This window comes from Ranitomeya imitator, chromosome 2 (assembly GCF_032444005.1).
Source record: "Ranitomeya imitator isolate aRanImi1 chromosome 2, aRanImi1.pri, whole genome shotgun sequence".
Classification (NCBI taxonomy): domain Eukaryota; kingdom Metazoa; phylum Chordata; class Amphibia; order Anura; family Dendrobatidae; genus Ranitomeya; species Ranitomeya imitator.
The window spans coordinates 258,903,025-259,028,472 of record NC_091283.1 but is presented as its reverse complement, the minus strand read 5'-3'; the positions used below and the strand labels follow the sequence as shown (position 1 = coordinate 259,028,472).

Sequence of the window (125,448 nt, the reverse complement as noted above, 5' to 3'; positions counted from 1 at the left end):
ACTGTCCCTCACTTTCCCTATCCACACGTTACCAGTTCCTTTGTTCCAAGAGGTTATCTTCCCACGTCGCAGGCCTGTCTGTCACTGCAGGGGGACGCTCCAGCCGAAGAGAAAAACAACAGGGATTGAACAAAACTCCGTCCCTCAGGTCCAGACTGTAGTCCTTGGGGTTCAACAGGTAAGGGTGGAATGTTCGGCCTCTCAACAGAGGACCCGCTTACAGTCCATGGGCTCCAGGGTCTGTGAAGATGTCACCGTTGGGTGTTCCGCAGTGTGGGAGCTGGGAACAATCTGGATGTCGGCTTCCAAGAGATAGCAGTCATCCAGGCAATCTTCTATATCGCATCTACAGGAGGACGCCAGCACACACTGACCTCTCTCTGCACACACCAGTTTCCCGGGCTTTCTCTTTTCCTCCCCTTCCTGTTCACATGACATCACAGGGGGAAGCTCTGCCAATACAGTTTGTTTCTCTGTAATCACATTCGGCATAGGTATAACTTCTGGCCACACGGGGGCAGTGTCTGTCACAGATTCTATGTCAATGATAATAGAACAGGTAAAGAAGCTGCGGAGACACCATCACGTGTTTCTCGACGCAAGCAGTGAATAGCCAGGCCTTTCCCCGGGAAGGAACAACCACGGGAAGGGCAGCATCCTATGAAGGAAAGCCACCTATGCCAAGCATGGTATCCATCCACAGACAGCTGTTTCGGGGTGTTTGCCCCTCATCAGTGTGGAGTAGGAATCTGGCTATTAGGAGCAGTGCCTAGTAAAAAGGCTTTTTACTAGGCACTGCTCCTAATAGCCAGATTCCTACTCCACACTGATGAGGGGCAAACACCCCGAAACAGCTGTCTGTGGATGGATACCATGCTTGGCATAGGTGGCTTTCCTTCATAGGATGCTGCCCTTCCCGTGGTTGTTCCTTCCCGGGGAAAGGCCTGGCTATTCACTGCTTGCGTCGAGAAACACGTGATGGTGTCTCTGCAGCTTCTTTACCTGCATCTGCATATTTCCCATAAGGGATGGGGGCAGTGTTCTGGAATCACTGCGTTGAGAAACACGTGATGGTGTCTCCGCAGTGTTGGATGTTTTGGTCTCCCTGAGGCCAATCATCTGTGCCTTTAATGATAATAGAACAGTCACAGCCGGCCAGCTCACTACACGCCCCCCCGCTTAAAGGTTGGCAGTCCCTGTCAACGACTGTCCCCAGGGCGGCGATGGCTGTGGAGGTTGTAGAACCCGGCTGCGGAAAAGGCCACACATATTGGTCTCTGTAGGACTGTCCCGGGGGCACTCCGGCGGTAGTCCTCATTGTCTGCCTAACGGGTGCCAGCCCCTCCCCCCGATCAGTCACCCCAGTCGGTAAGTCCGTCGAGGAGGTAAGGGGTTTAGACGCGTCAGTCAGGCGAGCAGGAGTAGGGATGTCTTCCACCTCTACATCCCCGGTATCGGTGTCTCCCACAGCATTAGTGATATCCATCTCTCCAGGTGTTACAGGAGGGACGTCAGGCTGAGAATGACAGGGGCGCAACATGTTGCGGTGCAGGGTGCGGTGTTGTGGATTCTGTTTTTGGGCTCCCTCTGGTGGTTACAGATGGTACTGGGTGACTTGTGTTCTCTGCGGTCTCTGGTGTCCACCTGTTCTATCAGGATATGGGAGTTTCCTATTTAACCTGGCTTTCTTGTCATTTCCTCGCCGGCGATCAATGTAATCAGTGTGTCTTGTTTCCTCTGCTTTCCGCTTCTGTAATCTTCAGGACGAGCTAAGTTTTTGATTTTCCTGTTCCACGTTTTGCTTTATTTTTGTTTTAGTCCAGCTTGCAGTTATGTGATTCCTTGTTGCTGGTTGCTCTAGTGGGCTGATATTACTCCTCATGTTCCATGAGTTGGCACATGAGTTCAAGTAATTTCAGGATGGTTTTTTTGTAGGGTTTTTCACTGACCGCGCAGTTCACTTTTGTATCCTCTGCTATCTAGCTTTAGCGGGCCTCATTTTGCTGAATCTGTTTTCATAACTACGTATGTGCTTTCCTCTCATTTCACCGTCATTACATGTGGGGGGCTGCTATTTCTGTGGGGTGTTTCACTGGAGGCAAGAGAGGTCTGCGTTTCTTCTAATAGGGGAAGCTAGTCCTTCGGCTGGCGCGAGACGTCTAGGAATCATCGTAGGCACGTTCCCCGGCTACTGCTAGTTGTGTGAATTAGGTTCAGGATCGCGGTCAGCTCAGTTTCCATCACCCTAGAGCTTGTTCTGTTTTTTGTGCTTGTCCTTTTGTGATCCCCTGCCATTGGGATCATGACAGTATCACCGGCCCGAAAAGTGGTAATCGTGTTGGCTCAAGTAGGAGGAAAAGTAGTCTGAGGAATTTTTTTTTTTTTTTTTTTTCCCCTCAGAGTTTGCTGCCTAGCCTTGATTGCAGCCTGGCTGCGTCTTGCCTCCTCTTAATCCTTGAATGGCTCTGACCTCAGCTGTTTATCATGGACGTCCAGAGTTTGGCTTCCAGCCTGAATAATCTTGCTGCTAAGGTTCAAAATATACAAGATTTTGTTGTACATGCTCCTATGTCTGAACCTAGAATTCCTATCCCAGAGTTTTTTTTCTGGAGATAGATCTAGTTTTCTGAATTTTAGGAACAATTGCAAGTTGTTTCTTTCTTTGAAATCTCGCTCCTCTGGAGACCCTGCTCAGCAAGTCAAGATTGTAATATCTTTCCTGCGGGGTGACCCTCAGAATTGGGCATTTGCATTGGCACCAGGGGATCCTGCGTTGCTCAATGTGGATGCGTTTTTTCTGGCATTGGGTTTGCTCTATGAGGAACCTAACCTAGAGATTCAGGCTGAAAAAGCTTTATTGGCTCTCTCTCAGGGGCAAGATGAAGCAGAAATATATTGTCAGAAATTTCGGAAATGGTCGGTGCTTACTCAGTGGAATGAGTGCGCCCTGGCTGCAAAATTCAGAGATGGCCTTTCTGAAGCCATTAAAGATGTTATGGTGGGGTTCCCTGCGCCTACAGGTCTGAATGAGTCTATGACTATGGCTATTCAGATTGATCGGCGTTTACGGGAGCGCAAACCTGTGCACCATTTGGCGGTGTCTTCTGAACAGGCACCTGAGACAATGCAATGTGATAGAATTCAGTCCAGAAGTGAACGGCAAAACTATAGGCGGAAAAATGGGTTGTGTTTTTATTGTGGTGATTCAGCTCATGTTATATCAGCATGCTCTAAACGCACAAAAAAGGTTGATAAGTCTGTTGCCATTAGTACTTTACAGTCTAAGTTCATTCTGTCTGTAACTCTGATTTGTTCATTATCAGCCATTTCCGTCGATGCCTATGTGGATTCAGGCGCTGCCCTGAGTCTTATGGATTGGTCATTTGCCAACTGCTGTGGGTTTAGTCTGGAGCCTCTGGAAGTCCATATTCCTTTGAAAGGAATTGACTCTACACCTTTGACTATGAATAAACCTCAGTACTGGACACACGTGACCATGCGTATGACTCCCGTTCATCAGGAGGTGATTCGCTTCCTGGTACTGTATAATTTACATGATGTCTTAGTGCTTGGTCTGCCATGGTTACAAACTCATAACCCAGTCTTGGACTGGAAAATGATGTCTGTGTTAAGCTGGTGATGTCAGGGGGTTCATGATGATGCACCTCCGATTTCTATCGCTTCATCTACTCCTTCTGAGGTTCCTGTATTTTTGTCTGATTATCGGGATGTTTTTGAGGAGCCTAAGCTCAATTCGCTTCCTCCTCACAGGGATTGCGATTGTGCTATAGATTTGATTCCTGGCAGTAAATTTCCTAAAGGTCGTTTGTTCAATCTGTCAGTGCCAGAGCATACTGCTATGCGGGATTATGTTAAGGAGTCCTTGGAAAAGGGACATATCTGTCCATCTTCGTCTCCTTTGGGAGCAGGTTTTTTTTTCGTGGCCAAAAAAGATGGTTCCTTGAGGCCTTGTATAGATTACCGTCTTTTGAATAAGATTACGGTCAAATATCAGTATCCTTTGCCATTGTTGACTGATTTGTTCGCTCACATTAAGGGGGCTAAATGGTTCACTAAGATTGATCTTCGGGGTGCGTATAATCTTGTGCGGATAAAGCAGGGTGATGAGTGGAAAACCGCATTTAATACGCCTGAGGGCCATTTTGAGTATTTGGTGATGCCTTTTGGACTTTCTAATGCTCCTTCTGTCTTCCAGTCCTTTATGCACGATATTTTCCGTGAATATCTGGATAAATTTATGATTGTGTATTTGGATGATGTTTTGGTTTTTTCTGATGACTGGGAGTCCCATGTTCAGCAGGTCAGGAAGGTGTTTCAGGTCCTGCGGGCCAATTCTTTGTTTGTAAAAGGTTCAAAGTGTCTCTTTGGAGTCCAGAAGATTTCTTTTTTGGGGTATATTTTTTCCCCTTCTACTATTGAGATGGATCCCGTCAAGGTTCAAGCTATTTGTGACTGGACGCAGCCTACATCTCTTAAGAGTCTACAGAAGTTCTTGGGCTTTGCTAATTTTTATCGTCGTTTCATAACTAATTTTTCTAGTGTTGTTAAGCCTTTGACGGATCTGACTAAGAAAGGTGCTGATGTTGCTGATTGGTCTCCTGCGGCTGTGGAGGCCTTTCAGGAACTTAAGCGCCGGTTTTCTTCTGCTCCTGTGTTGCGTCAGCCAGATGTTTCGCTTCCTTTTCAGGTTGAGGTTGATGCTTCTGAGATTGGAGCGGGGGCGGTTTTGTCACAGAGAAGCTCCGATTGCTCGGTGATGAAGCCATGTGCGTTCTTTTCTAGAAAGTTTTCGCCCACTGAGCGGAATTATGATGTTGGTAATCGGGAGCTTTTGGCCATGAAGTGGGCATTTGAGGAGTGGCGTCATTGGCTTGAGGGTGCTAGACATCGTGTGGTGGTCTTGACTGATCACAAAAATCTGATTTACCTTGAGTCTGCCAAGCGTCTGAATCCTAGACAGGCTCGTTGGTCACTGTTTTTCTCCCGTTTCGATTTTGTGGTTTCATACCTGCCAGGTTCAAAGAATGTGAAGGCGGATGCTCTTTCTAGGAGTTTTGTGCCTGATTCCCCTGGAAATTCTGAGCCCACTGGTATCCTTAGGGATGGGGTGATTTTGTCGGCTGTCTTCCCAGACTTGCGACGTGCTTTGCAGGAGTTTCAGGCGGATAAACCTGATCGTTATCCGCCTGAAAGACTGTTTGTTCCGGATAATTGGACCAGTAGAGTCATCTCCGAGGTCCATTCTTCTGCGTTGGCAGGTCATCCTGGAATATGGCCAGGTCTTTTTGGTGGCCTTCCTTGTCGAGGGATGTGCGTTCTTTTGTGCAGTCTTGTGAAGTTTGCGCTCGGGCTAAGCCTTGCTGTTCTCGGGCCAGTGGATTGTTGTCACCTTTGCCTATCCCGAAGAGGCCTTGGACGCACATTTCCATGGACTTTATTTCGGATCTCCCTGTCTCTCAAAACATGTCCGTCATCTGGGTTGTGTGTGACCGCTTTTCTAAGATGGTTCATCTGGTAACCTTGCCTAAATTACCTTCCTCCTCTGAGTTGGTCCCTCTGTTTTTTCAGAACGTGGTTCGTTTGCATGGGATTCCAGAGAACATTGTTTCTGACAGGGGATCCCAGTTTGTGTCTAGATTTTGGCGGACGTTCTGTGCTAAGATGGGCATTGATTTGTCCTTTTCGTCTGCATTCCATCCTCAGACGAATGGCCAGACGGAACGAACTAATCAGACCTTGGAAACTTATTTAAGGTGTTTTGTTTCTGCTGATCAAGATGACTGGGTTACCTTTTTGCCGCTTGCCGAATTTGCCCTTAATAATGGGGCTAGTTCTGCTACCTTGGTTTCTCCTTTCTTTTGTAATTCGGGGTTTCATCCTCGTTTTTCCTCTGGTCAGGTGGAGCCTTCTGATTGTCCTGGAGTGGACATGGTGGTGGATAGGTTGCATCAGATTTGGAGTCATGTGGTGGACAATTTGAAGTTGTCCCAGGAGAGGGCTCAGCAGTTTGCTAATCGCCGTCGCCGCGTGGGTCCTCGACTTCGTGTTGGGGACTTGGTGTGGTTGTCTTCTCGTTTTGTTCCTATGAAGGTCTCTTCTCCTAAGTTCAAGCCTCGGTTCATCGGTCCCTATAGGATCTTGGAAATTCTTAACCCTGTGTCGTTTCGTTTGGATCTCCCGGCACCGTTTGCTATTCATAATGTGTTCCATCGGTCGTTGTTGCGGAAGTATGAGGTACCTGTTGTTCCTTCGCTTGAGCCTCCTGCTCCGGTGCTGGTGGAGGGAGAATTGGAGTATGTTGTGGAGAAGATCTTGGATTCTCGTGTTTCCAGACGGAAACTTCAGTATTTGGTCAAGTGGAAGGGTTATGGTCAGGAGGATAATTCTTGGGTGGTTGCCTCTGATGTTCATGCTGCTGATTTGGTCCGTGCATTTCATAGGGCTCATCCTGGTCGCCCTGGTGGTTCTCGTGAGGGTTCAGTGACCTCTCCTCAAGGGGGGGGTACTGTTGTGAGTTCTGTTTTTGGGCTCCCTCTGGTGGTTACTGATGGTACTGGGTGACTTGTGTTCTCTGCGGTCTCTGGTGTCCACCTGTTCCATCAGGTGCTAAGTTTTTGATTTTCCTGTTCCACGTTTTGCTTTATTTTTGTTTTAGTCCAGCTTGCAGTTATGTGATTCCTTGTTGCTGGTTGCTCTAGTGGGCTGATATTACTCCTCATGTTCCATGAGTTGGCACATGAGTTCAAGTAATTTCAGGATGGTTTTTTTGTAGGGTTTTTCACTGACCGCGCAGTTCACTTTTGTATCCTCTGCTATCTAGCTTTAGCGGGCCTCATTTTGCTGAATCTGTTTTCATAACTACGTATGTGCTTTCCTCTCATTTCACCGTCATTACATGTGGGGGGCTGCTATTTCTGTGGGGTGTTTCTCTGGAGGCAAGAGAGGTCTGTGTTTCTTCTAATAGGGGAAGCTAGTCCTTCGGCTGGCGCGAGACGTCTAGGAATCATCGTAGGCACGTTCCCCGGCTACTGCTAGTTGTGTGAATTAGGTTCAGGATCGCGGTCAGCTCAGTTTCCATCACCCTAGAGCTTGTTCTGTTTTTTGTGCTTGTCCTTTTGTGATCCCCTGCCATTGGGATCATGACAGTGCGGAGGCTGCCGCTGTCTTCGCCTTGTACTTGGTAGACGGGGCCACCAGGGTACGGGTGTCCAATTATTCGATAGACTTCGGTCTCCCACTTGGGCCGGAGTTTTCCTTGCGGTTTCTTTATACGAACTAGGACCAGTTGACCCACACTCAGTAGGTCTTCTTGTACTGGAAGTGGGTCAGCGTGGACCTGGTCCTGGATCTGCTGTTCCACCAGCCGGTAGACAGTTTCCATCCTTTGACGGTGTGCTTGTAGCCAGGAAGGATAGGTACCACAGGTGTCTTCATCAGAGTTAGACAGGTGTAGCTCATGGATGCCTTTGCCTGGGCGGCCAAAAAGGAGGGTGTAAGGCGTGTATCCGGTGACAGAATGGACTTGATTGTTATAGGCCCACAGCAGTTCTGGGAGGAATCGAGGCCAGTCGGGCTTTTTGTCTTCTGCTAAGGTTCGGATCAGTTGTAAGAGGGTCCGGTTGAAACGTTCACACGCGCCATTCCCTTGCGGATGATACGGGGTTGTCCTGGACTTCTTGATTCCATACATCTGCTGGAGTTCTTCAATGACTCGCCCTTCGAAACACGCCCCCTGATCAGAGTGTAGCCGCTCCGGACACTCGTAGACCCGAACGAAGTGTTGACAGATGGCCTGTGCAGCTGACTCGGCAGTCTGATCTTTGGTAGCAACAGCGACGGCGAATTTCGTGAAGTGGTCTACCATCACCAGACAGTACTGGTAGCCACTATTCGCCGTTCCAATCAACAGATAGTCCACCATCAACAATTCGAGGGGCCTGGATGTGCTAATAGTCTGGACGGGTGCACGCTGCTCAGTAGACTTGTGGAGTTCACATGTACGACATCCTAGGCAGACGTTTTCAACCAACTTACGGAGTCCTGGGCAAAAAATGAATTGCTGGGTCCACCGGAGGGTCTTGTCTATGCCGAAGTGGCCGTTCCTTCTGTGGGCTTCAGCCACCATCTCATGGGCCAGCTGCACCGGGACGACAATCTGCAAACATTCTTCCAGCATATGGGATAAAAGGGCCCTGCGATACAAGACTCCATCCTTCACGATCAGCCGATCCCATTGGGCAAGTAGGGCAGAGGTCCTGGTTGATAGTCGGGCTCTTACTTCAGAGGGTGGTTTCTCTTGTGTCTTCACGTACTGTTTCAGTAAGACGTGTTCAGGGTCTCGATCTTGAAGCCTGGCCCATTCTTGTTGGGACAGGGGGGACCCCACTATGGCTTCGATCCCGCCTACAGCATACTGGCGGCTATCTTCTATTTGTTTAGCTAGCCGGGCAATGTCGGGCAGTTCATCTTCCTCCAACTCTTCATCCCGGTCCCCCACTGGCGAGGATGATGTCACTCTGGAAAGGCTGTCAGCATTCTGATTCTCCGTCCCCGCTCTGTATTTAATTTTGTATTGGAATCTAGAGAGCCTTGCCATCCAGCGCTGTTCCATTGCCCCTAGTTTGGCATTTTCTAGGTGGGCAAGAGGATTGTTGTCTGTCACGACCAGCACCTCCGCCCCTGTCAGGTAGCCAGCAAATTTCTCTGTCATAGCCCAGGTCAGGGCCAGGAGTTCCAGGCGGAAAGAGCTGTAGTTGACGGGGTTCTTTTCGGTGTCACGGAGGGATCTACTGGCATAGGCTATTACGCGTTCCTTGTTATCTTGGACTTGGGAGAGGACCGCCCCGAGACCTTGAAGGCTGGCGTCGGTGTATAACTGGAACGGCAGGGTGTAATCTGCAAATGCCAGAATAGGGGGCGATGTCAAAGCAGCTTGAAGCGCCCGGAAGGATTTTTCTTGGTCGGGCCCCCAGCTGATGCGTCGTCCTCTGGGACTGTTCGCGGTCCCTCGGAGAGTCTCATGCAGTGGTTCCGCAAGCCGGGCAAAGTCCTTGACAAATCGGCGGTAATAGCCCGCTAGTCCCAGGAAAGCCTGGACTTCTTTGATGGTAGTTGGTTGTGGCCACTCTCGGACAGCTGCTATCTTCTCTGGAGAGGGTTGGACACCTTCGGCTGAGATCCGGTGTCCCAGGTAATCGATCTCCTGCTGGAATAGACGGCACTTGCTGGGCTTCAACTTCAAGCCGTGTCTCTTCAAGCGCTGGAGCACTTTGCCAAGCTTGTGAAGATGATCCTCAAAGGTGGCGGAGTATACCACGATGTCATCAAGGTATATCAGCGTGAATTCGAAGTTGAAATCTCCCAGACAGCGTTCCATCAGTCTCTGAAAGGTCCCTGGTGCGTTACTCAAGCCGAATGGCATCCGGTCAAACTCGTACAGGCCCATGGGAAGGATGAAGGCGGTCTTTTCTCTGTCCTTCTCACTCATGGGGACCTGCCAATATCCACTGGCCAAGTCTAGAGACGAAAAATATTTGGCCTTCTTCAGGGCGGTCAGTGACTCTTCGATCCGGAGGAGTGGATAGGAGTCCCGGATTGTGCACGCGTTCAGCCGACGGTAGTCTACGCAAAATCTCAGGGATCCATCTTTCTTTTTGACTCTCACCACGGGTGCAGCCCATGGGCTCTGGCTCTCCCGCACCACTCCAGCGTGTAGCATAGATTCTAAGAGGCTTTTCACCTCCTGGTATTGTTGAGGTGGTATTTGTCGGTACCTCTCGCGAATAGGGGCAGTATCACCTGTGGGAATCTCGTGTTGGATACTGGTGGTGTACCCGAAGTCGGTGTCATGCTTTGCAAAGGAGTCTTGGTGTTCTCGCAGTAGTCCCTCCACTTGAGACACTTCCTGTTTGGTGTACTGGGACAGGTCCAGTTGCACTTTTTCCAGTAATTTTCGCCCAATGTCTTCATCATCTGCTTGAGCATTTATGGCTGAGACAGTTACCGTCCAGCCATCTTCTGTAGACGGGGTGAATTGTAAGGGCCCCATGGGGTTCACTTCTGTGGGTAGAGCATATACTCTGGCAAGTTGCGTGCCAGCTTCAAGGGCTACACCTACGTCTGCGGTGTTGTTCAGCCGGACAGGGACTCTTCCGTTCCTCACGACGGCTAGGGTGTGGGCGACCAGTGGGTTTAGCTTATCCCCACTTGGAGCCCTCGGCTCGATTAACACTTCAACTCCTTCAAGCTGTCGGTTGGTGTTAAGAGGCAGGGAAATGACTGTCTCTTTTTCAGCGGGCAAAGTAATCCGGGTACAGCGGGGCACCTTAATGGCTGCTAGGGGTAGTTGTTCCTTTGCCATCTGTTGAAGTCCAACGGTCCGGATTACGCGCTGGAACGCCAGACGAGTCGGTTTATGTTTCGTAACCTTCTGCCAGTACTTGGGCCCTTTTCTTGTCAACAGCATAAGATCCAGGTCTTTCAAGATATTCATTCCGATTATTACTGGGGTCTCGGAGCCGAAGCCTTCCTTGATAATGACGATTCCTCGTTTCCCTAGGTCTTGTCCGCAGGCCCTCGTATCCATCCAGGCGACTCCGGTTACTGGAATGGGTAGGTTATTAGCCGCAATTATCTTAATGGTGGTATCTGGATCACAAGCAGTTCTTGGTTTGAGGTATTCTTCATAAAACTGTTCAGAGATGGTGGTCACTTGCGACCCAGTGTCCATCAATCCTTGTACTGCAACTCCCTCCAGAATGACTTCAAGTGTAGGACTACTCGAGGCAAGAGTACTCCGTTGCTGGCTCTGTTTTTCTACACCCCATTCTCTATCCCCCCCTGCTGCTCGAACCTCAGCTGCAGGGGTGTCTAGTTTAACGGCGGCCATTGTGGTGAGACCTGGCGTGGCGGCTCTGCTCGTGGATGTAGCTGATATTCCGTTCGTCGTGGTAACTGATGGTTTGTTCGTTGAGGACAATGGTTCGCCCTATGATTAGGATCACCACATGACCAACACGGTCCTGCGGGACGGCTAGGTTGCATCCGCTGGTCTCTCTGTCGTTCTAGTGTTAACTGTGACACCTGTTGCTGTAAATCTGCTATCATCTGTTTCAGCTCCTCAGTGTCACTGTTGGGCTGTTTAATGTCTAATATGGATCTGCACGCAGCGCTTTGAGTCCCCACATCCATGACGGGTCCCCTAGAACGTTCTATGGCTTCCTGCTTGACTTCAGCGAAGGTGAGAGTCGGCGTCATCCGAATCAAGTCCTGTAGCGTACGGTTAAGATACTGGTCTCTCAGCCCTATAACGAATTGGTCTCTCAGTACCAGGTCACGAGGAGCTATAGTAGTCAGTTGTTCCCCTTTTGCACAGACTTGTTCAAGGAGTACCTGAAGGGCATTTGCATATTGGGGGATGTCTTCCCATTCAAGCTGTGTCCGTCTAAAGAACAGGTATCGCAGTGTTCCCTGGTACATAGTAGGTCCATAGGTCTTTTCCAGCACCCGCACCAAGTCCTCCAACGTACGCTGCCCCCTGACCGTCTCCAGTCTGACTGTCGTCCATGCCTCCCCCTCTAGCATCAGTACTGCCATTTCTGCCAAGGTCTTAGGGTCAATATTATACATTTCTCCCAGTATCCGCACTTGTTCCGCCCATTCTGGTACGGGGTAGTTTCGCCCGCCAAACTTCCTGACCTGGTTTACAATGGACACCGGCGGCGGTTTCTGACTGTACACTGGGTGGGAATCTTGCTGGGCACAGATCCTGCCGACTACGCCAGATGAAGTGACCGAGGGCAAGGTCGCCCATGTATATCCATGATCTGGCCCAGCAAAACTTCCACACTCAGATTCTATTTTAACAACCGTATCTTTACTGTTATACATTTTCCTTAACACAGCGGAACACAATAATATACAGTACAAAATATGCCTATTCACAGAGATAACGTGTAATAACAAACTGTCCCTCACTTTCCCTATCCACACGTTACCAGTTCCTTTGTTCCAAGAGGTTATCTTCCCACGTCGCAGGCCTGTCTGTCACTGCAGGGGGACGCTCCAGCCGAAGAGAAAAACAACAGGGATTGAACAAAACTCCGTCCCTCAGGTCCAGACTGTAGTCCTTGGGGTTCAACAGGTAAGGGTGGAATGTTCGGCCTCTCAACAGAGGACCCGCTTACAGTTCATGGGCTCCAGGATCTGTGAAGATGTCACCGTTGGGTGCTCCGCAGTGTGGGAGCTGGGAACAATCTGGATGTCGGCTTCCAAGAGATAGCGGTCATCCAGGCAATCTTCTATATCGCATCTACAGGAGGACGCCAGCAGACACAGACCTCTCTCTGCACACACCAGTTTCCCGGGCTTTCTCTTTTCCTCCCCTTCCTGTTCACATGACATCACAGGGGGAAGCTCTGCCAATACAGTTTGTTTCTCTGTAATCACATTTGGCATAGGTATAACTTCTGGCCACACGGGGGCAGTGTCTGTCACAGATTCTATGTCAATGATAATAGAACAGTCACAGCCGGCCAGCTCACTACATCTGTGTGGAGTGTGGGTTGGACAAATGTAAAAGAGGAGTTGGACAGAAATGACACCACAAATCTTTTTGAAGAGAGAGGAGGGAGGGGTTTGGGTGTGTTTTTGGAGTGGGTGTGGTAGGTTCGGCTTAGTGGCAGTGCAAAGCATCATGGAACTTGTAGTATTCGAGCACAATAACTCAGGAGATAGGAAGTTGTCGATTAACCCCATGAGAGCTGAATCCAGCACTGAAGATGTGCTGCTACAGCATGATAACAGCTAATATTGCTAAAATAAACACAGTAGATGTTTTCAGTGGCACATAATAGCAAGATTTATGAAAAAAAAAAACTTTATAGTAGTGGACAACTTCTTTAAAGGGACACTGTCACCTGAATTTGGAGGGAACAATCTTCAGCCATGGAGGCGGGGTTTTGGGGTTTTTGATTCACCCTTTCCTTACCCGCTGGCTGCATGCTGGCTGCAATATTGGATTGAAGTTCATTCTCTGTCCTCCATAGTACACGCCTGTGCAAGGCAAGATTGCACCTTGTGCAGGCGTGTACTATGGAGGACAGAGAATGAACTTCAATCCAACATTGCAGCCAGCATGCAGCCAGCGGATAAGGAAAGGGTGAATCAAAAACCCCAAAACCCCGCCTCCATGGCTGAAGATTGTTCCCTCCAAATTCAGGTGACAGTGTCCCTTTAAGAAAACCTGTTGGAGTCTGCAAAAGACCTGGGTCTGGGATGGAGATTTGTTTTCCAACAAGACAATGATCCTAAGCATAAAGTAAAATCTACAATGGAATGGTTCACAAATAAATGTATCCAGGTGTTAGAATGGCCAAGTCAAAGTCCAGACCTCAATCCAATTGAGAATCTGTGGAAAGAGCTGAAAACTGCTGTTCACAAACGATCTCCATCAAACCTCACTGAGCTCGAGCTGTTTGCCAAGGAAGAATGGGCAAGAATATCAGTCTCTCGATGTACAATACTGATAGAGACATACCCCAAGCGACTTGCAGCAGTAATCGCAGCAAAAGGTGGGCAACAAGGTATTAAAGGGAACCTGTCACCCCGTTTTTTGAGATTGAGCTATAAATACTGTTAAATAGGGCCTGCGCTGTGCGTTACTATAGTGTATGTAGTGTACCCTGATTCCCCATGTATGCTGAGAAATACATTACCAAAGTCGCCGCTGTAATCCCTTGCATCGGTGGGGGCGGCCATCTTCCTGGGGCCGCGCGTGCGCAGATGGAGTGCTCTGCTGCACGGGGCTTCAGGAAAATGGCCGCGGGATGCCGCGCGTGTGCATTAGAGATCGCGGCGGCCATTTTCCCAAAGCCGAGATGCGATCTCTAATGCGCATGCGCGGCATCCCGCGGCCATTTTCCACCGATGCAAGGGATTACAGCGCAGATCGCGCGCTGTGTCTTCACGTGGGCGCAGGGAAGTCGGAACTCTGGACATGCGCACACCACTACGCCACCAACGGAAAGCTGGGGAAGAAAAGAGCGCTGTGAACACGCCCACCTGACCAGACCAGCCTGATTGACAGGCGAAAACGGCGACTTTGGTAATGTATTTCTCAGCATACATGGGGAATCAGGGTACACTACATACACTATAGTAACGCACAGCGCAGGCCCTATTTAACAGTATTTATAGCTCAATCTCAAAAAACGGGGTGACAGGTTCCCTTTAAGTTAAATAATAATATTGCATGCCCCACTTTTCAGTTTTTGAATTTCCACAAAAATTTTAAATAACCAATAAATTTCGTTCAACTTCACAATTGTGTTCCACTTGTTGTTGATTCTTCACCAAAAATTTACATTTGGTATCTTTATGTTTGAAGCATGATATGTGGGAAAAGATTGAAAAGTTTCAGGGGGCAGAATACTTTCGCAAGGCACTGTACTTTTACCTCACACCCGGCGGCATCCCTGCCCAAGGCCAGAGGGTTCCCCATTGGTATGCGCAAAGTCGCCTCTGTGACTAAATACTCCCGGCCTTCCAGGCTTTTAGCAGGATAACATGACACAGTTGCTCATGTTTCCTTATCCTGGGTTGTGCCCCCTATAATTCACTTCGCCCACCTTCCCTCCTATCTCAAATGGCCCGTGCCACTTGGCCATGAGCTTTCTCACTGGGGTGGGCACTAGTACCAACACCCAGTCTCCTTCTTTAAAGATCCTGATGTGGCCCTTGTGTTATACGTGCAGCTCTGAGAGGCCTGGGCATCCAACAGATGCTCCTTTACTATGTGCCGCGCGGCCGCAATCCAATCCTCCATACTTTCCACGTGCTCGATGACACTAAAGTGGAGTGGGCTCCTGTTCACACGTCTCCTTGGCTACATCCAGCAGTCCCCTTGGGTGCCTGCCATACAATAGCTCAAATGGGGAGAACCCCGTGGATGCCTGGAGGAACCTCTCAGATAATGAACATTAGATAGGTCGGTAACATGTCCCCATCCCTCCCATCCTTGGCAACCACCTTTTTGAGCATGGCTTTGAGGGTCTGATTAAACCTCTCCACCAACCCGTCGGTTTGTGGGTAAGTTTGGACACACCTTCTCATTTAAAGATTTTTCTGTATTTTCATTACTATGAAAATTGTACATTCACACTGAAGGCATCAAAACTATGAATTAACACATGTGGAATCATATACTTAACAAAAAAGTGTAAAACAACTGATATTATGTCTTATATTCTAGGTTATCCAAAGTAGCCATCTTTTGCTTTGATGACTGCTTTGCACACTCTTGGCATTCTCTTGATGAGCTTCAAGAGGTAGTCACTGGGAATGGTTTTCAATTCACAGGTGTGCCCTGTCAGGTTAAATAAGTGGGATTTCTTACCTTATAAATGGGGTTGGGACCATCAGTTGTGTTGTACAGAAGTCTGGTGGATACACAGCTGATAGTCCTACTAAACAGACTGTTAGAATTTGTATTATGGCAAGAAAAAAGCAGCTGAATAAAGAAAAACGAGTGGCCATCATTACTTTAAGAAATGAAGGTCAGTCAGTCCGAAAAATTGGGCAAACTTTGAAAGTGTCCCCAAGTGCAGTGGTAAACACCATCAAGCGCTACAAAGAAACTGGCTCACATGATGACCGCCCCAGGAAAGGAAGACCAAGAGTCACCTCTGCTTCTGAGGATAAGTTTATCCAAGTCACCAGCCTCAGAAATCGCAGGTTAACAGCAGCTCAGATTAGAGACCATGTCAACGCCACACAGAGTTCTAGCAGCAGACACATCTCTACAACAACTGTTAAGAGGAGACTTTGTGCAGCATGATAAAATAGCTGCTAGGAAACCACTGCTAAGGACAGGCAACAAGCAGAAGAGACTTGTTTGTGCTAAAGAACACAAGGAATGGACATTAGACCAGTGGAAATCTGTGCTTTGGTCTGATGAGACCAAATTTGAGATCTTTGGTTCCAACCACCGTATCTTTGTGCGACGCAGAAAAGGTGAACGGATGGACTCTACATGCCTGGTTCCCACCGTGAAACATGGAGGAGATGTGATGGTGTGGGGGTGCTTTGCTGGTGACACTGTTGGGGATTTATTCAAAATTGAAGGCATACTGAACCAGCATGGCTACCACAGCATCTTGCAGCGGCATGCTATTTCATACAGTTTGCGTTTAGTTGGACTATCATTTATTTTTCAACAGGACAATGACCCCAAACACACCTCCAGGCTGTGTAAGGGCTATTTGACCAAAAAGGAGAGTGATGGGGTGCTAAGCCAGATGACCTGGCCTCCACAGTCACCAGACCTGAACCCAATCGAGATGGTTTGGGGTGAACTGGACAGCAGATTGAAGGCAAAAGGGCCAACAAGTGCTAAGCATCTCTGGGAACTCCTTCAAGATTGTTGGAAGACCATTCCCGGTGACTACCTCTTGAAGCTCATCAAGAGAATGCCAAGAATGTGCAAAGCAGTCATCAAAGCAAAAGGTGGCTACTTTGAAGAACCTAGAATATAAGACATAATTCCAGTTGTTTCACACTATTTTGTTAAGTATATAATTCCACATGTGTCAATTCACAGTTTTGATGCCTTCAGTACGAATGTACCATTTTCATAGTCATGAAAATACAGAAAAATCTTTAAATGAGAAGGTGTGTCCAAACTTTTGGTCTGTACTCTATGTAGCTGTTTAATCATATTAGACATAAAAGGAGTTTCCTGATCTGTAAGGATCTCCTTGTGTAGCCCAATGCAACAAAACTTAGCAAATAGTTCACAAGCTATTAGTTTAGCCGAGGTGTGGCAGAGAGGTATTGCCTCTGGGTACCGGATGGCATAGTCTATGACTACTAATATGTGTTGGTGGCCCTGGGCTGATTTTACTATTGGCCCTACCAGATCCATCGCAATCCGCTCAAAAAGTACCTCTATTATAGGCAAATGGACTCTGGTAGTTCATGGTGAGTGAGGTTAGTTGGCAATCCGGACATGTATGCAGCACCTTTGGACCTCAGGGTAGACACCAGGCCAAAAAAAACTGCTGTAGTATGTGCTCCTGCTTCTTTTTGGCCCCCAAATGCCCTCCCAGCATGGGAGTGTGAGCCATGTCGAGCACCGCCCGACGATAGGATTGGGGCACTACCGGGTGGCGTAGTCTAAAACTACAAATATGTGTTGGTGGCCCCGGGCGGATTTTACTATTGGCTCTACCAGATCCATCGCAATCCTCTTGCCACCTCATGTCGCCTCCAACAACGTTTGGGGTCCAATTTCTCCTGTTACCCTTGGGAACATAAAAAATTGGGGACAAAAAAATCATTTTTGTAAAAAAAAAAATATATATTTTTTTATTTTTACGGCTCTACATTATAAACTTCTGTGAAGCACTTGGGGGTTCAAAGTGCTCACCACACATCTAGATAAGTTCCTTAGGGGGTCTACTTTCCAAAATGGTGCCATGTTTGGGGGGTTCCCACTGTTTAGGCACATCAGGGGCTCTCCAAATGACACATGGTGTCCTATCTCAATTCCAGCCAATTTTGCGTTGAAAAGTCAAATGGCGCTCCTTCCCATTCCGAGCTCTGCCATGCGCCCAAACAGTGGAATACCTCCACATATGGGGTATCGGCGTACTCAGGACAAATTGTACAACAACTTTTTGGGTCCAATTTATCCTGTTACCCTTGCTAAAATAAAACAAATGGGATCTGAAGTAAATTTTTTGTGGAAAAAAGTTAAATGTTAATTTTTTTTTTAAACATTCCAAAAATTCCTGTGAAACACCTGAAGGGTTAATACACTTCTTGAATGTGATTTTGAGCTCCTTGAGGGGTGCAGTTTTTAGAATGGTGTCACACTTGGATATTTTCTATCATACAGTATATACCCCTCAAAGTGACTTCAAATGTGATGTGGTCCCTAAAAATAAATGGTATTGTAAAAATGAGGAATTGCTGGTCAACATTTAATCCTTATAACTCCCTAACAAAAAAAAAAATTGGTTCCAAAATTGTGCTGATGTAAAGTACACATGTGGGAAATGTTACTTATTAAGTATTTTGTGTGACATATCTCTGTGATTTAATTGCATAAAAATTCAAAGTTTGAAAACTGTGAAATTTTCGCCAAATTTCCATTCTTTTCACAAATAGCCTCAAGTAATGTCAAGGAAATTTTACCACTAACATGAAGTACAATATGTCACGAGAAAAGCGTTCCAGAGTTAAAACCTCATAAAGGGACAGTGGTCAGAATTGTAAAAATTACCCGATCATTTACCCTTTAAACCACCCTTGAGGGTAAAGGGGTTAAAACATTTCCCACATTCTGAACAGGAAAAGGCTTCTCCCCTGTGTGAGTTCTATGGTGACGAACCAAATCTGATTTCTGGTTAAAACATTTCCCACATTCTGAACATGAAAAAGGCTTCTCCCCTGTGTGAGTTCTCTGGTGTCTACCAAGATGTGATCTGTTAAAACATTTCCCACATTCTGAACATGAAAAAGGCTTCTCTCCTGTGTGAGTTCTTTGGTGTTCATGATGACTCCTTTTGTTGGTAAAACATTTCCCACATTCTGAACATAAAAAGGGCTTCTCTCCTGTGTGAGTTCTTTGGTGTTCATGATGACTCCTTTTATTGGTAAAACATTTCCCACATTCTGAACATGAAAAAGGCTTCTTTCCTGTGTGATTTCTTTGGTGTTCATCACGATTCCTTTTGTTGGTAAAACTTTTCCCACATTCTGAACATGAAAAAGGCTTCTCTCCTGTGTGAGATATTTGGTGTTTAACAAGACTCCCTTTCTGGTTAAAACATTTCCCACATTCTGAACAGAAAAAAGGCTTCTCCCCTGTGTGAGTTCTATGGTGAAGAACCAAAGCAGATTTCCAATTAAAACATTTCCCACATTCTGAACATGAAAAAGGCTTCTGCCCTGTGTGAGTTATATGGTGACGAACCAAATCTGATTTGCATTTAAAACATTTCCCACATTCTGAACATGAAAAAGGCTTCTCCCCTGTGTGAGTTCTTTGGTGTGTTACCAATTGTGATTTGTAGTTAAAACATTTCCCACACTGAGAACATGAAAATGAATTCTTTGCTTTAGGAGCAGTTTGTTGTTTAATGCCTCTTTTGTGAATTTGATTTTCCTTAGTAGTCAGTAATGAATCAGAAGATGGGACCTGTTTCATAGGATCAGATGACAGATCTTTGCTGTGAATGGATGATGATATATCTGGAGTAATGGCATTCACTTCAGTAGTATCTTGTAGGATTTCTAGATCATCAGATTTAAAAATTGAAGAAGTCAGCTGTCCCTCTGATCTTCTGGTACAGTCATCTGCAAAAATAAAAAAAAAGTTTTAATAAAATATCCTTAAGTTTAAAATTTTTAAACATTTCTACTTAAACTGTCCATAAAATGGCAAGCTATGTAAAAAACTTTAATTATTTACCAAGACAATGACAGTTCACAGTCTAATAGAATACCTTGGTGGATGAACCAGTTGTGTGTGGTGTTCAACAGTTTGTTCATTCTGCCTCCCAAATAACGAATAAAAAGAAACCAATCGATGTTAAGTAGGCACAAATAATACCAATTCTCATCTCACAAAAAAACAAGTCACCACTCAAGTCCATCATCTGTCAATGGAAAAACAGTGGTTCCCACACTATTAGTGGCTCAAAGGCTGTTGAAAAGCAACAGAGTTTCTATAAACCAATCCAGCAAAATCCGCTCTCATTTCTGGGTCTTGCAGTGTGCTCAAACAACATTTAGGATCCCTGTATTTACCAATATTATAGTGAGAAGAATCCACTTAATATGCGGTGTGTGTCTCCTGGAGCACAATCTGGGCACTATGTGCTGGGTAATAAAATGGCAAAAGTGTAATTTTCACTCTCCAACTTCCACTTCGTGCTAATTTCCAGAAAGTGGCTGTGGAGTCAAAATATTCATTCCACCTACAAATGTGGTCAAAATTGTTGCTACTCCTCGTTTAATGACAGAAAAACCCACAATGGCCACAGAAATAACTTGAATCTGACAAAAGTAATAAATCAAAATTCTATGAAAATGAACAAATGAAAGTCAGACATTTCTTTTCAACCATGCTTCCACAGAATTAAAAAAAAAAAAACCTCATGAAATGGGCCTGGACAGAAATGATGATACCCTTAAATTACCCGCTTCGTGACTGTCAACAGTAGATAAATGTCGGCGCTAGCAGGGCTTTGTGCTGCGCTAACTTTGGTCTACAGTCTGCGGTTTTGTGCTCATCGGGACCCCCACATACCTTATAAAAAGGGGATTCTGGTGCACAACACTTCCTGTGACCCCCAACCTCATTAAGACCTCATTGGTTCAGGTCCTGATGACGTCAGCATCACACCAGTCAATGAAACAAATCACTAGGAAAGTTTGTTGTAGCAATGAACTTTCCCGGGCGATCTGCCTCATAAAAACGCTGTTTCTCCTCAGATCTCCTGTCAGTGAGAGATTAGAGGAGAAACAGTGTTACAAGTGCTGCTGGCAACAGCTGTGTCAGTCAGAGATCTTGGTATAAAGTAAAAAAAAAAACAGATAAGGCAGGTTAGGGTTAGTGCTATAGTTAGGGTTAGTGTTGGGGCTAAAGTTAGGATTAGGGTTAGGCTACTTTCACACTGGCGTTTTTAGCCAGACGTCGCAATGCGTCGTTTATGGCAAAAAACGCATCCTGCAAAGTTGTTTGCAGGATGCATTTTTGCCCCATAGATTAACATAAGTGACGCATTGCGATGCTTTGCCACACGTCGCAACCGTCGCGCGATGGTTGCGCCGTGTTGTGGCGGATCGCTGGGAGCAAAAAACGTTACAAGTAACGTTTTTTGCTCCTGACGGACCGCTTTTTCCGACCGCGCATGCGCGGCCGGAACTCCGCCCCCACCTCCCTGCACCTCACAATGGGGCAGCGGATGCGCCGGAGAAATGCATCCGCTGCCTCCATTGTGCAGTGCGTTAAACGCTAGCGTCGGAATCTCTGCCCGACGCATTGCGACGGGGAGATTCCGACGCTAGTGTGAAAGTAGCCTTAGTGCTATAGTTAGGGTTAGGTTTACTATTAGGCTAAAGTTAGGGTTACTGTTAGGATAAAGTTAGGGTTACTGTTAAGCTAAAGTTAGAGTTTATTCTAAAGTTAGGGTTAGGCAAAAGGATTAGGCTTTTATCAATTGTCTCCCCAATAATTTGGTCATGTCAGTCAGAGTTTTCTTTTTCCGGAAAAAAAAAATAAAAACAAGTAAAATGTCCCGTCAGTATTATAGTATAGAGGAGACTTAGGCACTTTTATGTTCTGACAGCGAAGAAAATGCAGTGCCAGATGGAGATGTGGATTTCGAGGGCTTTAGTAGCAGCGACAGTGATAGCTCAGAAATGAGAAGTGATTCTGGTCCATCCTCACACACATGGACCAGTACAACAAGAAGAACAGATAGCGCTTCTGGAGAAATGTCTCCAACTCAGGGAACAATGCCCAGTACTAGCACTGTCCCTAGTGCTTGTGAATTGGCGCACATCAATGTCCAAGGGGCTTTGCCTCTTGATGTAGCATTTCCCAGATTGGGGGCTTCAGATTCGGCTACTCCATTCATGCCTAATTTTAATCCTGATATAAATGTGGAGGTGGAAAATTTTGGACCAATTAATTTTTTTAATTTGTTTCTGACAGATAGCTTCCTAGAGCATATTATCCTACAAACAAATGTATATGTGTCCCAATTTATCAGCCAGAATCCATGATCCTATTATGCTAGGTCAAATTTATTGACACCAAATAATGTCCTAGAAATGAAAAAACAATTTACGACTTACATTCACTATGGGGCATGCTAAAAAAACGAGAATTCGGTCCTATTGGTCCAATCGTCCTGTTCAAGCCACCCCAATGTTTTCTGCTGTTCTTCCTAGGACTCGTTATGAAATGCTCATGAGATTTTGGCATTTTAATGACAATAGTCAATGGCTGCCAAGAAATGCCCCAGAACATGACAGAGTATTCAAAATCAGACCCATCATCAAAGACTTGACAGAAAAGTTCTTAAAGCTCTAGACCCCAACAGAAAACATTTCCATTGATGAGTCCCTTGTAAAATTCAAAGGAAAACTGCACCTCAAGCAATTTATTCCTTCTAACAGGGCAAGGTTCGGAATAAAGCTCTATAAAATGTGCGACAGTTCAACCGGATACACATCAGCTTTTCGCATTTATGAGGGGAAAGATAGTCAAGTAAACCCACCAGGATGCCCTACTTATCTGGGGACATCTGGAAAAACCGTATGGGAGCTGATAACTCCATTTTTACAAAAAGGCAACAATCTGTATGTTGACAACTACTACACCAGCATACCCCTATTTAAAAGTCTGGTTGAACATAACAAGGGGGTTTGTGGGACCATTTTCAAAAACCGTCAGGAGTTTCCACAATCATTGGTCAACAAAAAGTTCCAAAAGGGACAGTCGGGGCTTTACACAATGGAGAGCTGCTTGTCCTTAAGTATAAAAAAGATATTTTTATCCTGAGCTCGATCCACACAGATGCCACAAGGGCCACTGCAGACCAACAGGGATCCACTACTCCAAAACCTGTGTCTGTCATTGACTACAACAAATATATGGGGGGTGAGGACCTTGCAGATTACCGTATATACTCGAGTATAAGCCGAGATTTTCAGCCCAAATTTTTGGGCTGAAAGTGCCCCTCTCGGCTTATACTCCAGTCAAGGTGGGAGGCAGGGTCAGCGGGTGAGGGGATCAGGGCGCTGAGGCATACTTACCTAGTCCCAGCGATCCTGGCGCTCCCCCTGCCGTCCCACGGTCTTCTGTGCTGCAGCGTCTTCCCCTCTTCAGCGGTCACGTGGGACCGCTCATTAGAAAAATGAATAGGCGGCTCCACCTCCCATAGGGGTGGAGCCGCGTATTCATTTCTCTAATCAGCGGTGCCGGTGACCGCTGATTGAGAAAGAGGCTGCAGCACCGAAGACCAGCTGTGACAGGCAGAGTGAGCGTCAGGATCGCTGGGACCAGGTAAGTATGTAATATTCACCTGTCCGCGTTCCAGCCGCCGGGCGTCGCTCCATCTTCCCGGCGCCTCCATCTTCCCGGCGTCTGCGCTCTGACTGTTCAGGTCAGAGGGCGCGATGATGCTTATAGTGTGCGCGGCGCCCTCTGCCTGATCAGTCAGTGCAGAGATGCCGGGAAGATGGAGGTGCCGGGACCGGACACTGGGAGCTGCAAGCAAGAGAGGTGAGTATGTGTTTTTTTATTGCAGCAGCAGCGGCGGCACAGATTTATGTGGAGCATCTATGGGGAAATATGAACGGTGCAGAGCACTATATGGGCACAGCTATGGGGCACAATGAACGGTGCAGAGCACTGTATATGGGGCACAGCTATGGGGCACAATGAACAGTGCAGAGCACTGTATATGGGGCACAGCTATGGGGCACAATGAACGGTGCAGAGCACTATATGGGGCACAGATATGGGGCACAATGAACGGTGCAGAGCACTGTATGGGGCACAGCTATGGGGCACAATGAACGGTGCAGAGCACTGTATATGGGGCACAGCTATGGGGCACAATGAACGGTGCAGAGCACTGTATATGGGGCACAGCTATGGGGCACAATGAACGGTGCAGAGCACTATATGGGGCGCAGATATGGGGCACAATGAACGGTGCAGAGCACTGTATGGGGCACAGCTATGGGACAAAATGAACGGTGCAGAGCATTGTATATGGGGCACAGATATGGGGCAATAATGAACGGTGCCGAGCACAGTATGGGGCACAGCTATGGGACAAAATGAACGGTGCAGAGCACAGTATGGGGCACAGCTATGGGACAATAATGAACGGTGCAGAGCATTGTATATGGGGCACAGATATGGGGCAATAATGAACGGTGCCGAGCACAGTATGGGGCACAGCTCTGGGACAAAATGAACGGTGCAGAGCATTGTATATGGGGCACAGATATGGGGCAATAATGAACGGTGCCGAGCACAGCATGGGGCACAGCTATGGGACAAAATGAACGGTGCAGAGCACTATACGGGGCAAAGCTATGGGGCAAAATGAACGGTGCAGAGCACTATATGGCACAGCTATGGGGAAATAATGATCTATTTTTATTTTTGAAATTCACCGGTAAATGCTGCATTTCCACCCTAGGCTTATACTCGAGTCAATAAGTTTTCCTAGTTTTTTGTGGCAAAATTAGGGGGGTCGGCTTATACTCGGGTCGGCTTATACTCGAGTATATACGGTAGGTTCTACAGCCTTACCAGGTATCAAGAAAATCATATACCTGGTATAAAAAGTTAGTCATTTATTTGTTTCAGGTGGCCACATATAATTATTTTGTGTTAAACAAAAAAATCTGGAAATGCAGATACTTTCCTTGATTCTTGGGAAAAGGTAAATGAAATTCTTGTTTTTGAAAATGTTGTCACCGCCAATCCTTTAGAATCTGAAGATGTCAGAAGACTCACTGAGGGACATTTTATTGCCCTCATTCCAGCAACTGAAACAATAAAGGTCCCCCAGAGAAGATGTCGTGTATGTTCCAAGAGAGGAATGAGGCATGATACCCGCTATTATTGCCCACAATGCCCATCATTGCCGGCCTTATGCCTCCATGACTGATTTACAATCTTCCACACAGAACCACGTTTTTACACTGTTTTGACATTCAAGCATTTGGTTTATTTAGTGACAGACATCTGAGTAGAGCTGACTTAACAATTTCCGGGGGTAGGTGGGGGGATGTCTCCAGAGACACAAGCTGGGCACAATATATTGAGCACTACAATGACATTTTTGCAATTATTGCTCTAAAACTTCCACTACATGTTTCTGGAAATCATACATGTAGTGAAAATGGTCACTATATCCATAGATGAATTCCCAGAGGGGTGTCATTTCCAAAATGGGGTCACTTCAGGGGGATCCTGTTGTTCTGGCACTTAGCGGCTCTCCAAAGTGCCATAGCAGCAGAATCCCACTGAAGTGACCCCATTTTGGAAATGACACCCCTCTGGGAATTGGAAATGACACCCCTCTGCGAATTCACCTATGGGTGTAGTGACCATTTACCTATCTACCTATTTTCCAATGTAAATTCTGGGGTTAAAACATTTTAGTGGTAAAAATGTAAAATATTTTTTCTTCACTGCCCAATGGTATAATTTTCTATGGAACAGCTGTGGTGTCAGTATGCTCACTGCACCACTAGAAGAAATCATTCAGGGAAGTATTCTGTAAAATTCAGTCACTTTTGGGGGCTTATGCTGTTCTGGCACTTCAGGGGCTCTGACAATGTGACATGTCACCCACAAACAATTCCAGCAAAATCTGCTCTCCAATATGGCGCTCCTTCCCTTCAGAGCTCTGCCATGCGCCCAAACAGTGGTTTACCCCTGCATATGGGATATCAGCATACTCAGGACAAACTGCACAACAACTTTTGGGGTCCAATTTCTCCTGTTACCCTTTTGAAAAAAAATTGAGGGCGAAAATATAATATTTTCTGGAAAAAATATGATTTTTTATTTTCACGGCTCTACGTAATTAACTTCTGTTAAGCACTTGGGGGTTCAAAGTGCACAACACACATCTAGATAAGTTCCTTTGGGGGTCTAGTTTACAAAATGGGGTCACTTGTTGGGGGTTTCCACTGTTTAGACACATCCGGGGCTCTGACAATGTGACATGTCACCCACAAACAATTCCAGGAAAATCTGCTCTCCAATATGGCACGCCTTCCCTTCCGAGCTCTGCCGTGCATCCAAACAGTAGATTTCCCCCACATATGGGGTATCGCCGTGATCAGGAGAAATTGCACAACAAAATATATGGAGCATTTTCTCCTGTTACCCTTGTGAAAGTAAAAAAAAATTAGGTCTAAAGGAAAATTTTTGTGAAAGAAAAGTAAATGTTTATTTTTTCCTTCCACATTCCATTCATTCCTGTGAAGCACCTGATGGGTTAATAAGCTTCTTGAATGTGATTTTGAGCACCTTGAGGGGTGCAGTTTTTAGAATGGTGTCACACTTGGGTATTTGCTATCATACAAAATATACCCCTCAAAGTGACTTCAAATGTGATGTGGTCCCTAAAAATAAATGGTGTTGTAAAAATGAGGAATTGCTCGTCAATTTTAACCCTTATAACTCCCTAAGGGCATGAAAATTCAAAGTTGGAAGTTTCTAAATTGTCGCCAAATTTCTGTTTTTTTCACAAATAAACTCAAGTAATGTCAAGGAAATTTTACCACTATCATGAAGTACAATATGTCACGAGAAAAGCATTCCAGAGTTAAAACCTCATAAAGGGACAGTGGTCAGAATTGTAAAAATTACCCGATCATTTACCCTTTAAACCACCCTCGGGGGTAAAGGGGTTAAAACATTTCCCACATTCTGAACATGAAAAAGGCTTCTCCCCTGTGTGAGTTCTCTGGTGTCTACCAAGATGTGATCTGTTAAAACATTTCCCACATTCTGAACATGAAAAAAGTTATCCTCACATAAAGTGACACACATCAGATTGTAAAAATGGGGCCTGATTAAGAACACAAAACTGGCTGCGGGAAGAGGTTAAATCAGAGGATTCTGGACACTACTGTAATCAAAAACTGACTATAGACAATAACATCTACTGAAATGCTCAAACTGAACAGTCTCCATTAGTAATAAATGAGCAGCTAGTGGTGAAACCTCTCTGGGGTAATTAGAGCACGGGGCTCGGTGACTTCACAATCTAAACTATCGGAAGCTCCAATATTTTCTGTCAGATGAGTTTCAAGAAGAAATATTACACATTTAAAGAGAACTGTGTATAATAGTGCAGAGCGGAGATGTCTTAAAGGGAACCTGTCAGCAGGATTGTGCTCAGTGACTACAGACACTGTCAGGTCGGTGCCGTTATACTGATTACACTGATACCTGGTGATGAAATCCGTCTTGTGGTTGTTGTTTAATCTGTATTTGTAGTTTTCAGTTAATGAGATTCACGTACTCTGGGGTGGGGCTGTGGGCGGGGCTTTATGTGGTGCTCTGGGGCGGGGCTGTGGGCAGGGCTTTATGTGGTGCTCTGTTTACATATGCATCTGTATTGGCTTATCACAGGTTGCTGATCCCTCACTGTCCTGCCCCCATTTTTACATAATAGATTATTGTTGATAATGCCTATAATAAAGTGGTTATTGGGAGGATTAGAAAAAAAATTACATCCAGCAAAATGTCACCGGTGATTACGGCGACTGTGCAGTCTTTAACCCCTTTCTGACCTCGGACGGGATAGTAAGTCCGAGGTCAGATACCGCACTTTGATGCAGGGCTCCAGCGGTGAGCCCGAATCAAAGCCGGGACATGTCAGCTGTTTTGAACAGCTGACATGTGCCCGCAATAGCGGCGGGTGAAATCGCGATTCACCCGCCGCTATTAACTAGTTAACCCCTTCATGACCTTGGGATTTTCCATTTTTCCGTGTTCGTTTTTCGCTCCCGTCCTTCCCAGTGCCATAACTTTTTTATTTTTCCCTCAATATGGCCATGTGAGGGCTTATTTTTTGCGGGACTAGTTGTACTTTTGAACGACATCATTGGTTTTACCATGTCATGTACTAGAAAATGGGAAACAAATTCCAAGTGCAGTGAAATTGCAAAAAAAGTGCAGTCCCACACTTGTTTTTTGTTTGGCTTTTTTGCTAGGTTCACTAAATGCTAAAACTGACCTGACATTATGATTCTCCAGGTCACTACGAGTTCATAGACACCTAACATGTCTAGGTTGTTTTTTACCTAAGTGGTGAAAAAAAATTCCATACTTTGCTAAAAAAAAAAAAAAAAAAAAAAAAAAAATTCTGCCATTTTCCGATACTCGTAGCGTCTCCATTTTTCATGATCTGGGGTCGGTTGAGAGCTTATTTTTTGCGTGCCAAGCTGGCGTTTTTAATGATTCCAATTCGGTGCAGATACGTTCATTTGATCGCCCATTATTGCATTTTAATGCAATGTCCCGGCGACCAAAAAAACGTAATTCTGGCGTTTCGAATTTTTTTCTCTCTACGCCGTTTAGCGATCAGGTTAATGCTTTTTTTTAATTGATAGATCGGGCGATTCTGAACGCGGCGATACCAAATATGTGTAGGTTTGATTTTTTTTTATTGATTTATTTTGATTGGGGTGAAAGGGGGGTGATTTAAACTTTTATTTTTTTTTATTTTTTTCACATTTTTTTAACTTTTTTTTTTAACTTTTGCCATGCTTCAATAGCCTCCATGGGAGGCTAGAAGCAGGCACAGCACGATCGCCTCTGCTACATAGCAGCGATCTGCTGTTCGCTGCTATGTAGCAGAATTGCGTGTGTGCTGTGAGTGCCGACCACAGGGTGGCGCTCACAGCTACCGGCGATCAGTAACCATAGAGGTCTCAAGGACCTCTATGGTTACAATGGAGAAGCATCGCCGACCTCCGATCATGTGACGGGGGTTGGCGATGCGCTCATATCCGGCCGCCCGGCCGGATGCGGTAGTCAAATGCCGCTGTCTGCGTTTGACAGCGGCATTTAACTAGTTAATAGCGGCGGGTAAATCGCGATTTCACCCGCCGCTATTGCGGGCACATGTCAGCTGTTCAAAACAGCTGACATGTCCCGGCTTTGATGCGGGCTCACCGCGGAGCCTTGCATCAAAGCAGAGGAGCTGACCTCGGGCGTACTATCCCGTCCGAGGTCAGAAAGGGGTTAAATGCCGCTGTCAAATGCTGACAGCAGCATTTAACTGGCGCTTCCGGCCGGAAATGAGCGCATCGCTGACCCTCGTCACATGATCGGAGGTCGGCGATGCTTCTGCATTGTAACCATAGAGGTCCTTGAGACTTCTATGGTTACTGATTCCGGTCTGCTGTGAGCGCTACCCGGTGGTCGGCGCTCACAGTACACCTGCATTTCTCCTGCATAGCAGCGATCTAATGATCGCTGCTATGTAGCAGAGCCGATCGTGCTGTGCCAGCTTCTAGCCTCCCATGGAGGCTATTGAAGCATGGCAAAAGTTAAAAAAAAAAAAGTTAAAAAAAAAATGTGAAAAAAATAAAAAAAATATAAAAAAGTTTAAATCACCCCTCTTTCTCCCCATTCAAAATAAATCAATAAAAAAATCCAACCTTCACATATTTGGTATTGCCTCTTTCAGAATCGCCCGATCTATCAATAAAAAAAGATTAACGGCGTAGCGAGAAAAAAATTAGAAACGCTAGAATTACGTTTTTTTGGTCGCCACAACATTGCATTAAAATGCAATAATGGGCGATCAAAAGAACATATCTGCACGAAAATGGTATCAAAAACGTCAGCTCAGCACGCAAAAAAATGAGCCCTCACCCGACCCCAGATCATAAAAAATGGAGACGCCACGGGTATCAGAAAATGGCGCAATTTTTTTTTATTTTCTTAACAAACTTTGGAATTTTTTTCACCACTTAGATAAAAGAGAACCTAGACATGTTTGGTGTCTATGAACTCGTAATTACCTGGAGAATCTTATTGGCAGGTCAGTTTTAGCATTTAGTGAACTTAGTAAAAAAGCCAACCAAAAAACAAGTGTGGGATTGCACTTTTTTTTGCAATTTCACCGCACTTGGAATTTGTTTCCAGTTTTCCAGTACACGACATGGTAAAACCAATGATGTCGTTCAAAAGTACAACTAGTTTCACAAAAAATAAGCCTTCACATGGCCATATTGACGGAAAAATAAAAAAGTTATGGTTCTGGGAAGAAGGGGAGCGAAAAAGGAACAGGAAAAATGGAAAATCCCAAGGTCATGAAGGGGTTAAGAGACAGATGTTACTGGACAGGCGTCGCTGGTGTCATTTTGTTGGATGTAACTTTTTTTTAAGCCTACCAATAGCCACAATATTATAGGCATTATCAACAATAATATCAACACTATTATATGATTTATGTAAAAATGGGGGCAGGTCAGTGAGGGATCAGCGACCTGTCATAGGCCAATACAGATGAATATGTAATCAGATCACCACATAAAGCCCCGCCCACAGCACCGCCCCAGAGCACCACAAAGCCCCACCCACAGCCCCGCCCCAGAGCACCACAAAGCCCCACCCACAGCCCCGCCCCAGAGCACCACAAAGCCCCGCCCACAGCCCCCACTCCAGAGCTCCACAAAGCCCCACCCACAGCCCCGCCCCAGAGCACCACAAAGCCCACCCCAGAGCACCACAAAGCGCCGCCCACATCCCCGCTCCAGAGCTCCACAAAGCTCCGCCCAGTCCTGCCCCAGAACACCACAAAGCCCCACCCATAGCCCCACCCCAGAGCACCACATAAAGCCCCGCCCACAACCATGCCCCAGAGCACCACATAAAGCCCCGCCCCCAGCCCTGCCCCAGAGCACCACATAAAGCCCCACCCACAGCCCTGCCCCAGAGCACCACATAAAGCCCCGCCCCAGAGCACGAGAATCTCATTACCTGAAAACTACAAATACAGATTAAACAACAGTAAACCAGAGTTGCATTCATTTATGGTGAACCATTGGAGCTACTATGAGTCCCGACAAGAAGATTAGAGGAAATAATATCACTCCCCATTCCAGGAGAGATTGTGCAGTAATCTGAATTTCTTAGGATTAAAAACAATGTAATTTATGAGGTGGAGTGAATCCATGAAACCAGGGCTGGAGCTAACACATCTCCTGCAGGCGGGAATAAATGTATATTACAGCCATCAGCCACGCACAGCTCAGAGATATATCATGGCACTGGTGTGATGGGTTTATGTAGATTATCACAATCCTCCTGGAAGTTAGTGGGTTTTAACCACTTTGTGACATCTGCCGTACTATCGTCGAGGTGGGGTGGGCCCGTATGACCACCGACGGGATAGTACGTCATACACGATCAGCCGCGCTCACGGGGGGAGCGCGGCCAATCGCGGCCGGGTGTCAGCTGCCTATCGCAGCTGACATCCGGCACTATGTGCCAGGAGTGGTCACGGACCGCCCCTGGCACATTAACCCCCGGCACGCCTCGATCAAACATGATCGCGGTGTGCCGTCGGTACAGGGAAGGGGCTCCCTGCGGGCTTCCCTGAGACCCCCGCAGCAACGCAATGTGATCGCGTTGCTGCGAGGGTTTCCTACCTCCTTCCTCGCTGCAGGCCAAGATAGCCGCAGCATCCGGGTCCTGCAGGGAGGGAGGTGGCTTACCAAGTGCCTGCTCAGAGCAGGGCTTGGTAAGCCTGCAGTGCTCTCAGACAGATCGCTGATCTGACAGAGTGCTGTGCAATCTGTCAGATCAACGATCTGTGATGTTCCCCCCTGGGACAATGTAAAAAAGCTGTAAAAAAAATTTCCACATGTGTAAAAAAAAAATTAAAAAAAATTCCTAAATAAAGAAAAAAAATATTATTCCCATAAATACATTTCTTTATCTAAATAAAAAAACAAACAATAAAAGTACACATATTTAGTATCGCCGCATCCGTAACGACCCAACCTATAAAACTGTCCCACTAGTTAACCCCTTCAGTAAACATCGTAAGAAAAAAAAAAACGAGGCAAAAAACAACGCTTTATTATCATACTGCCGAACAAAATGTGGAATAACACGCGATCAAAAAGACGGATATAAATAACCATGGTACCGCTGAAAACATCATCTTGTCCCGCAAAATAAGAGCCACCATACAACATCATCAGCAAAAAAATTAAAAAGTTATAGTCCTCAGAATAAAGCGATGCAAAAATAATTATTTTTTCTGTAAAATAGTTTTTATCGTATAAAAGCGCCAAAACATAAAAAAATGATATAAATGAGATATCGCTGTAATCGCACTGACCCGAAAAATAAAACTGCTTTATCAATTTTACCAAACGCGGAACGGTATAAACACCTCCCCCAAAAGAAATTCATGAATAGCTGTTATTGGTCATTCTGCCTCACAAAAATCGGAATAAAAAGCGATCAAAAAATATCACGTGCCCGAAAATGTTACCAGTAAAAACGTCAACTCTTCCCGAAAAAAACAAGACCTCACATGACCCTGTGGACTCAAATATGGAAAAATTATAGCTCTCAAAATGTGGTAACGCAAAAAATATTTTTTGCAATAAAAAGCGTCTTTTAGTGTGTGACGGCTGCCAATCATAAAAATCCGCTAAAAAACCCGCTATAAAAGTAAATCAAACCCCCCTTCATCACCCCCTTAGTTAGGGAAAAACAAAAAAAATGTATTTATTTCCATTTTCCCATTAGGGTTAGGGCTAGGGTTAGGGCTAGGGTTAGGGTTGGGGCTAGGGTTAGGGTTGGGGCCAGGGTTAAGGCTACAGTTAGGGTTGGGGCTAAAGTTAGGGTTAGGATTACATTTACGGTTGGGAATAGGGTTGGGATTAGGGTTAGGGGTGTGTCTGGGTTAGAGGTGTGGTTAGGGTTACCGTTGAGATTAGGGTGTGTTTGGATTAGTGTTTCAGTTATAATTGGGGGGTTTCCACTGTTTAGGCACATCAGGGGCTCTCCAAACGCGACATGACGACCGATCTCAATTCCAGCCAATTCTGCTTTAAAAAAGTAAAACAGTGCTCCTTCCCTTCCGAGCTCTCCCGTGTGCCCAAACAGGGGTTTACCCCAACATATGGGGTATCAGCGTACTCAGGACAAATTGGACAACAACTTTTGGGGTCCAATTTCTCCTGTTACCCTTGGGAAAATACAAAACTGGGGGCTAAAAAATAATTTTTGTGGGAAAAAAAAAGATTTTTTATTTTCACGGCTCTGCGTTATAAACTGTAGTGAAACACTTGGGGGTTCAAAGCTCTCACAACACATCTAGATGAGTTCCCTAGGGGTCTACTTTCCAAACTGGTGTCACTTGTGGGGGGTTTCTACTGTTTAGGTACATTGGGGCTCTGCAAACGCAATGTGACACCTGCAGACCATTCCATCTAAGTCTGCATTCCAAATGGTGCTCCTTCCCTTCCGAGCCCTCCCATGCGCCCAAACGGTGGTTCCCCCCCACATATGGGGTGTCAGCGTACTCAGGACAAATTGTACAACAACTTTTGGGGTCCAATTTCTTCTCTTACCCTTGGGAAAATAAAAAATTGGGGTCGAAAATATTATTTTTGTGAAAAAAAATGATTTTTTATTTTTACGGTTCTGCATTATAAACTTCTGTGAAGCACTTGGTGGGTCAAAGTGCTCAACACACCTTTAGATACGTTCCTTAGGTGGTCTACTTTCCAAAATGGTGTCACTTGTGGGGGGTTTCAATGTTTAGGCACATCAGTGGCTCTCCAAACGCAACATGGCGTCCATCTCAATTCCTGTCAATTTTGCATTGAAAAGTCAAACGGCGCTCCTTCCCTTCCGAGCTCTCCCATGCGCCCAAACAGTGGTTTACCCCCACATATGGGGTATCAGCGTACTCAGGGCAAATTGTACAACAACTTTTGGGGTCCAATTTCTTCTCTTACCCTTGGGAAAATAAAAAATTGGGGTCGAAAAGATTATTTTTGTGAAAAAAAATGATTTTTTATTTTTACGGTTCTGCATTATAAACTTCTGTGAAGCACTTGGTGGGTCAAAGTGCTCAACACACCTTTAGATATGTTCCTTAGGGGGTCTACTTTCCAAATTGGTGTCACTTGTGGGGGGTTTCAACGTTTAGGCACATCAGTGGCTCTCCAAACGCAACATGGCGTCCCATCTCAATTCCAGTCAATTTTGCATTGAAAAGTCAAATGGCGCTCCTTCGCTTCTGAGCTCTGTCACACGCCTAAACAGTGGTTTACCCCCAAATATGAGGTATCGGCGTACTCAGGACAAATTGTACAACACCTTTTTGGGTCCATTTTCTCCTGTTACCCTTGGTAAAATAAAACAAATTGGAGCTGAAGTAATTTTTTTGTGAAAAAAAGTTAAATGTTCATTTTTATTTAAACATTCCAAAAATTCCTGTGAAACACCTGAAGGGTTAATAAACTTCTTGAATGTGGTTTTGAGCACCTTGAGGGGTGCCGTTGTTAGAATGGTGTTACACTTGGTTATTTTCTATCATATAAACCCCTCAAAATGACTTCAAATGAGATGTGGTCCCTAAAAAAAATGGTGTTGTAAAAATGAGAAATTGCTGGTCAACTTAACCCTTATAACTCCCTAACAAAAAAATTTGGTTCCAAAATTGTGCTGAAGTAAAGTAGACATGTGGGAAATGTTACTTATTAAGTATTTTTTTGTGACATATCTCTGTGATTTAATTGCATAAAAATTCAAAGTTGGAAAATTGCAAAATTTTCAAAATTTTCGCCAAATTTCCATTTTTTTCACAAATAAACGCAGGTAATATCAAAGAAATTTTACCACTATCATGAAGTACGATATGTTACGAGAAAACATTGTCAGAATCACTGGGATCCGTTGAAGCGTTCCAGAGTTATAACCTCATAAAGGGACAGTGGTTAGAATTGTAAAAATTGGCCTGGTCATTAAAGTGCAAACCACCCTTGGGGGTAAAGGGGTTAATACAAATTGAAAAGTCAGGATAAAGGGAAATTCTGTTATTGTCCAGAAATTCACACTTGGCCTCACTGCACATTTAATGTTGTCGATCATAAAAGTGAAGTTTGGCCAGAAAGACTGGACCTGGTCTTGTAGGGACCATATGATCACATTCAGCAGCACAGAAGGGAGAGAAGGGAGATTCCTCCGATAAGATCTCAGGGTTCTAGGAAGCAACAGCATCATTACCCTCCGCTTTCTCTTACAGGCCCATCATAATATTTTTCTTCAAGTGATTTTCTATCCTGTCAGCACATTCTACGTACGCTGTCATTTGGCTTTATAGTTCACAGATCTGGGCAGGTAACAGCGTCTCCTAAACCCAGGGGGGGTAGGTGGATCTACCAGGCTGTAAGTTCTATAGAAAAGGGCTTCCAATGACCAAAGTCATTAGAACAGTTTTGGGTGGAGGAAAATGTTGTGGTCTAGAGGTAAAATGGTGATAATGGTTATACGCCTGGACTACACCACCGATAAAGCGGCCACAGCCGGTGATGAGAAGAATCTGTGACTTCTCTGCATTTAGTGGTTACTACTCACCTGGGTAGCCATATGTAGGAATCTCCTCTTTACACCACTCATCATCCCTCACATATGTCTCTGTAGTATTAATATGGGTCAGATCTTCACCCTGAAACAAATATGGTAAAAGTCACCGACAGATGGAGAAGTCACATCTGTGATCAGTAGTGTTGAGCGATACCTTCCGATATCGGAAAGTATCGGTATCGGTTTGGATCGGCCGATATTCAAAAAATATCGGATATCGCCGATACCGATACCCGATCCCAATGCAAGTCAATGGGACCAAAATATCGGAATTAAAATAAACCCTTTCTTTCCTTGTAGGTTCATTCTACCTGAAGGAAAACAACTAAGAATAATGTAGGATGTATGGGGGAGGTGGCGGAGACATTAAAGGCAATGAGGATTAGTCCAATCAAATAGAATAGCATGTTTTTTTTTTTTTTTTAAAGAAGTTCGGATTGAAAAAGATATTGAGTATGTAAATTTTTTTTATTTTGTCAGATATTGATGTTTCACTATTCCACGCCCTTCCCCTTCTTTTTTTTCTTTTTTTTTTTTTTCTTTTCCCACACTTTCATCTTCATCATCATCAGCATCCTTGACATCAACTTCTTCACCTTATTCATCTTCTTCTTCATCTTCTACCTATTTTTTTTTTTATTACATTCTTCATATTCATTTTCTTCAACTATTATTATTCTTCCTATTCTACATATTCTTTTTATTCCACTGTTATTATTCTTCCTATTCTACTTCTTCATCATATTCTCATTTGTGACAGGCATTCCCGTAGTTGTTATCTATAAAAGTTGGAAGATTACACCTTCCGTTCTGCCAGTCACAAAAGTTACATTTGTCCGCGTTCAGTTTGGCCTGCAGCATCAGGCTTTATCCAGGGGCACCACGAGGAGGAACGGACTCACCCCCATACACTGCTTAGTCTTCTTCTGCATATAATTTAGATAATATCTTTTGCTCTGATATTAAGTCTTATGCTTAATGTTCTTCTGCTCTTTGTTCTGCAGCCTCTTGTTCTTCTGCTTCTCGGTCTTCCATGTTGTCGTCTCCAGGGTCTTCGTCTCCAGTGTCGTCATCTCCGCCGTCGTCGTCTCAGCCGTCGTCGTCTCCGCCGTCGTCGTCGTCGTCGTCATCGGGGTGGTCTTCCGGGTCGTCGTCATCGGGGTGGTCTTCCGGGTTGTCGACGTTAGGGTCTTCAACTTGGAAATGTAGCAGAAGGTACAAGAAGGCTGAGAAAATGCCAAGAACCAGCTGATGGAACTGGAACTCGGATGGCTACCCGAAGGTTCAAGAGCCTATGGAACTACCGAGGACCAGCTGACGTTACTGGAACCCGGTTACTAAGCAGGAGGTACCCGTGCTAAAAAGCACTACCAAGGACCGCCTGACGTTGGCGGAACTCGGATACCCAGAAGGAGGCACCTAAGCCAAAGGCTCTGCCCGGAACCAGATGACGTTACTGGAACCAGGATGGGGAGCAGAAGGTACAAGAGCAAAAGACACTGCCGAGAACCAGCTGACGGTACTGGAACCCGGATGGGTAGCCGAATGTCCAAGAGCCAATGGAACTACCAAGGACCAGCTGACGTTACTGGAACCCGGTTACTAAGCAGGAGGTACCCGTGCCTGAAAGCACTACCAAGGACCACCTGACATTGGTGGAACTTGGATACCCAGAAGGAGGCACCTAAGCCAAAGGCTCTGCCCGGAACCAGCTGACGGTACTGGAACCAGGATGGGGAGCAGAAGGTACAAGAGCAAAAGACACTGCCGAGAACCAGCTGACGGTGCTGGAACCAGGTGGTGGACCCGAAGGCCCACAGGAGAGGAGAGAACAGCTAGGCCGCGAGGCAGCCGCAGTTACCGAACCCCAACAGTCCTACAGGGGGAGCTGGGCCTACTGGCACTACAGAACCAGCCTTGACTACCAGTTCACGCAGCCCACATAGGAAGCTCCTAAACTGGAGGCACCCTGGAGTTGGCTAACTCGACCGCCCCACGACGGGGCAAGCATAGGCGTCTCAGTGAAGTTGACACAACCCGGAAACAGCTGACGGTGCTGAAACCAGGCTTGGCACGAGGGAGTACCTGTGACAAGAACACTGCCGAGAACCAGCTGGCGGTGCTGGAACCCGGATGCGTTGCCCCAGTGTGCAAGAGCCAATGGCACGACCGAGGACCAGCTGACGGTGCTGGAACCCGGTTACTAAGCTGTAGGTGCCCGCGCTTAAAAGCACTACCAAGGACCGCCTGGCGTTGGCGGAACTCGGATACCCAGGAGGAGGCACCTAAGCCAAAGGCTCGGCCCGGAACCAGCTGACGGTGCTGGAACCAGGTGGTGGACCCGAAGGCCCACAGGAGAGGAGAGAACAGCTAGGCCGCGAGGCAGCCGCAGTTACCGAACCCCAACAGTCCTACAGGGGGAGCTGGGCCTACTGGCACTACAGAACCAGCCTTGACTACCAGTTCACGCAGCCCACATAGGAAGCTCCTAAACTGGAGGCACCCTGGAGTTGGCTAACTCGACCGCCCCACGACGGGGCAAGCATAGGCGTCTCAGTGAAGTTGACACAACCCGGAAACAGCTGACGGTGCTGAAACCAGGCTTGGCACGAGGGAGTACCTGTGACAAGAACACTGCCGAGAACCAGCTGGCGGTGCTGGAACCCGGATGCGTTGCCCCAGTGTGCAAGAGCCAATGGCACGACCGAGGACCAGCTGACGGTGCTGGAACCCGGTTACTAAGCTGTAGGTGCCCGCGCTTAAAAGCACTACCAAGGACCGCCTGGCGTTGGCGGAACTCGGATACCCAGGAGGAGGCACCTTAGCCAAAGGCTCGGCCCGGAACCAGCTGACGGTGCTGGAACCAGGTGGTGGACCCCAAGGCCCACAGGAGAGGAGAGAACAGCTAGGCCGCGAGGCAGCCGCAGTTACCGAACCCCAACAGTCCTACAGGGGGAGCTGGGCCTACTGGCACTACAGAACCAGCCTTGACTACCAGTTCACGCAGCCCACATAGGAAGCTCCTAAACTGGAGGCACCCTGGAGTTGGCTAACTCGACCGCCCCACGACGGGGCAAGCATAGGCGTCTCAGTGAAGTTGACACAACCCGGAAACAGCTGACGGTGCTGAAACCAGGCTTGGCACGAGGGAGTACCTGTGACAAGAACACTGCCGAGAACCAGCTGGCGGTGCTGGAACCCGGATGCGTTGCCCCAGTGTGCAAGAGCCAATGGCACGACCGAGGACCAGCTGACGGTGCTGGAACCCGGTTACTAAGCTGTAGGTGCCCGCGCTTAAAAGCACTACCAAGGACCGCCTGGCGTTGGCGGAACTCGGATACCCAGGAGGAGGCACCTTAGCCAAAGGCTCGGCCCGGAACCAGCTGACGGTGCTGGAACCAGGTGGTGGACCCCAAGGCCCACAGGAGAGGAGAGAACAGCTAGGCCGCGAGGCAGCCGCAGTTACCGAACCCCAACAGTCCTACAGGGGGAGCTGGGCCTACTGGCACTACAGAACCAGCCTTGACTACCAGTTCACGCAGCCCACATAGGAAGCTCCTAAACTGGAGGCACCCTGGAGTTGGCTAACTCGACCGCCCCACGACGGGGCAAGCATAGGCGTCTCAGTGAAGTTGACACAACCCGGAAACAGCTGACGGTGCTGAAACCAGGCTTGGCACGAGGGAGTACCTGTGACAAGAACACTGCCGAGAACCAGCTGGCGGTGCTGGAACCCGGATGCGTTGCCCCAGTGTGCAAGAGCCAATGGCACGACCGAGGACCAGCTGACGGTGCTGGAACCCGGTTACTAAGCTGTAGGTGCCCGCGCTTAAAAGCACTACCAAGGACCGCCTGGCGTTGGCGGAACTCGGATACCCAGGAGGAGGCACCTTAGCCAAAGGCTCGGCCCGGAACCAGCTGACGGTGCTGGAACCAGGTGGTGGACCCCAAGGCCCACAGGAGAGGAGAGAACAGCTAGGCCGCGAGGCAGCCGCAGTTACCGAACCCCAACAGTCCTACAGGGGGAGCTGGGCCTACTGGCACTACAGAACCAGCCTTGACTACCAGTTCACGCAGCCCACATAGGAAGCTCCTAAACTGGAGGCACCCTGGAGTTGGCTAACTCGACCGCCCCACGACGGGGCAAGCATAGGCGTCTCAGTGAAGTTGACACAACCCGGAAACAGCTGACGGTGCTGAAACCAGGCTTGGCACGAGGGAGTACCTGTGACAAGAACACTGCCGAGAACCAGCTGGCGGTGCTGGAACTCGGATGCGTTGCCCCAGTGTGCAAGAGCCAATGGCACGACCGAGGACCAGCTGACGGTGCTGGAACCCGGTTACTAAGCTGTAGGTGCCCGCGCTTAAAAGCACTACCAAGGACCGCCTGGCGTTGGCGGAACTCGGATACCCAGGAGGAGGCACCTTAGCCAAAGGCTCGGCCCGGAACCAGCTGACGGTGCTGGAACCAGGTGGTGGACCCCAAGGCCCACAGGAGAGGAGAGAACAGCTAGGCCGCGAGGCAGCCGCAGTTACCGAACCCCAACAGTCCTACAGGGGGAGCTGGGCCTACTGGCACTACAGAACCAGCCTTGACTACCAGTTCACGCAGCCCACATAGGAAGCTCCTAAACTGGAGGCACCCTGGAGTTGGCTAACTCGACCGCCCCACGACGGGGCAAGCATAGGCGTCTCAGTGAAGTTGACACAACCCGGAAACAGCTGACGGTGCTGAAACCAGGCTTGGCACGAGGGAGTACCTGTGACAAGAACACTGCCGAGAACCAGCTGGCGGTGCTGGAACCCGGATGCGTTGCCTTGCCTATTAAAGATTGTCTTCCTAGAGCCCCAACTAGCGGTGTTGGAGCAAAGGGTAAGCAGGGGGAGATGAGTGTAGGCCGAAGCCTGCACTGGAGGCAGCTTTGTGTCTGCGTTGCGTTTGCAGGACACTTTGCCGGCTACACACTGGGGGAACAGCTGGCGTTGCTGAACCCCACTAACACAATGGCGTGTGTTTTTATCTGTGCAGCTAGCACTTGCGGGCAAAAACTTGCGATGTTAGAGCCCGTGTTGAAGCAGGAGGAGGAGGAGAGGAGCAGAGTGTAGGCCGAAGCCTAGTTGAACCAATTTCAAAGGAAACCTTTAACCCCCCCCTCAGGTGTTACAAAGTACAAGAGACACACCTTGTGCAGTATTAATGCTGCACAAGTGAAAGGTTGCTCTATTAATTTGTCTACTTGCACACGCTGAATGAAAGACATACACAATTTACCCCATTCTACAGTAAAACTGTAGTGGATGCGTGACTTGGTTTTTTGATGAGACGCAGCACAGGTGTCCAAAATAACGCCTTGGTGCTTGGCGCAGCTTCCTGAGCGTTGTTATTTGCTGTACAGGAGTCTGCGCTCTTGTGTTATCCCTTGGCAATGCCCTGTTAGCGCTGCCCATCTTATGACCTCATTTCATGTTGGCCGGTGCGGTTAACGATGGCCATAAATCCCAGACCCACAGTGGCTTTTCCTAAAGTCACACTGCGGTGCTGGGATTCGTGGCCTTGAGCAGTAAATATTTTGGCCGCTCACACACGTCCTTACACCTGCTTCAGACTGGGCGGCCTCTGCTGATCCCTTCTCGCATGCCGCGGCCATGAGGCTGCACAGTCTGAAGAAGGCGGAAGGAGATGAGTTAAGACAGGCGAAGATATGCACTGCTCGTGCCCATCAATCACACCCTCGCAGTCAAAATAATTAAGACAACGAGGAGCATTTTATTCAGGCAGGGCGGACGAACAGGCGCAAGTAGCCAACCAATGATGTCAGAAGACGGGAAGCGCTACCAAGGGGGGTGCTGCGTATCATTAGAAAGGAAAGTCACACCTCAGGGACAGTGGAATGGTCTCAAAGAGACACATTTTGTACGTGTTGAGTTCCACGTGGGCAAGGAGAAAACGTCAGCCACCTTGTACAAATGCAGCAGTACTGCTGTACAAGGTGGCTGTTATACATAGAAACACCTGGGGGTGGTGGCCAGGCTCCCTTCAATTTCAGTTCATGTGCCTGCGTGGCGTTTGCAGGTCACGTTGCAAGCTACACAGCAGGGGAACAGCTGGCGTTGCTGAACCCCACTGACACATTGACTGGTGTTTTTCTCTGTGCAGATTGCATGTCCGGGCAAAAACTAGCGGTGTTAGAGCCCAGGGTCAGCAGGAGGAGGAGGAGAGGAGCAAAGTGTAGGCCGAAGCCTGCACTGGTGGCAGCTTTTGGTCGGTTGTGCCAGCGTGGCTTGTGCTGGACACGATGCCGGCTACACAGCGGGGGAACAGCTGGCGGTGCTGAACCACACTAACACATTGGCTGGTGTTTTTCTCTGTGCAGCTAGCATGTCCGGGCAGAAACTGGCGTTGTTTGAGCCCAGGGTCAGCAGGAGGAGGAGAGGAGCAAAGTGTAGGCCGAAGCCTGCACTGGTGGCAGCTTTTGTTCTGTTGTGCCAGCGTGGCTTGTGCTGGACACGTTGCCGACTACACAGCAGGGGAACAGCTGGCGGTGCTGAACCCCACTAACACATTGGCTGGTGTTTTTCTCTGTGCAGCTAGCATTTCCGGGCAAAAACTAGCGGTGTTTGAGCCCAGGGTCAGCAGGAGGAGTAGAGGAGCAGAGTGTAGGCCGAAGCCTAGTTGAACCAATTTCAAAGGTTACCTTTAACCCCCCCCTCAGGTGTTGCAAGGTACAAGAGCCACACCTTGAACAGCATTAATGATGCACAAGTCAAAGGTTGCTCTATTTAATTTTGCTCCTTGCACACGCTGAATTAAACACGTACACTATTTAGCCCATTATACTGTCAAACAGTAGTGGAGGCGTGACTACTAGTCTTTTTAAGGAGACGCAGCACAGGTGTACAAATTTACACCTAGGTGCTGTGCGCAGATTCCTTACCGTTGTTATTTGCAGTACAGGAAACTGCGCTCTTGTGTTATCCCTTGGCAATACCCTGTTAGTGCAGGCCGTCTCATGACCTCATTTCATGTTGGCCGGTGCGGTTAACGATGGCCATAAATCCCAGACCCACAGTGGCTTTTCCTAAAGTCACACTGCGGTGCTGGGATTCGTGGCCTTGTGCAGTAAATATGTTCGCCGCTCACACATGTCCTTACACCTGCTTCAGACTGGGCGGCCTCAGCTGATCCCTTATCGCATGCCGCGGCCATGAGGCCGCACAGTCAGAAGAAGGCGGAAGGAGGGGAGTGAAAACAGGGGAACATATGCACTGCTCGTGCCCATCAATCACACCCTCGCAGTCAAAATATATGAGACAACGGGGGGCGTTGTGTCGGGCAGGGGGGACGCACAGGCACAGCCAGCCAACCAATGATGTCAGGAGACGGGCAGCGCTAACAATGGGGGTGCTGCGTGTCATTAAAAAGGAAAGTCACACCTCAGGGACATTGTAATGGTCTGTAATGAGACACATTTTGTACTTGTTGAGTTCCACGTGTGCAAGGAGAAAAAGTCAGCCACCTTGTCCAAATGCAGCAGTACTGCTGTACAAGGTGGCTGTTATACATAGAAACACCTGGGGGGGTGGGGGGCAGGCTCCCTTCAATTTCAGTTCATGTGCCTGCGTGGCGTTTGCAGGTCACGTTGCAAGCTACACAGCAGGGGAACAGCTGGCGTTGCTGAACCCCACTGACACATTGACTGGTGTTTTTCTCTGTGCAGATTGCATGTCCGGGCAAAAACTAGCGGTGTTAGAGCCCAGGGTCAGCAGGAGGAGGAGGAGAGGAGCAAAGTGTAGGCCGAAGCCTGCACTGGTGGCAGCTTTTGGTCGGTTGTGCCAGCGTGGCTTGTGCTGGACACGATGCCGGCTACACAGCGGGGGAACAGCTGGCGGTGCTGAACCACACTAACACATTGGCTGGTGTTTTTCTCTGTGCAGCTAGCATGTCCGGGCAGAAACTGGCGTTGTTTGAGCCCAGGGTCAGCAGGAGGAGGAGAGGAGCAAAGTGTAGGCCGAAGCCTGCACTGGTGGCAGCTTTTGTTCTGTTGTGCCAGCGTGGCTTGTGCTGGACACGTTGCCGACTACACAGCAGGGGAACAGCTGGCGGTGCTGAACCCCACTAACACATTGGCTGGTGTTTTTCTCTGTGCAGCTAGCATTTCCGGGCAAAAACTAGCGGTGTTTGAGCCCAGGGTCAGCAGGAGGAGTAGAGGAGCAGAGTGTAGGCCGAAGCCTAGTTGAACCAATTTCAAAGGTTACCTTTAACCCCCCCCTCAGGTGTTGCAAGGTACAAGAGCCACACCTTGAACAGCATTAATGATGCACAAGTCAAAGGTTGCTCTATTTAATTTTGCTCCTTGCACACGCTGAATTAAACACGTACACTATTTAGCCCATTATACTGTCAAACAGTTGTGGAGGCGTGACTTGTCTTTTTAACGAGACGCAGCACAGGTGTCAAAATTTGCACCTAGGTACTGGGCGCAGATTCCTGAGCGTTGTTATTTGCTGTACAGGAGTCTGCGCTATTGTGATCCCTTGGCCATGCGCTGTGAGCGCTTCCTGTCTTCTGACCTCATTTCATGTCGGCCGTTGCGGTTAGCGATGGACATGAATCCCAGACCCACAGTGTGTTTTTAAAAAATCACACTGCGGTGCTGGGATTCGTGCCCTGGTGCACTAAATATGTTTGCCGCTCACACATGTCCTTACACCTGCTTCAGACTGGGCGGCCTCATCTGATCCCTTATCGCCTGCCGCGGCCATGAGGACACCCAGTCTGAAGAAGGCGGAAGGAGATGAGTGAACACAGGCAAACATATGCACTGCACATGCCCATCAATCACACCCTCGCTGTCCAAAAAAATAAGACACCGAGGGCCGTTGTTTCGAGCAGGGGAGATGCACAGGCGCAGCCAGCTAACCAATGATGTCAAAAGACGGGCAGCGCTAACAAGGGTGGTGCTGCGTGTCATTACAAAGGAAAGTCACACCTCAGGGACATTGTAATGGTCTCTAATGAGACACATTTTGTACGTGTTGAGTTCCACGTGGGCAAGGAGAAAAAGTCAGCCACCTCGTACAAATGCAGCAGTACTGCTGTACAAGGTGGCTGATATACATAGAAACACCTGTGGGTGGGGGGCAGGCTCCCTTCAATTTCAGTTCATGTGCCTGCGTGGCGTTTGCAGGTCACGTTGCAAGCTACACAGCAGGGGAACAGCTGGCGTTGCTGAACCCCACTGACACATTGACTGGTGTTTTTCTCTGTGCAGATTGCATGTCCGGGCAAAAACTAGCGGTGTTAGAGCCCAGGGTCAGCAGGAGGAGGAGGAGAGGAGCAAAGTGTAGGCCGAAGCCTGCACTGGTGGCAGCTTTTGGTCGGTTGTGCCAGCGTGGCTTGTGCTGGACACGATGCCGGCTACACAGCGGGGGAACAGCAGGCGGTGCTGAACCCCACTAACACATTGGCTGGTGTTTTTCTCTGTGCAGCTAGCATGTCCGGGCAGAAACTGGCGTTGTTTGAGCCCAGGGTCAGCAGGAGGAGGAGAGGAGCAAAGTGTAGGCCGAAGCCTGCACTGGTGGCAGCTTTTGGTCGGTTGTGCCAGCGTGGCTTGTGCTGGACACGTTGCCGACTACACAGCAGGGGAACAGCTGGCGGTGCTGAACCCCACTAACACATTGGCTGGTGTTTTTCTCTGTGCAGCTAGCATTTCCGGGCAAAAACTAGCGGTGTTTGAGCCCAGGGTCAGCAGGAGGAGGAGAGGAGCAGAGTGTAGGCCGAAGCCTAGTTGAACCAATTTCAAAGGTTACCTTTAACCCCCCCCTCAGGTGTTGCAAGGTACAAGAGCCACACCTTGTGCAGCATTAATGCTGCACAAGTAAAAGGTTGCTCTATTTGTTTTGCTCCTTGCACACGCTGACTAAAACACGTACACTATTTAGCCCATTATACTGTCAAACAGTTGTGGAGGCGTGACTTGTCTTTTTAACGAGACGCAGCACAGGTGTCAAAATTTGCACCTAGGTACTGGGCGCAGATTCCTGAGCGTTGTTATTTGCTGTACAGGAGTCTGCGCTATTGTGATCCCTTGGCCATGCGCTGTGAGCGCTTCCTGTCTTCTGACCTCATTTCATGTCGGCCGTTGCGGTTAGCGATGGACATGAATCCCAGACCCACAGTGTGTTTTCAAAAAATCACACTGCGTGGCTGGGATTCGTGGCCTTGTGCAGTAAATAGGTTTGCCGCTTACACATGTCCTTACACCTGCTCCAGACTGGGCGGCCTCAGCTGATCCCTTATCGCCTACCACGGCCAGGAGGCCGCACAGTCTGAAGAAGGCGGAAGGAGATGAGTTAAGACAGGCGAACATATGCACTGCTCGTGCCCATAAACCACACCCTCGCTGACAAAATAAATATGACAACGAGGGGCGTTGTTTCTAGCAGGGCGGATGCACAGGTGCAGCCAGCTAACCATGATGACAAAAGACGGGAAACGCTACCAAGGGGGGTGCTGCGTATCATTACAAAGGAAAGTCACACCTCAGGGACAGTGGAATGGTCTCAATGAGACACATTTTGTACGTGTTGAGTTCCACGTGGGCAAGGAGAAAAAGTCAGCCACCTTGTACAAATGCAGCAGTACTGCTGTACTAGGTGGCTGTTATACATAGAAACACCTGGGGGGGTGGGGCCAGGTTCCCTTTTAATTTCAGTTCCTGTGCCTGCATGGCGTTTGCAGGTCACGTTGCCGGCTACACAGCAGGGGAACAGCTGGCGTTGCTGAACCCCACTAACACATTGGCTGGTGTTTTTCTCTGTGCAGCTAGCACTTCCGGGCAAAAACTAGCGGTGTTTGAGCCCAGGGTCAGCAGGAGGAGGAGAGGAGCAGAGTGTAGGCCGAAGCCTGCACTGGTGGCAGCTTTTGTTCTGTTGTGCCAGCGTGGCTTGTGCTGGACACGTTGCCGACTACACAGCAGGGGAACAGCTGGCGGTGCTGAACCCCACTGACACATCACCTAGTGTTTTTTTCTGTGTAGACAACACTTCCAGGTGGCAACTGACAGTGTTGAAACCCAGGGAATCAAAGAGGAGCAGAGTGTAGGCCGAAGCCTGCAGTGGAGCAAGTTGAAAGGGAACCTTTAACCCCCCCCCCAGGCATTTGTTGCTGAAAGAGCCATCTTGTACAGCAGTAATACTGCACATGGAAAATGGTGGCTCCGAAAATTATGCTCCTTGCAAACGCTGAAGTACACACTCATATAATGTGTCCCCTCACACCGTCAAACCATCCCGGAAGTGGGACTTTCCTTTGTAATGTGACACAGCACAGCCGTCATTCCAACCCCCTTGGTGCCGGGCACCACCTCCTCAACGTTGTTTGGTTCTGTCACGGAGCCCGCACTGTAATGTTATCCCTTGGCCATGCACAGTTAGCGGTGCCCGTCTTCTGACATCATGTAGGTGTCAGGCTGGCAGTGCCTGTGCGTCCAAGCTGCCCGAGATCCAACCTTGCAGTGTCATCTAATGTAGTCCCACTGCGGGCCAGGGATCCATGGGCATGCGCAGTGCATATCATCGCCTCTCACTCACCTCCTTCCTGCTTCTTCAGACTGTGCGGCGTCACGGCCGTGGCATGCTATTAGGGATCAGCTGACGCCGCCTAGTCTGAAGAAGCGTGAAGAAGGGGAGTGAGAGGCTAGTATATGCACTGCGCATGGCCATGGATACCAGGCCCACTGTGGGATCACATTAGACGACACTGCGAGGTGTGATTTCGGGCAGCGTGGACGCACAGGCGCAGCCAGGACGACAACAAATGATGTCAGAGGACGGGCAGCGCAAACTGTGCATGGCCAAGGGATAACATAACAGCGCAGGGTCCATGACGGAATCAAACAACGCTAAGGAGGCAGCGCACGGTGCCAAGGGGGTAGCAATGACGGCTGTGCTGCGTCACATTACAAAGGAAAGTCCCACCTCCAGGACGGTTGGACGGTGTGAGGGGACACATTACATGAGTGTGTAGTTCAGCGTTTGCAAGGAGCATAATTTCAAGAGCGACCTTTCCCTTGTGCAGTATTAGTGCTGCACATGGTGGCTCTTTCAGTAACAAACGCCTAGGGGGGGGGGGGGGACAGGTCCCCTTACATTTTAGTTGTGCCAGCGTGGCGGTCGCATGACACGTTGCCGGATACACAGCTGGGGATCAGCTGACGTTACTGAACCCCAATAACAGAGGAGCGACTGTTGACTGTGCACACAGCACTTCCAGGCACCAACTGGCGGTGTTAGAGCCCAGGGACAGCAGGAGGAGCAGATTGGAGGTATTGCCGCACACACAGCTGGGGATCAGCTGACGTTACTGAACCCCAATAACAGAGGAGCGACTGTTGACTGTGCACACAGCACTTCCAGGCACCAACTGGCGGTGTTAGAGCCCAGGGACAGCAGGAGGAGCAGATTGGAGGTATTGCCGCACACACAGCTGGGGATCAGCTGACGTTACTGAACCCCAATAACAGAGGAGCGACTGTTGACTGTGCACACAGCACTTCCAGGCACCAACTGGCGGTGTTAGAGCCCAGGGACAGCAGGAGGAGCAGAGGAACAGAGTGTAGGCCGAAGCCTGATTGGAGCAAGTTGAAAGGAAACCTTTAACCCCCCCCCCCAAGACGTTTGTAGCTGAAAGAGCCATGTTGTGCAGCACTAAGGATGCAAAAGGAAAAGGTTGCTCTTTTAATTATGCTCCTTGCAAACACCGAAGTAAACACTAAAAATGTGTCCCTTTATACCGTTAAACCGTTCCGGAGGTGCGAATTTCCTTCGTAATGGGACACAGCACAGCTGTCATTCCTATCCCCTTGATGCCGTGCGCTGCCTCCTCAGCGTTGTTTTAAGCTGCCACGGAGCCTGCGCTGTTCTGTTAGCCCTTGGCCATGCCCAATTAGCGCTGCCTGTCTTCTGACATAATTTGGTGTCAGGCTGTCAGTGCCTGTGCGTCCACGCTGCTCCAGATCCCACCTCGCAGTCTCATCTAACGTAATCCCACTGCGGGCCTTGGAACCATGGGCATGCACAGTGCATAACCTCGACTCTCACTCCCCTCCTTCCCTCTTCTTCAGACTGTGCGGTGTCACGGCCGTGGCATGCTAGGGATCAGCTGACGGCGCACAGTCTAAAGAAGGCGGAGGGAAATGAGCGAGAGCCCGAGGGGAAGATATGCACTGCGCATGCCCATGGATCCCAGGCCCGCAGTGTGACTCAATCAGAAGACACTGCGAGGCGGGATCTCGGGCACCCCGGCCGCACAGGCGCAGCCAGCCTGACACCAAATTATGTCAGAAGACAGGCAGCGCAAATAGGGCATGCCCAAGGGATAACAGAACAGCGCAGGCTCCGTGACAGCTTAAAACAACGCTGAGGAGGCAGCGCATGGCACCAAGGGGGTAGGAATGACGGCTGTGCTGCGTCACATTACGAAGGAAAGTCCCAGCTCCGGGACGGTATAACGGTATCAGTGAACACATTTTATAAGTGTTAAGTTCTGCGTGTGCAAAGAGCTAAAAAAAAAGAGCTACCTTTTCCTTGTGCAGCATTACTGCTGCACAAGATGGCTCTTTCAGTAACAAACGACGGGGGGGGGGGGGGGGGACAGGTTCCCTTACATTTAGGTTGTTGTGCCAGCGTGGCGGTCGCAGGACACATTGCCGGCTACACAGCTGGGGATCAGCTGACGTTACTGAAACCCAATAACACTGGGTCGTATGTTTTTACTGTGCAGCCTGCACTTCTGAGCCGCAACTGGCGGTGTTGGAGCCCAGGAATAGCAGTTCAGGTGGTAGAAAGATGAACACAGCAGGAGACCTGGATGACACCCAATTACTTAATCAGGCAGAGGAGTGGCAAATTCCTGCGAGATCCAGGCCTGGTTCATTTTCAGGAAAGTAAGCCGGTCAACGTTATCGGAGGATAGTCGCATGCGACGGTCTGTTAGTACACCACCTGCGGCACTAAAGACACGTTCCGATAAGACACTAGCCGCAGGGCAAGCCAGCACCTCCAATGCATACTGGCTTAGCTCTGGCCATGTATCCAGCTTAGAGACCCAAAACTTGAACGGGGAAGAGCCGTCTGGGAGTACAGTAAGAGGGCAAGCCATGTAGTCTGTCACCATCTGACGGAACCGTTGCCTCCTGCTGACTGGAGCCGCCGGTGATGGTGTAGACATTTGGGGCGGGCACACAAAAGTGTGCCAGAGTTGTGCCATACTGGGCTTGCCTTGGGCAGAGGCACTGCTTCTGCTCCCTCTTTGGGCAGAGCCTCCCCCACTGCCTCGACGCACTGAGCTGCTTTGTAAAGCACTAGCAGCACTCCTCTCAGTTGGACAGGAGAAGATGATGGAATTCACCAGTGTGTCGTGGTACTCCCGCAATTTACGCTCCCGGGTCAACGCAGGGATGAGGTTTTGGACGTTGTCCCGGTAGCGAGGATCGAGGAGGGTGAACACCCAATAATCAGGCATGTTGAGAATGTGGTCGATGCGGCGGTCGTTTCTCAGGCACTGCAGCATGAAATCCACCATGTGCTGCAGAGTGCCAACCGGCCCAGAAACGCTGTCCCCTGCTTGAGACATGATCTCTGCCCGCTCGTCATCACCCCACCCTCGCTGTACACACTGACCACTGGACAATTGTGTCGCTCCCTCCTCTGGACGGAGCTCTTCCTCCTCCATTGACTCCTCCTCATCCTCCTCACAAATTGGCCCCTGCGTACCCCTTTGTGAGGAACCACGTGGCGCTGACTCTCCAGAAGCTGATGGAAAAGGTGACTCCTCATCCTCCACCTCTTCCACCACATCATCCCTTAACCCTTGCAAAGTTTGCTGAAGCAGGCAGATAAGGGGGACAGTCATGCTGACTAGTGCATCATCTGCACTTGCCATCCGCGTGGAATAATCAAAAGGACGCAAAACCTGGCAGACGTCCTTCATAGTGGCCCACTCTGTGGTTGTGAAGTCTGATCGGCGCTGACTGCGACTTCTTTGCGCCTGATGCAGCTGGTACTCCATAACTGCTTGCTGCTGCTCACACAACCGCTCCAACATATGTAACGTGGAATTCCACCGGGTAGGTAGGTCACATATGATGCGGTGTTCCGGAAGGCGGAATCGGCGCTGCAGAGCAGCAATGCGGGATCTGGCCAAGCTGGAACGCCGCAAGTGAGCACACTCTAGGCGGACCTTGTGCAGCAGGGCATCAAGATCCGGATAGTCCCTCAGAAAACTCTGCACAACCAAATTGAGCACATGTGCCAGACATGGGATGTGAGTGAGGTTGCCAAGGGCCAAAGCTGCCACCAGATTTCGGCCATTGTCACACACTACCATGCCTGGCTGGAGATTCGCTGGCAGTAACCACACATCGCTCTCCTGCTTTATAGCATTCCAGAGCTCCTGCGCTGTGTGGCTTCGATGCCCCAATGAAACTAGTTTCAAGACGGCCTGCTGACGTTTGGCCACGGCTGTGCTCATGTCGGTCATAGGTAAACGTTCACGGGTCCATGTGGGGGTGGACTGTGACGGATCCTGCAGAGAGGAATCAGAGGAACTGGTGTAAGAGGAGGAGTCGATGCGTACAGACTGGATTCCTGCAATCCTTGGAGTGGGCAGGACACGTCCTGCGCCACTCGCACGATCTGTACCTGGCTCAACAACATTAACCCAATGGGCAGTGAGGGAAACATATCGCCCCTGTCCATGCTGACTGGTCCACGCATCGGTGGTGAGGTGGACCTTGCTACTGACGGCGTTCAGTAGCGCATGTTTTATGTTTGCCTCAACATGCCTGTGCAGGGCAGGGACAGCCTGCCTGCTGAAGTAAAAGCGGCTGGGCACCTTGTACTGTGGGACTGCCAATGCCATCAAGTCACGGAAGCTGTCAGTCTCCACCAGCCTGAACGAGAGCATTTCCAGGGACAACAGTTTGGCAATGCCTGCATTCAGAGCCTGTGCTCGGGGGTGGTTGGCCGAGAATGCCCGCCTTTTCTCCCATGCCTGTACTACCGATGGCTGTAGAGTAGACTGGGAGTGTGAGGATGACTGGGAAGGTGGTGCTGTGGGTGGAATTACACAAGGTCTCTGGGAGGAAGCCAAACCAGCTGTGCGTGAGCTGGAGGAAGAGGCAACACGAGCTGAAGAGGTGGTAGCTGCCGCTGTTGGTTGGCCTACATCTTCAGTGTGTTTCTGTAACTCCACCGCGTGCCTGGTCCGCACATGTTTCCACATATTTGTGGTATTGAGGTTGCTGACATTTTTCCCTCTTTTTACTTTATGATGACACAGCTTGCATTTGACAAAACAAATGTCATCTGCAACTGTGTCAAAAAAGGACCAGGCACTGCAAGTCTTGGGAGCGCCCTTTTTGGCTTTGGAAAGAGACAGGCTCCTAACGGGTGCCAAAGTGGAGGCTACAGGCTCCGCAGTCTTCCCCCTCCCTCTCCCTCTTTGGCCCGTAAGAGGAAGCTCTTCCTCTGAGCTGCTCCCACCACCTTCCTGTTCCTCACGCCACGATGGGTCAAGGACCTCATCATCTCACACGGTCACAGAATCACCACGTCCTCTCCCTGCTCCTCTCCCTGCTCCGCGCCCACGCCCACGTGCCTTACTCCCTGCCCTCTTCATCTTGGTTGACAGATAAAGATAAGCAGAAAAGTACTAAGGCCTTAGTGTGCTTATTCCTGTAATGCTCCTCCTAACAGGTGTAAGAAACACTAATGTTGTAAATTGTGGACTAAACTTTATTATTTTGCAAATGTGGCCTACACAAGTGTAAGTTGTGTTTGGTGAACTTAACCTTTTTTTTGGTGCAGATCGGGCTACAGAGCTAGTTTAAATCACACGGAGACCGTGCAGACAGCCGTAAACGGCGCTGCAAGGCCAAGAAACCCTCCTCTCGGTTATCCTATATAGTGTTTTTCCACTATTTAGCTGGATACGAGTGGAAAGACACTAATAGGAATTTTTTTTTTCAAATTTTAAACTGGCTGCACTATTTGAAAAAAAGGAAATTGTTTTTCAAGGTATGAGGCAGTAACGCACCCTGAGCTGAATCCAACCGGCTATGGCTGCACACAGACTACAGGGCGAGCTGCGCTCACACAGAGACCGTGCAGACAGCCGTAAACGGCGCTGCAAGGCCAAAAAACCCTCCTCTAGGTTATCCTATATAGTGTTTTTCCACTATTTAGCTGGATACGAGTGGAAAGACACTAATAGGAATTTTTTTTTTCAAATTTTAAACAGGCTGCACTATTTGAAAAAAAAGGAAAATTTTTCTCAAGGTATGAGCCAGTAACGAACCCTGAGCTGAATCCAACCGGCTATGGCTGCACACAGACTACAGGGCGAGCTGGGCTCACACGGAGACCGTGCAGACAGCCGTAAACTGCGCTGCAAGGCCAAAAAACCCTCCTCTCGGTTATCCTATATAGTGTTTTTCCACTATTTAGCTGGATACGAGTGGAAAGACACTAATAGGAATTTTTTTTTTCAGATTTTAAACAGGCTGCACTATTTGAAAAAAAGGAAAATTTTTCTCAAGGTATGAGCCAGTAACGAACCCTGAGCTGAATCCAACCGGCTATGGCTGCACACAGACTACAGGGCGAGCTGGGCTCACACGGAGACCGTGCAGACAGCCGTAAACGGCGCTGCAAGGCCAAAAAACCCTCCTCTAGGTTATCCTATATAGTGTTTTTCCACTATTTAGCTGGATACGAGTGGAAAGACACTAATAGGAATTTTTTTTTTCAAATTTTAAACAGGCTGCACTATTTGAAAAAAAGGAAAATTTTTCTCAAGGTATGAGCCAGTAACGAACCCTGAGCTGAATCCAACCGGCTATGGCTGCACACAGACTACAGGGCGAGCTGGGCTCACACGGAGACCGTGCAGACAGCCGTAAACGGCGCTGCAAGGCCCAAAAACCCCCCTCTAGGTTATCCTATGTAGTGTTTTTCCACAATAGAGCTGGAGACTGGTGGAAAAACACTAATAGGAAATTTGAGAAAAAATGTGCAGCAGGCTGCACTAAGAGCAAAAAAGAACAACTGTGTGAGGCAGTGTGAACCCCCCCTGAGCTGAATACAACCGGGTATATGGCTGCACACAAACTACAGAGTGAGCTGCACACACACACACACACAGAGACCTTGCAGAACGCTGTTAAAACAGCGCTGCAAGGCAAGAGCAAGGTGAACAGTGAAGAACACACAGCGTTTTGCTAAATTAGCCTTTGGAAAGGAAAATAAAGCAATTAGCTAGCTCGACTGGCCCTCAGTTAGAACACAGCGTCCTGTCCCTAACTGAAATCACAGCAGAGTGAGCGCAAAATGGCGGCAGCGCTTTTTTATAGTGCAGAGTGACATCATTTCAGCAGCCAATCCCAGCCTTGCCAGTACTTACATGCCCACCATGCTAAACAGGATGTGCCCACACTTTCATTCATTCCTCATTGGCTGCTGCGTTCAATTTGAATTCTGGGAACTTCCGATTCCGGTATCCGATACGCGGGAAGTATCGGAATTCAGTATCGGAATTCCGATACCGCAAATATCGGCCGATACCCGATACTTGCGGTATCGGAATGCTCAACACTAGTGATCAGCTCTAATCCTGCCATCTCCACCGTTCTCATTACACAAGTATAAAACATATAATACTAGTGGATAAAACAAGACTGAGCACAAGACCTACACCGGCGTCTACACATCATAGGGGAGATCTCCTGACACCTTATCTCCATCTACCTGATGATCCTGAGGAGCATTGGGATCTTCTTGGTTACAGTCCTGTGGAAGAAGAGGACGGGGACATCTCTCTGGTGTTGTCCTCTTACTGGATAGATCTGGAGGAAACAAATACAGTGAGTGAATTCATTCTTTACATACAGATAATTATAGGCCGTGTGTATTTAGTCCTGTCTATTACCTGGAGATGTGAGGGGCTGGGGAACCTCCATTATGACGTTCTTGTACAGATCTCTGTGTCCTTCTAAATACTCCCACTCCTCCATGGAGAAATAGACAGCGACATCCTGACACCTCATAGGAACCTGACACATACAATGATACCGTCATCCCCCGATCCCTTCATAGTGTTACTGTATAATGTCCCAGCATTCCCAGCAGTGTCACCTCTCCAGTCAGCAGCTCAGTCATCTTGTAGGTGAGTTCTAGGATCTTCTGGTCATTGATGTCCTCATGGATCAGGGGGTGAGGTGGAGGCCCCGTGATTGGGCTCAGGGGTCTTCCCCATCCCTCAGACACAGGGTCCTGACAGCGATCACTAGAGGTCTTCTTCACCACTGTGTAATCCTGGTAATGGAGAGACACATTAATAAATCTCACTACAGACATTGACAGAGTCCTCACCTCTCCAGTTCTGTCCATCTGTTATTCCCATAGATAAGAATGATGTAATGTGACGTCATCAGAATCTCTCACCTCTCCAGTAAGCCGGAAGAGGATCTCTAGGGCGAGGTGTAATATCCTCTCCGCCATCTTGTCTCTGTCCATATCCATCTTTGATGGGTAAATCTGGAAAATTTTCTTTTGTAGAAGATCTTCACTGAGAGGATCCGATATTGTAGAGACCTGAATGAGAAGATGAGCCGATGTAACATCATAAGAATCCTGTAATAATACAATTACTGGAGATAATAAGGGAAACATATGAGGAGATTTATTATTTTACAGTATTTAGTTTCCTTCTTTACATCTACTAATAAACCGATATATTTAGGCCACAGACCACAAGCAGTTTCTTCCTTGGAGTCGGCAGCTGAATACGTTTCTCATAGACTCATCTTCCATAACGCTAATTCTCGTCTCATTTACCGACCCTGGAATCAGCATTAGCAATACTGCAGGAGATATTCATTACACGCGAAATGAGAAATAACTACTTCATGATGAGGACGACATCTTCATCTTCTACTACGGCTCTAGAAACATATATGGCCAGAGTCGGTCACTGACTCCATCACCACCGGCCGTCTATATGAAGGTTTCCTGTTATGATCTGGTGATTAAGGAGCGACATGGGACTAGCTCTGAGCAGGTAGCAGCTATAAAGACCGCAGTCCCTAAGCTCAACACAACACTAGAAGCAGCCGTGGAATGCTTCTAACTTGGCCAAGGCATCTCGTCAAAGCCTAAGAGCTAACTACCCCTAAAGACAGAAGCAGGAAAAACTATCTTGCCTCAGAGAAAATTCCCAAAGGATAGATTAGCCCCCCACATATAATGACTGTAAGAGGAGAAGGAAATGACATACGTAGTATGAAACAAGATTTAGCACAGGAAGCCACTTCTAGCTAGATAGGAAATAGTACAGGAAAGAGCACTGTGCGGTCAGTAAAAAACCCTAGGAAAAGTCCACCGCAGAGAAATGCAAAAATCTCCACACCTGACTAAAGGTGTGGAGGGCAAACTCTGCTGCCCAGAGCTTCCAGCTAGCTGAATAGATCTATACTGATAAACTGGACAAATGAGCAAAAACAAAGACAGTACTGAACAATAAAGTCCACAATAAGAGAACTGCAAAGGACAAGCAAGAACTTAGCTTAGTAGAACTGGTCAGAGTGTCAGGAAAATCCAAAGAGCAATGACTCCAGGCTGGAACAATTGACAACTGGCATTGAATGAGGGCTAAGGCCAGACTAAAATAGCCGAGCCCATAAGACGATCAGTGAAAACAGCTGCAGAAACTAAATCCAAGAAGCAGCCATACCACTCAAAACCACAGGAGGGAGCCCAAGAGCAGAACTCACAAAAATACTACTTACAACCACCGGAGGGAGCCCAAGAGCAGAATTCACAACAGTTTCCCGTCTTCCCCGCACTGTAATCTTCTATCACGTTAGATCTCAGGTCTGATTCGCACACAGAAGTTTGTTTATAGCCTAGGAAGCGGGCAATACCCATGGAGCATCCCAGGCTAGTAATATCAGTTCACAACTGTATACTTAGCCTTTAGTGGCTTTTAAAATGGGGGAATGGGGGGTTATTAAATATAGGGGGACCCAAACAAGTGGTGTAGGGTCCCCCTTTATTTAATAACCAGCAAAGACTATGCAGACAGCTGCGGGTCGCTATTAATAGCCTAGGAAGGGGCCATGGATACTGCCCCCCTAGGCTAAAAACATCTGCTCTCAGCCACCCCAGAAAAGGCACATCTCTAAGATGCACCAATTCTGACACTTAGCCTCTCTCTTCCCACTTGCCCTTTAGCGGTGGCAAGTGGGGTAATAGTTGGGGGGTTGTTGTCACCTTTGTATTGTCCGGTGACATCAAGCACCGAGGTTAGTAATGGAGAGGCATCAATAAGACGCCCCCATTACTAACCGCATAGTCACATTGTAAGAAAACATAGACACCCAGAAAAAAGTCCTTTAATTGAAAGAATAACACAGACTCCTTTAATAATCTCAATTAAACCATACTTACAACCTCGCCTAATTCCACCAAAGCCCTCGATCTCCTGTAATAAACCAAAAATAATAAAACAACAATGTCTCTCACCTCTCCATCGTTCTGCCCCATGCCGTAATCCATGTCTGGGGGAGAAATAGTTTCCAACCTAAATGGTGCCAAGATGTGACCGTACAGGCTGAGAACCACTGGTGAATGAGCTGCTGGGAACGCAGCCTCAGTGTCTGCCGGTGACATCACTGATGCTCCGTTCCCAGCCGGGCTGAACTGCGGTGACCTCGGTGAGAAACCCTGCTAGCACCGTGAGAAAGTTGCACGGTGTAGGGGCGAGTTCACCGGGAGAATTATTAAAAAATACAGTGTGGGGACCCCTCTATTCTTGATAACTAGCCTTGCTGAAGCTGACAGTTGAGGGTTGCAGCCCCCAGCAGCAGGTGTCGGAAGATGGGAGCAGTTGTCCCATCAGCTGACACCAGTGACTGGAGATAACCTGTATACCTCCGATCACAGCTGAGCGCTCCCGCTATCTTTTGACAGTGGGGGATTTGCAGCTCTCTGACCGGCGGGAATGGTTTCACCGCCGTTCAGAAGGGGTGTTTGCCGTGCTGTCATGCATATGACAGCATGTCCAACACTGTATTGTTGGGCCCCCCCATTCAAATGAATGGGGTTCGGGTCCACTCTGCTCAATAACAGACTGTATGGATGCATCATGCAGCCTGCCATCTAGAGGTAGCAGAGCCGAGTGTGAGGTCACATCCGGCTGTCCTTGACTTTACGGCTACAAAAAAGGTCAACCTGCATATTTGCAGCATTTTTTTACCATCCATTCAAGTCAATGGGTGAAAAATGCAGCAAAATTGCTGAAAGGAGTGACATGCTCTATGTCATAAAAACGCAGCAAAGCACAAAATCCTGAAGACAAAAAAAAACTATGTGTATGAGATTTCTGAAATCTCATAGACTTTGCTGGTAATAGAAAAAGCAGATGAAAATTATCATATAGAAATGCAGCAAAAATGCCCAGTGTGAACATACTTGTGAGCGCAGGAGCAGATGATGGGGGGTATTCATAAGCTGCTCTTGTGCTGTAAATAAATAATACAAAAAAGGCATGGGTCCCCCCTATTTTTGATAATCAGCCAGGCAAAACTCACAGCTGGGGGCTGCAACCCTCAGCTGTCAGCTTCAGGAAGGCTAGTTGTCAAGAATAAAGGGGTCCCCACACTCTTTTTTAAATTATTTAAATAAATAATTTTATAAAATGGCATAGGGTCCACCCATTTTGTGACAACCAGCCTTTCTAAAGCTGACAGCTGGGGGCTGGTATTCTCAGGCTGCTAAGGGGCCATGGATATTGACCCCCCAGCCTTAAAATAGCAGCCCGCAGCTGCCCAGATAAGGCACATCTATTAGATGAGCCAAATCTGGTGCTTAGTCCAGCTCTTCCCACTTGCCCTGTAGCGGTGGCAAGTGGGGTTCAAATTTGTGTAGTTGATGTCACCTTTGTATTGTCAGGTGACATCAAGCCCACTGCTTAGTAATGAAAGTAAGACACCTATCCATTACTAATCCTATAGTTATATGGTAAATAAAGACACAGCAAGAATAAAGAGAATTGAAAAAATTACACAGACTCCTTTAATAATCTCAATTAAACCATATGTGAAGAAACCAGATTGTATCTTAATTACCCAGACAGCTACCTTTTTGCAAACCAATAAGAACTGACTTTTCATTTGTATATTGGCTTGTGCATTTAAGTGTTTATATCTGGTGGTTCAAGAAGACAGACTTGCAAACTGATACCATTTAACATACAGTGTAAGTCTGTAACAGTGACTTGTACATAGTGTTTACCTTTGTTTATTGATGTGTGCTGATATGCTAATTGTGCATTGAATTCCAGATCTAGCTTGGTGACTTCTAAAGCAGAGAAGGAAAGACTGTGCAAATAGATTGAATGGTCAAGTAGTACTATGTAATCTCATCACCATTGTTTGCCGTATATTGATGTTGAACTAAAGGACACTGGGTAATTCTAAAAATAGCTTACATGCCTTGGGTATAAAAAGAATCAGAGATCACATCCTGGGGGGGAGGGGAGGGTCTGAAGTAATAGAGCTACCAGCCAGACATTCTGCAAACCACACTACCGACATAAGAAAGGTAGGATACGACCTAGGGGTTTTCGGCTCCAGTTGAAAGGACACAGACCTGATCCAGTGACCATCTCTGCACCATGGATGTTTGGAGAAAGCTAGGGTTGGGACCCGCTGGTCGCCTGGTTCCATGGAGATGGTCCGATAAGACAGGTGGTGACTCTCGTGTCAACTGGCTTTGGACCTTGTATGGACTCTATGGACAGTTCTTGGTCATCTCCCTATGCTTGTCGCTGCCCATTCTCTGTGCGTTCATCCACAGATGGAGTAGCGACCCTGGGAGCTCTGATATCCTGTCAACTGGCTTTGGACCTTGTATGGACTCTATGGACAGTTCTTGGTCATCTCCCTATGCTTGTCGTTACCCCTTCTCTGTGCCTTCATCCACAGATGGAGTAGCGACCCTGGGAGCTCTGACATCATGTCATACTGGAAACACGTGGAGACGCAGTGATATTTTATATGCGCCCATTTACCCATACAATTCCAGGCATGTTGGGAATGCTCTGTTTGCTATTGTGTGCCGTGGTTCAATAAAGTATTGCCACCCTGTTTTACCTTAACCCTGTGTTGTCTGTGTAGTGTATTGGCCACTGGGAGATAGAGCGGGCGTTCAGTGGTATGAGCCGTGGTCCATGCAGTCTTGCTAAAGACAGCCGGGCCAGCGGACAAGAGCACCCACTGACCCCGCTTCTCCGTAACACCATACTCACGACCTCGCCTAATTTCACCAAAGCCATCGATCTCTTGTACTAAAACTAAAATAAAAAAACAACAATATACCATACCTGTCTGTCGTTCTGTTCCATGCCATAATCCATGTCTGGGGGAGAAATAATTTTCAACCTGGACGGTGCCAAGATGTGACCGTCCAGGCTGAGAACCACTGGTGAATGAGCTGCTGCGAGCGCAGCGTCAGTGACTAGCGGTGACATCACTGAGGCTGCGTTCCCATCCGGGCTGAACTGCGGTGACCTCAGTGAGATCCCCGCTAGCACCATGAGAAAGTCGCACAGTGCAGAGGCGAATTGAAATTCACTGCAGTGAAATTCTCCCGTGAACTCGCCTCTGCATTGTGCGACTTCCTCACGGTGCTAGCGGGGATCCCAGAGCCCACACCATTTTTTTATTAATTAAATACATGTACAGTAAGCTGCACCCAATGTTCTAATTGTATTTGTCACTGACATCTATATATCTACCTATTCTATTTGTATTTACTGTATGTAATCCATGACTTCTATCCTGTCACCTCCTGTAGCGATTTTACACTACCGCGGCTTCAGAATTACCGCCTTTTCTTCTATCTGTGTAATATATATACACTGTGTCACTGACATTTATAAAAACAAACTTCCTTCTCACCCCAATGGAGGTGGTCTTTGTTGTCCTTTCTCATTCTCGGGTCCTCTACCAGAGACCTGGGAGTTTGAGGGTTCTGCACAGGATCTTAGTTGTTCCCAGCATTGCGCTTTTCTAGACAGAGAACCCAGATGTTGCTCCTGGGATCTGTTGTAGCCATTCCTCCAACTTAGGGGGTCACTGTTCCAAGTTCTCCTATCACCACTGGAATCACTGTTGCCTTTACGTTCCACATCTTCTCCAGTTCTCCTTCGAGGCCCTGGTATTTCTCCAGCTTCTCATATTCCTTCTCTCCGATGTTGCTGTCACTTGGCACTGCCACATCTATTATCATTGCTGTCTTCTGATCCTTGTCTTCTATCACAATGTCTGGTTGGTTAGCCAACACCTGCTTATCCGTCTGGATCTTGAAGTCCCACAGGATTTTAGCCGTTTCATTCTCCACCACTTTTTCTGTGGTCTCCCACCTGGATTTAGGGGGAATTAGCCCATATGCCGTTGCTGATGTTCCTGTATACAATTCCCCCTACTTGGTTGTGGCCTTCAGCATACGCTGTTCCTGATTGCATTTTGCATCCTGCCACTATGTGTTGGACAGTTTCTAAGGTTTCTTTGCATAGTCTGCACCTTGGGTCTTGTGTTGTGTAGAAGATTCCTGCTTCTATGGATCTGGTATTTAGTGCTTGCTCTTGTGCCGCTATGATTAGTGCCTCTGTGCTGTCTCAGAGTCCAGCTTTCTCCAGCCATTGGTAGGTTTTCTTCATGTCAGCCACCTCCATTATCTGTCGATGATACATCCCATGCAGCGGCTTGTCTTGCCATGGCAGTTCATGTTCCTGTTCTGTTATTGTTGCTGCCTTAAACTTTCTCTCAGCATCTCATATTTTGGTGCCATTTTTCTGATGTTTTCCTGGGTACTCCTCGTTTCATCCGTGATGGTGGCCTGGATACTTATCAAGCCTCGACCACCCTCCTTTCTGTTGGTGTACAATCTTTGGGTGTTAGTCTTAGGGTGAAGACCTCCAAGCATTGTGAGGAGCTTTCGTGTTTTCACATCTGCAGCTCCCATCTCTTGTTTTGGCCAGCACACTATGCCAGAAGGGTATCTGATAACTGTCAGGGCATAAATATATTGATTTTATTCTTCCCATTGAGCTGGCTCCTCAGGACCTGTCTTACCCTTTGATGGTATTTGGATGTTGCTGCCTTCCTTGCTTCCTCATCATGGTTACCGTATTCCTGTGGGATGCCGAGGTACTTGTAGCATGTCTGTACATCTGCTATGTGCCCTACTGGTAATTCCACTCCATCAGTCTTGACTACCTTGTTTCTCTTTATTACAAACCGGCCGCACTTCTCCAGTCCGAAGGACATCCCGATATCTTCACTGTAGATCCTTGTCATGTGGATCAGTAATTGATGTCTCATTCGTTTTTCGCATACAGCTTGATGTCATCCATGTAGAGGAGGTGGCTGATGGGGCTTCCACTCTTGAACTTATATAAATAGCCAGACTCTGTAATTATCTGACTGAAGGGGTTCAAGCCTATGAAGAACAGCAATGAGGACAGTGCACCACCTTGGTATATGCCGCTTTTGATGGTCTCTTGTGCTAGTTGTGTTGAGTTGACTTCCAATGTTGTTCTCCATAGCCCCATTAATTTTCTGAGCAAGGTTCTTAATTTCATGTTGACATTGTACAGAGCCAACCATTCACAGATCCATGTGTGTGGCATTGAGTCAAAGACTTTCCTATAATCAATCCAGGCTGTGCTGAGATTGGTCTGTCTGGATCTTGAGTCTTGAGCCACTGCTCTATCTACTAGGAGCTGGTGCTTAGAGTACTGGTTCATATGGTTCTGTAGCTTGGTGGCTATGATGCCTGACAGAAGTTTCCATGTTGTTGTAAGGCAGGTTATTGGGCGGTAGTTGGATGAAATTGTTCCTTTGTGATGCACTGTTCTTCCTTGTGTTAGCCAAGCTGGGTGGTGGCTTGCTTCTAGCAGTTGGCTCATCTGCTTTACCATGCTTTCATGTACCGCTGTGAATTTCTTTAGCCAGTAGGTGAGGATCATGTCTGGGCCAGGTGCTGTCCAGCTCTTCATGTTCTTGACCCGCTGTTGGATGTCTGCTTCTGTAATGGTGACTGGTTCTTGCACTATGTGCTTGCCGTGTTTCATTCTCAGATATTGCAGCCACATTGCACTGGTGTTGTGTTTTTTCCTTCTCCCATATGTTCCTCAGGTATTGTTCAGTCTCTGCTATTGGTGGAGTTGCTGCCTTTGTGCTGTTCCTCTGTAGTTGGGAGTACATTTTGGATGGTTCTTTGGAGAACAGGGCATTTATCTTTTTGGCCTCAGCTTCTCTAATGTATCTCCCTAGTCTTGCAGCGAGTGCTGTGAGCCTTTGTTTAGCAGTCTCTTCAGTTGGGGTCAGGCCTTTGTACTTGTCCAGCTTGGTCTTATTATTGACCTTTACACACTTCTTTATTTCTGATGGTTGGCTGACTTCCCTTCGTGGCACCTTGATCTTTGTCTAGAGTCTTCTTTTCCAAGGGGAGCACGTACTTCTGTTGTTCTTGCTGGTTGTACAGCCAAGCATTTCCATGATTGCTGAGGCAGTAGCATAGATCAGGTTATTAGTCCGAGTTATGGTGGTGGTATTTACTGATGCAAGAGCTGCTCTATTGGCATCCTCTACCATACTGTCTGGTGGGGTTTCTTTGCTGAGCCTTGGCAGTCGATCTCTGGTATTGATGGTATTTAGTTTATCTAAGATCTTCTGATTCAGACCAGCTGCAGTGCTCTCTAGTAGCAGGGCTGGATTAGGATCTTTACGGGGTTGCACATGTTGTTCTTCCAGGTCTTCATGTGAGGTGGATCTGCAGTGCAGTTGATCCATCTCAAGTTGTGCTAATAGCTTTCTCTTTATGATATTGAAACATTGGGTAACTAGTTGTTTCTCAGTGGACATGCAGGTCTTGTATTCATCCAGAGATTCCTCATATGCTTCATACTGTATATCCTCTCCCATTTGGTCTGCTGTTATAGTAGCATTTCATCAGATCCAGGTTCTCATGCCTTGTCCATGTATGGTTTGTTCCAGTAGCCCATTTATCATCAGATTATACTGGTTCCTCGACATCTGACGCGGACCTTGTTAATCCAGGCGACGTCTGAGCCGGCATGACTCTCTTTGCTCGTGACTAGTGTTGAGCAATACCTTCCGATATTTGAAAGTATCGGTATCGGATTGTATCGGCCGATATCCGAAAAATATCGGATATCGCCGATACCGATACCCGATACCAATACAAGTCAATGGGACACAAATATCGGAAGGTATCCTGGAATGGTTCCCAGGGTCTGAAGGAGAGGAAACTCTCCTTCAGGCCCTGGGATCCATATTCATGTAAAAAATAAAGAATAAAAATAAAAAATATGGATATACTCACCCCTCCGGCGGACCGTGGACCTTAGCGGTGTAACCGGCAGCCTCCGTTCCTAAGAATGAGCGGGTGAAGGACCTTCGATGACGTCGCGGCTTGTGATTGGTCGCATGACCGCTCATGTGACCGCTCACGCGACCAATCACAAGCCGCGACGTCATCGCAGGTCCTTCACCCGCTCATTCTTAGGAACGGGGGCTGCCAGTTACACCGCTAAGGTCCAGGGTCCGCCGGAGGGGTGAGTATACCCATATTTTTTATTTTTATTCTTTATTTTACACATGAATATTCATCCCGATGCCGATTCCCGATATCGCAAAAATATCGGAACTCGGGATCGGAATTCCGATACCGCAAATATCGGCCGATACCCGATACTTGCGGTATCGGAATGCTCAACACTACTCGTGACACTCTCATGTTTATTGAGGTAGGCACCATAGTGTTATGAACCACTACTGGTATATTATGTCCAACAGGGCAGAGCCAGAATTTGAACCCCAGTCTCCCACACTGGTGGCTGTGATTTTACTAAATGCGGCACATGTATTGCCGGCTTCTATTATATCTTTTACCGAATGTTACCACCTTTTTCCGATCTTAAGAATAATGCTCGTGTTACTGATCATTAATCCGAATGTACCATATTTGTGCCGAATTTATATTTGGCGATCGTTTTCCGAACATATTCGCTCATCTCTAATTATGGCCACCACAACCTGCTACACAAAATAATAACCCCCACTCAGTATGTAGGCATTTACAGTCCACCACAACCCCAGTATAATGGCCCCTACCAGCCACACATTCAGTATGAGAGTCCCAACAGCTCTTCTCTTAATATGATGCCCCCACAATTCCTGATATTTGGGAAAAAAAACACACACTACTCAGCCAACCCGGTTCCTGAGGAGCGCTGCTCTGGTCTGTGCGGTGTGAGTACTGAGGCTCCGCACTACAGGTGTGATGTAGTGACGTCATTGTGCCTGCAGTGCACGGAGTCTCAGACTCAGAAGTGAAGTCTGAATGGTGGATCAGGAGCTTTCCACTCCCTGATTCACTAATCTATTCAGTGGTATCACCGTCATGGGAATGTGGATATCGCTGAAATTGTGATCATGGGAAGGAGAGGGTGAACGCCAAAGAAAATCAGATATGTAATAGGGAAATTATAAACTGTGTAACATGTTGTCCCCTTAAAAATATAGTTTTAATTAGATTACCATAAAAATACCAATTCTCAGTGAAACACAAAAAATACTAAAAGAATCTAATAGTGCACCTAGCCTAATACAATGACCCTACGCTTAACTGCTGTCCCTTCCTAGCAGTGGAGGTTGGCACCCTGATAGAATTTTTGGCGCCCCCACTCCGCGGCGGCTCTCACCTGCTCACCCTGTTAAATAACTCGCAAACTATAGGTGGGAAAACAATGAGCATATAAAAGAAATGAAAGAAAGCGTAAGGTAAGGAAACTAAGGTGCACAAAAAATATATATATCAACCCCCTGCATTTAAATCCCGTATAGAACAATCAAAACGCTGAAAGGATGAGCAAAAAAATCTAAACCTATATGCTCATAGCGTTTATGCTCCAGTCCTACTGCATATCACATAAAGATAGAGCTGTATGCATAATTAACGGGAGGATAGTAGCAAGGGGGATATACTAACAGATGACCTGGTTCAGTATAAGATAAAGCTGTGCATGGCAGCAAAACGTAAAAAGCCATTAGGAGTATTCAATATCAGTACATTCAAAACATTCAGCGATGTTTAAATAGTCCAGCATAACAGCCAGCATCTATAGTCTCATAGAGATTCATAACACTGCACAGGAGATGAAAATAAAGTGCACTCAGCTGCAATCTGGCGGATAAGATATTAATAGCTGACAATAATGGATGAACACTGATGGCTGACAATGGCTGCTTTAACTCATGCACAGTCTAGTAGATAGAGATAGATGGTTCCAAGGGCAGCAAACAAAAAGGGTGTTAACCCCCAAAAAACCACTTAGCTGCCAGCCAACGCCCCGACGCGTTTCCCCGTCATACGGTTCCTCAGGGGGCAGAGATGTCGAACCAGAGGCCAAAGATGCAGGTGCCCTGATGCCTGGGCAGACCTAGTAAGATCCCAATGGGGGGGCGCTTATAAAGTGACAGATAAACCCTCCTGACCAATGGAGATAATCAGTAGGGACCCACCCCCATCATTTACGGAAACACCGGGTATAGTAAACAAATCCAGGGTCCAGACATCGGGACCGATTGGTACAAACACGTCCATAATAGTATGGGGTTCCCACCCCCTCAATCAGAGAAGGATCATTAATGAGCATGTGAAATAAAGTACATACCACAATGGGTGATATCCCAGAACCGACACCCCGCCAGATGGTGTGCGATGGGCGCCGCCATGTTTGATGAGAAATACAATGCTGTGCAGTATGCTAAGAGAGGCAGACATTGTTTAGATAGATAACTAGTGCGCACGGGCCACATGTAAAAGGCAATAGAGCGAAGCGGCGCATGCGCTCCATTCCGGAGTGCAAGGAGGGGGCCAGTGATGAACCAAGTGGATGGCGCGTGCGCACAATATTAGAAGTGCACACTGGTAGGCAACCCATACGCCGGCGCAGAAAGGTCGATAACAATATCGCGACCCAGCACATGCGCCCTAATCCGGGACGCAACGCTGGAGACCAGACCTGCAAGGGCGCAAAAGAGACGCAAAAGCGCTCTAGATAAGGTGCACATGAATAGGGCGCAGTAATAGTATATACATGGCCTCCACGCTCGCTTATTTAGACATGAACAGTGCGCTACTAAATGGCAAATGAGCCCCGTATGTGCGCATACATTGAATAACTGTAGATACATGATAATATTAATAAAAAATCCGCTTACAGTATAACCGCCTACTATAATGGCCCATTTATGATTAGGGATGATGAAAAATAATAAAAATATTCCAGAGGAACGGTTCTGAAAAGTGTCCGTGTGGTACTAGATATGGGAAAATGTTCAATTTTCTAAAAAGATATTAGTCACAATCGACACCTACAAAAAATATAAATACGTAGGGTTAGTATGACGGTTCCAAAAATAAGGCCCCCCATTTAACAATGCAACCTGAGACAGGGGCAGAACAGAGATTTAAAGTGTATACCGAATGTATGTGTAAGTTAGTGATTCATTCAGCCCTCGTGGCGATACGGACTGCATACGAAAGATCCACTCTGCTTCACGTTTTAGGAGGGTCTTATCAAAGTCGCCTCCTCTTAGCTTTGGTTTCAGTAATTCAATCATGCAGAAGGTGATACCCTCCAGGGCACCCCCATGCACCTGATTGACATGCCGGGCAATAGGGGTGTCCCTTTTGTGCCTAATGTCCCCAAGATGTTCACCAAATCTCGTTCTAAGCTCCCTTGTGGTTTTGCCAATGTAGTCTAGGGGACAAGAGCAGGTGATCTTATACACTACTCCCGATGACTTACAATTACCAAAGTCTCTAATGTCAAAGCATCTGCCATTCGCCGCGCTCTTGAATTGTTTAGTCTGTCTAACATATTGGCACTTAGAGCAGTTACCGCACCTAAAAAATCCAAGTGGTTTTCTCTCAAGCCATGTGCCTGTTCCCTGTGGTCTTTGATATAAACTATGTACCAGCTTGTCCCCAATTGATCTCCCCCTTCTATAGGTGATGCTAGGTGTAGGGGAGATGAAATCTTTTAAGCCTGGATCTGCCCGGAGCACCCCCCAATGTCTTCTCATAATCTGATATATCCTATCAGATTGGTTGTCAAAAGTCCCTATAAGTCTGACCAGGCTGCCCTTGGAACCATCTATCTCTGTCTACTAGACTGTGCATGAGTTAAAGCAGCCATTGTCAGCCGTCAGTGTTCATCCATTATTGTCAGCTATTAATATCTTATCCACCAGATTGCAGCTGAGTGCACTTTGTTATTTTCATCTCCTGGGCAGTGTTATGAATCTCTATGAGACTATAGATGCTGGCTGTGTGGGGGTATGGCGGTACTATGAGAACATTATACTGTGTGTTGGGGTATTGCGGTACTATGAGAAGATTATACTGTGTGTGGGGGTATGGCGGTACTATGAGAACATACTATGTGGGGGTATGGCAGTACTATGAGAAGATTATACTGTGTGTGGGGGTATGGCGGTACTGTAGGAACATTATACTGTGTGTGGGGGTATGGCGGTACTGTAGGAACATTATACTGTGTGTGGGGGTATGGCGGTAGTATGAGAACATTATACTGTGTGGGGGGTATGGCGGTACTATGAGAACATTATACTGTGTGGTGGTATGGCGGTACTATGAGAACATTATACTGTGTGTGGGGGGTATGGCGGTACTATGAGAACATTATACTGTGTGTGGGGGGTATGGCGGTACTATGAGAAGATTATACTGTGTGTGGGGGGTATGGCGGTACTATGAGAACATTATACTGTGAGCGCCATCATATATATTACATAAGGGGTGTAAAAAGGAGAGTCATAAAAAAGACTCCTCAGGGCTGTGCTGCATTTGTACAAAAAGACTGCTATCTGCCGTCCAGACGGGACCATGTGACATCAATGGGAAGAGGGAGGGTTTCCGGAGGGAAGAGTCTAGAGGGTGCACCTGGTCAGGAGACCTTGATGACGCAGTTACTGATATTATAAAGGCCGGAGCCCCAAGGGCAGAACAGATTTGGCGCCAAACAAAGGAAAGGGGTGCGGGGAAGAATCTGAGGTACCAGCTCATGGTAAAGTGCCCGAGGCAGCTGGGTGTGGGGCAGAACCCTGCTTACAGGGCATAATGGGGGCATTACACTGTGTGGGGCCAAGAAAGGGGCCCTGTACTAGGAGAACAATCCGCTCCCTCACTTCCTGTCCTCCATAGTTGGCTCGTATGTATCTATTACAGGAAACAGAACAACAACGTTATGATTCTTATAAAGAGTCTCCGTGCAGAAGGGGTTAATGTCCCCGCGCTCAGTAATGGGGAATCTCCACATACCTCCACCTGCAGAGCCGCACTCCACATATATGGCTGCTCTGTGCGCACAGGACCTGTGATGAGGTCACAGGGGGAGGAGTCAGGGGTCACGTGATCCGCAGTGAAGACGCTGCATGGAGACTTCTCCTCAGTCAGTGACATTTCCGCCATTATTCGCCCTCACTACTGGCACAATTACCTCGCGCCGCCTTTTCTACACAATGTTCTGTGTGGAATGTAACGTGTGATTTCTCTGGAGACAAATAGACCCCACACATGAGGGAATTATTACCGGTTACCGGACGTCTAGTATATGGCGGCATATGATTGTGCTATCGCCTCCACACCAGGAGCTAAAATGCCGAAATCTCGCTTATTTACCCCCTTCTTAAATGACTATCAGTTTAGTGACTTTTTCAAGTTAAGGGAGCAGGGAAGTCTGCCTATATTATCTAGTGGTCTCTAGACTTATAATCAGCTTCCTATCTGGTTAGTTTTTCCAAAATATATATTTGCTTTTTGTTGTTGTCAGTCACTTTAACAGTCTTATTAAATGTGATCTTTTAGGTTCCCATTTTTTGCTATTTTCTATTATCCACCATCCAACCAACAACCTTTTCACACTGCTCTGGCTCCAATACTGATGTCCTGCTGCGGTCCCCTAGTAATTGAGACTGAAAGGTCGAGCCAGCAAATGTGGGTGTTTGTTGTGGCCACTTTCAGCTTCCCACTACCTCTGCATGCACTATCACCATCATGTCCTCTTCCCCATCCCTTGCCACGCGCCTTGCCCATTTAAAATGGGCTACAATATTTTCCACGTTCACAACAAATGGCTGAATTTGGAGCGAACTTATATGTGATCTGTGTGCGGGAAAACCAGTTTAAAATATCTGCCCTGTAGGTAATAAATTTTTTTAGCAAATTGGTGTCAATAACAAGGGAAACACACAGCAAAAACAGTTCAATGGAGGCCTCAAATGCCACAATTTGTAGCCCACAGATAGATGAGGCGTGTGACAGAGATAATCCACTTTCACATACCAGGCTTTTTTTTTCAACCAGCAAAATTGTGTCAATAAGTAGGAAATGGCACAACAAAAAATTCTATGGAGCCCTGAAATGGCACAATTTTGAGCACAATGATATTTGATCCGTGTGGAGTACAAAACCTGTTGCTAAATATTTTTTGGCAGCAAAATGGTGTCAAGGAATTGGATAAGACATTCCAAATTTTTTTTACAGTACCACAAAAAAATGCCAGAATTTTCTGCGCACTCAGATGTGATCGCTGGGACGAGCAAACCCGTGTAAAATAACTGGATTTTTACGCTGAACTATGAAAAGGATCTGGCTGTAGTCTGCAGTGTCAACAAGCAAATGGAGAAATAAGGGGCTCTGGAATAAAATAATCAAGATTAAGATGCAAAAAAAATGACTCATAGCCACTAGTGATGAGCGAGTATACTCATTGCCCGGGTTTTCCCAAACACGTTCCGATGGTCTCCGAGTATTTGTTAGTGTTCGGAGATTTCGTTTTCATTGCCGCAGCCGAATGGTTTAGCTTGATTTGTGGATTCTATGATGGTAGACCCTCACTAACTGAAAACCCCCCACATCTTACCCTATCTCGGCAGCAGCCCTCCCTACACTGTCTGATTCCGGAGCTGAATGCTATGAGCAGGGCGGGGCCAGGTCTCTTATAGACCTGATGATGCTGTGCGGCCAGCCAATCACTGTAATGCCACAACCAACATGGCTACGGCATTACAGTGCGTGGCAGACAATCCCTGCATGTTTATTGGCTCTCGAAAGAGCGCCAAACATGCAGGGCGGGGACCCGAACTCCCGCCGAGCAAACCCGGAAATGCTCAGTGCTCGCCGAGTACAGTGATGCTCAGGCCAGTAACGACCATTTCCGATTATGCTCGCTCATCACTAGTGTAGTTCGTTCCCCTAGTTTTTTGTTGTCTCTGGCATCCAGAGTGCTCCTCCAATGGATCCTCCATTCTGTAGCCTGAGTGATCAGCCGACGCTCTTTGTATCGCATTATTCACCTCATCACCACCTCCCTCATTTTACCTCACTCCCATTCACTGCACATTCTATCAGCTTACACCATAGTAGCTTGGCCCCGATACATGCTCACTAGGTTTATGTCTCCTGTTACCAGAACAGCCGCGAGCAGGATCCAACACGCGCTCTTCGAATAGACAGCCGTCACATACAAGATTCAGTCACATTCTTGTGTTGTCAGCACTTCCATTTCTCACTATGTAACACCCCAGGCTGACATTCGTTCTTATTACTTACCATTGGGTTACGGATTTGTCTTCTGGGTCAATGGATTCTTTTCCAACAATCCTATTTTTTCAGTCCAATGCTGATCCATCAAGTGCACTAGTGGTGCACAGCTTCACACCACTATACCTGACTTCAGAACCTTCCAGAACACCAGGTCACATCTCATATAGGAAACTACTGACACAACTCAATAACACCATTTATAAATGATTTATTTACTGGCCAGAACTTTCTCATTCACATCACATACATGTTTATCCATTCTTTTAGGTGACCTCACTTCATTCATAAGTACTTTTTAATATATTTAATGTATGTAAATGTTTTGTTTTTTCATGAAGCATAATTTATCTTTGTTTGACAGACTTTCTCATGAACTTTCACATATTGTGCTTTGTTTGGCTTTTATTTCCCAAAAGACTGCATATAAAACGTTCCAAGCTTGACATGTTCCTCCGCTATCAGGCTTTGTCCTGAGGAAGAGGTCCTGTGTGACTATGAAAACCTATTTGAATAAACGTTTTTAAGGAAATCTCCATATCTGATAGTCTTCATCAGCAGTGCAGGTACAGACACATTATACCCGGATCAGCTATTCTGCTCGGTCTTTGGCCCCCGTGTCCTGCAGCAGCTGATTTATGCATTGAGCATGTTGCAGAGGTGCCGCTCTATCAGGTGAGTGTAATACTCCTCTATTCTCATTAGATCTTGTCATCAGATAAGACCCTATTTTTCGCTTGTTTGTTCCTCAGTATCTCGACTACAAGAAATCTCTGTAACGCTCTCAGGTTACTTGGTTAAAAGCAATCAAGGACTGCTTGGACCTTAACGGGGTCCATCTGAAACCCCAATGCAGAAGCCAAATGTCCTGAGAACTGGACCTGTTGTACCACAAATTGCCATTTCTCCAGGTTAGCAAATAAATAGTTGTCACGTAGAACCTGGACAACCTGTGTGACATGCTCACCATGCTCCTCCAGAGTACGTGAGGAACTTAATATATCATCCAGGAAAATTGCCATAAATCTACCAATCAGGGAGAAAAAAATATAATGACATTTTCAAAGACTGCCGGAGCATTGGTTACCCCGAATGGCAACATCAAATGTTCAATCTGCCCCTCAGGTGTATTGTGTGCGGTCTTCCATCCGTCACCATGGCGATACGTATAAGGTTATATGCTCCTCTCACGTTAAGTCTGTAAAAACATTTATCTCCAGGTAATTGGCTAAACAGGTCAGGTATAAGGAGTAAAGGACAGGGAAGGTGAGCTGTGATTTTATTAATCTCTCTGAAGTCCAAGCATGGACGCCGCCCTCCATCCTATTAACAAACACCCCCACAGCGACTGGAGAGGTGCATGGCCGTATAGGACCCTTAGGCCGGCCTCACACTCAGCGTATAAAAATACGGTCTGTATTTTACGGCCGTAATACGCCACAAAATTCCAAAAATGGTGATCCGTAAGTACTCCGTAGGCAAGGTGTGGTCGCGTATTTTGCGCATGTAATGTTGCGTATGTGTGAAGCGATGGCCGGGGGACCACCACAGTGCAGGAAGACTACTGTACACAAGATGAGGTGCAAACAACAAAGGATAGATTTATTGGGAGACAGGGAGTGGAAGGGACAAGGAAGGTGCAAACAGGGGTTTACAATAACAAAAGATAATGCACATGAGTTATCTTGTCTGTAAAATAGCACCGTGCTTCAACAATTACAAACTCAGAGTCTGTCTCACAAGCAACTTTACACAACAAAACAAATATCAATGCTACTCTGCATATAACCTCCCTGGCCTTTACTACGCAGGCCACACGGCTACCGTGCTCTAACTACTGAAGCCTGCACTAGGCCCTCACTGGTGCACCATACAGGAACAAACTCACGGTGATGTTGGGGACACAGGTCCAGTCCCAGGGGGCCCCCAAAGTCCAAAACGGTGGTGCGCACGGATTCCTGTCAGCTCTGCAAAGCGTGGTCTTCTCCTTGCTCCTGGAAACTGTAAGTCCCCTTCTCAGTATCTTCGTGGCTTCACAAGCTAGCACAGAACAGCCACCCTTTGCTGTAACCGGGAAAGTCTATTTTGCAAACGCAGTTCGTCTCAAGCTGTTTAATCTTTCTTGCAGCCAAAGTTCCTTCTTGCGGCCAGAACAGCACAAAGTTCTCTCAGTCCTCTCTAGAAACTTCCTCTCTCCACGCTGCTTCAGCTCCAACCCTCCACACAGCACCGACCAGCTCATAACACCCATAAGAGTAGGGGAGAAAAGCAGAACATACCATCACACCAGACAAGGGGATGCAGCCTCTCAAAGTGATAGCGTGTTTCTTATTGTCCATAACAGCACCACCTTCTTACATGCCTCCCTTCTTAATGATGGTCGTCCTCGGCCATCACTGTTGTGAATTCTGCTCTTGGGTTCCCTCCGGTGGTTGTAGGTGGGAATGCAGTTGTCTCTGAGTCACAGTTCTGGCCAGGTGTATCTGATGATTACAATTCGGATTGGGTTATTTAGATGTGCTGGATCCTTTAGCCCTTGCCAGTTGTCATTGTTTCTTGTGAAGTGATGGATCACTTTCTGGCTTCTCCTGCCTGCAGCCAAATTCAGCAAAGATAAGTGTTTGGTTCTTTGTATCTGTGGCACACTGCTGTGTGCTAGTTTCAGTTTTATTCCTGCTCTGATTGTAGGATTCACTGGAGTTGCAGATTTACGCTCCTACATCTATTAGTTAGATGTAGGAAGTTTTTGCAATTTCTGCTGTGGATGTTTTTGAAGGGTTTTTTACTGACCGCACAGAACTCTGTTCTATTCTGTCCTATCTAGCTAGTGTGGCCTCCTGTGCTAAATTCTGTTTTCTGCCTGTGTATGTTTTTTCCTCTCCGACTCACCGCCAATATTTGTGGGGGGCTGTCTATCCTTTGGGGATTTTCTCTAGTAACATAGTAACATAGTAACATAGTTAGTAAGGCCGAAAAAAGACATTTGTCCATCCAGTTCAGCCTATATTCCATCATAATAAATACCCAGATCTACGTCCTTCTACAGAACCTAATAATTGTATGATACAATATTGTTCTGCTCCAGGAAGACATCCAGGCCTCTCTTGAACCCCTCGACTGAGTTCGCCATCACCACCTCCTCAGGCAAGCAATTCCAGATTCTCACTGCCCTAACAGTAAAGAATCCTCTTCTATGTTGGTGGAAAAACCTTCTCTCCTCCAGACGCAAAGAATGCCCCCTTGTGCCCGTCACCTTCCTTGGTATAAACAGATCCTCAGCGAGATATTTGTATTGTCCCCTTATATACTTATACATGGTTATTAGATCGCCCCTCAGTCGTCTTTTTTCTAGACTAAATAATCCTAATTTCGCTAATCTATCTGGGTATTGTAGTTCTCCCATCCCCTTTATTAATTTTGTTGCCCTCCTTTGTACTCTCTCTAGTTCCATTATATCCTTCCTGAGCACCGGTGCCCAAAACTGGACACAGTACTCCATGTGCGGTCTAACTAGGGATTTGTACAGAGGCAGTATAATGCTCTCATCATGTGTATCCAGACCTCTTTTAATGCACCCCATGATCCTGTTTGCCTTGGCAGCTGCTGCCTGGCACTGGCTGCTCCAGGTAAGTTTATCATTAACTAGGATCCCCAAGTCCTTCTCCCTGTCAGATTTACCCAGTGGTTTCCCGTTCAGTGTGTAATGGTGATATTGATTCCCTCTTCCCATGTGTATAACCTTACATTTATCATTGTTAAACCTCATCTGCCACCTTTCAGCCCAAGTTTCCAACTTATCCAGATCCATCTGTAGCAGAATACTATCTTCTCTTGTATTAACTGCTTTACATAGTTTTGTATCATCTGCAAATATCGATATTTTACTGTGTAAACCTTCTACCAGATCATTAATGAATATGTTGAAGAGAACAGGTCCCAATACTGACCCCTGCGGTACCCCACTGGTCACAGCGACCCAGTTAGAGACTATACCATTTATAACCACCCTCTGCTTTCTATCACTAAGCCAGTTACTAACCCATTTACACACATTTTCCCCCAGACCAAGCATTCTCATTTTGTGTACCAACCTCTTGTGCGGCACGGTATCAAACGCTTTGGAAAAATCGAGATATACCACGTCCAATGACTCACCGTGGTCCAGTCTATAGCTTACCTCTTCATAAAAACTGATTAGATTGGTTTGACAGGAGCGATTTCTCATAAACCCATGCTGATATGGAGTTAAACAGTTATTCTCATTGAGATAATCCAGAATAACATCCCTCAGAAACCCTTCAAATATTTTACCAACAATAGAGGTTAGACTTACTGGCCTATAATTTCCAGGTTCACTTTTAGAGCCCTTTTTGAATATTGGCACCACATTTGCTATGCGCCAGTCTTGCGGAACAGACCCTGTCGCTATAGAGTCACTAAAAATAAGAAATAATGGTTTATCTATTACATTACTTAGTTCTCTTAGTACTCGTGGGTGTATGCCATCCGGACCCGGAGATTTATCTATTTTAATCTTATTTAGCCGGTTTCGCACCTCTTCTTGGGTTAGATTGGTGACCCTTAATATAGGGTTTTCATTGTTTCTTGGGATTTCACCTAGCATTTCATTTTCCACCGTGAATACCGTGGAGAAGAAGGTGTTTAATATGTTAGCTTTTTCCTCGTCATCTACAACCATTCTTTCCTCACTATTTTTTAAGGGGCCTACATTTTCAGTTTTTATTCTTTTACTATTGATATAGTTGAAGAACAGTTTGGGATTAGTTTTACTCTCCTTAGCAATGTGCTTCTCTGTTTCCTTTTTGGCAGCTTTAATTAGTTTTTTAGATAAAGTATTTTTCTCCCTATAGTTTTTTAGAGCTTCAATGGTGCCATCCTGCTTTAGTAGTGCAAATGTTTTCTTTTTACTGTTAATTGCCTGTCTTACTTCTTTGTTTAGCCACATTGGGTTTTTCCTATTTCTAGTCCTTTTATTCCCACAAGGTATAAACCGCTTACACTGCCTATTTAGGATGTTCTTAAACATTTCCCATTTATTATCTGTATTCTCATTTCTGAGGATATTGTCCCAGTCTACCAGATTAAGGGCATCTCTAAGCTGTTCAAACTTTGCCTTCCTAAAGTTCAATGTTTTTGTGACTCCCTGACAAGTCCCCCTAGTGAAAGACAGGTGAAACTGCAAGATAGTGGCAAGATAGTATTCCTCTTTCCATCTTTAGGGGTAATTAGGCCTCCGGCTGTGACGAGGTGTCTAGGTGTGTTAGGTACACTCCACGGCTACTTCTAGTTGCGGTGTTTAGTTCAGGATTGCGGTCAGTACAGTGGCCACCATCTCCAATGAAAGTTCTCATGCAGCTCCAAAGTCACCGGATCAAAACACATCACAGCATCAGGGTAAAAGTATAATGGAGGAGGCAACAAAGGTGTAAAAACAGACAGAGCACACTGTTCTACATATCGGACTGGTGGAACCCCTGCATTAGACCTCTGGGATCTCCGAAGCTCTTGGCTGTCAGGCAAGGCTTGACTATCTTCCAGAGGAACACTTGTTGCAGGGGACGTTGTGAGCTCTGGTCTGGTCTCATCCTCGCATGGCGGTACTGGTACATCCATGGGATTACCGTCCCTGGGCGGTTGAGGATCCCCTACTGTGTCAGGGACGGTCCACCACTCATCATCGATTTGGTCATCAGACATGACAGATTCCGGAAGTGGAGTGGCGCCTTCAGGCGACAATGGCATAGAACAGACCTCAGACCGGCAAGGCCACAGCATATTTCTGTGAAGTACTCTAGGGGCAGATGCCCCATCTTCAATCTGTACCTTGTAGACAGGGCCGTTAGCATACAATCGCTCGAAAACCTTGTACGGCTGTACTTCCCATTTCTCACTTAGTTTTCCCTTAGGGCGTTTCTCTCTGACCAATACTCAGTCTCCAGGTTGGAGCGGTAACTCTTGAGTCGGTTTGCGGGCGGTATGTTTTTTTTCTTGCAGTTGCTGACCCACCAACCGCCGTATCGTTTGCAAACGTTGCCGATTGTTATGAAAGGTAATTCAGTACCACAATGGACATAGAGGTCAGCGCACATACAGTGACCTGGCAATAACCCAAAAAACAAGAACGAGCTCTGAGACGTGGGAACTCTGTTGACCGCAATCCCTGATCCTCTCCAACCACACTAGAGGCAGCCGTGGATTGCGCCTAACGCTGCCTATGCAACTCGGCACGGCCTGAGAAACTAGCTAGCCTGAAGATAGAAAATAAGCCTACCTTGCCTCAGAGAAATACCCCAAAGGAAAAAGCAGCCCCCACATATAATGACTGTGAGTTAAGATGAAAAGACAAACGTAGAGATGAAATAGACTTAGCAAAGTGAGGCCCAACTTTCTGAACAGAGCGAGGATAGGAAAGGTAACTTTGCGGTCAACACAAAACCCTACAAAAACCACGCAAAGGGGCAAAAAGACCCTCCGTACCGAACTAACGGCACGGAGGTACACCCTCTGCGTCCCAGAGCTTCCAGCAAGCAGAAAAAACAAATTGACAAGCTGGACAGAAAAAAAACAGCAAACAAATAGCAAAGAGGAACTTAGCTATGCAGAGCAGCAGGCCACAGGAACGATCCAGGAGGAAACAGGTCCAATACTAGAACATTGACTGGAACCCAGGATCAAAGCACTAGGTGGAGTTAAATAGAGAAGCACCTAACGACCTCACCACATCACCTGAGGAAGGAAACTCAGAAGCCGCAGTACCACTTTCCTCCACCAACGGAAGCTCACAGAGAGAACCAGCCGAAGTACCACTTGTGACCACAGGAGGGAGCTCTGCCACAGAATTCACAACAGTACCCCCCCCCTTGAGGAGGGGTCACCGAACCCTCACCAGAGCTCCCAGGACGACCAGGATGAGTCATATGAAAGGCACGAACAAGATCGGGAGCATGGACATCAGAGGCAAAGACCCAGGAATTATCTTCCTGAGCATAACCCTTCCACTTAACCAGATACTGGAGTTTCCGCCTTGAAACACGAGAATCCAAAATCTTCTCCACAATATACTCCAACTCCCCCTCCACCAAAACCGGGGCAGGAGGGTCAACAGATGGAACCATAGGTGCCACGTATCTCCGCAACAATGACCTATGGAATACGTTATGTATGGAAAATGAATCTGGAAGGGTCAGACGAAAAGACACAGGATTAAGAACCTCAGAAATCCTATACGGACCAATAAAACGAGGTTTAAACTTAGGAGAGGAAACCTTCATAGGAATATGACGAGAAGATAACCAAACCAAGTCCCCAACCCGAAGTCGGGGACCCACACAGCGTCTGCGATTAGCGAAACGTTGAGCCTTCTCCTGGGACAAAGTCAAATTGTCCACTACATGAGTCCAAATCTGCTGCAACCTGTCCACCACAGTATCCACACCAGGACAGTCCGAAGACTCAACCTGCCCTGAAGAGAAACGAGGATGGAACCCAGAGTTGCAGAAAAACGGTGAAACTAAGGTAGCCGAGCTGGCCCGATTATTAAGGGCGAACTCAGCCAAAGGCAAAAAGGACACCCAGTCATCCTGATCAGCAGAAACAAAGCATCTCAGATATGTTTCCAAGGTCTGATTGGTTCGTTCGGTCTGGCCATTAGTCTGAGGATGGAAAGCCGAGGAAAAAGACAAGTCAATGCCCATCCTACCACAAAAGGCTCGCCAAAACCTCGAAACAAACTGGGAACCTCTGTCAGAAACGATATTCTCAGGAATGCCATGTAAACGAACCACATGCTGGAAAAACAATGGCACCAAATCAGAGGAGGAAGGCAATTTAGACAAGGGTACCAAATGGACCATCTTAGAGAAGCGATCACAGACCACCCAAATGACTGACATCTTTTGAGAGACGGGAAGATCTGAAATAAAATCCATAGAGATATGTGTCCAAGGCCTCTTCGGGACCGGCAAGGGCAAAAGCAACCCACTGGCACGAGAACAGCAGGGCTTAGCCCGAGCACAAATCCCACAGGACTGCACAAAAGTACGCACATCCCGCGACAGAGATGGCCACCAGAAAGATCTAGCCACTAACTCTCTGGTACCAAAGATTCCAGGATGACCAGCCAACACCGAACAATGAACCTCAGAGATAACTTTATTCGTCCACCTATCAGGGACAAACAGTTTCTCCGCTGGGCAACGATCAGGTTTATTAGCCTGAAATTTTTGCAGCACCCGCCGCAAATCAGGGGAGATGGCAGACACAATTACTCCCTCTTTGAGGATACCCGCCGGCTCAGATACACCCGGAGAGTCGGGCACAAAACTCCTAGACAGAGCATCCGCCTTCACATTTTTAGAGCCCGGAAGGTATGAAATCACAAAGTCAAAACGGGCAAAAAACAACGACCAACGAGCTTGTCTAGGGTTCAACCGCTTGGCGGACTCGAGATAAGTCAAGTTCTTATGATCAGTCAAGACCACCACGCGATGCTTAGCCCCTTCAAGCCAATGACGCCATTCCTCGAATGCCCACTTCATGGCCAGCAACTCTCGATTGCCCACATCATAATTACGCTCAGCAGGCGAAAACTTCCTGGAAAAGAAGGCGCATGGTTTCATCACCGAGCAATCAGAACTTCTCTGCGACAAAACAGCCCCTGCTCCAATCTCAGAAGCATCAACCTCGACCTGGAACGGAAGCGAAACATCTGGTTGACACAACACAGGGGCAGAAGAAAAACGACGCTTCAACTCTTGAAAAGCTTCCAACGCAGCAGAAGACCAATTGACCAAATCAGCACCCTTCTTGGTCAAATCGGTCAATGGTTTAGCAATACTAGAAAAATTGCAGATGAAGCGACGATAAAAATTAGCAAAGCCCAGGAACTTTTGCAGACTTTTCAGAGATGTCGGCTGAGTCCAATTATGGATGGCTTGGACCTTAACAGGATCCATCTCGATAGTAGAAGGGGAAAAGATGAACCCCAAAAATGAAACCTTCTGAACACCAAAGAGACACTTTGATCCCTTCACAAACAAAGAATTAGCACGCAGGACCTGAAACACCGTTCTGACCTGCTTCACATGAGACTCCCAATCATCCGAGAAGATCAAAATGTCATCTAAGTACACAATCAGGAATTTATCCAGGTACTCTCGGAAGATGTCATGCATAAAGGACTGAAACACTGATGGAGCATTGGCTAGTCCGAATGGCATTACTAGATACTCAAAATGGCCCTCGGGCGTATTAAATGCAGTTTTCCACTCATCGCCTCGCTTAATACGCACAAGATTATACGCACCACGAAGATCTATCTTAGTGAACCAACTAGCCCCCTTAATCCGAGCAAACAAATCAGATAACAATGGCAAGGGGTACTGAAATTTAACCGTGATCTTATTTAAAAGGCGGTAATCTATGCAAGGTCTCAGTGAACCATCCTTCTTGGCTACAAAAAAGAACCCTGCTCCCAATGGCGACGACGACGGGCGAATATGCCCCTTCTCCAAAGACTCCTTCACATAACTCTGCATAGCGGCGTGCTCAGGCACAGATAAATTAAACAGTCGACCTTTAGGGAATTTACTACCAGGAATCAAATCGATAGCACAATCACAATCCCTATGCGGAGGTAGGGTATCAGACTTGGGCTCATCAAATAAATCCCGGTAATCAGACAAGAACTCAGGAACCTCAGAAGGGGTGGATGACGAAATAGTCAGAAATGGGACGTCACCATGTACCCCCTGACAACCCCAGCTGGACACGGACATGGATTTCCAATCTAAAACTGGATTATGGACTTGTAGCCATGGCAACCCCAACACGACCACATCATGCAGATTATGCAACACCAGAAAGCGAATAACCTCCTGATGTGCAGGAGCCATGCACATGGTCAGCTGGGTCCAGTACTGAGGCTTATTCTTGGCCAAAGGCGTAGCATCAATTCCTCTCAATGGAATAGGACACTGCAAGGGCTCCAAGAAAAACCCACATCGCCTAGCATACTCCAAGTCCATCAAATTCAGGGCAGCGCCTGAATCTACAAATGCCATGACAGAATACGATGACAAAGCGCAGATCAAGGTAACAGACAGAAGAAATTTTGACTGTACCATACCAATGGTGGCAGACCTAGCGAACCGCTTAGTGCGCTTAGGACAATCAGAGATAGCATGAGTGGAATCACCACAGTAGAAACACAGCCCATTCAGACGTCTGTGTTCTTGCCGTTCAACTCTGGTCAAAGTCCTATCGCACTGCATAGGCTCAGGTTTAAGCTCAGGTAATACCGCCAAATGGTGCACAGACTTACGCTCGCGCAAGCGTCGACCGATCTGAATGGCCAAAGACATAGACTCATTCAGACCAGCAGGCATAGGAAACCCCACCATAACATCCTTAAGGGCTTCAGAGAGACCTTTTTTGAAAATAGCTGCGAGCGCACCTTCATTCCACTGAGTGAGTACGGACCACTTTCTAAATTTCTGACAATATACCTCTATTTCATCCTGACCCTGACACAGAGCCAGCAAACTCTTCTCTGCCTGATCCACAGAATTAGGCTCATCGTACAGCAATCCGAGCACCAGGAAAAATGCATCGATATTACTTAATGCAGGATTCCCTGGCGCAAGGGAAAATGCCCAGTCCTGAGGATAGCCACGCAAAAAAGAAATAACGATCCTAACTTGTTGAACTGGGTCACCAGAGGAGCGAGGTTTCAAAGCCAGAAATAGTTTACAATTATTTTTGAAACTCAGAATTTTAGTTCTATCTCCAAAAAACAAATCAGGAATAGGGATTCTCGGTTCTAACATAGAATTCTGAACCACAAAGTCTTGAATACTTTGTACTCTTGCCGTGAGCTGATCCACACATGAAGACAGATCTTTAATGTCCATTGCTACACCTGTGTCCTGAACCACCCAAATGTCTAGGGGAAAAAAAAGGCAAAACACAGTGCAAAGAAAAAAAAAATGGTCTCAGAACTTCTTTTTTCCCTCTATTGAGAATCATTAGTACATTGGCTTCTAGTACTGTTATGAAAGGTAATTCAGTACCACAATGGACATAGAGGTCAGCGCACATACAGTGACCTGGCAATAACCCAAAAAACAAGAACGAGCTCTGAGATGTGGGAACTCTGTTGACCGCAATCCCTGATCCTCTCCAACCACACTAGAGGCAGCCGTGGATTGCGCCTAACGCTGCCTATGCAACTCGGCACGGCCTGAGAAACTAGCTAGCCTGAAGATAGAAAATAAGCCTACCTTGCCTCAGAGAAATACCCCAAAGGAAAAGGCAGCCCCCACATATAATGACTGTGAGTTAAGATGAAAAGACAAACGTAGAGATGAAATAGACTTAGCAAAGTGAGGCCCAACTTTCTGAACAGAGCGAGGATAGGAAAGGTAACTTTGCGGTCAACACAAAACCCTACAAAAACCACGCAAAGGGGCAAAAAGACCCTCCGTACCGAACTAACGGCACGGAGGTACACCCTCTGCGTCCCAGAGCTTCCAGCAAGCAGAAAAAACAAATTGACAAGCTGGACAGAAAAAAAACAGCAAACAAATAGCAAAGAGGAACTTAGCTATGCAGAGCAGCAGGCCACAGGAACGATCCAGGAGGAAACAGGTCCAATACTAGAACATTGACTGGAACCCAGGATCAAAGCACTAGGTGGAGTTAAATAGAGAAGCACCTAACGACCTCACCACATCACCTGAGGAAGGAAACTCAGAAGCCGCAGTACCACTTTCCTCCACCAACGGAAGCTCACAGAGAGAACCAGCCGAAGTACCACTTGTGACCACAGGAGGGAGCTCTGCCACAGAATTCACAACAGCCGATGCTCTTTCACCCATGAGGTGACAGTTCGCTCCATCAGCTCCTCTGGCTGTTCCAAATTCAGCTCAATGATCTCTCGTCCAGCTCTTCCAAACAACAGTAGATAGGGGGTATAACCCGTGGTGGAGTGGACCCGATTGTTGTAGGTCCAGACCAATTCTGGCAGATAGTCTGGCCAACACACCTTCTTATCCTCCTCCAATGTTCTCAGCATCTGAAGCAAGGTTCTGTTGAAGCGTTCGCAAGCTCCATTGCCTTGAGGATGGTAAGGGGTGGTCCGGGACCGCTCGATGCCATACATGCGATACAATTCTTCCATCACCTTGCCTTGGAAACATGCGCCTTTGTCGGAGTGGATTTGCTTTGGACACCCATACACCCGGATGAAGTCTTGACAGATGGCTCGCGCCGCCGATTCCGCAGTCTGGTCTCTAGTCGGAGTGACTACTGCGAACTTAGAGAAATGATCGGTCATCACCAAACAGTATTGCAGGACCCGGGCCGAGTGTCCCACGAGGAGATAGTCGATCATCAAGACTTCCAACGGCTCCATAGTTTGTATGGTCTGGATGGGTGCCCTCTATTCAGTACTCTTAATGAGGTCACATACTCGACACTGCCGGCAAACCTCTTCCACCACAAGCTCCAACCGGGGGCAATACACATACCGCTGCAACCATTGGTAGGTCTTTGTAGGGCTGAAGTGCGCTCCGAATTCGTGGGCTTCTTTAGCTATTTCTTGAGCCATTCTTCCTGGGATGACCACTTGCCACCTTACTTCCATATCTTTTGGCTGTTGCCTCTTACGATATAGTACTGACTCTCGCACTTCCAGTCTATCCCACTGGTGCAACACACTCCTCATTTCAGAGTCCAGATTATCTCGCTCTTGTTTGCCAGGCTTCCGCTTTTGCGTTACCCACCATTTCATCTGTCTCAGCCCTTCGTCTTCATCCTGTACGTGTCCCCATTCCTCATTGGTTCTCCCCAGGGACTGGGGTAATACGCAGGCCTCCCTTCTTGACTGAGCCACAACCATTGGGGGCTTGAACTTATTGAAGTCTGGGGTTTCCTCCTCTTCGAGTTGCTCATCAAGATCCCCCACTGGAGTCTCCACAGGCACTCTTGACAGCCCATCTGCATTTGCGTTTTCGGTAGCAGTGCGATAACGGATGGTAAAGTCGAACTTGGCCAGGCGAACCATCCACCGTTGTTCTAAGGCCCCAAGTTTAGCATTCTCAAGGTGGGCCAGAGGATTATTGTCTGTTTGAACTTGAATTTTGGTACCTGTCAGGAAGCCTGCAAACTTTTCTGTCATGGCCCACACCAGGGCCAGGAGCTCTAACCGGAAAGAGCTGTAATTGTGAGGGTTTCTTTCGCTGTCTCGCAGGGACCTGCTAGCATACCCGATAACTCTCATGTCCATCCTGTATCTGAGAAAGTACTGCACCGAGTCCATGAAGGCTACCATTGGTGTACAACAGGAACGGTTGATCGAAGTCTGCGTAGGCCAAAATTCGGGGCCGAAGTAAGGACATTCTTTATAGCCTGGAAGGCCTCGTGTTGTCCCTGTGCACAGGAGATGCGCTGGGTCTTCGGCACTCCAGTAGTCCCCCTCAGCAACTCATTGAGAGGACCTGCCACCTTCGCGAAGTCTTTAACAAACCGGCGGTAGTACCCCGCGAGTCCCAAGAAGGCCTGGAGTTCTCTCACTGTTTGAGGGACTGGCCACTTCTGGATAGCAGCCACTTTTTCTGGCGAGGGTAGAACTCCATCTTGTGACACTATGTGGCCTAGGTACTCGATCTCCCTCTTGAAGAGGTGACATTTTTTTTGGCTTCAACTTCAGGTTATGAGCCCGCAGTCTTCCGAGTACCTGTCCAAGCCGGGCAAGGTGGTCTTCGAATGAGGATGAAAACACAATGATGTCATCCAGATAGATCAGGGTAGCCTCCAAATTTAAATCTCCCAAACACTTTTCCATCAGCCGTTGAAAGGTGCCTGGAGCATTGGAGAGCCCGAAGGGCATCCGGTTAAACTCGAACAGTCCCATAGGGAGGATGAAGGCGGTTTTGTCTCTGTCTTTCTCTGCCACGGCTACTTGCCAGTATCCGCTTGCTAGGTCCAGGGTGGAGAAGTACTTGGCTTTCCCCAACGCTGTCAAGGATTCCTCGATGCGGGGCAACAGATACGAGTCTCGAACAGTGCAGGCATTGAGTTTCCTGTAATCTACACAGAACCGGGTGGTCCCATCCTTTTTCTTGACGAGCACCACCGGGGCTGCCCAAGAGCTCTGACTACTCTGCACCACTCCTGAATCCAGCATCTGCCTCAGTAATGTTTTCACCTCTTGGTACATCTTGGGCGGGATCTGCCGGTATTGTTCTCGAATTGGACGAGCTTCCCCAGTCGAGATCTCATGCATGATGGCTTCAGTACAGCCGAAATCTTCGGCGTGACGGGCGAATGCGGCCTGATTTTCCCACAGCATAGTTTCTATTGCTTGCACATGCTCAGGGCCCATAGCCTTCACATCCACTTCCATTTGATCAAGGATGACCCGTCCACTCCACTCCGGGGATGGTGTCTCTTCGTCTCCCGCAGCAACTGCTAGGGTCCACCCCATGCCTTCTTTCAGTGATAAAGACATCTCCTTCTGACTCACCACTTCACCCTTATGTAGGTACACCAGGGCCAGATCTGTCCCTCGTGGCAAGGTGACCTCCCTGGGGCTCACATTCAAAGCTCTTATGGGGACATGTCCTCGCTGGACCACAGCTATCGTACGAGCTATCATGACTTCTTGATCCACTCCTCCGCCTACCACAGGCTGTACAACCACTTCCAACCCATCAAGGTTGCGGTGGGTCCCCACTGGAAGGTATACTATAGTTTCTCGCTCGGGAGGTAGGATTACAGGTTCTTTACCAGGAGCCCGGATGACCCCTACCGTCTGATAAGATGGCACACTCTTCTGCGTCCCACAGACGCAGATCAGTCGTTGAAGGGCTTCTTGAGTGGGCTTATGCGGAGAAGCCTTCTTCCAATATCCAGGTCCCCGTTTGGTAAACATAATCTGATCGAGCTCACGTAGGATATTCATTCCCAGTACACATCTTCCTTGACAGGCTCAGGGACTAGCAGGATCCCTTTTCTTCCAACTTCTTGCCCACAGATTCGAATATTCATCCACACGACCCCTGTGACCGGAATCGGTTGTTGGTTGGCAGGAAACAAGCGAATCAATGTCTCTTTTTCTGGCTTGGCCAGGTCCTGGAAATGCTGCTTGAAGTACGCTTCTGGCATCATTGTCACTTGTGACCCGGTATCTACCAGGCAATCCACCAGAACTCCTTCAAATTCAGCACGTAGGATGGGGCTCCCAGCGATCAAGTGTTCGTTATGATATGGAGCGGCCTCTCTTCTCGCCTCCCCCACAGAGTGCCGCACTACTGCGGGGGTTGGTAGTTTAACGGCGGCTTCCACTGGCCCTGAGTATAGTTCCGACAGTCTCTGGCAAGGTGCCCCCGTCCTCCACACTCCCAGCATTGAATGCCTCCTCCTCGCCAAGGGGTACTTCGAGCCTGTCCTCGTGCCGCCGATGCCTGATGGGAGGGGGCTTGTTCCCACTGATCCCTTGTCGATCGGGCTGAAGAATGGTTGCATGAGTATGGTGGGTCAGTCTCTTGTAGTTCCCCCACTCTTCGCTCCATCTGGGTCAGTTTCTCTTGCACGTTAACAAGGGATCGCATGCAAGTCTTGCACTACCTGGACCAGCACCTCTTGATGGTTTGGGTCCCCTCTGGAATTGGCACCCTGGACATGCATCACTCCAGACGCATAGCTTTCTTCTTTACTTCGGGCCACTGTTTCTGCCAGAACTTGACGAAACGTAAGGGCTGGATCTGCCCGGACCCGTTCTGAGAGTGCTCGCCTCAAGGATGTGCTGTGTAGTCCCAGAATTAATTGCTCCCGGAGTATCCGGTCTTTAGAGCCCATGCCGCCAAATCCATCTGCCTCCTTTCTCTGCACCTCTTCGAACACTTCTTGCAGTGCTGTTGCATACTGAGAAATTCCTTCTTCTTCCCGCTGCAGCCTAGAGAAAAATTTGGCACGAAGATGTCCCGCGCTAGGAGTCTCGCCGTAGATCTCTTCCAGGAACTTCACTAGCTCCTTCAGGGTACTGCGGGTGAGTTCTGGTTGAAGGCAGACGTTTCTGCGGGCTTCCCCCTCTAGGGCAGTTAAAGCAATGTCCGCTTCAAGGTCTGGGCTGATGTTATAAATCTTCAGGGTGCATTGCAGCCGGGACACCCAGTCGGAGAGTGGCATATTCTTGCCGTCAAACTTTGGGAGCACACTAAATATGGTGCCCATAGGGAGTGTCTTGCAGGGGTTCCACCAATGCCCACAGCATCCCCATTAATGTTAGCATTCCCTACATTGCTGTCTGCTGCCTCCATCTTGGTGACAGTACCCTGCTCGCAGCGCCACTTGATGCGATGGACGGGGGACCACCATGGTGCAGGAAGACTACTGTACACAAGATGAGGTGCAAACAACAAAGGATAGATTTATTGGGAGACAGGGAATGGAAGGGACAAGGAAGGTGCAAACAGGGGTTTACAATAACAAAAGATAATGCACATGAGTTATCTTGTCTGTAAAATAGCACCGTGCTTCAACAATTACAAACTCAGTGTCTGTCTCACAAGCAACTTTACACAACAAAACAAATATCAATGCTACTCTGCATATCACCTCCCTGGCCTTTACTACGCAGGCCACACGGCTACTGTGCTCTAACTACAGAAGCCTGCACTAGGCCCTCACTGGTGCACCATACAGGAACAAACTCACGGTGATGTTGGGGACACAGGTCCAGTCCCAGGGGGCCCCCAAGGTCCAAAACGGTGGTGCGCACGGATTCCTGTCAGCTCTGCAAAGCGTGGTCTTCTCTGTTGTGAATTCTGTGGCCAAGCTCCCTCCTGTGGTCGTGAGTGGTACTTCGGCTGGTTCTGTCTATGAGCTTCCTTTGGTGGATGAGAGTGGTACTGCGGCTTCTGAGTTTCCTTCCTCAGGTGATGAGGTTAAGTCGTTAGGTCCTGCTCTATTTAACTCCACCTAGTGCTTTGATCCTGGCCTCCAGTCAATGTTCTAGTATTGGTCTTGCTTTCTCCTGGATCGTTCCTGTGGCCTGTCTGTCCTGCATAAGCTAAGTTTCGCTTGTGCTTTTTTTGTTTGCTATTTTTTCTGTCCAGCTTGCTATATTGGTTTTTCTTGCTTGCTGGAAGCTCTGGGACGCAGAGGGAGCACCTCCGTACCGTTAGTCGGTGCGGAGGGTCTTTTTGCCCCCTCTGCGTGGTTGTTTGTAGGGTTTTGTGTTGACCGCAAAGCAATATTTCCTATCTTCGGTCTGTTCAGTAAGTTGGGCCTCACTTTGCTAAATCTATTTCATCTCTGCGTTTGTATTTTCATCTCAACTCACAGTCATTATATGTGGGGGGCTGCCTTTTCCTTTGGGGTATTTCTCTGAGGCAAGGTAGGCTTATTTTTCTATCTTCAGGGCTAGCTAGTTTCTCAGGCTGTGCTCGAGGCGCATAGGACTGGTCAGGAGCGCTCCACGGCTACCTCTAGTGTGGTTGGATAGGATTAGGGATTGCGGTCAGCAGAGTTCCCACGTCTCAGAGCTCGTCCTATGTTTTTGGTAATTGTCAGGTCACTTTGTGTGCTCTGAACTTCAAGGTCCATTGTGGTTCTGAATTACCTGTTCATAACAGTACTGGAGGCCCAAAGTACTAATGCTTCTCAATAGAGGGAAAAGAGAAGTTCTGAGACCATTTTATTTTCTTTGCACTGTGTTCTGTCTTTCTTTTCCCCTTTACATCAGGGTGGTTCAGAACACAGGTGTGGACATGGACATTCAGGGTCTGTTTTCTTTGATGGACAATCTCACTATAAATGTACAGAATATTCAAGATTTAGTGGTTCAGAATCCTATGTTAGAACCTAAAATTCCTATTCCTGAGTTATTTTCTGGAGATAGAGCTAAGTTTTTGAATTTTAAAAATAATTGTAAACTATTTCTGGCTTTGAAACCCCGCTCCTCTGGTGACCCAGTTCAACAAGTTAAGATCATTATTTCTTTATTACGTGGCGACCCTCAAGACTGGGCATTTTCCCTTGCGCCAGGAGATCCTGCATTATGTAATATTGATGCGTTTTTTCTGGCGCTCGGATTGCTGTACGATGAACCTAATTCAGTGGATCAGGCAGAGAAAAATTTGCTGGCTCTGTGTCAGGGTCAGGATGAGATAGAGATTTATTATCAGAAGTTCAGAAAGTGGTCCGTGCTCACTCAATGGAATGATTGTGCGCTGGCAGCTGTTTTCAGAAGGGGTCTCTCTGAAGCCCTTAAAGGGAGGGTGCCGTGATTTTAGTTTTTGTATTAATAATTATTGATTATATAATCAATTATTTTTAATACAAAAGTAAATGTAGTACTTTAATACTTTTTTATTTATTCATTTTTACTTTTGCCACTGGAGGCCGCCATTTTCATTAGTGTGGGTGTAAGTGTCTGGGCACAACACTTGCACACCTCACTTACGGCAGCCATGGGCATAGGAGCCAACAGTCGGGCTCCGACCGACCGCTTTTCCTGCCTCTCAGCTGTGACTTGGGCACGCCCACTGGGCTGCTACGTCACAGCTGTGAGAGGAGATCGCGGCCATTTTGTTTTTTTCCTCTGTCATCGTACACACAGCTCAGTGTGTGCGATCATAGCAGGAGCTGCCAGGGAGAAGCTGCTGCTGGGAAGCGAGGGTCTGGGTAAGTATCTGCAGCCAGGAGTTGTGATTGCAGCCTGTACTTATTATTACAGCACAGGCTGCAATCACTGCTCACTGCCGACCTGTTCAGAGCAGAGCAGGGAGATCGTCACACTGCTCTGCCATGAACATGACTCAGCACTTCCTGGGAGAGGACTGAAGGTAAGTACAGAGTTTTTATTTTCTTATGCATCTACCACTGCTACCAGCCCCTATATACCACTGCTACTAGCCCCTATATACCACTGCTACTAGCCCCTATATATCACTGCTACTAGCCCCTATATACCACTGCTACTAGCCCCTATATACCACTGCTACTAGCCCCTATATATCACTGCTACTAGCCCCTATATACCACTGCTACTAGCCCCTATATACCACTGCTACTAGCCCCTATATACCACTGCTACTAGCCCCTATATACCACTGCTACTAGCCCCTATATACCACTGCTACCTGCCCCTATATACCACTGCTACTAGCCCCTATATATCACTGCTACTAGCCCCTATATATCACTGCTACTAGCCCCTATATATCACTGCTACTAGCCCCTATATACCACTGCTACTAGCCCCTATATACCACTGCTACTAGCCCCTATATATCACTGCTACTAGCCCCTATATACCACTGCTACTAGCCCCTATATACCACTGCTACTAGCCCCTATATACCACTGCTACTAGCCCCTATATACCACTGCTACCAGCCACTATATACCACTGCTACTAGCCCCTATATACCACTGCTACTAGCCCCTATATACCACTGCTACTAGCCCCTATATACCACTGCTACCTGCTCCTATATACCACTGCTACCTGCCCCTATATACCACTGCTACTAGCCCCTATATACCACTGCTACCAGCCACTATATACCACTGCTACTAGCCCCTATATACCACTGCTACTAGCCCCTATATACCACTGCTACTAGCCCCTATATACCACTGCTACTAGCCCCTATATACCACTGCTACCTGCTCCTATATACCACTGCTACCTGCCCCTATATACCACTGCTACTAGCCCCTATATACCACTGCTACCAGCCACTATATACCACTGCTACCTGCTCCTATATACCACTGCTACCTGCCCCTATATACCACTGCTACTAGCCCCTATATACCACTGCTACCAGCCACTATATACCACTGCTACTAGCCCCTATATACCACTGCTACCTGCTCCTATATACCACTGCTACCTGCCCCTATATACCACTGCTACTAGCCCCTATATACCACTGCTACCAGCCACTATATACCACTGCTACTAGCCCCTATATACCACTGCTACTAGCCCCTATATACCACTGCTACTAGCCCCTATATACCACTGCTACTAGCCCCTATATACCACTGCTACTAGCCCCTATATACCACTGCTACTAGCCCCTATATACCACTGCTACCAGCCACTATATACCACTGATACTAGCCCATATATACCACTGCTACTAGCCCCTATATACCACTGCTACTAGCCCCTATATACCACTGCTACCTGCTCCTATATACCACTGCTACCTGCCCCTATATACCACTGCTACTAGCCCCTATATACCACTGCTACCAGCCACTATATACTACTGCTACTAGCCCCTATATACCACTGCTACTAGCCCCTATATACCACTGCTACTAGCCCCTATATACCACTGCTACCTGCCCCTATATACCACCGCTACCTGCCTCTGTATACCACCGCTACCTGCCTCTGTATACCACCGCTACCTGCCTCTGTATACCACCGCTACCTGCCTCTGTATACCACTGCTACCTGCCTCTGTATACCACCTACCACTGCTGCCTGCCTCTATATACCATCTACCACTGCTGCCTGTCTCTATATACCATCTACCACTGCTGCCTGCCTCTATATACCATCTACGACTGCTGCCTGCCTCTATATACCATCTACGACTGCTGCCTGCCTCTATATACCACCTACCACTGCTGCCTGCCTCTATATACCATCTACAACTGCTGCCTGCCTCTATATACCATCTACGACTGCTGCCTGCCTCTATATACCATCTACCACTGCTGCCTGCCTCTATATACCATCTACCACTGCTACCTCTGTCCTGTGTAGCTAATCTAGTCTTGTGTAGCTAATCCTGTCCTGTGTACAGTATCACACGAGATAGGATTAGATACACGGCGCAGCACAGTATCACACAGGACAGGATTAGATACACGGCTCAGCAGTCAGTATCTAATCCTCTCCTATGCACTCTTCTCCCCCCGGCGTGTCTTTCCCCATTGTGGTTTATTATTTTTGTTGTGGGAGATGAGGGAGTCGAGGATTATGCGTTCGGTATGGTATAAAAAAGATTAATAAAGGACTTTATTCTGGCCGAGTCTTTATTTACAATACATGTGAGATCTATGTGGTGGCATTATGGGTGATTTATATGGCGGTATTATGTGAGAAGCATATGGTGGTATGTGAGAACACTGGCGGTATTATGTGTGATCTATATGGTGGTATGTGAGAACACTGGCGGTATTATGTGTGATCTATATGGCGGTATGTGAGAACACTGGCGGTATTATGTGTGATCTATATGGCGGTATGTGAGAACACTGGCGGTATTATGTGTGATCTATATGGTGGTATTATGTGAGAACTGTATGACAGTATTGTGTGATCTATTTGATAGTATTGTGTGTGATCTATATGGCGGTATTATGTGAGAACACTATGGCAGTATTATCTTCAGAAAGCGGACCCATTCTATGGTGGTTCTGGCTGAGCACCTGCACGCGGGTCTGGGGTAATAGAGGGGGCAGCATGACCTCCAGTTAGGTGCAGTCAGGGCTGGTGAGGCAGCTGAAGAGAGGGGTCTCATTATTATTGTTACTATATGGCTACATTTCCTTCCCAGCGTCACCCCGGACTGCGCCTGTCGCCTCGCTTTCACACATTGCCAGGACAGGATGGAGAAGACAGGATCTGAGGAGGGGAATGGGGTCTGCATGCAAAGTCTGGATCAGACCAGGCCATCAATCCGCAGAAATGTTTCCTGGATTTCTGTGGAGCAGACGGTCCATCCATGTGTATAAAAGACAGCGCTCTATGTACAATCCCTGGCTGCTCCGCACACCAAACAGGGGGCCCCCATAGACCAGCACACTGCTCTCCTGAAATACTCTGTGCTGCTGTCACCCTGCTCCCTCCACCACATATCTCCCAGAATCCTTTTGCTGCCTGCCATCCTTGGTGACTGTCTACTTGTCAGTATAAGGCTGCCTTCACACTATCATTATTTGGTCAGTATTTTACCTCAGTATTTGTAGCCAAAACCAGGAGTGGGTGATAAATACAGAAGTGGGGCATATGTTTCTATTACACTTTTCCTCTATTTGTTCCACTCCTGGTTTTGGCTACAAATTCTGAGGTAAAATACTGACCAAATACTGATAGTGTGACGGCAGCCATACTCTGCAGTCACCAACAAAATGGCTGCTCACTGGGTTCCTGAATATCATCCTCTCTAATCCCTTAGCAAACACCCAGAAGGAGAGAAGAGGAGACATCACACACGTCAGCAGACTCCCCCCATATTTACTGCAGTGCAGTAATGTGAGCTATTTGTACACTAGGTTTTTCTGAAATTTCAGCAACTGCTCCCCCTAGTGTTGAAAAGTGGAAATTCCAAAACTTTTCAAATTATTTTTCATATTTTACTAAATTATAAACAAATGATAATATTTTTTAAGAAAATGTAATCATTAATTCTTTACATTTTTACAATTTCTGAAAAAAAAAATTTTTTGATGGCACCTTCCCTTTAAGGATGTCATGGTGGGATTTCCTATGCCTGCTGGTCTGAATGAGTCTATGTCTTTGGCCATTCAGATCGGTCGACGCTTGCGTGAGCGTAAATCGGTGCACCATTTGGCGGCATTATCTGAGCATAAACCTGAGCCTATGCAGTGCGATAGGACTTTGACCAGAGCTGAACGGCAAGAACACAGACGTCAGAATGGGCTGTGTTTCTACTGTGGTGATTCCACTCATGCTATCTCCGATTGTCCTAAGCGCACTAAGCGGTTCGCTAGGTCTGCCACCATTGGTACGGTACAGTCGAAACTTCTTTTGTCCGTTACTTTGATCTGCTCTTTGTCTTCCTATTCTGTCATGGCATTTGTGGATTCAGGCGCTGCCCTGAATTTGATGGACTTGGAGTTTGCTAGGCACTGTGGGTTTGTCTTGGAGCCCTTGCAGTGTCCTATTCTATTGAGAGGAATTGATGCTACGCCTTTGGCCAAGAATAAGCCTCAGTATTGGACCCAACTGACCATGTGCATGGCTCCTGCACATCAGGAGGTTATTCGCTTTCTGGTGTTGCATAATCTGCATGATGTGGTCGTGTTGGGGTTGCCATGGCTACAAGTCCATAACCCAGTATTAGATTGGAAATCTATGTCTGTGTCCAGCTGGGGTTGTCAGGGGGTACATGGTGATGTTCCATTTCTGTCTATCTCATCATCCACCCCTTCTGAGGTCCCAGAGTTCTTGTCTGATTACCGGGATGTATTCGATGAGCCCAAGTCCAATGCCCTACCTCCGCATAGGGATTGTGATTGTGCTATCGATTTGATTCCTGGTAGTAAGTTTCCTAAGGGTCGACTGTTTAATTTATCTGTACCTGAGCACGCCGCTATGCGGAGTTACGTGAAGGAGTCCTTGGAGAAGGGTCATATTCGCCCGTCGTCGTCGCCATTGGGAGCGGGGTTCTTTTTTGTGGCCAAGAAGGATGGTTCGCTGAGACCTTGTATTGATTACCGCCTTCTAAATAAAATTACGGTCAAATTTCAGTACCCCTTGCCGCTGCTGTCTGATTTGTTTGCTCGGATTAAGAGGGCTAGTTGGTTCACCAAGATAGATCTTCGTGGTGCATATAATCTTGTGTGTATTAAGCGGGGCGATGAATGGAAAACAGCATTTAATACGCCCGAAGGCCATTTTGAGTACCTGGTTATGCCATTCGGGCTTTCTAATGCTCCATCAGTGTTTCAGTCTTTTATGCATGACATCTTCCGAGAGTACCTGGATAAATTCCTGATTGTATACTTGGATGATATTTTGGTCTTCTCGGATGATTGGGAGTCTCATGTGAAGCAGGTCAGAATGGTGTTCCAGGTGCTGCGTGCTAATTCTTTGTTTGTGAAGGGGTCAAAGTGTCTCTTTGGTGTTCAGAAGGTTTCATTTTTGGGGTTCATTTTTTCTCCTTCTACTATCGAGATGGACCCTGTTAAAGTTCAGGCCATTTATGATTGGACTCAGCCAACATCTCTGAAGAGTCTGCAGAAGTTCCTGGGCTTTGCTAATTTTTATCGTCGCTTCATCAATAATTTTTCTAGTATTGCTAAACCGTTGACTGATTTAACCAAGAAGGGTGCTGATGTGGTCAATTGGTCTTCTGCTGCTGTGGAAGCTTTTCAGGAGTTGAAGCGTCGTTTTTCTTCTGCCCCTGTGTTGTGCCAACCAGATGTTGCGCTTCCGTTCCAGGTCGAGGTTGATGCTTCTGAAATTGGAGCAGGGGCTGTTTTGTCGCAGAGAAGTTCTGATTGCTCGGTGATGAAACCATGCGCCCTCTTTTCCAGGAAATTTTCGCCTGCTGAGCGAAATTATGATGTTGGCAATCGAGAGTTGCTAGCCATGAAGTGGGCATTCGAGGAGTGGCGTCATTGGCTTGAAGGAGCTAAGCATCGCGTGGTGGTCTTGACTGATCACAAGAACTTGACTTATCTCGAGTCTGCCAAACGGTTGAATCCTAGACAGGCTCGTTGGTCGCTGTTTTTCTCCCGTTTTGACTTTGTGGTTTCGTACCTTCCGGGCTCTAAAAATGTGAAGGCGGATGCCCTGTCTAGGAGTTTTGTGCCCGATTCTCCGGGTTTGCCTGAGCCGGCGGGTATTCTCAAAGAAGGGGTAATTTTGTCTGCCATCTCCCCTGATTTGCGGCGGGTGCTGCAAAAATTTCAGGCTAATAAACCTGACCGTTGCCCAGCGGAGAAACTGTTTGTCCCTGATAGGTGGACGAATAAAGTTATCTCTGAGGTTCATTGTTCGGTGTTGGCTGGTCATCCTGGAATCTTTGGTACCAGAGATTTGGTGGCTAGATCCTTTTGGTGGCCGTCTCTGTCGCGGGATGTGCGTTCTTTTGTGCAGTCCTGTGGGATTTGTGCTCGGGCTAAGCCCTGCTGTTCTCGTGCCAGTGGGTTGCTTTTGCCCTTGCCGGTCCCGAAGAGGCCTTGGACACATATCTCTATGGATTTTATTTCAGATCTCCCCGTCTCTCAAAGAATGTCGGTCATTTGGGTGGTTTGTGATCGCTTCTCTAAGATGGTCCATTTGGTGCCCTTGTCTAAATTGCCTTCCTCCTCTGATTTGGTACCATTGTTTTTCCAGCATGTGGTTCGTTTACATGGCATTCCAGAGAACATCGTTTCTGACAGAGGTTCCCAGTTTGTTTCGAGGTTTTGGCGAGCCTTTTGTGCTAGGATGGGCATTGATTTGTCTTTTTCCTCGGCTTTCCATCCTCAGACAAATGGCCAGACTGAACGAACCAATCAGACCTTGGAAACATATCTGAGAAGTTTTGTTTCTGCTGATCAGGATGATTGGGTGTCCTTTTTGCCTTTGGCTGAGTTCGCCCTTAATAATCGGGCCAGCTCGGCTACTTTGGTTTCGCCGTTTTTCTGCAATTCTGGGTTACACCCTCGTTTCTCTTCACGGCAGGTTGAGTCTTCGGACTGTCCTGGTGTGGATACTGTGGTGGATAGGTTGCAGCAGATTTGGACTCATGTAGTGGACAATTTGACTTTGTCCCAGGAGAAGGCTCAACGTTTCGCTAACCGCAGGCGCTGTGTGGGTCCCCGACTTCGTGTTGGGGATTTGGTTTGGTTGTCATCTCGTTATATTCCTATGAAGGTTTCCTCTCCTAAGTTTAAGCCTCGCTTCATTGGTCCATATAGGATTTCTGAGGTTCTTAATCCTGTGTCTTTTCGTTTGACTCTTCCAGCTTCTTTTTCCATCCATAACGTGTTCCATAGGTCATTGTTGCGGAGATACGTGACACCTGTGGTTCCATCTATTGATCCTCCTGCTCCGGTTTTGGTTGAAGGGAAGTTGGAGTATATAGTGGAGAAGATTTTGGATTCTCGTGTTTCGAGACGGAAACTCAAGTATCTGGTTAAGTGGAAGGGTTATGGTCAGGAAGATAATTCCTGGGTCTTTGCCTCTGATGTCCATGCTGCCGATCTGGTTCGTGCCTTTCATGTGGCTCATCCTGGTCAGCCTGGGGGCTCTGGTGAGGGTTCGGTGACCCCTCCTCAAGGGGGGAGTACTGTTGTGAATTCTGTGGCCAAGCTCCCTCCTGTGGTCGTGAGTGGTACTTCGGCTGGTTCTGTCTATGAGCTTCCTTTGGTGGATGAGAGTGGTACTGCGGCTTCTGAGTTTCCTTCCTCAGGTGATGAGGTTAAGTCGTTAGGTCCTGCTCTATTTAACTCCACCTAGTGCTTTGATCCTGGCCTCCAGTCAATGTTCTAGTATTGGTCTTGCTTTCTCCTGGATCGTTCCTGTGGCCTGTCTGTCCTGCATAAGCTAAGTTTCGCTTGTGTTTTTTTTGTTTGCTATTTTTTCTGTCCAGCTTGCTATATTGGTTTTTCTTGCTTGCTGGAAGCTCTGAGACGCAGAGGGAGCACCTCCGTACCGTTAGTCGGTGCGGAGGGTCTTTTTGCCCCCTCTGCGTGGTTGTTTGTAGGGTTTTGTGTTGACCGCAAAGCAATCTTTCCTATTTTCGGTCTGTTCAGTAAGTTGGGCCTCACTTTGCTAAATCTATTTCATCTCTGCGTTTGTATTTTCATCTCAACTCACAGTCATTATATGTGGGGGGCTGCCTTTTCCTTTGGGTTATTTCTCTGAGGCAAGGTAGGCTTATTTTTCTATCTTCAGGGCTAGCTAGTTTCTCAGGCTGTGCTCGAGGCGCATAGGACTGGTCAGGAGCGCTCCACGGCTACCTCTAGTGTGGTTGGATAGGATTAGGGATTGCGGTCAGCAGAGTTCCCACGTCTCAGAGCTCGTCCTATGTTTTTGGTAATTGTCAGGTCACTTTGTGTGCTCTGAACTTCAAGGTCCATTGTGGTTCTGAATTACCTGTTCATAACACTTCTCCTTGCTCCTGGAAACTGTAAGTCCCCTTTTCAGTATCTTCGTGGCTTCACAAGCTAGCACAGAACAGCCACCCTTTGCTGTAACCGGGAAAGTCTATTTAGCAAACGCAGTTCGTCTCAAGCTGTGTAATCTTTCTTGCAGCCAAAGTTCCTTCTTGCGGCCAGAACAGCACAAAGTTCTCTCAGTCCTCTCTAGAAACTTCCTCTCTCCACGCTGCTTCAGCTCCAGCCCTCCACACAGCACCGACCAGCTCATAACACCCATAAGAGTAGGGGAGAAAAGCAGAACATACCATCAAACCAGACAAGGGGATGCAGCCTCTTAAAGTGGTAGCGTGTTTCTTATTGTCCATAACAGCACCACCCTCTTACATGTGATCCATATGCCCACCGTAATGCGTATTTTTCACGCAACCTGATTTAAATCACCATCATCAACCCTATTTAAGGCCTCTACAACAGGTGGCTCACTCCCATATGGCCATTTTGTGGTTTTGCATCTGTTGAAGTGTTGTGGCAACGTTTGCACCATGTCTGACCTTCTGCACTTCACCCCAACGCAGCGGGTTTTGTTTAACTGGGTCTTGTCGCGTCAGTTTGGCCAGCCATATCCTGTGATTGTGGATGCGCGAAGGAGGAGCAGAAGAATATGGGTGCATCCTCTTTTGACTAAACGCCTCACTAAAGGCCATTTTCATAGGCTCTATACAGCTCTGCGGGAATATCCAGAAAAATTCTATCTCTACTGTCGCATGACAATACAAACATTTGATAGATTGTTGGAGATATTATGGCCAGGAATCACATATCAGGACACAAGGATGCGCAAAGCCATATCCGCCGAGGAACGTCTTCTCCTTACCTTACGGTATATATTCTACATCTTCACATACTGTATGTTGATGATATATTTTCTTTTATGTGTTTGTTTCTATCATTTATTTTCATGTATATGTGTACATTAGGTTCCAAGCAGATGTAAAAAAGTTTGGAAAATCTTTGTTCAGCACCCCAAGGACATTTTTCAGTTTACAGCGTTAAGCATGTTTATGAAAATATAAAATATGATTGTGCTTCTTCATGTTTTGTGTGAACTCTTGTAAAATACCTAATATTGCTTTTGTGTTCACTTTCAGCTTTCTGACCACTGGATTGTCATTTGCGGGACTCCACTTGGAGTTTTTGATTGGCCGATCAACAATTTCTGGCATTGTGCGGTCAAACTGTAGGCAAATATGGGATAGACTCAAGGACCTTGTGATGCCTGAGCCAAAACAGGCTGATTGGCTCAAAATAGCCCATGGGTTCCAGGACAATTGTGACTTTCCAAACTGCATTGGAGCGATGGATGGGAAACATATCAGGGTACGTAATCCGCTGAACTCTGGTTCCCAATTCTACAATTATAAGCAGTTTTTCTCTGTAGTTCTGTTAGCTGTAGTTGACAGTAACTACAGGTTTATAATTGTAGACATTGGGGCCTATGGCCGAACTGGAGACTCTAGGGTCTTCAATTCGTCCATTATGGGTCGGCGGCTACGTGACAACCAGTTAGACCTCCCACCACAACAACTCCCAGGCTCCACTGCAGAAGCACTGCCTTTTGTTCTTGTTGGAGATGAGGCGTTCTAACTGACCATGAGGCCTTATCCCCGGCGCAACCTCGAACACCATCGGAGGATCTTTAATTTGCGCCTTTCTAGGGCGCGGAGACTGGTGGAGTGCGCCTTTGGTATTCTGGTGGCCAAATGGCGTGTCCTACAGACTGCCATACAGCTCAGTGAGGCTACAGTCAATGAAGTTATCAAAGCCTCAGTAATTTTGCACAACTATACCCGCATACATGATTGCTTCTCAGATGGTAATGATGAACACATTTTGTCTAGTGTAATTAGGCCAACACCACATGGCCCTCCTCCGCGCCGTCCCCTTTCTGGCATAAAAATTAGGGATGTTTTCACCAATTTTTTTGTTTCCCCTCAGGGTTCTACTCCCTGGCAAGATTATGCTGTATCTCAGTTGTGATTTACTTATTTACTTATTTTCTACATATATATGTCAAATATAATTTTTTAAGCCACTGAAACAGTACTGTGTGTGTTGTCTTTCCTTAATAACCAGATGTTTTAGTTTAGAGCATATGTGTGTGATATAATAATGATTGGTCCACAACCGTCAATTGGCTTTTGTCAAAATTGTTTACTACCATCAAAAGCCTTTTTGGTTAAACTTGTAACCATATTTTAGTCATATGTGTTGTGAATTCTGCTTTTGGGCTCCCTCCGGTGGTTGTAGGTGGTAATGCAGTTGTCTCTGGGCTGCAGTCCTGGACAGGTGTATCAGCTGATTGCAATTCTGACTGGGGTATTTAGGTTTGCAGGACTCATTAGTCCTTGCCAGTTGTCAATGGTTCTTGGGAGGTGTTGGACCTCTGTCTGGTTTCTCCTGCTTAGCTGCCAATTCAGCAAAGATAAGTGTCTGTTTCTTTTTCTATGGCACACATGATGTGTGCTTGTTTTTTGATTGTATTCCTGCTCTGAGTGTAGGATTCTCTGGAGTTGCAGATATACGTTCCACGTCTTTAGTTAGATGGAGGAATTTTTGTATAATCTGCTGTGGATATTTTTGGAAGGGTTTTAATACTGACCGCACAGTACTCTGTCCTATCCTTTCCTATTTTAGCTAGAGTGGCCTCTTGTGCTAAATCCTGTTTTCTGCCTGTGTGTGTCTTTCCTCTCCTACTCACAGCCAATATTTCTGGGGGGCTGCCTATCCTTTGGGGTCCTGCTCTGAGGCAAGGTAGAATTCATATTTCCATCTATAGGGGTATTTAGTCCTCCGGCTGTGACGAGGTGTCTAGGGTTTGTTAGGCACACCCCACGGCTACTTCTAGTTGCGATGTTAAGATCAGGATTTGCGGTCAGTACAGTTACCACCTACTCCAGTGAAAGTTTTCATGCTGCTCCAAGGTCACCGGATCATAACAGTACAACTGGCTCATAATGAGTTAAATGCATCTCAGAAGAAGGGAAGAAAGGTGTTGAGCCATTTTTTTTCTGCAGTCTGCTTTGTCTTCTCTTCCCTCTTTTTCTCTGGGTGGCTGGGGAGTCTTGTGCTAGCGTGGATGTTCAGGAATTAGCTTCTCATGTAGACCAGCTTGCTGCTAGGTTACAGGGTATTTCTGATTATATTGGTCAGACTCCTGTTTTAGAACCGAAGATTCCTACTCCTGATTTGTTTTTTAGTGACAGGTCCAAATTTTTGAGTTTTAAAAACAACTGTAAACTGTTTTTTGCTTTGAGACCTCGATCCTCTGGTGATTCCATTCAGCAGGTTAAAATCGTCATCTCCCTGCTGCATGGCGATCCGCAGGATTGGGCTTTTTCCCTGGAATCTGGGAATCCGGCTTTGCTTAATGTAGACTCCTTTTTTCAGGCTTTAGGAATATTATATGATGAACCTAATTCTGTGGATCAAGCTGAGAAGACCTTGTTGGCCCTGTCTCAGGGTCAAGAGGCGGCAGAATTGTATTGTCAGAAATTCAGAAAATGGTCTGTGTTGACTAAATGGAATAATGATGCTTTGGCGGCAATTTTCAGAAAGGGTCTTTCTGAATCCGTTAAAGATGTTATGGTGGGGTTTCCCACGCCTTCCGGTCTGAGTGATTCTATGTCTCTGGCCATTCAGATTGACCGGCGCTTGCGGGAGCGCAGAACTGTGCGCGCAGTGGCATTGTCCTCAGAGCAGATTCCTGAGCCAATGCAGTGTGATAGGATTCTGTCTAGAACGGAACGACAAGGATTCAGACGTCAGAATAGGTTGTGTTACTATTGTGGCGATGCTTCTCATGTCATTTCAGTCCGCCCTAAGCGGACAAAGAGGATCGCCAGTTCAATTACCATCAGTACTGTACAACCTAAATTTCTGTTATCTGTGTCCTTGATCTGCTCATTGTCATCATTTTCTGTCATGGCGTTTGTGGATTCAGGCGCCGCCTTGAACTTAATGGACTTTGGGTTTGCCAGGCGTTGTGGTTTTCCCTTGCAGCCTTTGCAGAACCCTATTCCTTTAAGGGGCATTGATGCTACACCCTTGGCTAAAAATAAGCCCCAGTTTTGGACACAGGTGACCATGCGCATGGCGCCAGCCCATCAGGAAGATTGTCGATTTCTGGTGTTGCATAATTTGCATGATGCTATCGTGCTGGGTAGGGTTGAGCGAAACGGGTCGGCCATTTTCAGAAGTCGCCGACTTTTAGCAAAGTCGGGTTTCATGAAACCCGACCCCTGTGTGGGGTCGGCCATGAGGTCGGCGATCTTCTGATCTGGTATCGGAATTCCGATACCGACTTCCGATATGTTTAAGATATCGGGAATCGGTATCGGAATCCATATTTAAGTGTAAAATAAAGAATAAAAATAAAAAATATTGATATACTCACCCTCGGACGCGCCCTGGTTCTAACCGGCAGCCTTCCTTCCTAAGAATTAGCGCCTGAAGGACCTTCGATGACGTCGCGGCTTGTGATTGGTCGCGTGAGCGGTCACATGGGCGGTCACGCGACCAATCACAAGCCGCGACGTCATCGAAGGTCCTTCAGGCGCTCTCTCTTAGGAAGGAAGGCTGCCGGTTAGAATCAGGGCGCGTCAGAGGGTGAGTATAGCAATATTTTTTATTTTTATTCTTTATTTTACACTTAAATATGGATCCCAGGGCCTGAAGGAGAGTTTCCTCTCCTTCAGACCCTGGGAACCATTAGTATCCCATTGCACTGCATTGGGTTTCGTGTTTCGGCCGACCCCGACTTTTCTATAGGATCGGCCGATTTCACTCGACCCGACTCGACCCGACCTAATATGAAAATACTCACCATCGGACGCGCCCTGCTTCTTTCCGGCAGCCTTCCTTCCTAAGAATCAGCGCTTGAAGGACCTTCGGTGACGTCGCGGCTTGTGATTGGTCGCGTGAGCGGTCACACGGGCGGTCGCGCGACCAATCACAAGCCGCGACGTCATCTAAGGTCTTTCACGCACTGATTCTAAGGAAGGAAGGCTGCCGGTTAGTACCAGGGCGCGTCAGAGGGTGAGTATAGCAATATTTTTTATTTTAATTCTTTATTTTACACTTAAATATGGATTCCGATACCGATTTCCGATATTGCAAACATATCGGAACTCGGTATCGGAATTCCGATACCAGATTCAGAAGATCGCCGACCTCATGGCCGACCCCACACAGGGGTAGGGTCGGGTTTCATGAAACCCGACTTTGCCAAAAGTCGGCGACTTCTGAAAATGGCCGACTCGTTTCGCTCAACCCTAGTCTTGACCGATCATAAGAATTTGATTTACCTCGAGTCTGCCAAACGGCTGAATCCTAGACAGGCTCGATGGTCCTTGTTTTTTTCCCGTTTTGATTTTGTGGTCTCGTACCTTCCGGGTTCTAAGAACATTAAGGCTGATGCCCTCTCTAGGAGTTTTTTGCCTGATTCTCCTGAGGTCTCAGAACCGGTCGGTATTCTGAAAGAAGGGGTGGTCCTTTCTGCCATTTCCCCTGATTTACGACGGGTTCTTCAGGAATTTCAGGCTGACAAACCTGACCACTGTCCTGTGGGGAAACTGTTTGTTCCTGACAGATGGACTAGTAGAGTGATTTCTGAGGTTCACTGTTCCATGTTGGCTGGTCATCCTGGCATTTTTGGTACCAGAGACTTGGTTGGTAGGTCCTTTTGGTGGCCTTCTTTGTCGCGTGATGTGCGTTCTTTTGTGCAGTCCTGTGGGACTTGTGCGCGGGCCAAGCCTTGTTGTTCCCGTGCTAGTGGGTTGCTTTTGCCATTGCCGGTCCCTGAGAGGCCCTGGACACATATTTCTATGGATTTTATTTCTGATCCTACGGTTTCCCAGAGGATGTCGGTTATCTGGGTTGTTTGTGACCGGTTCTCTAAGATGGTTCATTTGGTGCCTTTGCCTAAATTGCCTTCCTCTTGGGATTTGGTTCCGTTGTTTTTTCAGCATGTGGTCCGTTTGCATGGTATTCTGGAGAATATTGTGTCCGACAGAGGTTCCCAGTTTGTTTCTAGGTTTTGGCTGGCCTTTTGTGCTAGGCTGGGCATTGATTTGTCTTTTTCTTCGGCGTTTCATCCTCAGACAAATGGTAAGACCGAGCGAACTAATCAGACTTTGGAGACTTATTTGAGATGCTTTGTGTCTGCTGATCAGGATGATTGGGTGGCTTTCTTGCCATTGGCCGAGTTTGCCCTTAATAATCGGGCTAGTTCGGCTACTTTGGTTTCGCCTTTCTTTTGTAATTTTGGTTTTCATCCTCGTTTTTCTTCTGGGCAGGTTGAGCCTTCTGACTGTCCTGGTGTGGATTCTGTGGTTGACAGGTTGCAGCAGATTTGGGCTCATGTGTTGGACAATTTGGTGTTGTCTCAGGAGGAGGCTCAACGTTTTGCTAACCGTCGTCGTTTGTGTGTTGGTTGCCGGCTTCGGGTTGGGGATCTGGTCTGGTTGTCTTCCCGTCATGTTCCTATGAAGGTTTCTTCTCCTAAATTTAAGCCTCAGTTTATTGGTCCTTATAGGATTTCTGAGATTATTAATCCGGTGTCTTTTCGACTGGCGCTTCCGGCCTCTTTTGCGATCCATAATGTCTTCCATAGATCTTTATTGCGGAAATATGTGGAGCCCGTTGTTCACTCTGTTGATCCTCCGGCCCCTGTGTTAGTTGATGGGGAGTTGGAATATGTTGTTGAGAAGATTTTGGATTCCCGCTTTTCGAGGCGGAGGCTTCAGTACCTTGTCAAATGGAAGGGTTATGGCCAGGAGGATAATTCTTGGGTTTTTGCCTCTGATGTCCATGCCGCTGATTTGGTTCATGCCTTTCATCTGGCTCATCCTGATCGGCCTGGGGGCTCTGGTGAGGGTTCGGTGACCCCTCCTCAAGGGGGGGTACTTTTGTGAATTCTGCTTTTGGGCTACCTCCGGTGGTTGTAGGTGGTAATGCAGTTGTCCCTGGGCTGCAGTCCTGGACAGGTGTATCTGCTGATTGCAATTCTGACTGGGGTATTTAGGTTTGCAGGACTCATTAGTCCTTGCCAGTTGTCAATGGTTCTTGGGAGGTGTTGGACCTCTGTCTGGTTTCTCCTGCTTAGCTGCCAATTCAGCAAAGATAAGTGTCTGTTTCTTTTTCTATGGCACACATGATGTGTGCTTGTTTTTTGATTGTATTCCTGCTCTGAGTGTAGGATTCTCTGGAGTTGCAGATATACGTTCCACGTCTTTAGTTAGATGGAGTAATTTTTGTATAATCTGCTGTGGATATTTTTGGAAGGGTTTTAATACTGACCGCACAGTACTCTGTCCTATCCTTTCCTATTTTAGCTAGAGTGGCCTCTTGTGCTAAATCCTGTTTTCTGCCTGTGTGTGTCTTTCCTCTCCTACTCACAGCCAATATTTGTGGGGGGCTGCCTATCCTTTGGGGTCCTGCTCTGAGGCAAGGTAGAATTCATATTTCCATCTATAGGGGTATTTAGTCCTCCGGCTGTGACGAGGTGTCTAGGGTTTGTTAGGCACACCCCACGGCTACTTCTAGTTGCGGTGTTAAGATCAGGATTTGCGGTCAGTACAGTTACCACCTACTCCAGTGAAAGTTTTCATGCTGCTCCAAGGTCACCGGATCATAACACATATGGTTTTTTTTTTGTTTTTTTTTTAAACAAATAACTGCAACAAAGTTCAAATACTGCACAAAAAAAACACAAACATGGTTTGCAACTAAAAAAAAAATGATAAACAAACAAAACAAAAACATTAGAGATCCCTGTAAGTTGGCGGGGGAGATGGCGGCAGCTCAGGGTCCTGGTCAGGGGACCTTTGTTGGGCCAATTGTCCGTCACCCTGCGAGAATGCTGTTGCTTGTGGCGCAGAATACTGGCCTTGTCCATATTAGCCAGTTGTGTGTTGTCCATAAGCTAATTGTCTCTGGCCCTCATGCTGACGGACATATTGGCTGGCATCATATCCAATCCCAAAATGGCCGTGTTGTCCAAACCCAGGTTGGGACCAGCCTACATCACTGGGTCTGGAAAAGTGGCCATATTGGGAATGTGGGTTGTAGGCTGACATTTGAAACAGTGATGGCCTTTGTAGATTTTGGGGTGGGAGGGGTTGAGGTGTAGACATACGTGGAGTAGGTGCTGCAAATCCTAATTGATCCTGCACCTGTTGAGTGAATTGAAGGCGCATGAGGTTAGTTTGGGAAAGCTGCCTTCGCTCCAGAAATTCATACACCTCATAGGGGTTATTTGGAGGGGTGCTTAAATCAATCAGGATTTGAATACACCCTCTCACACGTAGCTTCACCTCACGGGGAAAAGGTCGAAGATAACGGGAAAGGCTGAGAGCAAAGGCCTCCTCTCCATCATCCATGGCTGCCCTGGCCAAATAATTGAGAACCCCAGTGTCCACATCACTCCTTGTGGCTTGCAGCTCTCTCCTTCTGCGGCCTCTACGTAAAGCCCCAGCTGCCTGTGGAGAGGACACCAGTGGGCCTGTAGGGCTGCTGCTCTGGGCATGTTCCTCAAGCCTTTTCCGCATCATGTGCTGCTGAGGGTGGTGGTGCTGCATCTTCCTCACTTGCTGCTGGCTGTAGTGATGCCGAAGCTGATGGCCCTTCAAGGATGGATGTAGAAGAGGCCAAAGGTGGGCCTGCCTCTTCATCCACACTTACAGGATCTATCACAGACCCGGTTTCCCTCTCTGTGAGGTTGGACTGTGTTCTGTTATTAAACAATAAAGCAAATAAAAATAAATTTAAAGGTTATTTCTTTGTGTGCATTATTTTATTACACATCTGTGAGCTCGTCTCACAATAATTACCTACACACAACCTCAGATCAGCACAAGATCTCATTCTATACTCCCCTCTTATCTCCTATTCCCACAATGGTAGGCAAGATTTTTCTTGGGTATCACCCCTACTGTGGAAACCACTACGACAACACATCATACTGTCGCCTACCATTGAAAGCTACACAAACAGCATGAAGACCCACCTCTTCAAACAATCAGATAACCTGCAGTAACCACCCATCGACCAAACCACTGCATGAACATCTCTAACCTCGCCTACTGTATTCTCACCCATCCCTTGTTGTAGCTTGTGAGGCTTTGCGGGCAGGGTCCTCTCTCCTCCAGGACCATTTTTACATTTATGGGTGTATTTTTGTGACTAGCTTTACCCATCCTTACAAATAATCTTAATAAGATTTTTTTTTTAAGAAAAAATGTGTTCTGTGGTTATTAATTACTGTCTTAGATCCATACTGCTATCCAAAAAAAAAAGACGGTCGTAATAAATATATTTTTTCTTTTTTGGTGGGGCTGCTGACCCACTTCTTGCACGCTGCTGCCTTTCCCGCCGGTACTGGTCCCGGATGCTGCGCCATCGTGTCATATCATCATATTTTTGGGCAGCACGGTGGCGCAGTGGTTAGCACAGCAGCCTTGCAGCGCTGGAGTCCTGGGTTCAAGCCCCACTAAGGACAACATCTGCAAAGAGTTTGTATGTTCTCTCCGTGTTTGCGTGGGTTTCCTCCGGGCACTCCGGTTTCCTCCCACATTCCAAAGACATACTGATAGGGAATTTAGATTGTGAGCCCCAACAGGGACAGCGATGATAATGTGTGCAAACTGTAAAGCGCTGCGGAATATGTTAGCGCTATATAAAAATAAAGATTATTATTATTATCCACTGCAATGACATGGTAACAAATATTGTTGAAGCTCATTATGCACACTGCTTAATCCAGTTGTCAGTGATATATTATTATTCTTATTATTCTTTATCTAGCACCATTATTTCCATGGTGCTGTAGATGAGAAAGGGGTTACATGCAGAGTTCTAGATATCGTTCACAGTAAAAAACTTTACAGTGACAGACCGGTACAGAGGGGAGAGGACCCTGTCCTTGTGGACATACATTACCTAATATTTGACCGAGGATAAGAAAATGCCTTCTAAAGGTACGTTCACATTTGCGTTGCGCGCCGGTGCGTCAGCGACGCAACGCATGACGCACACAAAACGCGCGCAAAACGCGCGCAAAAACGCTGCGTTTTGCGACGCGTGCGTCGTTTTTTGACGAAAATCGGACGCACGAAAAATGCAACTTGTTGCATTTTCTTGCGTCCGACGCTAGCGTCGGAAACGACGCACGTGTCGAAAAACGCGACCAAAAAAACGCGTCCCATATGTTAAACATAGGGGCGTGTCGCCGCTGCGTCGCCGCTGCGTCGCCGACGCAACAGCGACGCACATTAGCGTAACGCTAATGTGAACGTACACTTAAATAATTATCATAAAGATCAAATTTATTGACAAAAAAAGCACAGGGTCAACACCCCTCTGGACGAGCTTTGAGGCAAAAAAAAAGAGTACCCAACGCAACATCAATATTAGCTATGTATCTAAACACTTTATCATGTTAATCAGATGTGTTTTTTGGGCAAAATGCAAAAAAAATACATAGAAAGATCAAAATGATTCTTCCAGTAATCATGTATGGAAAACATCTTTCAAAGTAAATTATTGTGGATCAAGAACATGAAGAGCTGGACAGCACCTGGCCCTGACATGATCCTCACCTACTGGCTAAAGAAATTCACAGCAGTACATGAATGCATGGCAAAGCAGATGAACCAACTGCTAGAAGCAGGCCACCACCCAGCTTGGCTAACACAAGGAAGAACAGTGCTGATCATGAAGGATCCTCACACAGAAACCGTTCCATCCAACTACCGCCCAATAATGTGTCTTACAACAACATGAAAACTTCTGTCAGGCATCATAGCCACCAAGCTACAGAACCATATAAACCAGTACATGAATCCAGCTCAGAAAGGCATTGGGACTGACACCAGAGGCTCTAAGCACCAGCTCCTAGTAGATAGAGCAGTCGCTCAAGACTCAAGATCCAGGCAGACCAATTTCAGCACAGCCTGGATTGACTACAGGAAAGCCGATGACTCAATGCCACACACATGGGTCTGTGAATGCTTGGCTCTGTACAATGTCAACAGGAAATTAAGAACCTTCTTCAGAAACTCACTGGGGCTATGGAGAACAACATTGGAAGTCAACTCAAGACAACTAGCACAAGAGACCATCAAATGCGGCATATAACAAGGTGGTGCACTGTCCCCATTGCTGGTCTGCATAGTCTTGAACCCCTCAGTCAGATAATTACAGAGTCTGGCTATGGATACAAGTTCAAGAGTAGAAGCACCATCAGCCACCTCCTCTACATGGATGACATCAAGCTATATGCGAAAAACGAACGAGACCTCAATTACTGATCCACATGACAAGGATCTACAGTGAAGACATCAGGATGTCCTTCATACTGGAGAAATGCGGCTGGTTTGTAATGGAGAGGCAAGGTAGTCAAGACTGATGGAGTGGAATTACCAGTAGGGCACATAGCAGATGTACATGCTACAAGTACCTCGGCATTCCACAGGAGTATGGTAACCATGATGAGGACGCAAGGAAAGCAGCAACATCCAAATACCATCAAAGGGTAGGACAGGTCCTGAAGAGCCAGCTCAATGGGAAGAATAAAATCCATCAATACAAATGCCCTTCCAGTTATCAGATACCCTGCTGTCATAGTGTGCTGGCCAAAAGATGAGATGGAAGATGCAGATGTGAAAACACAAAAGCTCCTCACAATGCATGGAGGTCTCCACCCTAAGTCTAACACCCAAAGATTGTACATATACCTACAGAAAGGAGGGTGGTCGAGGCTTGATAAGCATCCAGGCCACCATCACGGATGAAACGAGGAGTATCCAGGAAAACATCAGAAAAATGGCACCAAAATATGAGATACTGAGAGAAAGCCTAAGGCAGCAACAACAGATCTGGAAGGAAGAACAGGAACATGAAGCGCCATGGCCAGACAAGCCGCTGCATGGGATGTACCATCAACTGATAATGGAGGTGGCTGACATGGAGAAATCCTACCAATGGCTGGAGAAAGCTGGACTCCGAGACAGCACAGAGGCACTAATCATACTAAGTACCGGATCCATAGAAGCAGGAATCTACCACACAAGACAAGACCCAAGGTGCAAACTATGCAAAGAAACCTCAGAAACCGTCCAACACATAGTGGCAGGATGCAAAATGCAAGCAGGAACAGCGTATGCAGAATGCCACAACCAAGTAGCGGGAGTTGTATACAGGAACATCTGCACAGCATATTGGCTAAGTCCAGGTGGGAGACCCCAGAAAAAGTGGTGGACAAGGAAAGGGCTAAAATCCTGTGGGACTTCAAGATCCAGACATTGTGATAGTAGACAAGGATCAGAAGACACCAATGATAATAGATGTGGCAGTGCCAAGTGACAGCAACATCAGAGAGAAGTAATATGTGAAGATGGAGAAATACCAGGACCTCAAAGGAGAACTGGAGAAGATGTGGAAGGTGAAGGCAACAGTGATTCCAGTGGTGATAGGAGCACTTGGAGCAGTGACCCCTAAGTGGGAAGAATGGCTACAGCAGATCCCAGGAGCAACATCTGAGGTCTCTGTCTAGTAAAGCGCAATGCTGGGAACAACTAAGATCCTGCGCAACAACCCTCAAACTCCAAGGCCTCTGGTAGAGGACCCGAGAATGAGAAAACACAACAAAGACCACCCCCATTGGGGGTGAGAAGGAAGTTTTTTTATAGATTTCAGTGACAGTGTGTATGTACAGTATATGTATATATTGTGGTGCAGTGACCCACGTTACAGCCAGGGGGCGCTGCGTGTGCACTTCAAGATGCACTTGGAGGCTTAAATGTGATGAAACAATGACTGGCAGAGTTGTGGATGGCCGATATGTATCGCAGAGGGAGTCTGCGTGGTAAGTCTGATGCAATGTTGTTGTTCTGGGACCTGTAGTCCCTCAAGAGTTTGTATAGTTATGAAGGGAGACTTACTAGGCTAGTTATGTGAGATGGGCGGGACAAACTTGCCACACATCTACACTCCCACCCAGGGGAGTGGTTAAAAGGTATATAATGTGACCAGGGTGTGGGTCACATGGTTCCTGTGTTTGGATCTGAGTGGTCCAAGTGCAAGGCCCTGGAAGCCTGTGTTGGAAATCCTGGGAATTCCCGAATAGCACATGGTTGGGCTTTGGCACTGAGTAGCCTGTGTGCTGTAGGACCTGGACGGTCAGTGTTGGAGGCTTCTGGGACTGACTTGGAGTCAACCTGTGGAGCAGGAGCTCCTGAGAGGTAAGCCCTGGTGTGGGGAAAATAAACTGTGTGCGCTAACATAGGACAGTTGCTTAACTGTGCAGTCACGCGGTGACTGGAGAGATACAGGCTTGAATAATGAAGGATTTGTAAAGCCATGTATGATGAAGTAAAGGACTATGTGAGGTCTGTGATTCGTAACATGGCCTACAGTGGTTTATGCTGAGAGTATAATAAACCACATGGACTGTTTATGTGAAAAACCGTGCCTGTCTATGATTATTATGCTGCCAAGTGAGTGTCCCCCAAGACGCGTAGTGGGTGAAACGCTACAATATGTATATGTGTAATATATATATATATATATATATATATAATTTATATAAACACACACATATTACATAGAAAAAGAAAAACCTGTAATTCCGAAGCCGCGGTAGTGTAAAATCACTACAGGAGGCGACAGGATAGAAGACATGGATTACATACAGTAAATACAAATAGAATAGGTAGATATACAGATGTCAGTGACAAATACAATTAGAACAGTGTGTGCAGCTTACTGTACATGTATTTAATTAATAAACAATAATTTTTCTGAAAAAAATGGTATGGGCTCTGTGAGATCCCCGCTATCACCGTGAGGAAGTCGCACGATGCAGATGCGAGTTCACCGGAAGGATTTCACTGCGGTGCATTTCAACTCTCCTCTGCACTGTGCGACTTTCTCATGGTGCTAGTGGGGATCTCACTGAGGTCACTGCAGTTCAGCCCGGCTGGGAATGCAGCCTCAGTGATGTCACCGCTAGTCACTGACGCTGTGTTCCCAGCAGCTCATTCACCGGTGGTTCTCAGCGTGCACGGTCACATCTTGGCACCGTCCAGGTTGAAAACTATTTCTCCCCTAGACATGGATTATGGCGTGAGAAAGAACGACAGACAGGTATGGTAGATTGTTGTTTTTTTATTTTAGTTTTAGTACAGGAGATCGAGGGCCTTGGTGGAATTAGGCGAGGTCGTAAGTATGGTTTAATTGAGATTATTAAAGGAGTCTGTCATTTTTTTAATTCACTTTATTCTTGCTGTGTCTTTATTTACCATATAACTATAGGATTAGTAATGGATAGGTGTCTTACTATCCATTATTAAGCCGTGGGCTTGATGTCACCTGACAATACAACGACACAAATTTGAACCCCACTTGCCACCGCTACAGGGCAAGTGGGAAGAGTTGGGCTAAGCACCAGATTTGGCTCATTTTCTGGGCAGCTGCGGTCTGCTATTGTTAGGCTTGGGGGTCAATATCCATGACCCCTTAGCAGCCTGAGAATACCAGCCCCAGCTGTCAGCTTTAGAAAGGCTGGTCGTCACAAAATTGGTGGACCCTCTGCCATTTTTTAAAATTATTTAAATAATTTAAAAAAGAGCGTGGGGACACTTTATTCTTGATAACCAACCTTGCTGAAGCTGACAGCTGAGAGTTGCAGCCTCCAGCTGTGAGTTTTGCCTGGCTGATTGTCAAAAATAGGTGGGAACCCATACCTTTTTTTTATTATTTATTTACAGCACAAGAGCAACTGATGAATACCCTCCATCATCTGCTCCTGCTCTCACGGGTATGTTCACACTGGGCGTTTTTGCTGCATTTTTCTATGCTAATTTTCATCTGCTTTTTCCATTATCAGCAAAGTCTATGAGATTTCAGAAATCTCATACACACACATTGTTTTTTTTTGTCATCAGGATTTTGTGCTTTGCAGCGTGCTTTTGACATAGAGCATGTCACTTCTTTCAGAGTTTTTGCAGCATTTTTCATCCATTGACTTGAATGGATGGTAAACAAAACGCTGCAAATACGCAGGTTGACCTTTTGTTGTATCGTATTTGCTGCAGAAAAGTCAAGGACAGCCGGATGTGACCTCACACTCGGATCTGCTACCTCTAGATGGCAGGCTGCATGATGCATCTATACAGCCTGTCATTGAGCAGAGTGGACCCGAATCCCATTCACTTGAATGGGGCCTGGACAATACAGTGTTTGACACTCTGTCATATGCATGACAGCATGGCAAACACCGCTTCTGAATGGCGGTGAAACCATCCCCGCCGGTCAGAGAGCCGCAGTTCCCCCACTGTCAAAAGACAGCGGGAGCGCTCAGCTGTGATCGGAGGTGTACAGGTTACTTCTGGTCACTGGTGTCAGCTGATGGGACAACTGCTCCCATCATCCGACACCTGCTGCCGCTAATAACAGTGAGAGCAGGAGTGGATGATAGGAGTATTCATCAGCTGCTTCTGTGAGGTAAATACATAATTTTAAAAAAACTGCGTGGGTTCCCCCTATTTTTGATAACAAGCCAAGCAAAACTCACAGCTTGGGGTTGCAACCCTCAACTGTCAGCTTCAGCAAGGCTAGTTATCAAGAATAGAGGGGTCCCCACAATGTATTGTTTAATAATTCTCCCGGTGAACTCGCCTCTGTACAGTGCGACTTTCTCATGGTGCTAGCAGGGTTTCTCAACGAGGTCACCGCAGTTCAGCCCGGCTGGGAACGGAGCATCAGTGATGTCACCGCCAGACACTGAGGCTGCGCTCGCAGCAGCTCATTCACCAGTGGTTCTCAGCCTGGACGGTCACATCTTGGCATCGTCCAGGTTGGAAACGAATTCTCCCCCAGACATGGATTACAGCGTGGCACGGAACAATGGAGAGGAGAGGGATATTGTTGTTTTATTATTTTTGGTTTATTACAGGAGATCGAGGGCTTTGGTGGAATTAGGCGAGGTCGTAAGTATGGTTTAATTGAGATTATTAAAGGAGTCTGTGTCATTCTTTCAATTAAAGAACTTTTTTCTGGGGGTCTATGTTTTCTTACAATGTGACTATGGGGTTAGTAATGGGGACGCCTTATTGATGCCTCTCCATTACTAACCTCAGGGCTTGATGTCATCGGACAATACAAAGGTGTCACCAACCTCCCCAACCTTTGCCCCACTTGCCACCGCTAAAGGGTAAGTGTGAAGAGAGAGGCTAAGTGCCAGAATTGGTGCATCTTAGAGATGGGCCTTTTCCTTCCGGGGTGGCTAAGAGCTAATGTTTTTAGCCTGGGGGGCCAATAACCATGGCCCCTTCCTAAGCGACCCACAGCTGTCTGCATAGCCTTTGCTGGTTATTAAATTTAAGGGGACCCTATATAACGACCCTATAACGAGAATGAGCGTTATGGAAGATGAGTCTATGAGAAACCTATTCAGCTGCCGACTCCGAGGAAGAAACTGCTTGTTGTCTGTGGCCTAAATATATAGGATTTATTAGTAGATGTAAAGAAGGAAAATAAATACTGGAAAATAATAAATCTCATATTTTTCCCTTATTATCTCCAGTAATTGTATTATTACACAGGATTCTTATGATGTTACATCGGCTCATCTTCTCATTCAGGTCTCTACAATATCGGATCCTCTCAGTGAAGATCTTCTACAAAAGAAAATTTTCCTGATTTACCCATCAAAGATGGATATGGACAGAGACAAGATGGCGGAGAGGATATTACACCTCACCCTAGAGATCCTCTTCCGGCTTACTGGAGAGGTGAGAGATTCCGATGACTTCACATTACATCATTCTTATCTATGGGAATAACAGATGGACAGAACTGGAGAGGTGAGGACTCTGGAAATGTCTGTAGTGAGATTTATTAATGTGTCTCTCCATTACCAGGATTACACAGTGGTGAAGAAGACCTCAAGTGATCGCTGTCAGGACCCTGTGTCTGAGGAATGGGGAAGACCCCTGAGCCCAATCACGAGGCCTCCACCTCACCCCCTGATCCATGAGGACATCAATGACCAGAAGATCCTAGAACTCATCTACAAGATGATTGAGCTGCTGACTGGAGAGGTGACACTGCTGGGAATGCTGGGACATTATACAGTAACACTATGAAGGGATCGGGGGATGACGGTATCATTGTATGTGTCAGGTTCTTGTAAGGTGTCAGGATGTCGCGGTCTATTTCTCCATGGACGAGTGGGAGTATCTATACAAGAACGTCATAATGGAGGTTCCCCAGCCCCTGACATCTCCAGGTAATAGGACAGGGCTAAATACACTGCTCAAAAAAATAATGGGAACATTTAACAGAATATAACTTCAAGTAAATCAAACTTCTGTGAAATCATACTATCCACTTAGGAAGCAACACTGTTTGACAATCAATTGCACATGCTGTTGTGCAAATGGAATAGACATCAGATGGAAATTATTGCCAATTGGCAAGACACCCCCTATAAAGGAGTGGTTCTGCAGGTGGGGACCACAGACCACATCTCAGTACCAATGCTTTCTGGTTGATGTTTTGGTCACTTTTGAATGTTGGTTGTGCTTTCACACTCGTGGTAGCATGAGAGGGACTCTACAATCCACACAAGTGTCTCAGGTAGTGCAGCTCATCCAGGATGGCACATCTATGCGAGTTGTGGCAAGAAGGTTTGCTTTGTCTGTAAGTGTAGTGTCCAGAGGCTGGAGGCGCTACCAGAAGACATGGAGGGGACCATAGGAGGGCAACAACCCAGCAGCAGGACCGCTACCTCAGCCTTTGTGCAACGAGGAACAAGGGGAGCACTGCCAGAGCCCTGCAAAATTACCTTCAGGAGGCCACAAATGTGCATGTATCTGCACAAACGGTTAGAAACCGACTCCATGAGTATGGTCTGTGTGCCCGATGTCCACAGATGGAGGTTGTGCTGACAGCCCAACACAGTGCAGGATGTTTGGCATTTGCCACAGAACACCAGGATTGGCAAATTCGCCACTGGCACCCTGTGCTCTTCACAGATGAAAGCAGGTTCACACTGAGCACATGTGACAGGCATGACAGAGTCTGGAGGCACCGTGTAGAGTGATCTGCTACCTGCAACAACCTTCAGCATGACTGGTTTGGCAGTGGGTTAGTAATAGTGTGGGGTGGCATTTCTTTGGAGGGACACACAGCCCTCCATGTTCTCGCCAGAGGTAGCCTGACTGCCATTAGGTACCGAGATGAGATCCTCAGACCCTTTGTGCGACCATATGCTGGTGCAGTTGGCCCTGGGTTCCTCCTAATACAGGACAATGCCAGACCTCATGTGGCCGGAGTGTGTCAGCAGTTCCTGCAAGATGAAGGTATTGAAGCTATGGACTGGCTCGCTGGTTCCTTAGACCTGAATCCGATTGAACACATCTGGGACATCATGTCTCGCACCAAAGTCAAGTTGCACCACAGACTGTCCTGGAGTTGGCGGATGCTTTAGTCCAGGTCTGGGAGGAGATCCCTCAGGAGACCATCTGCCGCCTCATTAGGAGCAAGCCCAGGCATTGCAGGGAGGTCATACAGGCACGTGGAGGCCACACACACTACTGAGCATAATTTCCTTGTTTTGAGACATTTACACTGAAGTTAGATCAACCTGTAATTTGATTTTCCACTTTGATTTTGAGTATCATTCCAAATCCAGGCCTCCATTGGTTATTAAATTGAATTACATTCATGATTTTTATGTGATTTTGTTGTCATCACATTCAACTTTGTACAAAACAAAGTATTCAATGAGAATATATCAGTCATTCAGATCTAGGATGTGTTATTTGAGTGTTCCCTTTATTTTTTTGAGCACTGTACATGCAGCCCATAATTATCTGTATGTAAAGAATGAATTCACTCCCTGTATGTGTTTCCTCCAGATCTATCTAGTAAGAGGACAACACCTGAGAGATGTCCCCGTCCTCTTCTTCCACAAGACTGCAAGCAAGAAGATCCCAATTCTCCTCAGGATCATCAGTTAGATGGAGAGAAGGTGTCAGATGTCCCCTGTGTGCCCCAATATATTAATAATGTCCCCTGTGTGCCCCCATATATTAATAATGCCCCCTGTGTGCCCCCATATATTACTACTGGCCTCTGTGTGCCCCCCATATATTACTACTGGCCCCCGTGTGCCCCCATATATTACTACTGGCCCCATGTGTGCCCCCATATATTACTACTGGCCCATGTGTGACCCCATATATTACTACTGGCCCATGTGTGCCCCCATATATTAATAATGTCCCCTGTGTGCCCCCATATATTAATAATGCCCCCTGTGTGCCCCCATATATTAGTACTGTCCCCTATGTGCCCCCATATATTAGTACTGTCCCCTATGTGCCCCCATATATTTGTATATTAGTAATGTCCCCTGTGTCCATATATTAGTAATGTCACCTGTGTGCCAGCATATATTAGTACTCTCCCTTATGTGTACTCATATATTAGTAATGTCCCATATGTGCTCCCATATGTTAGTATATTAGTAATGTCCCCTGTGTACATATTAGTAATTTCACCTGTGTGCCCCCATATATTAGTAATGTCACCTGTGTGCCCCCATATATTAGTACTCTCCCCTATGTGTCCTCATATATTAGTAATGTCCCATATGTGCCTCCATGTGTTAGTACTGTCCCCTATGTGCCCCATATATTGGTAATGTCCCCTATGTGCCCCCATATATTAGTACTGTCCCCTATGTGCCCCCATATATTAGTAATGTCACCTGTGTGCCCCATATATTACCCATGATTTTTATTATGTTACATCGGCTCATCTTCTCATTCAGGTCTCTACAATATCGGATCCTCTCAGTGAAGATCTTCCACAAAAGAGAATTATCCTGATTTACCCATCAAAGATGGATATGGACAGAGACAAGATGGTGGAGAGGATATTACACCTCACCCTAGAGATCCTCTTCCGGTTTACTGGAGAGGTGAGAGATTCTGATGACGTCACATTACATCATTCTTATCTATGGGAATAACAGATGGACAGAACTGGAGAGGTAAGGATTCTGGAAATGTCTGTAGTGAGATTTATTAATGTGTCTCTCCATTACCAGGATTACACAGTGGTGAAGAAGACCTCTAGTGATCGCTGTCAGGACCCTGTGTCTGAGGGATGTGGAAGACCCCTGAGCCCAATCACGAGGCCTCAACCTCACCCCCTGATCCATGAGGACATCAATGACCAGAAGATCCTAGAACTCACCTACAAGATGATTGAGCTGCTGACTGGAGAGGTGACAGTGCTGGGAATGCTGGGACATTATACAGTAACACTATGAAGGTATCGGGGGATGACAGTATCATTGTATGTGTCAGGTTCCTATAAGGTGTCAGGATGTCGCTGTCTATTTCTCCATGGAGGTGTGGGAGTATTTAGAAGGACACAGAGATCTATACAAGAACGTCATAATGGAGGTTCCCCAGCCCCTCACACCACCAGGTAATAGACAGGACTAAATACACACGGCCTATAATTATCTGTATGTAAAGAATGAATTCACTCCCTGTATGTGTTTCCTGCAGATCTATCTAGTAAGAAGACAACACCAGAGAGATGTCCCCGTCCTCTTCTTCCACAGGACTGTAACCAAGAAGATCCCAATGCTCCTCAGGATCATCAGGTAGATGGAGAGAAGGTGTCAGGAGATCTCACCTATGATGTGTAGACGCCGGTGAAGGTCTTGTGCTCAGTCTTGTTTTATCCACCAGTATTATATGTTTTGTACTTGTGTAATGAGAACGGTGGAGATGGCAGGATTAGAGCTGATCATAGATGTGACTTCTCTGTCATGATTCCAATGGCAGGGAATCACAAAAGGACAAGCACCAACGAGCTCTAGGGTGATGGAACCTGAGCTGACCGCGACCCTAAACCTGAACACACAAATAACAATAGCCGGGGAACGTGCCTACGTTGATCCTAGACGTCTCGCACCAGCCGAAGATCTAACTTCCCCTATTAGAAGAAACACAGACCTCTCTTGCCTCCAGAGAAATACCCCACAGAAATAGCAGCCCCCCACATATAATGACGGTGAAATGAGAGGAAGGCACATACACAGTATGAAAACAGATTCAGCAAAATGAGGCCCGCTAAAACTAGATAGCAGAGGATACAAAAGTAAACTGCGCGGTCAGCAAAAAACCCTTCAAAAAACCATCCTGTAATTACTTGAACTCATGTTCCAACTCATGGAACATGAGGAGCAATTACAGCCCGCTAGAGCAACCAGCAGCAAAGAAACAATTATATGCAAGCTGGACAAGACAAAAATAAAGCAAAACGTGGAACAAGAAAATCAAAAACTTAGCTTGTCCTGAAGATTACTGAAGCCAGAAGCTGAGGTAACAAAACACTCTGATAACCTTGATAGCCGGCGGGGAAATGACAAGAAAGCCCGGTTAAATAGGAAACTCCCAAATCCTAATAGAACAGGTGGACACCAGAGACAGCAGAACACAAATCACCCAGTACCATCAGTAACCACCAGAGGGAGCCCAAAAACAGAACTCACAACAGTACCCCCCCTTGAGGAGGGGTCACCGAACCCTCACGAGAACCACCAGGGCGACCAGGATGAGCCCTATGAAAAGCGCGGACCAAATCATCAGCATGAACATCAGAGGCAACCACCCAAGAATTATCCTCCTGACCATAACCCTTCCACTTGACCAAATATTGGAGTTTCCGTCTGGAAACACGAGAATCCAAGATCTTCTCCACAACATACTCCAATTCTCCCTCCACCAGCACCGGAGCAGGAGACTCAAGCGAAGGAACAACAGGTACCTCATACCTCCGCAACAACGACCGATGGAACACATTATGAATAGCAAACGATGCCGGGAGATCCAAACGAAACGACACAGGGTTAAGAATTTCCAAGATCCTATAAGGACCGATGAACCGAGGCTTGAACTTAGGAGAAGAGACCTTCATAGGAACAAAACGAGAAGACACCCACACCAAGTCCCCAACACGAAGTCGAGGACCCACGCGGCGACGGCGATTAGCAAACTGCTGAGCCTTCTCCTGGGACAACTTCAAATTGTCCACCACATGACTCCAAATCTGATGCAACCTATCCACCACCATGTCCACTCCAGGACAATCAGAAGGCTCCACCTGACCAGAGGAAAAACGAGGATGAAACCCCGAATTACAAAAGAAAGGAGAAACCAAGGTAGCAGAACTAGCCCGATTATTAAGGGCAAACTCGGCCAGCGGCAAAAAGGTAACCCAGTCATCCTGATCAGCAGAAACAAAACACCTCAAATAAGTTTCCAAGGTCTGATTAGTTCGCTCCGTCTGGCCATTCGTCTGAGGGTGGAATGCAGACGAAAAGGACAAATCAATGCCCATCTTAGCACAGAACGTCCGCCAAAATCTAGACACAAACTGGGATCCCCTGTCAGAAACGATGTTCTCCGGAATCCCATGCAAACGAACCACGTTCTGGTAAAACAGAGGGACCAACTCAGAGGAGGAAGGCAACTTAGGCAAGGGTACAAGATGAACCATTTTAGAAAAGCGGTCACACACAACCCAGATGACGGACATTTTTTGAGAGACAGGGAGATCCGAAATAAAGTCCATGGAAATGTGCGTCCAAGGCCTCTTTGGGATAGGCAAAGGTGACAACAATCCACTGGCTCGAGAACAGCAAGGCTTAGCCCGAGCACAAACCTCACAAGACTGCACAAAAGAACGCACATCCCTCAACAAGGAAGGCCACCAAAAAGACCTGGCCACCAAGTCTCTAGTACCAAATATTCCAGGATGACCTGCCAACACAGAAGAATGGACCTCGGAGATGACTCTACTGGTCCAACTATCCGGAACAAACAGTCTCTCAGGCGGACAACGATCAGGTTTACCCGCCTGAAACTCCAGCAAAGCACGTCGCAAGTCTGGGAAGACGGCCGACAAAATCACCCCATCCCTAAGGATACCAGTGGGCTCAGAATTTCCAGGGGAGTCAGGCACAAAACTCCTAGAAAGAGCATCCGCCTTCACATTCTTTGAACCTGGCAGGTATGAAACCACAAAATTGAAATGAGAGAAAAACAGTGACCAACGAGCCTGTCTAGGATTCAGACGCCTGGCAGACTCAAGGTAAATCAGATTTTTGTGATCAGTCAAGACCACCACACGATGTCTAGCACCCTCCAGCCAATGACGCCACTCCTCAAATGCCCACTTCATGGCCAAAAGTTCCCGATTACCCACATCATAATTCCGCTCAGCGGGCGAAAATTTTCTAGAAAAGAACGCACATGGCTTCATCACCGAGCAATCGGAGCTTCTCTGTGACAAAACCGCCCCCGCTCCAATCTCGGAAGCATCAACCTCAACTTGGAAAGGAAGCGAAACATCAGGCTGACGCAACACAGGAGCAGAAGAAAACCGGCGTTTAAGTTCCTGAAAGGCCTCCACAGCTGCAGGAGACCAATCAGCAACATCAGCACCCTTCTTAGTCAAATCCGTCAACGGCTTAACAACACTAGAAAAATTAATTATAAAACGACGATAGAAATTAGCAAAGCCCAAGAACTTCTGCAAACTCTTAAGAGATGCAGGCTGCGTCCAGTCACAAATAGCCCGAACCTTGATGGGATCCATCTCAATAGTAGAAGGGGAAAAAATATACCCCAAGAAAGAAATCTTCTGGACTCCAAAGAGACACTTTGAGCCCTTTACAAACAAGGAATTAGCCCGCAGGACCTGAAACACCTTCCTGACCTGCTGAACATGAGACTCCCAGTCATCAGAAAAAACCAAAATATCATCCAAATACACAATCATAAATTTATCCAGATATTCACGGAAAATATCGTGCATAAAGGACTGGAAGACTGAAGGAGCATTAGAAAGTCCGAAAGGCATTACCAAATACTCAAAATGGCCCTCAGGCGTATTAAATGCGGTTTTCCACTCATCACCTTGCTTTATTCGTATAAGATTATACGCACCCCGGAGATCAATTTTAGTGAACCATTTAGCCCCCTTAATGCGAGCAAACAAATCAGTCAACAAAGGCAAAGGATACTGATATTTTACGGTAATCTTATTCAAAAGACGATAATCTATACAAGGCCTCAAGGACCCATCTTTCTTGGCCACGAAAAAAAAACCTGCTCCCAAAGGGGACGAAGATGGACGGATATGTCCCTTTTCCAAGGACTCCTTAACATAATCCCGCATAGCAGTATGCTCTGGCACTGACAGATTGAACAAACGACCTTTTAGGAAATTTACTACCAGGAATTAAATCTATAGCACAATCGCAATCCCTGTGAGGAGGAAGCGAACTGAGCTTAGGCTCCTCAAAAACATCCCGATAATCCGACAAAAATACAGGAACCTCAGAAGGAGTAGATGAAGCGATAGAAATCGGAGGTGCATCATCATGAACCCCCTGACATCCCCAGCTTAACACAGACATTGTTTTCCAGTCAAGGACTGGATTATGAGTTTGTAACCATGGCAGACCAAGTACTAGAACATAATGTAAATTATACAATACCAGGAAGCGAATCACCTCCTGATGAACGGGAGTCATACGCATGGTCACTTGTGTCCAGTACTGAGGTTTATTCATAGCTAAAGGTGTAGAGTCAATTCCCTTCAAAGGAATAGGGACTTCCAGAGGCTCAAGACTAAACCCACATCGCTTGGCAAATGACCAATCCATAAGACTCAGGGCAGCGCCTGAATCTACATAGGCATCGACGGAAATGGATGATAATGAGCAAATCAGAGTCACAGACAGAATGAACTTAGACTGTAACGTACTAATGTCAACAGACTTATCAACCTTTTTTGTGCGTTTAGAGCATGCTGATATAACATGAGTTGAATCACCACAATAAAAGCACAACGCATTTTTCCGCCTATAGTTTTGCCGTTCACTTCTAGACTGAACTCTATCACATTGCATTGTCTCAAGTGCCTGTTCAGAAGACACCGCCAAATGGTGCACAGGTTTGCGCTCCCGTAAACGCCGATCAATCTGAATAGCCATAGTCATAGACTCATTCAGACCCGTAGGCGCAGGGAACCCCACCATAACATCTTTAATGGCCTCAGAAAGGCCATCTCTGAACTTTGCAGCCAGGGCGCACTCATTCCACTGAGTAAGCACTGACCATTTCCGAAATTTTTGACAATATATTTCTGCTTCATCTTGCCCCTGAGAGAGAGCTAATAAAGCTTTTTCAGCCTGAATCTCTTGGTTAGGTTCCTCATAGAGCAAACCCAATGCCAGAAAAAACGCATCCACATTAAGCAACGCAGGATCCCCTGGTGCCAATGCAAATGCCCAATTTTGAGGGTCACCCCGCAGGAAAGATATAATAATCTTAACCTGCTGAGCAGGGTCTCCAGAAGAGCGAGATTTCAAAGATAGGAACAGCTTGCAATTGTTCCTAAAATTCAGAAAACTAGATCTATCTCCAGCAAAGAACTCTGGAATAGGAATTCTAGGTTCAGACATAGGAGCATGTACAACAAAATCTTGTATATTTTGAACCTTAGCAGCAAGATTATTCAAGCTGGAAGCTAAACTCTGGACGTCCATGATAAACAGCTAAGGTCAGAGCCATTCAAGGATTAAGAGGAGGAAAAAAAAAATCAGCCAGGCTGCAATTAGGGCTAGGCAGCAACCTCAGGGGAGAAAAAAAAAAAAAACTTCCTCAGACTACTTTTCCTCCTACTTCAGCCCAAACATTTTTTGGCCGGCTATACTGTCATGATTCCAATGGCAGGGAATCACAAAAGGACAAGCACCAACGAGCTCTAGGGTGATGGAACCTGAGCTGACCGCGACCCTAAACCTGAACACACAAATAACAATAGCCGGGGAACGTGCCTACGTTGATCCTAGACGTCTCGCACCAGCCGAAGATCTAACTTCCCCTATTAGAAGAAACACAGACCTCTCTTGCCTCCAGAGAAATACCCCACAGAAATAGCAGCCCCCCACATATAATGACGGTGAAATGAGAGGAAGGCACATACACAGTATGAAAACAGATTCAGCAAAATGAGGCCCGCTAAAACTAGATAGCAGAGGATACAAAAGTAAACTGCGCGGTCAGCAAAAAACCCTTCAAAAAACCATCCTGTAATTACTTGAACTCATGTTCCAACTCATGGAACATGAGGAGCAATTACAGCCCGCTAGAGCAACCAGCAGCAAAGAAACAATTATATGCAAGCTGGACAAGACAAAAATAAAGCAAAACGTGGAACAAGAAAATCAAAAACTTAGCTTGTCCTGAAGATTACTGAAGCCAGAAGCTGAGGTAACAAAACACTCTGATAACCTTGATAGCCGGCGGGGAAATGACAAGAAAGCCCGGTTAAATAGGAAACTCCCAAATCCTAATAGAACAGGTGGACACCAGAGACAGCAGAACACAAATCACCCAGTACCATCAGTAACCACCAGAGGGAGCCCAAAAACAGAACTCACAACACTTCTCCATCTGTCGGTGACTTTTACAATATTTGTTTCAGGGTGAAGATCTGACCCATATTAATACTACAGAGACATATGTGAGGGGGGATGAGCGGTGTGAAGAGGAGATTCCCACATATGGCTACCCAGGTGAGTAGTGACCACTAAATGCAGAGAGGTCAAAGATTCTTCTCAGTCACCGGATGTGGCTGCTTTATCGGTGGTGTAGTCCGGCCGTATTACCATGATTACCATTTTACCTCTAGACCACAACATTCTCCTCCACCCAAAACTGTTCAAATAACTTTGGTCATTGAAAGCCCTTTTCTATAGAACTTACAACCTGGAGGATCCACCTACCCCCTGGGTTTAGGAGATGCTGTTACCTGCCCAGATCTGTAAACTATAAAGCCAAATGACAGCGTACGTAGAATGTGCTGACAGGATAGAAAATCACTAGAAGAAAAATATTATGATGGGCCTGTAAGAGAAAGCGGAGGGTAATGATGCTTTTGGCTTCCTAGAACCCTGAGATCTTATCGGATGAATCTCCCTTCTCTCCCTTCTGTGCTGCTGAATGTGATCATATGGTCCCTACAAGACCAGGTCCAGTCTTTCTGGCCAAACTTCACTTTTATGATCGAGAACATTAAATGTGCAGTGAGGCCAAGTGTGAATTTCTGGACAATAACAGAGTTTCCCTTTATCCGGACTTTTCAATTTATATTAAAACCGACTAACTTCCAGGAAGATTTTGATAATCGGTGCCGGTGCCGTGATATATCTCTGAGCTGTGCGTGGCTGATGGCTGTAATATACATTTATTCCCACCTGCAGGAGATGTGTTGGCTCCAGCCCTGGTTTCATGGATTCTCTCCACCTCATAAATTACATTGTTTTTGATCCTAAGAAATTCAGATTACTGCACAATCTCTCCTGAAATGTGGAGCAATATTATTTTCTCTAATCTTCTGGTCAGGATTCA

At 47.0% G+C, this 125,448-nt stretch overlaps 1 protein-coding gene across 1 annotated transcript; it reads right to left on the bottom strand.

Annotated features, from left to right (window-relative positions):
• Positions 1-17,361: 17,361 nt before the first annotated feature.
• On the bottom strand, positions 17,362-68,764 carry LOC138662987 (zinc finger protein 773-like). Its single transcript, XM_069749020.1, has 7 exons — positions 68,705-68,764; positions 54,710-54,859; positions 54,401-54,580; positions 54,195-54,318; positions 54,014-54,111; positions 35,198-35,288; positions 17,362-19,380 (listed from the first exon to the last, which is right to left on the bottom strand). Exons 1-7 carry the CDS (start codon positions 68,729-68,731, stop codon positions 18,320-18,322), a joined length of 1,731 nt encoding a protein of 576 aa, XP_069605121.1. The 5' UTR covers positions 68,732-68,764; the 3' UTR covers positions 17,362-18,319.
• Positions 68,765-125,448: the final 56,684 nt, after the last annotated feature.

Coding starts and splice junctions, on each gene's coding strand:
- LOC138662987 (XM_069749020.1), bottom strand. CDS start 68,731: ATGTGGAGTGCGGCTCTGCAGGTGGAG. Junction 54,112..54,194: donor CCAGCCCCTCACATCTCCAG/GTAATAGACAGG, acceptor TGTTTCCTCCAG/ATCTATCCAGTAAGAGGACA. Junction 19,381..35,197: donor TCCTACATATGGCTACCCAG/GTGAGTAGTAAC, acceptor TTATTTTTGCAG/ATGACTGTACCAGAAGATCA.